General features: G+C 41.2%; 7 protein-coding genes across 9 annotated transcripts in view; 4 read left to right on the plus strand and 3 right to left on the minus strand.

Moving 5' to 3' along the window:
* Window positions 1–248: 248 nt before the first annotated feature.
* Window positions 249–34,273, minus strand: cltca (clathrin, heavy chain a (Hc)). Its single transcript, XM_073479432.1, has 30 exons — window positions 34,000–34,273; window positions 22,983–23,190; window positions 19,212–19,480; window positions 18,854–19,015; window positions 18,635–18,748; window positions 17,725–17,898; window positions 14,377–14,574; window positions 14,082–14,282; window positions 13,455–13,607; window positions 13,108–13,230; window positions 12,160–12,297; window positions 11,900–12,064; window positions 11,600–11,780; window positions 10,854–11,017; window positions 9,555–9,680; window positions 9,308–9,450; window positions 8,437–8,671; window positions 8,190–8,312; window positions 7,961–8,106; window positions 7,667–7,850; window positions 7,391–7,583; window positions 6,775–6,932; window positions 6,420–6,692; window positions 5,971–6,288; window positions 5,657–5,788; window positions 5,423–5,533; window positions 5,166–5,336; window positions 4,836–5,057; window positions 2,312–2,387; window positions 249–1,572 (listed from the first exon to the last, which is right to left on the minus strand). Exons 1-30 carry the CDS (start codon window positions 34,039–34,041, stop codon window positions 1,439–1,441), a joined length of 5,037 nt encoding a protein of 1,678 aa, XP_073335533.1. The 5' UTR covers window positions 34,042–34,273; the 3' UTR covers window positions 249–1,438.
* A 4,892-nt stretch (window positions 34,274–39,165) lies between these two features.
* On the plus strand, window positions 39,166–46,736 carry nherf4b (NHERF family PDZ scaffold protein 4b). Its single transcript, XM_073479115.1, has 11 exons — window positions 39,166–39,239; window positions 42,153–42,180; window positions 42,805–42,869; window positions 42,960–43,171; window positions 43,272–43,476; window positions 43,580–43,716; window positions 44,964–45,168; window positions 45,256–45,452; window positions 45,585–45,794; window positions 45,886–46,101; window positions 46,192–46,736. Exons 1-11 carry the CDS (start codon window positions 39,206–39,208, stop codon window positions 46,225–46,227), a joined length of 1,545 nt encoding a protein of 514 aa, XP_073335216.1. The 5' UTR covers window positions 39,166–39,205; the 3' UTR covers window positions 46,228–46,736.
* Window positions 46,737–47,512: 776 nt separating this feature from the next.
* Window positions 47,513–49,926, plus strand: atp5l (ATP synthase, H+ transporting, mitochondrial F0 complex, subunit g). The gene is made up of 3 exons (XM_073479532.1): window positions 47,513–47,647; window positions 48,065–48,225; window positions 49,728–49,926. The coding sequence occupies exons 1-3, from the start codon at window positions 47,596–47,598 to the stop codon at window positions 49,824–49,826; spliced, it is 312 nt and encodes a 103-aa protein (XP_073335633.1). The 5' UTR covers window positions 47,513–47,595; the 3' UTR covers window positions 49,827–49,926.
* A 930-nt stretch (window positions 49,927–50,856) lies between these two features.
* On the minus strand, window positions 50,857–57,184 carry ftr82 (finTRIM family, member 82). The gene is made up of 7 exons (XM_073479475.1): window positions 56,485–57,184; window positions 55,087–55,182; window positions 54,743–54,976; window positions 53,232–53,391; window positions 53,080–53,136; window positions 52,799–52,864; window positions 50,857–52,536 (listed from the first exon to the last, which is right to left on the minus strand). Exons 1-7 carry the CDS (start codon window positions 57,073–57,075, stop codon window positions 52,016–52,018), a joined length of 1,725 nt encoding a protein of 574 aa, XP_073335576.1. The 5' UTR covers window positions 57,076–57,184; the 3' UTR covers window positions 50,857–52,015.
* Window positions 57,185–60,039: 2,855 nt separating this feature from the next.
* ftr83 (finTRIM family, member 83) lies at window positions 60,040–67,247 on the plus strand. 2 transcript variants are annotated; one of them, XM_073479773.1, is made up of 8 exons: window positions 60,040–60,097; window positions 62,607–63,223; window positions 63,646–63,741; window positions 63,934–64,167; window positions 64,415–64,574; window positions 64,676–64,732; window positions 65,746–65,814; window positions 66,631–67,247. In XM_073479773.1, exons 1-8 carry the CDS (start codon window positions 60,067–60,069, stop codon window positions 67,155–67,157), a joined length of 1,791 nt encoding a protein of 596 aa, XP_073335874.1. In that variant the 5' UTR covers window positions 60,040–60,066; the 3' UTR covers window positions 67,158–67,247. The 2 variants fall into 2 exon arrangements, with proteins under 2 accessions (XP_073335874.1, XP_073335875.1); XM_073479774.1 differs by having other exon boundaries at window positions 60,045–60,097; window positions 62,626–63,223.
* A 3,269-nt stretch (window positions 67,248–70,516) lies between these two features.
* On the plus strand, window positions 70,517–76,276 carry ruvbl2 (RuvB-like AAA ATPase 2). Its single transcript, XM_073479384.1, has 14 exons — window positions 70,517–70,571; window positions 71,860–71,914; window positions 72,048–72,103; window positions 72,382–72,523; window positions 72,703–72,832; window positions 72,917–72,983; window positions 73,137–73,243; window positions 73,924–74,017; window positions 74,114–74,332; window positions 74,416–74,534; window positions 74,836–74,955; window positions 75,037–75,166; window positions 75,308–75,422; window positions 75,916–76,276. Exons 2-14 carry the CDS (start codon window positions 71,860–71,862, stop codon window positions 75,939–75,941), a joined length of 1,380 nt encoding a protein of 459 aa, XP_073335485.1. The 5' UTR covers window positions 70,517–70,571; the 3' UTR covers window positions 75,942–76,276.
* Window positions 76,277–90,361: 14,085 nt separating this feature from the next.
* spns2 (SPNS lysolipid transporter 2, sphingosine-1-phosphate) overlaps window positions 90,362–144,179 on the minus strand; it is a 70,182-nt gene continuing 16,364 nt past the window's right edge. Inside the window, exons 2-13 of one of the 2 annotated variants that reach the window (XM_073479099.1) lie at window positions 139,225–139,290; window positions 121,884–122,020; window positions 118,178–118,329; window positions 115,021–115,087; window positions 111,812–111,951; window positions 110,925–111,077; window positions 110,279–110,468; window positions 107,069–107,134; window positions 105,915–106,013; window positions 102,079–102,242; window positions 98,990–99,026; window positions 90,362–93,742 (exon numbers count right to left, since the gene is read on the minus strand). In XM_073479099.1, coding sequence (XP_073335200.1) covers window positions 93,728–93,742; window positions 98,990–99,026; window positions 102,079–102,242; window positions 105,915–106,013; window positions 107,069–107,134; window positions 110,279–110,468; window positions 110,925–111,077; window positions 111,812–111,951; window positions 115,021–115,087; window positions 118,178–118,329; window positions 121,884–122,020; window positions 139,225–139,290 — 1,286 coding nt within the window. In that variant the 3' untranslated portion in view covers window positions 90,362–93,727. Of the gene's footprint in view, window positions 93,743–98,979; window positions 99,027–102,078; window positions 102,243–105,914; window positions 106,014–107,068; window positions 107,135–110,278; window positions 110,469–110,924; window positions 111,078–111,811; window positions 111,952–115,020; window positions 115,088–118,177; window positions 118,330–121,883; window positions 122,021–139,224; window positions 139,291–144,179 lie in introns of both variants that reach the window. The other variant, XM_073479100.1, reaches the window with a different exon arrangement.

Below are 144,179 nucleotides of genomic sequence, written 5' to 3' on the forward strand. Positions count from 1 at the left end.
ATTGAAGTGAATTGTGTTTTTAACAGGTACCATCACAGGAGCACCATTAGTCTCCAGAGACTGGTGGACTTTCAGTTCTCACCTTCACCTTTGCCCTGTGAAATTGCAAGTAAATAGAAACACTGATACAATGTGTTTGGAAACTGAGAAGCCACTCTTCTAGGAGTGCCATCAAATAGTTTTGCATGATATGACATTGGACTATGAACTAAAGTGCATGACCGTACATGTAAGACACAACCAGACTGTTCTTGACAAACAAGAAGCCTTTATTTTTTTAAGTGGAAAACAAAACCGCTGTTTCATTCATTATGATCCTGATAATGCACAATCAAGTATCTTAAGTGCACAATTTAAATCTAAGGTAATTTAGATAAGAATATAAGTTCAAAGGAGTTAATGATTGATTTCCTGTATACACGCAAGCCTTTGATAAAAACTTCAAATTACCACGAGTCCTGTGATATCGTTTCTGAACTGGATGAGCGGGTCAACTGAAAAGGTTAAAGGCAACCCTCAACAGGACATGAGGAGAAGAAAGTTTGAAAAAATACTCTTCTGCACACTCAGTGACAGTGAACTAGAATGAAAGCCAACAGAAACAAACCGCAGCATAAAGAGGGGGCATGGGGCATGTTAGTCAAACACAAACAGGTCTGCAGTCCCTCGTGAGGTGGAATGGTCCCACGTTAGAGCAGTATTTAAAGCACATGGAAATGTCATCTGAATGCAAATTTGCTTGGAGAGTCCTGCATAGGCTTTGCTGGAAAGAATCAAACTTTCCTGTAAATCGTATGTAAAATACTCTCTTGGGTTTCTTTCAAGAAACAGCCCTGAAGTGTGTGTATGTGTGTGGGGACACAACTGGTACAACGTAGTGTTTCAGGATTTGTGGTCATGGAGGCGGCAGTCTCATGTTCAAATATAGAAGAACATATTAGCATTTGTTTGTGTCTGAATATACAATAATTAAATGCATTTTACAGTCGGACAGAAGAAGCTGCTCACACACATCAAAAGGAAAAGGTTCTACATTAATTCTTCTCACTACAGAGTGCAAATCAGATGCTTCACAACAGACCTTTTTTTTTTAAACTGAGAAGAGGACTAGCTCTTCCCACAAGCCCCCCATTGTACATAAACCATTTCCCATTCAAATAAAATAGACAAAAAGAAAAATTAATCTAGTCAATACGGAATGTGAGAAAATTAATCTTTGTGATGCAATCTTTTTCTTTGACAACAAAAATAAAACTGAGTCCTTCATGACAGTTTTAAAAGGGGAAGAAAAGTAAAAAAAAAAAAAAAAAAGTTTGTCTGTATTATCCCCAGCTCCCTGTAGAGGGCAGACAGAGACAATAATGGTCTGGTGAAGGACTGTGGGAGATGGATGGATGGTAACTCCAGCCTGCATGTGGAGAGAAGGGGGCGGGGGTCTTTACATGCCATAGCCGAAGCCTGGCTGAGCTGCTGGCTGACTGTATCCTGCAGGCGCCTGGTAGCCGTAGCCGTATGCTTGCTGAGGGGCCACAGGTACGCTGGGGCCTGCTGTCAGCATCAGCTGAGGTGTGCCTGCAAGAAACACAAACAGGAAAGGTTTCAAACATGCAACTGGTCGGTTTATTGAAATAATCAAAAATGCTTCCTTCACTGGTTTGTTTATCTAGTTTTTTAGCTTTAAAAAGTTCTTGTGTGGTAAGCCATATATTTTCACTTTCAGCTGCAGGACTAAAAGCAGCCGTTACCATAACTGTGCCTCATGAAAAACATCATAAAATGCCTCGACCCTGTGACCCATTTGTAAAACTCCCTGATACTATCTCTATTATAAACATCAAACTTTCACTGCCTGAAACTTTGAAGGCGCTGAAAACTTGTTTTCTCAATCAACTTCTTACTGTGATGTGTTCCTACATGAACACAGTATTTTCTGCCATGTTTGGAACAGTTTACACATCAGTGCACTTAAGTGATTTCTGTATTTCTTTTTTCCCTGTTCTTCTCTAAGTTTGAAGATGGCATGCTTCCATGCACCAATCAGGGTTGAACATTTAATAGAAATGTTTTTTTTAAACATTGTTTGCTGTTGCTAGTTTGGTATTGAATATTTAATGTTATGGATAAATGCGATACTAAGCTGCTATAATCAATTTCAGGACAAGTTTTCAGGGGCTTTAATAAATTCTGATATCAAAGGTCTCTATAGCACATTAACCACAGGAAAGGCTGGAAAATCTAGAAACCAAAAAGACTGCTGCCTTTGTGCTTGATCACAGTGAGACGGACATTGAAGACATCAGAGGACTGTTACCATAGACGATGGGTTGCGTCTCCGTTGCCTGCTCCTCTTCTTTCCTTACGGACTCTGAGGTTTCTAGTTTATCTACCTGCAAGACAAAGAAATGATAGCATTCAGAACAAAGCCACAACACTTCACGAGACTGAGCATACTTCACAAGTTAAAATAAAATAAAACAATGTTGATGTTAAATATATTTGTCAACTACTCTGACATATTTTGTGACAGGGATGTTCCTGTGGGTCACCACTCTAAGCAGATTTCATGTAGTAGCAACACAAAACATAATAAAACAAAACAAAACTGAAGGAACAAAAAGTCAGTTTCAGGTGATTGAACCATCACTATTTGCTTAACCTCAGAACACTTAAGTCCAACCAGTAATGCTAAATAACATAAATAATAATAATAAAAAAACAAGTTAAACTAATCATTTTAATTCCCTCTGTTCTAACTGTCTGGTCTGACAGTGACAATAAAAGCCACCACCTTTTCCCATAAAAACAAAAAACAAAAACACAAATAAATAAAATAATAGTAAGAGGAGGCAGCAAGTCAGATGCAGCAATAAGCAAAATATATGTATCAGGTCCTGAGGGGGAAAGCAGCAGCACCTGGATGCAGGTTATTTATACATTTGAAAGTAAAGGCTTGCTCAGCAGTGCACTTCCACATCTTGTATATATGCATTTATCATTCAGTTTCTCCATGCCTCTTGGGAAAAACAGCAGCCCTTTAATTAAAAGGTCTCTGCACACATTTTCACACATGAGCTGAAGCTTCACAGTGTACAGTAACAGTCCCATGCTTTATGTGTTACAGTGCTGGCAGTGAAGAACAGGCTGCAGTACTCAAATGCAGTTTGGTTGGAGGAGGAGGAGGAGGAGGAGGGAGGAGGGTGAGTCTCAGGCCAGGTGCCACTTACAGTTCAAGGCTTTCTACAAGAAGCCAGGCACAACCAACAGCCTGCTGCCAAGAGCTGTTTCCACACATGCTTTATTCTACTAACCAGCTAACATCAAAACACAGCAACCTTTTACAAACAGATTCATATTGTGCAGTGTCAACATCTGTGAGGAAATGCACTTTTAAGTAAAGTTGCAGAGAACTTATTAGTTATTTAATTACTGAAGCTTCTCCACTGTAAGAGCGCCAGTGGCAAAAAAATGATGGATACGTTCATGAGTTCAGAAGACAAAACAGATATATCAGCCATGATTAAAGATCTCTATGCAGTGCATTTTCTCTAACAAACTCAGTTGTGTAGACGATGTGTTTTTAAGACTTTTGATTTAATCTCTGTCGCAGTCTGCTGCTGGGTCAAAGTTCTTCAAACAGGAGATAGGGACAAACTATGGTCCCTTAACAACTGGTATAACTGGTTTAGATAATCTAAAAATAGTGTTAGCTGGATTGCATTCATTTCCCATCCACAGACTACTGAATGGGATTCTTCTTTTAGTATGTCTGCCCTTTAAACTGACAAGAATGATCTTATCCCTAACTTGTTCCTCATTGAAAGAATAGGACTTATTATTATTATACTACTACATCTATACTACAAACTATTTTTTTTTTATAATCACAACAGATTTATCCTGATAACTATATAACATGCAGGTTAACGCCAGATGTCAAGGTGCATCCAATGTCAATGTGGTGAATATAAACTCTACAATCATGTGTTCTTGCAGCAGACGGCTACAGTTGAATTCCTTCAGACTTGAAGTCTACATATCTAGATAATTCCCCAACAACTTCAATATCAGCTTCAAAGGCGTCTCAGTGACTGTGTTCGAGTGAGAGTGTAGCTAAAACCATGCACACTCAAGGCCGCAGTCATCCGAGCTAAATACTTAGATCAAAAACAGAGCATTTAGCTTTCACCTGTTCCTTAACTGCATCAACCTGGAAGAGAAGAGGTGCAGCATAGGAGAAGACAATTAACAACTATCTCCCTGTAACGAAATTTGGTAAACAGGCGACCATCAGAAGAAATTCTGGATATATCTTTCATTTGTTACTAAGAGGTTCGACTGGTGTTTAAGTCAAAGAAAAACATGGTATCTTCATATTTGAAATACTGTGAGGATTCTAAATTCATCAACATGCCAGATGTTTCTTATTATCTGCAGTCGAAGCCAACATTCTCATGTTGTCTACAAAACACAGACTGTTTTATTAGCTGCAGTTTTGTAAACGACTGTATCTGGTTAATGGATCAGACTCAAAAAAACTCCAAGGACCAAAAAAGGAAGAAAGCGTGCCCCTTATCAATATGTTTTCTAGTTGGAACAATTGATGTGGCACCCAATCAAAAACAGCCCTAATAACAGATAATTAAGAATATTAACCAGCATCCTTATTGCTGACAAAACCGCCTGAAATGTAAAGACCTGGTTTAGACATTGTGGGCCTGGTAGCAATCCTCTCTGCTAAGATAACAGCAGTGTTGCACAGTTGTATGCCTTTATTAATATCAAAACGTGTTTATTCCTCATGTCACTTGACCCCAGCCTAAGAAGAGCTGACCCACCTTGCTGAGGTACTCCCTCATGACCTGAATGAAGTATGGCATAGAAAAGTCCATGATGTTGTGCCTCCAGGCGGTCTCCAGCACCACGTCAGGTCGCAGCAGGTCATAGCAGGTGAACAGGCAGGCGGCGAAACACTCCCTCTTGTTCTCCTGTAGGAACCAGGCCAGCAGCTCCTCTGCCAGCTCTATGTCCTTGGACTCTGACGCATACTGCATGGCATCCTGCAGGGGAGAAGCAGCACGGAAGGTTCAGGAATGGTCCATCTAGGCAGAGTATCGTAAACATTCTCAAAGACAGTAAGGGTGAATGTTTGGGGCGAGGGGGAGCACCTTATAGAGCTTGTCCTTCTTGCAGAGCTCCACACTCTGTTTCCAGCGGTTGTTGCCCTTGAAGAGGTAAGCAGCAATTCTCCTGAACTCAATCAGCTCATGCTTCTCCAAGCGCTGGGCCAGCGAGATGTTGTCAAAGTTATCGTAGGCATCTATTGATGTCCTCAGTGCCTGAAGGGAAAATGGGGATTATTCAACGAAATAATCACATACATGAAATAAAAAGATATGGCAGCACCATCAAAAGGCTCACTCACCTGATAATCCTCCTCTGTGATGAAGAGGTTGTTAAGTGCTTCATTGACTGATTTGTTGTTGTGGTTCTGTACTGACCGCAGGTAGGGTTTGACCAGAGGCAGCTGTTTCACCTGTGGACACACATGTATAATCACCATCTCACTAGCAAAGGTTCCATCCAATTTTAGCCCAAATTTGACACATTTTCAGAGAAAGCATCTACAACTTCTCTATCATGAAAGATTAAAGTGTACCTTGCTGAAGAAGTTGACAGCGCGGGAGTGGTCCAGTCTGGGGGAAAGCACTATGAGCAAATCATTCAGTAACAAGGGCTTGAACTCCAAATAGAACTGGATGGCTTTGTAGTACAGCTCCACATTAGCCACCTACACAGGGTGCAGAGAGAAAGACACAATACAAAAACAATCATTTATGGAGAATGAACACTGGATCAGGACTATTGTGCAATATGAGGCATGATGATTATAATATTACACATTTAAGATACCTTAGAAAGTGTAATGATATTTGAGCACAATCCTCATTTCGACATCTAATCAAACTGTACCTTGGTGATGATGTCTTTGAACTGTCCCTCCTTCCAGGCGTCTGTCGGGTGGTTCATCATGGTGATGATGGCGTTGTCGAACTCCTCATACTTGTCGTACAGGAAGACCAGCTCGGCCCACAGGTGAGCCTGCTCCGCCGCTCTCAGGACTTTCGGGATGTTAACTCTGGACCAGAAGAGCTCCAGATGCTCCCTCATCTTCTGTGGCTTGAACTTGGAGTAAAGGATGGCCAGCTCTGTGAACATGCCCATGTGGGCGCGTTCCAGACCCAGGGCAGCCTCCAGCATGGTGATCAGCTCCTCGAAGTAGCCGCGGTCCTGAGAGAGAGGACAGAGGATTGGGTAAGTCACATCTCAAAATTACATTCAAACACAGCATTGCCTCTGTGTATTGTAATTTCATTTTAAACAACATGCCAGAAGTTGAAAAAATTGAATTTCTATCTTACTTGGTAGTAGTTGATCAGCTCCTCCAGCTCGTCAGCGTGCACCACGATGTGGAGACCGCACATCTGGGCCAGTCTGAACTCCTTGCCATCCACGCAGGCAAAGCACACCTCTTTCCAGGTGCGGGTGCTGTTGGCCTTGCGGGCGCCATCAACAGCGGCCTGGTACTCCCCGAGGTGCACCAGAGTTGAAGCCAGACGGCCAAAGTTGGAGACGTTGTTGTATAACAGCTTAGCAGCCTCGTACATTTTCTCATCGTAGCAGCGGTCACCAACCTACACGAGAGATACAATAAAGACCGTTTGATTTTTGACCTGACAGCTTATTCACAAAGTGTTCTATGAGAACGTGCCTGACCTGTTGGATGTGAGCATTGTTGGGTCCGTTGATGAACTCTTCCAGTTCAGCCAAGCGATTTGTTTTGGCCAAGGCAAAGATGAGCTCTGTCTCCACGTAGGACTCACGGGCCTTCTTACGAGCCATCTGAAGGAATTTGACCAAGTCCTCCCAGTTACCTGAAACACATGAACAGTAATATTAAGCTGTTGGTGTGTTCTTTTTTGGAAGTTGTGGAACACTACATCAACTTTATTTTATGCTGATGGTGTGCCGTTTGAATCAAGTATTGCTGCACTTGCTGCAACTATCAGCAAATTCCCCTGGAGGACAAAACTCAAATAACAAACTGCAAAACACAGCTGATGTACCCCATGTTAATTGCTTTCAATCGAAGTGGCACTGGCAAATGGCTAACAGCTTTCTCTGAAACCCTGCCTTCTGTTCATAGTGATTGATCAGCTCACAGTAAGTCAGGTGGTATTCCTTCCCTCTACTCTAAGCCCTCTGCAATACCTCTTTGGCAGACGCACAGCAGCACAGCATTAGACACTTACAACATGACGAAATAAAATCGCAACCTCAAAAGTCTGGTGCTTTTTTCTCTGCCATCTTTTATTACTTGAGTTCTCCTTACCACTCTTATCAGCAGCCTGTACCACCTCCATGTATGCAGAGGGATCATCAGCTTTGATGTATGAGTCGATGGCCTCTTTAACCAAGTCCTTCTGTAGCTGAGCCTTAGCCAGCTGGCTCCACACAGCCGGCTCATTGCAGCGTTCTGCAAACTCATAGGCCCGGTCCAGGTTGCCAATATGCTCGATCAGCACCTACATGAAAATAAAATATGGATGATCAACACTTCTTCAGTCAATAAGGTATTGGTCAAGCTGTTTAAGAGCTAATGACTGACCTGCACAGCAGAGGTGTTGACGTCAAACTTCTTGAAGATGGCAAAGGCCTCCTCGAAGAGCTCGTTGCTGATGGCAATGTTGGCAATATCTGGAGCGTCATAGTTGTCTAGCCTGCTGATGTACTCCATAACGCGAGTACGGTCAGCTTTGATCGCCGTTAGGATCAGCAGGTTCTGCAGATTTCTGTGGGAAAGTGAAGACACACAGCCCTCAGCACACTTTAGATTTGCAATCTGATTTTGAAATGTCTCATGGGAACAAAGCAAAACATCCAACGTATTAGAGCTACACACCTGTGTTCACTGAAGACGGAGTTGTCCAACACAATCTTCTCCAGCAGCTCAATGAGCTCGTTGGGCAAGTCTGCTGTCATGAAGGCCTTGACAGTGACTGACACCTCCTCTGGGTCCTGGGTTTCTGACAGGGCTGTCTGCACCACCTGAGGACAAAGGAACAGAGGCTTAGAGAAGCACTGTGCAGCTGTATCAATAAGAGATAAAAGTCTTCTTCTGTATACTTTACCTGGTCAATGAGTGGTCGTCTGAAGGGGTTGCTCTCCAGCAGCACACTGGCCCAAAGGTCAGGGTCTTTGCGGCGGACCAGGTAGCGAGACAAGCTCTTGAAGAGGGAGTTCTCATTGCAGACCTGATATGAAAAGAACAAAAATGACAAGACAGTTTAATGTACTACATCAAAAAAGGATGGTGAATTGAAAAAGACATTTGGGTACACAGGTGAGAGGCACACAAGTACAAAAATTGCTCCTCACATTGATGAGTTCCTGATCACACTGTCCTCTCTCATAGGCCACACAAGCCAAGTGCGGGTCTCTCTTCTCGCAGTACTTTCCCACCACGCGGCTGTCATAGAACGGGTTTTCCCTCAGGAAGCGTTCAGGGTTGTTGTTGCTGTCAATGTAGATCTTGGCCAGAGCATTATGGGTAGCAGGCTCCTCACAGCCTTCATGGATGCGAGACTCAAGCCAGGGCAGCAGCAGCTTCAGTCTGTCAGAGACAAAGAAGGTCAGGACTCTGGCTGTTCAGACAACTTCTCACACAAGGATGAAGCCCAATTTAAATGTTATATGGAGCACTAGATTGACAATGTTCTTCATATGGGCATCTGTTTGGGGCTTGTTATGGTGAATACGTCAACTTCAGATAACTGCAATTTAATAAGAATTTGATTTTAAAAGACACATCACACAACTTGTTACTTCTAAAGAACATGTTTTCCACTGCTGTAACAATACAGCTACCTGCTGAACTGACCACTGTGCCTTCTCTTACTTAACAAAAAGTCAGCTCTCATGTAAATGATCGGTAATGCCTTTACTCCTGCTCACACTCCAACACAAGTTATTGCTTGAGAAAGTAACTATGTAGTAACATAGTAACTATGAGAACATTAATAAGTTCATGTTTCTAAGTCAAATAGATAAAGATAAATTGTTGGTCATAGAAAAGTCATTGAACGTCACATACTCATATTCTAACGAGGCAAATGTCAACAATCTGGTGTTCCAGATAGCGCTGCAATTGAAAGCTAAATAACCTTTTCTAATTGCACTGAAAAATCCAACATTCTCATATTTAATCGGATGTAACGTTTAGAAACATGTGGGTGGAATCGTGCAGCACCTGTTCCTCTTTTCCACCTCAGCGACCAGTTCATCAGTAGAGAACTGTCCCCTGACAACCAGGATCAGGCTCTTGATGACATCCTCGGAGCAGTCTACGTCTAAGAGACCACCGACCACAACAGGCAGACGGCTTGGATTAACCTAAGACACAAATTTAGCAATAAATCTCATTAGCTTATTTCTGTAATTGAAGGATGTTGTATAGTTGTCATGATGAATCTGAAAGTCTCACTATAAAGCCTTACCTTCTGGACATAGATCTCAATGTACTTCTGCAGGTTGTTGCGGTACAGGTAGAGGACCAGGTCATGGACAAAGTCAAAACGGTCACAGACGATGATGAGTGGCAGCTGGTCGGTGAGTTTGGCTTCCTGTCCATCACACACACAGGAGGGAAATAGGCCACGTTGAGTGTAAGATAACACAACTTACCACACCTCTATACAAGCCACAAAACATCAACCAACCCTGATCCAACAGGGCTGAAAATGAAATTTAAGATATCATTTTCTGGCTCCAGAGCCAACTCTTCTTGATTCAAAAATGACACGTTTAATAAAATATGAAGAGGGGGAAAATAAAAGGTTTGTCACTAGAACAAATGGAAGTTAGTGTGTTTCACAGTAGAGACACAGAACAAGACCTCTAAATATTCTAAAAGGAGCTTTCTTACTTATTAACAGGCAGAGAGCTGCCATTCGTCAGGTCAACACTAGACAGCGCTGACCACAAGAGTCCTCTGTACCACAATGTACTGGTGTGCCGACACACTGCTGCCATACACACTCGTATAGGATTAACAAACTGGGATTGTGCAACTTGTCGATATCATGAAAGAACATGCTGCACTGACTAGAAGCTCCTATTAGGGGACTACACACTATACACAAAGACACCTTCAATGTCCTCAAATATGGAGTACAGGACCTCCAATTTATTCACCATTAACTTCAGTTACACACAAAACATCCAATGAATGACTAAGACTACATAAAGTTTAGAGAGCCCTGGTTGCACCACAATGGGTGTATGGATTGTGGCGTATAAGCAAATACGACTCCATACAAATCCCAGTTTGAATCCTAAAGGGAAGGGATGAAAGCAAAAAAAGAAAGGAGAAGTCCTGTGCTGAGGGGAAGGATCGATTTACCTGATACATGTCCTGCCATTCCAAAGATAAGAGGAAAAGCACAAAAGATAATTGACTGCCATCAGGATGGTTGAACATTTTTAACCAATACAGGCAGATTCCTGCGGATCTGTTAGCGATACTGTAGTAAAAATTTTCTAGTAAGCACTTTATGAAATACGTGTAATGAATAAAAACTGACTGGAAATGGGGATTCCACAATTCAAAAAAACCTTTCTGGTTCAGACGAGATTTAATAGTGACCAACCAACCAAAACAATACAGTAGATCAGAAACACAAAGATATGGTGTATATGTGAGAGAGAGTGACTAAAGGAAGAGAGGACCCTGTGAAGGAAGAAAAGAGCTGTTGGATGTCAGTGTTTCATCACTCCAAGTGTCCCTGCAGCTTTACCTTGAGGAAGTTCTTGACGCGCTCGGGGTCGTAGCAGTTGCTCTCTCTGCAGATCCTCTCCACCTCTTTGATCTGACCCGTCTTGCAGGCAGCCTGGATGTATTTGAAGTGAACCTCAGGGTCCTGACTGAAGTTCACAATAGAGCCCAGGAAGTAGAACAGACCTGAGAGACACAGTCACTTATGATTAGCTTCAAAAGACGAGCATGTCTCCAGCTCCTCCTATCTAATGACAGCATTATAGATCCAGTAATACATCCTGAAAAGATATGACTGATGTAAAATGTAGCTTCATGACTGCAGTTTTTCTCTTCCCCAGTCAGCTTACTTACATTTTATGCTCCATGGTTCCAGTAAGAGCAGAGGAGCTGAACTAATTCACCTCCAGGCCATTCTTTACAGTCAGTATTGATTGTCCTGCCTCTGCTCTGGCCTACATGTCTAATTGATAGTTAGGGGACATCTATCTAAGTACATGGGCAGGAGGGAATGGCTGCATAAATAAAACTGAAGGACAAGTGAAATGCCACTCTAACATCTAGCCTGGAAAAAGGATATTTAAGTGAATTAGCCCATTGTACAAAACCTAGCCTAAACTTTTGAAGATTGCATTAGCTACTTTTCAATACTTCGTGTCTCTGAGTGAACTGGGTCTTATAAGCAAATGTGTCATCAGTGACTGTGAACTTAAAAAAGATTCAAATGTCAAATTAAGCTGTATGCCACTATCAAGTTTGGGATCTCACCTTCAAAGCTCTTGAAGGACTCAAAGAGCTCAGTGAGAGACTGTGTGGTGAGCTGTTCATGGTACTTGGAAGCCACCTGGACACAGATCTGCAGGTTCTGGCGGATATTGGCTGACAGCATGGCCCTGAGGCACTCCAGAGAGTCCTCCACCGACAGCGAGCCAAAGAAGTTCACCAGCCACTGGAGGTGGAAGAGGGAATGTTGGTATAAGCCATAGGTTGTACAATATCTACCAAGGAGTTGATCGAAAATGTAAAAGAAAAATGGTTTGGGTTTTACTTTAATTCCTTTCAGCCTACCTCTGGGTTGAGCAGGTGTGTGTGCACCACAGCACGCTTGATGTCATACAGGTCTGTATAGTGCTCCAGCGCCCGTTGCAGGAGTCCAGCCTTCTCACAAAGCTGGGCGATGTGGGCACGGTCGTAGTTGGTGAACATCTGGTTGCCCAGGATAGCATCAGCAACCTGCACCCATGACATGTGGCAATGAAAAAGGTTAGAAAAAAGTGCATCCCAACTCTATTTATCAGATTCCTTTTAGTAGGTGTAGATGGGTCCACCTGTGGAGCGTGCATGAGGTTCATCTCCAGCAGGCGAGTCTGCAGTGGTCCTTCTGAAGGTCTGTTGTTTTTCAGAGCGTCCAGGAGGAATGAGGTGCACTGCTGGATCAGGTTGTACTCCATGAATACGTCCACGATCTGAACAGACATGGACACAGAGAGGAATGAAGCACATGCTTTAATAAGCTGCTAAAATCCTGACATCAGTGTGTCAAATATCAACATTTCTTTGAAAGCTAAGTTCCACTGCTCTACTTGTTAGTATACGACACCTCCCTCCAAGAAAAGCAGACCACTCTTGCCACAGTCCCCCAAATTTCGGCACCACTGGCCACTTGGAATGCAAATTAAAAGTTGTCTGACTACAAAACATTTCTTCCTCTAAAGGTTGAAGAAAGCCTCTGATGCAATGTGTTTTATTCTTTAAACTCTTGTTCCCTGCCAGTGCAGCACTTTAGGCAATTCAGAAAGCTGTGTCAGCAGTTGACATTTCCAGTGCAAATGACTGCAGTGGCAGGAAGCTAAGGAAGAGGTGCATTTCCTTTATACAACAGGATAGCTGACGTTTACAGATGTTGACATGTGTGTGACTCAGAGAAACGGTTTGTCCAGTTTAAAGGAAAGTCTGGGGTTGATTTATTAACTGCTGACTTGGGATGTAAGAAGGTCACAATGAATATTTTCATTTAGGAAAGTATAGTTAGTTCTCACCCTAACCTCAAAGACAGTACAAGCCAATCGAACCTGCGCTGTAGGGCAACAGTTGATTTTCAAACTCGTAGTAGACTCACCTTGGTCACTTTCAGTCAGAGTAAGAGCAACATCTTTTTAAAGCTCTTTAGCAGAGACCTTTTCCACACCAATATATATATTAGCAGAATTTGAAATTATATTCATTAGAAAAATCCATGTATTCTTCATTGAAAATAACTCCTCCCTTTCTCTGACCTGTGTGATGTCTGCCAGTGGCTCTTCATCCTGGACCAGCATCTGAGCAAACTGCAGGCCTTGTTCAGGGTTGATCCGCATCACATTCCTGAGCAGAAAGATCCAGTCTGGAGTGTAGCCCACCTAGAACAACAAAACAAAAACTACATTAATGCCATCGTTAAAATTCATGTGACATTTTTTGTGTTTCACTTAACTGAAACTAAATCCTCGATTAAAGCGTAGAGAAGGTGTTCAGTTTTGAAATGCATTTAATATGGGTGTGACTTTTCCTTTAATGGCCGTACAAATCATCATTGGGAATCATTAAAATTTTAAGTGCTAATACCTCAGCAAGACACACATACCTTCTTGGCGTACAGGACAATCTTGGGGAACTGACCAGTCTCTGCAAAGCACTGGATGACTTTGTTGGGGACGTTGGCCCTCAGGTAGACACTGAGAGCCAAGGTAGGATCCACTGCCTTCACCAGGTCACCCAGTTCCTCTGAACATTCCAACTGAACCATAGGAAAAATAACATCAGTGCTGAAAGCAATTCATTTGTCATTTTAAAAAAAAAAAAAAAAAAAAAGCATACAGTGTCTCTTTCCCTTTTTTTCCTTTCCTTTGTATCTCTTTAGATTTTTTTCATCTCTTTTTCCCTTTTAATTCCTATATTCAGTCTATGTTTCCTTTTTTTAATACTGCATGTTGCACCAATTGACAACAGGAGAGCATACTGAGCAAATTTAGTAAATATGTGGATGACAAAAAAAAAAACATTAAAATGCACTAAAATATGTTGAATAGGAAATGAGGGAATGTCCAGATACTGTTGTACAATTTACAGTTTCTAAGAAAAACTTCACAAATTCCTTACATAACACATGTTCTCACATGATCCAAGATAATAGACGAGTCATATAAACAAATGGGCAGTTCAGGAAGAACCTCTTCCTGTGAGTGGGGGCTGAGATGGACATCTACAATACCTTGTCTTCCTTGAGCCACTTCTCCAGAAGCTGCTTTCGTCCCTGCTGGAGAACAGGCCTGCAAAGCTCCAGGGACTCAAACTTGTTGAGCTGGCCCTGATCCAACAGGATGCCAAAGTACTGCAGCAAGGGGGAGGTCTGGCCTGGCTGAGTTGGAACGCCCTGGAATCGACGGATGGTGTCTGGGGTTCGCAGGATACCCTGAGGGGGAAAAGGTCAACTGAAGGTGAGAGGAGGGCTGAACGACTGACAAAAAGGTAAAACAAATGGGTAGAACATAACACAATAGTAGTACCTTGGGTGCATTGGCAGCGACCTTGGCAGCCTCGGAGTAGTTACCGGCAGCAAACAGGTTGTTGAACTTGCGTGCAAAGAGCTCTTCTGCACCAGCGAGGTTGTTGCGGACAGCTAAGCGGAGAGCCAGGTCTGGATTCTGGAGCACGTTAGTGATGTAGGGGATGATGTTTTCTTCTTCCACGCAGACTGACAGAACCTGTGTAACAGGAAGAATAATGAATGTTGCGGCGAAGCACATGAGAGACCAGCCACAAGGTAACACTAAAGAGGATAACATCTGGCAGCATGATTTCAAAGTTTTTTGTTTGTATGAATCCGATTAAAAATATCCAGATTTCCTTATAGTATCGTATTGTTTTTGCTTGTAGTCAGTTCAGTATCATTTACTTTGCCTTTTGGTGAAGGGTCCTGAGGTGACAATCACGTGCTTCTATCATATATGAAGCATCAAGTCAAATGAAGTCAGATGCCCCCTAACACCAGCTCCGTAAATGTTTAGCAGGGCTCTGAATTTAAGCTAGACCGCCAAATCAACCGGGCCGATAGAGTTCAGTCTCAAGTGGATTTGATGGATGGTCTTTTTTATTTTAACTCATCTTAAATATATCTGGCATAAACCAACACATTCCTTATTCATGTCCTGTGCCAGAAATTAGGAGAGTGAGCAAGCTTTGCTGAATAGCATTAAACTCCTTTAAACGCTGTCTGGCCTTGGGATGTGGCTGCTGAATGCAAATGTATTATTAGTGGGTCAGTGTAACGCATGGCTTTTGTGAGCAGTCTGGCAACAGAGAGAGAAAGGAGGAGGAGTTGAATGAAAAGAGCAGGATGAAGGAAAGGGGAGGGGGGGCAAAGGAGAAAGACAGCCACTGTTGGCCCCTCTACAAACAAGCCCAGCAGGTCAGTGCCCCAGCTTTTAACACGGGTGACTAGACCTCATTCTTCCTGCCACTAGAGCAGAATCGCTTAACGTGGGTGGACTAATTGGAGGTAGTTGAAATAAGAAATGGACACAAAAGAAGGAGTAAAAATAGGTCCATTAGTGGAGGTTCTGTGTTCTTCTCAGTATGATGGTGTTGTCAGGGAGGGGGAAACGGCACCCGAAAGAGATGAAGAGGCTAATATCGAAGTCAGGAATGATTACAACCAGAGTCCTTTGGACAAGTATACTTCAGCAATAACCTTCAGTCAACTTAAAGTGTAACAAGCCACATAAATACAATGATCAGAGTCTGGTGGAAAAAAGACACAAACTTGCCAGAACAACTACAGAGCACCAAGCATCAGATGACACATGAGCTGTCCTATCAAGTGATTCACTGGCTCAGACACAAACACACACAGACAGAATAGTAAAACTGGAGGGCAGACATCACAGGTCTCTGCCTTGCTAATGACGTGAAAGACAAGGTGGAGTTTGTGATTGGATGAGAGTACCAGCACTAAGAGGATTGAGGGCACCAGGCTGTGCTTCCCACTTCAGATCATGTGCTAAAGGGTGGTGGGCCCTTTTCTCCCTCTTGCTCTGTTGCTTTCTCTCACTCATTTCCATCCTCTCCCTCTCTGTTGTGTATGCAGCAGTTCTGCACTGCAGCTATCATCACTGCATGTTAATGTCAGGCCAGGTCCGGCAAATACACACTGCCTGGTCTGAGTCATGGTGTCAGAGATCCTGATGCTAAGACTCAAACTCACAAGCAAGCACTGCTAAGCTCCCAATAAGAAACTTGCTGACATCTACAGAGATCAGTTTAGGCAGTGTGGAAGCAATGTTCACCAAGCACTAGTTTTTTTTTTTTTTTTGTTTTTTTTTTACTTCATTTAATTCTTTATTTCATATCCCTTGGATATTGTTGCACAGTACCTGAGCTCCCCCGTCATTGCACTGCTTGGTTTACTTTGTGTCGCTGTTCATGTGAAAAAATATAGATCCTTGAATAATACTGAAGAGATCGAAACATCCAAGTATCAGAGAAACATCAGAGACTAACTTCTATGAAGTGATTAGGACGCTTATGTTCCTTTTTTTTCAGGATTGTGTCAGGATCTTACTTTTCCTCAGAGTGGGGTTGTGGCAGTATTGATTTTTTCTCACCACGGTGACAAGACGGCACATCTCTGTGGTTAACCACCATTTAGTTCTGTAATGTCTTTTTTCTAACCAACTCCACATACTGGATGGCTTTTTTTCCAATGGTGATATTTGTTAGCATTAACTTTCACCAGAGTACTGTAATACCACAACACAAATATTCAACTACAACCCGAATTCTAAAAAAAGATGGGACACAGTGTAAAACGTAAATAAGGAATACAGTCATTTGCAAAACATTAAATAGGTCTACTGTTTTCAATTTAACACAGGTCAGATTAGCAAATAATCACGTTCTGTTTTATTTTAGCGTCTCAACTTCTTTTAAATCGGAGTTGTACAACTTGACCTAAAGTTAAACTGCCATTATAATCATCCTGAACTTTTTAAGCAGTAGCACAAAGCAACATGTCCCTTTCTGTGGCATTCTTTACTCTTCTGCTTGTGTCATCCAACCAGGAATAAAATATGAGACTGCATCAGATAAAGATAGCCTCTGAGTTTCCAATAATCTGGTTAGCTTTCCCTATATATAAAATAAATGTATGGTAAAGGCACTTAGTAATGTATAAGTCAGTATCAGGTTGCCAATATTGTTGGTAACCAACCCACACAACTGGAGACACTGGGCCTAGACAGTGGCCTATTATCTCTCACATCACTGCCTCCAAGTATGTGTCTGTGTGCATGCGATGTGTGTACACACACACACATACGCACTTCGCTGCCCTGCCATACAGCGAAATCCGTCACTGCCTCAGATCAGCTTTCCTCACTTCACTCAATTATTCATGTGGTGTGTGGCCTGGCTGGAACATTATTCATCAGCTGGCTGGATCCAGTTCTCCTCTCTGGTTCAGCTTTACAAAAGCAGTGAGACACAACCCTCTCCCCGCTCTGTGTGAAACACTACACCTTGGATTATTTATGATGCCTCCTGGCAAAGTCTGAGCTTGCCTGATGACGACAGACAAACAAGGAGTTGTTGTTATTACTCCATTCAGCAACTGATGTTGATGTTGTGCATGTTTATATTCATTGACCCGTGTCAGATTTGCTGTGTGACACGACCTGATGACTTAAGGGGTAAGTAATAACGACATGGTTCTGATGTGGCTGTGTGATACAGGTTAGGAAGAACATTTAGTTTCACCAGCAAAATTCTACTTTGACATTAACAAGACTGAGCAGCCATGTTTAACATGCATTTAATTTCCTTGAGCACATAAGACGAACACTGGTTGACATTCTTACCTGTCCCTTCCTGTTGACCCCAATGATGCCTGAGGTGGCCTCATGTGGAGCGGTAACAAAGATGGTCTCCCCACTGATGCGGTTCATGTAGATGCAGGTGCCTGTCTCCAAGTCATACAAGTGAATGTAGCCATATTTGGTAATAAGGAAAACCACATCTTGCTTGGAGCTTATCTGTCAAACAAAGATGATATATATTATTATTACATTATTGCCACACTTATATAGTCAATTAGTCTTTGTCTGAGCAGGAGCTGTCAATTTTCTTCAAAAATTCATTAGAGCATAATAATTATGTTATATGTGGGTTATTCTAATTAAGTAAATTGAATAACATGCCAGTAGGGATGAGAGGATTTGAGATTTTTATCACAGATCATGGTAAAAACACTCCAGGATACATTGATCATGGTGAATTTCCATCATTGGGATAATCAGAAATCAGAGTCATTGTGAATATCCTCATGAGTGACTTGAAAAAGCTATCTTGTTTGCTAATTTAGTCTTTGACTGATTTCCTGATTTATTTTTAATTTCCACAAAGTGGAGTCTGCATCTTTCTAGTCATTCCAAAATTGGAGATGAGCAGCCCAACATTTATTTATCCTTTATTTATGCAGGCAGACCTTTTAATTTACGATTACCTTATTTAAAAAAAGGATTTTGACTAAAAAAGATTTATGTCCCATGTGTGATGCAATTTAAAATATTTGTTTCTTAACAAAATGTAAGGTAGAGTTTTGAGCATATTTTGATGATTATGGGAACAGTATCATGAACTGCAATTATTTTGGCCAGGATAATCATGAGATGAAGTTTTCATATTGTCCCATGCCAACGTCTTAGTTCAAATTTGTTTAGCATAGACTTTTTGAAGAAGTGACAGCTCTAGTCTGAGCCAGGTCCACACCTGCATGGCCACAGGGAAGTCATTCTGGGCTTCTGGAGGGAAGAACACATCCACTGCTTTCTTTGGAAATGGCTGGTTGCCAGTTGGTGGGGTCCCCACTTCAATGATGTGCAACTGCGTTGAAAGTGAGAAAACACACGAGAAACAGGGAGGATTTGTTACATCAATGCACATGACATTAAAATCTGTTTCCACTGATAAGGCATTAACATCAGTCACCTTTCCTCCAGCCTGGCCTCTGACCGCAAAGCAGAACAAAGTCGACTCCTCTGTATTTCCCTCCATCTTGAACTGGGCAAAGCTGGCAGCGTGGCCTTCGATGGGCTGAGAGACCTTTCTGTCAACAGAGTAGAGCTGCATGGCTCCTACCACCCGATTTTGCTAAAAAAAAAAAAAAGGCAAAACAAAAATATGTAAGTAAATATGTATACAACAAACTGACGAAAACTAAAGGCAAGCTACTGTGCATCTATGGTCATTTATGCAAACAAGTTATCTACTGTATATTTTCTGTGATGAACATTACAGTTGGACTTAATATGTTTAATATTAATCTATGAAAACATAAGAAGATTACCTGGGCTGAAATGCCGATGAGCAGGAGCCATTTCTGCTTGGCGTCAGTGCGGTAGTTGATGATCTGGCAACCTGCCAGGCTGGAGTGGCGGTCAAAGACTTTCACAGGCTGCGAGTCACCCTCCATGCTCCAGTGGTAGACGGCATTGTCAGTCACGAGTGCAACTGTGTTAAGAGAGATCCACTTCCAGAAGGTAACATCGTCCGTCATGGTGTGTGCCTTCATCTTGCTCTTCATTTCAATGTTGAAGATCTGAAGGGTTTTGGCGGCTAGAGGGGGGAGAAAGGGGGCAGGAGCCGGGCCCCAGAAGAATGTTTTAGTTTCTGACAACAGTGTGTCCACACATAGGAAAAGAAATGCACCAAATTTCAATAGAAGAGGGAGATTAAAATTTGAAATATTGGTAGTCATGACACAGAGGTCATCAAGCAACGACGCCATGACTGATAGAAAGGGGATGCCATACATGCTGTAGTCGGAAATTATGTTACATGTGAAGTGTAGTGAGACAACTGGCATAGAAATAACGAAGCAAAGTGAAATAATTTAAATTTAGGCCTCCAGAGAGGCTACACGAGTGTCACTCTGTCAATTAAGCGCACTTCAAGCAAGTACATTGTTCTGTTCTGAACTATGCAGTTATATTATGATTTGGCAGGCTAATACCAATACATAACTACAGAGCTGCCTAATACCAGATTAAAGTAGAGTTATGTAAGTTAAGTAAATGAATAAGTTATTAGTTACTTTCAATGATCAATAACTAATAGAAGCACCTTATAGTTTTTGTGAGAGCGTGAATAACGTAATACATGCATACCTCTTTCTTATTGTAAATTAAGAATATGCAATAGTAAACCCAGTACTTAACTAAACTGACCACAGCTCTGGAAAGATGTTTGATAAATGTACTCAGCATATGTAATGTATTATTATGTCCGACTACTTGGTCAGCCCCATTAAATGAAAAGTCTTCATTGACAGAAACAAAGCAGACAGAGGGTGGAAGCAAGAAACAAACAACTCACAAAGAAGGCAAACACATCTGCATCTGAGTTCAATATACAACACTTGAACACGACAGTTAAACAGATACGTGGAGGCACAATTACAGGGGGAGGGAAGGTTTTAAGCAATTAGGAGACTTTTGGACAAGCGTCAAAGGAAAGGTTTCCAATAATGATTATGGTTGATCGTCTAGAATTGAGTTAAAGATGTTTTGTGATGTCCTGATAAAAGATCAGAAACTAAATGCTCAAAAAAGGTGCACTCACCTGCATTTTTGTGTATTAGTTAGGGTTAATTTAGTGAGCTAAAGCTTTATTAAAAAGCAGTGTGACTTCCTTGTTTGCTCATTATTCAATACTCATCAAAAAAGTGAGAAAAAGTAAAGACCAATACGTTAGCACAACAGTCAAGATCATTTTGCCATCACTAAGCCATGGGATCAGAGGACAATAAGCAGTGTGGTGAATGGACCACTTGCAGCAGCAGCCAAATTTCAACGAGCAAGCAAAGGAATTTTTAATTGAATTATGATTCATGATCAGCTGTTTGAGGTGTGTGTGCGTATTGTGTCTGTTCTTCAGACATGGTTACATGAAAAGATTAAGGCTCGATACTGTGTCACATGAGAAGCATCATTATGGTAGACTGAGCAGAGAAGACAGTGAGGGAAGAAAGAGGGAGGAAGCGTCTACACTTATCCTACGCTACAAAACTAATGACTGGTCTTTTCCTCAAAACATATCATCTGTAATAACACAACTTGTATGCTATGGCTGATGAAGAATGTGGATTGCTGAAATGTTACTGTATTTGTAAAACTCAACGCTTTTAGGTTTTATGAAAAAAATAGTGTTTTTATTGCCTCTTCCTCCCAATTTTTTGCTCAATTCTTTTTATTATTATTACTATTATTTTTTATACAAGAAACATTTTCTGACCTCTCCTAATAACAAGATGACCCTGTTTACTACAAACTGAGGGATCACTGTATTCTTATTTGGAGCATTAAGACAATAACTTTAGTAGAAAATTGCAAACATTATCAGGGTGAACGATACAAATAACAATAACAAATTTGCTTCTCCTAAAATAGTAAAAACAAGGAGCCTTGTGTGTTTGATGTCTATCATTTAACCGGCATAATGAGCAGAGATAGGTCTATTGTAATGCTCACTCCTGCTTATGACAATATGTCACATGTTTGTCAGCAATGAGCTACAACTCTATAAAAGTTCAGCACAAAGTTTTATAACTGCACATTGAACCATGTCCACAGTAGGGAGGACAGTCAGCAAAGGAAGGTTGTTTAACTCGTTTTAAAAAGTAGATACATTTAAAAGAGCCGCAGAAAATCTGCAAAGTTCATTTACCATCAACAGCCCTGTATCAACCCAACACAAATTCTGATGTTCACTAGATATGTTCACTTCAAACAAATGCTTTAAAGCCTGGTAAGTGGTTTACATAATAATATTGGTAAAATAAGCTGAGATAAATAATTTGCTCATGTTAATGCCCTCGCAACCATTGTAAATGATCAAAATGATATAGTCATTTTACAGTTGAACAACAAGTGTTCATTAACTTAACTTTTCACCCCCTGACAACAAGTCTCACAAGTCTCACAAAGGTATTAACCCAGTTCACTTCCCATCTGGGACTACTGTCACATCAGGAACATGAGAAATCAAATCAATGTAGCTATCAGATGCCATCAGACTTCCTATAAAGGCTACAGGTCTACGCTGTCTGATAGTTGGAGCAAACACTAATTTTCAGTCCTTGCTATGGAGAACTTTATCGCTGAATGAATGAACATTTATTAAACACAGTTCAGAAACAAGTGAGACAACAGGTTTGGGCAATTACCACTTCACACAGGTGGACTAAGACATGGATTTCAAATGAAAATCAAGAAGAAATGTGAATTAAAATGAAATAGTTTTTACCCACAGTATTACCATATGTAAAACAGCTTCTAAATCACTTATACATGTAATAAAAATGATGGAATGCCAGCAAGCTATAAGGCTGTGAAAGCTAAATCCTGTTTATGAAGAAATGTGTTCAATGGCCTAGATGTGGAAGAAGGTCCAAATAATGATTCAGAAATTGGTTAAGAAATATGAAAAATATTATACGCTAGGCCATTGACTTAGCGAGGCAACTTCCACTGCTATACAATGGTGGATAAAGTAATGTCAGCTGTAATCAATACAGTCTGTAAGCTTCATTTGTTACTGAAGAGGGCAATTCTGAATCGGATAAATTCATAGATACGGTCTTAAACAGGATTTTACTTCCACAGCAAAGTAGTTAAATTTCAACTCACCGTCTGCAAACACATAAGAAAGCAGTAAAGAAAAAAAAAAAGAACATAGAAAAGACAAAAACAAAAACAACAAAAAAGTCAAAGCAATCATGATGCTGGACAAAAAGAATTAAAAATATGCTACTTTGAATAGTTACAGGACAAATGTTTGGAAAAAACATACATGTTGGCCAATAAAAATTACTTCACAGCAGAAAATTAAGTAACTGGATGTGTATGGACATAAATAGATGAAAATAATAATTTATAAATAATCTTAATCGTTTAATGGATAATGTCTCTAAGTTGAACAGACATGTCAGAACTTACTGCTGCAGGGGTCTAGTTAATAAACAACACTGAAGTAACATAATGTTGTTCTCTTTTTCTCTGGTAGTTCCTACACTGATTTCAAGAAATGTGGCCTCTGCCATATCAAAACTCTGCCTTACCTTTAAGTGCAATGACCTTGCTGGCTGGATTCATGATGGCGCTGTCGGCTGAGATGGGCCTGCGGATAGGTGTATTTGGGTCCGCCATGTCAATGATCACCACTTGAGTCTGGTCGCCCACCTTCTCCCGGATACAGATGAACTTATCCGACTCCATGGTTAGAGTGCTGAAGCCTATGTTAGCTGGATTGATCCCTAAGTTTTGGAGCTAAAAGAGAAGGGGGAAAAAAGTGGGGGGTATGTTAGGTTGACCAGAAATAGTCTGCAAAAGGTTACTGTTAAATATCATTTGCAAAGAAAATCAATGACATCAGTGAGATTACATTCTTCCTGTCACAGTCTCCTCTCCAGGTTGCCATTTGAGACGAGGAAGCTCTAGTTTATTTTAATCTCACTGTCAACTAATGCAATATTTCCCAAGGGATGCCCAGGAAACAATGAGGCAAAATAAAGGAGGGAGAAAAAAGTTCTTATTTGTCAGGCAGCAGGAAATGACTTTCAAGTGTTGCAGTGAGTGCCATGGGACACAAGGACCCCAGTGTACATTGTGCACAGTAATAATATTATATTCAAAAGTCAGTCAAATTAATTAAAATGCCTTGTGCTGACCAAAAAACAACAGTATTCAATGTTTTTGTGTTTTCACTACATGGTACAGCTTGGCTCAACTCAACGTGCTTTTGGTATCAGATACTCTTCTGAATTATTTTTGCCACTGCAGATAGTACTCTCAATGGAAGCAAGGCTCTTCATCGCTGATCTTCATTATGTGTGTTCCCTTGCTTCCGATATCTTTTCATTGGCAACAAAATCAGTTGACCATGGCATGGCAGCTTCCTTTTTTAAAAAAATCTGGGTTGAGTGAATAAAACAATTGCGGTCCAAATTTGCAGTGTGCAGGATGTCTGTGTCGCACAAGTGACTGTTCTAGTGACTATTCTCTCTCTGAGCAATCAGAGATCTGCCCCATTGTATCGGCAATTGCAACATCAACTGTGGTGATACCAAAAAAGTACCAGGTACTATACAAAACTTTTTACAATAGAAAGTAAAAGGAAAAAAAAGGGTGAGCCGAGTCGTACCATGCAGTGGAAACACAGCATTAGACTCAGCTGCTTCGCACTACAACAGCCAGTTGATGAGGTCACCAGGCCTGACACTGAGCAGCAGCTCATTGGACACATCGAGCTGTGAGTGTTCAGAACGGTTAGAGAGCTGGGATGGGTGGAGGGCTAATCCAACGCCAAATTCTCAAAGCATGGGCCAAACAGGAAACTACAACCATATTTCACAACACTGTAGTCTCGCTGCAGTCTGACTTCTTGCAGTTCATTGTATTTGGTAAAGATGCAGTTTGTCAAGGCTACGAGTACTGCGATTGCCGCAATGAAGACAATTTTGTCATACCACCACAACAGTCACCTGTGATAAATGATCATATTATGTTAAATCACATTAACTACGCATTTGAATCGTAAGGCTAATACGATCAACCAGTAAAAGTACACCACAGTTCAGCAGTGTTGCCTTAGTTTCCCTGATTTACAGGTCTGCTGTGACTAAGAAATTTCCCCATTTGCGGGACAAATAAAGGAATTCTGATTCTGAGGTCCCAGCAGAGCAAACAGGACATAAAGAGATTTAACCTGTATAAAAACAAAAGCCTGAGGTTATGGGTGAAATGCTTTGCAGCTCATAACACGAGCAAGCTCTGCAGCCCAGCTCACTGCCAAGGCTGGAAACAGGGCATCCTGCCTGCCTCACACAAACCCTGACACAGCACTACCTACTGTGGGTAGTGCCAAACAGATCTGGGATGGACCGTGAAGATTCTGGTACAAGTACAAACCATGTATCATGGTTACAATTCTAAATGAAATCAACAGAAACCACAGAACACTCTGTGTCTCCCTGCTAAGAAATTGCAAATGGCAATGCACTTGTGAGGTAAACCTGAAGGAAATGAAACTACCAAAAACATTTTGTATAGGCCATGTTTTGCTGTGGCAACTTCCTCTTCTTGCACAACCTGTCAGCAATACGATTCAATTGTACAAATGTCGAAAAAGTACCTGAAACTGGGGCATTATTTCCTGATCAAACTTGAGACAACAGCTGGTTAGATACGTCCCAATTTTATTTTTTGGTGAATTATTTGCACCGTTGTTATGCCCTAATTTCAATTTGCCATAGAGCTGACTAGACTTAATTATTTCTACACACTGAGGCATCACTTCACCTAGAACAGACAAAAGAAATACATGTATACAGACACAATTAATTACTTACACATAATTTGCTGTCATTAGCTGCCAGTAAAGTGTCTTCTGATTGTTTTGTTCCCCTAACAAGACTGCAAAAAAGTCTCTTAATTTAAGTACAGTCTGTTTTTTGTTTTTTTTAACACTTTTCTCAATTCTTAACTTATTGAAATTATTACAGTAACACCACATCAATACGTACACAGCTGCAGAGGCAGACAATCTGACAAAACTTCTCTTTATGCGGCAACTGTATTTGAATGTTTAACCGTGGTCATGATAACTATAATAAAATTACATAAAGACTGCATAGCTAATGCAATTTGATGAACAGGGAAATGTTAATTTACATTCTAATGACCTATGTTCTGTATCCTAATGGCAATCATAAATAACTGCAATAATTTACCAGCCATAGAGGTTAGCAGGTTCCTAATTTGCTGGCCCCATAATTTCATTTTTCAAATATCAAGAGCAGTTTTGAGAACACTAATTGGATCTCTGCCAAAGAGCCTACTAGGCTTGCCAAACACAATTTACCCATGTTTGGCAGCAAGTGTTCTTTTCAAGGCTTGCTAATGATATAATGTGGCTCCACTGTCAACAATTTGCTGTAGCTGAGTCCTAATCAGCAAACACAAACCACAGTTCCAGGAATTGCTCAACGAAATGGCAACACCTTTTATCAATGACAGGACACACCCTCCCCAAGCCCTGCCCCACCCACATTCTTTCACTGGTGTGTAACCTGGCCCCCTCTCAATGACATTGTGATAAATGACATGACAGAACAAGTGTTACTATCAGCTATGAGAAAAGGACTGAAAACTGGTCTGTAGCAAGCTTTCACCACAGTTTTTCACGTTTTTTTAATTACCGTGGACGGTGACATCATACAGCAACGTCATCGCTGCTTCCATGACTCTTATCGCTGCCATTGTCAAGGAGGGAAGCCTTGTTTACTGAGGCAACATTTATTCCAACACCACACAAAGGGACAGATCCAACAGGGAGAATAGCCTGTACCTTAAGATATGGAATAAATCTGCTTTCAGTGATAACTAGCAACCATTTGCTTGATCAGAACCGCCATCTTCCTTGAAATGGACTCACTCAACATAGATTTAACGCAGGGCTGATCTTTTGTAACAATATCAGAAGATCCTTCTCTTGTAGTGGCTCTGAGATCTAAGACTGTGTGAACTGAACTTTCTTAAAATTGTTTCCCTAGTCTCTGTAAACCAGACCTAGGTATGTCTACGTAAGAGGGGGGTTATCCTCTATTATTACACAATAGTTTTTGAGACAGATTTATGTGCTCTCTCTCACTCACTCTCTCTCCCTTCCATCTGCCATCTATTCTGGGATCAGCAGGAAGCCCTTTCATTCACAATGAAAGGCATTCGTAAAACAGGAAAGAGAGGCATGGCCTAATATGGTACCTCTGTCCCTTGAAATAAAGAAAAACAAACAGACAGATGTTGCACTGCAGGGTAATGGACCACACCACAGTTTGGTCTGTCTGACTGGTTTGCTATGGAAACCTTGTAGTAAAACACGGCTGTGGGCTGCTGTGACATCAATGAGCAGGAATTTGGGTGAAAGCAGGTCAAACCAGTGGAGCTACAACCAACTGTGGAAAATCGTTTAGTCATTTAGCTTAGCCTGCCCTGACCTCGGCGCTGCTGCATTTAGCCTAGCTGTTAGCACAAGCTTTGATGAGAGCCCAAAACCTTTGGATCAATCAACAGCTAATTAACAACAGGGTAGCGAGTGGAGAGCAAAACAGAGACTGGACAGCAATCTAAGGGAGGAGTGAGAAGGAGAGTGCCATGTGTACACTAGCATAACAATCAACAAGCTCATCTGGTGAGTATATTCAGCAGTTTAGGAGGGAGTTACTGATGAAAACATTAAGAAACGTCTTATATTTCAAAAGGATCCAGTATAAAGCTGTTGATAGAGAAAAAAACACAGTCAAAAAGAGGAATAAAAGAATCAATTTACATGAGCACCTTAAGGCTAATGTTGTGACACCAGACCGGTGGTCATCTGTGATGTCAGCAATGAAATGCCAGCAAAGACATAGTGACTCACTATTACACTATGCATTAACATCATTAGTCTCTTGACAAACCGTTAACTTAACCTTTTTTGCCTCACTCCGTTCTTTCAGAACTACAGATTCAATGATATGACATTTTAGTAGGGCATGTCCCAAATTAGTGTCTCTGTGAGGCAATATTTTTGCACTAGAGAGAGCAAAATTGCCATGCAAATACGAAAAAGAATGTGAGCCTCACTGAAATGTCTACAGGTAATGTCAACCAGTAAAGAAGACAGTCAGCTAACTGCTCAGGAACATTATCAAGACAGTGTCAGGAAATTAGTGCCATTTTATCGCTAACTTATTGGATGTTTTATTGAAGATTTATTTCAGTTGCACCAATCACTCAACTTAACATGATGATATACTACAGCCTGAAGGAATGAGTTGACATACAGTATGCAACAACTACTGATAAAGAATGTCTTTGTTGTAACTTTTGTAGAACAACATGTTATCAAAGTCTACATAGTGAAATTCAAAAAGTCCATGAGAGATAAAATCAGTTGCTGTAACACAGCACCACTCCTGAATATAGCAGTGGAAACAATACCCTTCACATTCTACAAAAGTACAGTGGCCAAGTATGCAAACACTCATGACCCTGCTCTAGATGTCATAAACGTACTAAATATAATTAGGGCTGCACATATGACGATGATATTGTTAATTTAGTTATTTAGTTGTATAGCAAATCACAGCCTTTATTGGACTATTTTTCACTCGTCATTTTGACGTCTGCAAAAGGTTACTGAAAGGGGGGGATAAAGCGGTAACATCTCCGCGACCCTCACGGAAAAGCGGTCAAGATAATGAACTGAACTGAACATTTTGACGATTCTTTGCGTTCTTCTGCAAGGCATGGATGAAGGCAGGAAATTTGCATCTGGATATAGGCTTATTGCAAAGCCCTAAGTGAAATAAACCTTCAATGTAAGGACGCAGCTGCAGCTCGAATCAGAGGGCAGGATGATCTTATCAGCTCCATTCAGTGTGAGCAAGTGCACTGTAGAGAAGAACCAAAACACACCAGCTTAAGTCTGAGCAAATCCCATCCTTTTATCAGGGAATGAAAACTAATGGGAAACAGGGTAATGAAAATCCCCACACAGAGATCACTCACATATAATTTCAAAGGACTTTTAGGATAATCTTGGCCTATAACGGTCAATACTGTATAATCTTGATTTCATTTCATTTCATTCATTGGTTTATGTGCAACTTTAATACATCCAGAATTAGACTTGAAAAAATACTTCATTGTTAGTAACTGTCCTTATTTATAATGTTCCTGGATGTCTGAAATAATTTAAGAGAATTGCAAGTACTTCAACTTAAATGTGAAAACATCAACTATGGCATAAAATTATTTGAACATGTTTGTATTATTCCATCATTATTGTTCTATAGCATATGGACCCACTGCAACAGCTGCAATATCTCAGGCATAGATATGATATGGGTCCCAAAAATCAAAAACATTTTCTATGCAACTCTTGCTCAATACAAATAACAGCCCTAGTGAGGAAGTTGTCTTGCTCATTTAAGCTGATCCATAGCAGACAGTCATCCAGCTCAAAGCACACAATGCTTTCTCGTAAGGAAGCTGAGTCAAACTGAGCACATTCCAGTTAAAAACCATGAAATTGAGGGTATGGTTGCTACTGAATCTCTCAGAGACAGAACCAGCCAGCAGATTTGAACTATTCCTAATGACCACAAGGGAGTCCCATCTGTTGATTTAACCGGTATGCTCTTCCTTCAAAGGAAAGCAGCATCTTGCTCAGCAGAAACAAGCCGTTGTGTGTCAGTGTGTGTATCCCACACATGTACAGTTCAAGGCAGGGCAGGGAAGGATGTGCTATGTAATGTGCTGAGGCTTGCAGCACTTCAATGCAGTGCTCCACAACAGGAAACCAGGGACCCATTGTCTACCAGCACTGAAACAACAGGCCTGCCCAGTTCTGCCTCCTCCACTACCATGTGACACTGGTGGGGGACATGTGACCATAGATAAGAGGGGATGGAGGGGGTTGAAGGAAGGAATGCATGTGTTTCTGGACCCCATCCATCTCCATCTTCACTCCAGGCCAGTTCTGCTGAGGTGGTTCTGGGACTGCAGTTTCCTTTTTTCCGCCAGATGCATGCTTTATCTTACATTTAAACAGTGCTGCAGAATGTCAAGTGTTCAGCAGATCTGTATCCTCAACTGCCTGTCACGAGATATCAGCTGGTCAGTCACTAGCACAGTTCAAAGTGCAACATGCAAACCTTGTAGGTGATATTTAAAGAGCATGGCACACTCTTCCTACCAGGAAGAGAGTGGGTACAGGTGTGCGGCAAGAACAAATTAATTTTACTATCCAACACTACTGAAAATAAATCTGAATTATACACATTTAATGTGGGCACTTCAAGATTTCAAGTCACATCGTTTCTGAATATTCAGGGAACTGAATCCTTTCTCAGACCACAGACATCTAATTTACAACTATATGTATACATTTGGCGACCAGTTAAATTTTTTCCCTTCATAGAAGTATTCTACGCAAATTTGTTAAACATGACGGCTTTCATTAAATAATAAAACAATGGTGCTGCCCAATCATACACTACTACATGGTATTTGAGGAAATGTATTTTGTAAATGGTCTGGGACTTATTTTATACCTTGTGGTTGTAATAACATCTTATTCACAAAGTTAACTGTTAGTATCGGAGGATACTGTGCCCAGAAGGTACTAGCTCCTAATGGATGTTTACGATGGACAGATAGGGTCATAATTGTAGTCCGTAAAATCTTTTTATAACTGTTAGAAATGACAGCCTAACTGTGCAAATAAGAAAGAAATAAGAAAAAAGGTGATAGTTGTGTACACTATTGCTAGGTGTTCTCAGGAGACGTTCCAAAAAGTGAACTACATATTAAACATTTAACAAACAGGTTGTTGGTGGGTGTTTTGTAATACTTTTAGCCAGAAGAGCTAACTTTTGACATGTTTGGTAAACATAACAAATTACTGTGTATACTTAGAAAACATCCATGTATGAAGAGAAACTAAATAACAGTAACATGTCATTAAAGACTTGTATGTGAAATACTTTGCTGAATTAACACACTATTTGATAAGCTTAAGCTTTTGCTTTTCCCTTCACAAATCATCAACAGTGCGTATTTTGGCACCGGAAAGGAGAGCTGGCTTGTCAAACCCTGCTGGCTAAATACTGTTTGCAAGGGAAGCCTTTGTCAACACAGAATGGGCACCATGTTGTCATTATATGAATCCAAGAGCCAATTTTAATGATTACAGACGGCCAACTCCCAAACAGGGATAGGTATCAAGGAACAGATTTAAATTGAGACGGGTTGCTGATTGGTCAGAACCGTAACATTGATAAGTTCCTGGGCAGTAGGTGCTGCTACCGGTGTTTGATCATCATTCATTCATTTATTCATTGTTACATATTTTCCTTGTTCGCTAGGAGAAGTGTACAGAGAGGACTGCATGACAAACTGCTTGCATATATCATGTTGTGTGAGAAAAGAAGCCTTAAGTTACAGGTAGAATATTTTACTTGACGCTTCTGCAATTAAAATTCTTTAACTAGAGTCTACACTACACTATATAAATGGATGATATATAAAAATGCAAGCTATGCAAGTTGACCGGATGACAGAAGACACACAATTGTGAAAAGTTTGAGGGGGAGGGAGGAAGACAGAGAGGCCAACTAAAACGCTTACTTTTATGCTCCTATAGTCAGTCTACATCTGGCTCTTTGTATTAACTCCCTACACTGGGCCCAGAAATATCTAAATCATGTAGAAAATGGCAATGTAAGAATCATGCATATAAGCATTATTTTGAAGAACATTAGGATACAACAAATGACTAATTGGCATTATTTCAGTTTATTATTTTAAATCAATTGGTAAAGTAAACAGTCTAGTTAAAAAAAAAACCACACACTGCAGTATCTAAACCTGCTTTGCTTAGCCGGTATGCTGTAATAGCTGAGTGAAAAATCATGACAGCACCAAAGAAGAACCATGGGCTGATGTCAGGTTGGCCTCTCCAGGATCCTGTGACTCTACTGTACCCACGAGCTTGGAGAACTTTCCTCCTGTGAGGAGCCATACCAGCATCTAAAGCAGGCTATTACTTGACTGACAGTCTAAAAGACAAATGGACAGAATCCTCAGGCCAAACTAATCAGAAATGAGCCAACACCCAAAAACCACATTTGCGATTATTAACATTAATTGTGATTGAAAAATGTATTCTGTTATAGATTTTAGGTCATATCGTCCAGCTCTAATATTGTGCATCATCTACTCAAGCAATGTATTCTGTGAAACATGCATGAAACAGCATATGCAGGTCATGCATTAGTGATAGGTGCTGGAGGTCTCTTGTGAGTTGATTAGTCACACGAAATGACCTTGTGCTGTTCCAATGACACAAATCAGAGATAGCACACTTCAGTCACAGTCTGACTGTTCATATCACTGAGAACTACAGTGACGTATGGTATGTAACTGAAATAAACTGCAACAAGTTATTGTATTATTATGAAGAAGATGTACATAAAAGTTAAACATATAAACAACTATAAATGACAAAAAGGAACTATACTGGTTTCTTGAATGAAATATAATTACATTTGAAATCTACTAGTGTAATTTCACTGCAGATGTAGAGTCAGGGCATGGATGCACAAGACTTTGTCTTGACTGAAGATAAAATATTAGTTCAATTTAAATGCACAGTTCCCACAGTACTTCAACAGTTCTATATTGCTCTCTCTTTTCACTCCCACTCCCGTAATCAAAAGGACTTAACAAAGGACTCAAAAATCCATCCATAATAATTTCAATGTAGCTGTATGAACAAAAGACCTTTGCATAGCTTTGTGAAGCTCAGTCTCTCACAATCTTTTGTGATAGGCCTACATATTAACTCATCAACGGCTATAATCATATAAAGTAAGGCAATTACAAAGAGTGCTGAGCTGCACTGTGACACTGGTGAAGTTTTTGAGGAATTCTTACACATATCTTGTTTTAGCATCATCAACAGCAAAGGAAAATGAGAAAAAAGTGGCTAAATCTGAGGACAGCCTCAACCTTGCTATTCTTATGAGATGTGTCAGATTAAAAGTTTTGTAGTAGCTGGAAGATATAGTCAGACTAGGAAGCCTGGGTTCATTCACACTGTTGAACTGATACTGAAAGTCACATTTAACTCCAATAGTACTGACCCTGACCTCTGACCTCTCTTCAGGGATCAGTGTTGAAGCACTGTTATCATTACTGAGTGCTGAGCAGAAAGCCTCTTAAAATTAAGAAATACCAGAGAAACGACAGGATCAGCCTGGAACACTACTAAATTGTCTAGGCCCAAAGTCATCAGTCTCATAAAGCTGCAAGGCCCAAAGCTTTCTGTGTACAAACCAGGCTAGAAAACAAATACAAAGACTGAATAAACAAATGGTTTCTTGAACCCGAGAAGTAGACAGATCACATTTCTCATTTGAAGCTTGGCTGAAACACCAAAAGTCGCTATCATTTATTCATCACATCTTGAAAGTCAGCAATCCAGACTGAACCCATTCGCTTGGGAGCTGTGACTGTTTCTACTTCCTCAACCTGACCAACCGGCAGTTTAATTGGGGTTATAGTAAAGGTGTGGCCTTTTAAACCAAGAAGCAAGCACAGTCCAGATAATATACCAGGCTGCACAATCAAGGAAAACACCTGTTTGTCTAGTAGTACAAAACTGTGTAATATCAGCTGTATTACTGCCAGATCAGAGGGGGAGCTTTCCTCACAGATAACAGAAGAAGAATGAAACAGAAGTCATTCTCAGTGAATGTTTGAGTTTAAGCCAACTTTGACAAAGTCATTCAACATGAGAAGCCAGACAGCTATCAAGCCGACACATCACATGACCATTTCTACAACCAGCCAACGTGATATCCACCTGAGGTCGGATACTCTCTTTAAAAGTTAATTACAGGACGATGCATATTTTATAGCATGTCAACGTCACACAAACAACTTAACTGTAAAAGTTTAAATATTTCCACTTTTTATTTGGCTGTCACATTACTTTGAGCCGACAAGTGCAAAGAATGCAATTCAACCATGTCAGTACACGCAAGTTGCTGAGATAATGAATGAGGAATTACATTTAGAGTTATTTTACCAATCATCCTTATCGCAGGATTGACAGGGACCATCTGTACTAGAGCAGTGAGTAACGTCTCTACGAGGAAACGAATACTTTTTCTGAGAATGTGTTCATGGTCGATATAACACAAGAAAGGATTAGGTTAACACAACCTGTCTCCTGGCGATTTAATAGCAATATGTATGTACCTTCTGTCTCTGTGTTGAAGACTTTTGTCATTAATAACAAGAACAAGGGTGGCTAGTCAAAGTGTTAGCAAGGAGGCTAAATGCTAACTAAGATAAACGTCATCCACCCTGTCAGGCTAGTTAGCATAGCTCGCAAAAGCTAACTTAGCTTGTTAGCAACCCTTAACTTGTGTTTGAAAAGTCTCTGGAGCAAATAAGAATCTAGTAGCGGTTGCGACTAATAGACAAACTTTACCTAACAATTTAACCATCCATTCATCCACATACCTGCAGGTGCTCCTGAAAGCGAATAGGCAGGATCTGAGCCATGGCGGTTCCTCTCTCACTCTCCTCCGGTTTCTACTAATGCTAACAAACTAAGGCTTCTTCTCTCAGATCCTAGCCGGACAGCCAGGGAGCCTCTATTCTAAAGTCTAAATCAATTAATTCTAAGCCTTGTGTAAAACGCACTGTCGGTGTGATGGTACTTTTTTATTCGTCCCTAAACTGTTTACTTGCGGGCTTCCCCTGGCTAACGAATGACTGCCACTACACCGACTCCCTGGACCTGCAATGGCGGTGGAGGTTGGTCAGCAGAGAAAACATCCCGGAAATGGAAGTGCACTCAATAAGGCGGATGGATACGCAGTCACACTTTCTAAAAAGTGCGTTATGGCGTATATAATTACGATCTAACTCGCTAATTTACAGTGTTTAACATTCACTTTGAAATTAAAAATAGCGTCACAAGACTCCAACATAAAAATATACGAGGAGAAATGTGAAATGGGAGAACTACTTCTTTCTATTCGCCCTTTGATTTTTGCCACATCATTCGTCTTTGTAAATTAACGTCAGTCCTACGTGTTGTACACTTGTTCCTCTCAGCCAATCAGAACACACCGAGCTCAAGCCAGAAATTCAACTTTTTCTTGAACATCTTTTCAACAGAATTATGTTTCATATGCTTCCTGTCAGTATGCTTCACGTTCTCTGTCATCGTGTGATCTTAAATCACCTTGGTTTTCACCTTTCATCTACACTGATGACCCACATTGCTGTCAAAATGTCAATGACAAACCTTTTATAGATACATAAACAGGTGCATGCAGTATGTGTGTGGTAGTGTCCCAGTATATATACTGTCACATTTATTAAAACGGTTTACATTTCATGTAGATAAGCAGACAGCTACATACTAACATTATTTTCCTGCACCAACTATACCTCCATAGCTAAAGCTTGCAAGCAAAGCAGTATTATAATGTGCACCAAATGTTCCGTCGTGCACTGAAATATGATTTCAAATATAAGAATTAAGTCTTTGTTCATGGCTACTTCTCAAGACAATCTGAGAATTAAAATTATAGGCTATAAAATCTTGACATCTTCATGAAATTCTGTCAGCAGAATGTGTGTGTTTTGGTCAGAATCGTGCAAGATCTGTCGGGTGGAGTGTGCACCCAAGTGATCATTTCCCTTTTTTACATCCACAATTTCTGTTGGCAGCTGTCACCTTATTGCTCAACATAAAACTGAATTCTGGGAAAGTCGTTCCTCAAATGAGCTGACTCTTGAACGGAGTTGTCATTCTGCTGAGTTAGCAATTATGGCTTCTGAAGGAAAGAGTGGTCACAGGAAGATTAGCACATAGTATTTTTTCACACATCATAATGTCTGGGGAATTAAGTAACTTCCCCACACTTTTTCCTGCAAGAACATCATAAAAATATATAATATAATATAATATAATATAATATAATATAATATAATATAATATAATATAATATAATATATTACATAGTGATGCTGTACAGTTTAAAAACAAATGATCAAAGTCGATACAGAAGAACCAGAGATATCACCTTTTTTATTCCATGCATTATTCTTCCTTTTCAAAACCTGGCGCTTACATTACCCACAATGCAATTTAGCCAGTGTGACATCACTGGAGTTAATTTAACAGATTACATGCAGCGTCCTCTAAAAGGCTTTGTACTACTTTTTCACACATGCAGTAGTAGCCCCCAAGACATGTAAACACACTTAAATGTGTAAAATAGGTTAAGTTACCCTTTAAATCCATATGGTATAGATATTGAGATGGGAGTCAAATGAAAGGACCAGATTAATGCCAAAAATCTACTCTAAGCAGGGCTGACATTTCAGTTAAGTTATTACGACTAAATGACATGAACAAATACAGTCATTGCAGATTTATTAACAGCCAAAAAACTATTTTCAAAAACATCAATGAAATGTTATTAAACTGGGCCAGAAATTATGTTGAATTTCTTTGAGATGTTGTTGCTTTTCTGTGGCTTCATAATAATGAAATGTCCCAAGAGCATCGGAGGAGTCCTACCAGACAACATCTGGATTGGGATCCATCCAGGAGGATCCTCTGGCCAAAGCTACTCAAAAAAAAAGAAAAGAAAAAAAAAAAAAACATACAAAAACAACCCCAACTGAAACATTTCACAATTAAATTTTAAGGGGAAGTGTTCCTGTATCCAAAACCTGCATCACTGCATCCATATTAAAGAAATCTAGCAGATATCTGGTTTAAAACTCACAGTTTTCCCCCAACGTTTTTGATTCCCAGCAAATCTAAGCCAAATCCATACAAATATAGAAGTGCAACATCTAAAAGGCCTCAAATATTTGTTCTTAGCACCAAATGTATGGATAAACCTTCTAAATTCAAAACCTAGATTTTGATTTCTGAACATTTTTGGGCAAGCAATCCTGAATCAAAACCAAATAATTATTTGGCAGTCAAGAGCACAAATGAATGATTTTCAGCAGAGACCATTCTCTACTCAGATGACAGAGTATTGCATGGAGCATAAAAAAAGTAGTTTCCCTATTTATTTATTTATTTATTATTGAGATTAGATAGATTAGGGACCAAGTCCAGCACACCTGGGCCAAACCAACTCTGCAATTGGTTTGCTGATCTATAGTTTCAGAGGCAGAGGGTGCAGTGGAGGCCGTCCTGAATAGACCATTCACGCTGCTGTTGCCATGGATTCACAGGCTGAGGACACATAAGACTCAGACACAAACAGAGAAGCCATGTGTGTCACGATTAAAGAGTGGCCTTTGGACTCTCTGCAAGGATGTCACACAGGCCTGCTGAGGCTGAATGTAGCCTCAGGCTCCATGTAAGATGAAGGGCATTGCTGGTAGTTCTGTAGCATTTGCCCTTGTCTTTCCTTATAGATCCTCTAACAAGACCCCCCTATCACTATTTAATGTATCACGTCTCCTGCAGCTCATCGAGCAGTCGAGTGAGGTCTGCAGAAGAGCAGGCATGCTTGAACCTGAGATATGCGTAGCAAGTGAGCTCATGCTTACAAAAAGGTAACTGTCTCTCTTTTACAGATTTATGACCGTTAGTACACTCCAGTGCTTTGGCAAGGATATAGGCACAGATGGGAGCTCTGTGTCTCCCTGTGGCTGGGAGGATCTCATCAGGGATGACTGAGCGGACTGACACTTGGATCCAGACCCAGGGTTGAAAAGTCCCATAGAAGGCCTATTGGCTCTCCCGTTCTCTCTCTCTCTCTCTCTCTCTCTCTCTCTCTCTCTCTCTCTCTCTCTCTCTCTCTTTCCCTCTCCTCTCTCTATCATTCTCATTGCTGCACGTAAGGAGGCAGAGGTTAGAGGAATGTCATCACACAAACATGCTGATTACACAAACACTGTCCGTAAATCCTCTCTCTTTTTGTTTGTCATTCAGCAGATTTAAGTCCATTCAGTTCCCTCTTTCACTGAATGTCTTCGTGCTAAGCTGAACTCTGACACACATGCTTGTACCAATCACCTTGAGTCACCATATTTTCATTTCATTTCTACAAATTATATTGTGGTCTAACCTTTGAACAGCGGTGGAGGTGAAGTTACTAATTGACTGTGTGGGCCTTTGCACCTTGCAGGCAACAGTACCTATGCTAACCCAATGAAGTCAGATCATTTTGATGTAAGATCTGAATAATGAACTGCTCAGAGTTGGGACCTGCTTCTGTTTTTGCACTTTGGTTAAACATATGTTTGAGTCAGTGGCCCTAACAGGATTCAAAACCCACAGTGGGGAGGTCAAACCTGTTTTCTCCAAAAATAAACACTTTACTTTTAGAGCTTGTATTTGACTAAGTTTGTCACAAACACTAAATGTGATCAGGTAACAGAAAACACAATTTTCCAGGCATTTTAAATTGAACTTAAATGTCATTTCAATAACAATGGTAAACCAGTTGTCAGTGCAGACATATTAGGATTTTGTTGCCATCTAGTGGACTGAGCCCTCAATTAGGCATAGCTGATTTAATACAGTTTTAATTAGTTTGAGTGTCTCGTGTTCAACTGGAAACTGATAAAATGAACCATAAAGTGTGTTTTTTTATCATCTCTCCCAATCTTTTTGTTCAAACAGACATGCACTTACTATTGCTACCTAAGTTCATAGGAGATACAGAAGTAGGTGACAGGTCATGCCAAGTTTGTGTGTGTAGTTTATGGTTTTGGTTTGTTACAACTTGCTTTTGGTCAGAAATCATTAATAAATAACTGCTAAAATCTGGAGCATATTTCCCAATTTGCATGTAAAGAATGTTTTTTTTTTTTTTTTTTTTACCAGGAATGTCCTGTCATGTTGATATCTTATTGTTTAGTCTGTTACACAGAAAAGCACAATGGAGTGAACCGTCATCCTTTTTTTTTATCTTGAGCTCTTTAAACATTAAAATGCTGAAAGTCATCACTTTACTGTAACTTTCATATCTCGTAACATTTAATCTAGAGAAAAACAGGTGCTGACTGTTGAATGCTGTCAAAGAGGCATCACAATCAATTAAGCTAAAAAAAAATGGAAGACCTACTATGGTGAAATGACAAAACATGGACCCAGTTAATAAGCTCCTATCTCTAATACTGTATCTGTTAGTGTTGCATGGCTTCCTGGAACCCTTCAAGTGAAATAGATATGACCAGTGGTAATGTTTTGATTTTTCATCAGCCTCCTTCATCCTCCCCTTCTCAGTATTTCCAGTCTATCAGTTCTTATGCTCTTCATCAGCACAACTCCTCTTGCTGCAACATCAGCTGAACTATAAATCACTACTATGTTGCTTTATTGGGAATGTTGATCTGTTTGTGTAACTTGTCACTGAGCTTTGGCCTTGGCACCGACAGTCAGTCTTTGACGTGATTCTCATGGGAACAAGCACAAGTTCTTCTCCAGAATAAGATGAAAAGTCACTCATTGAGACAGAACAATAGGGAACAGTCTTGTGGTGTTTGGTACTATCAGTTCACTGACAATGCAAAGCAGATATACTGTAGGTATGTGTGCTCATAATTTCACACACGGATTAAACATTAAGCCTGGTGTCCCTCAAAGGGAGGAGTCTCTGTGTGGTCAGAAAAAATGTTTGGGCATACAGTACTCCCACATTCACATCATCCGTCCATGAGGTAGACTACTGACCTGATGGGAAAGAGACACAGCATGAAATCGAGTACAGGTAATACACTCAATTCAATCCTTGTGAAGCGTCCTAAACTTTGTTTTCCAACTATCTTACATGAGCTGTATCACTCATTGTCCCTTTGGTCTGTATATTTAATTGTATTTCTACGTTTTTAAATAATATTTCCAACTCTTGGTGTATTTTTCATTCCTGTGCCATATTTGTATTCTACTGTGCTGCATTCAGGATCAAATTTGGATTTGGATAGATTTTAAATAGAACACTTGACTTGTTGAACAAATTAGGTACATCTGTCCGGATAGTGCCTCCAAGATTAAAAAAAGAAATCTAATTGTGATCATCATTCTTGACTCTCCTAGGCCAATTGTCACTATTTAACAGACCTGGTTAAGCTTCAGCATGCTGGTCTGTATGTGTAAATAGAGGACCACTGTGCCCTAGAACATTGAAAAGAAGGTTTACGGTGGGGAAAAGTAAACAGTGACCCATTAGCTGTACCGAAGTGCCTGTGGTATGAGCTATTCAGGAGAGGGGCTGCTTGGCCATGTAGATGTGATGTCAGAGATGGACTTCATATGGGAGCAGAGTGTTACTAAATGGGTCACATTATTAGAACACTTTGTTTTTTATTTCAAACTGTGTCCAAGAAACAAGGACTCAGTGTCACTGACATGATGAGCCAAACAGATAAACAGTGCAGAGGACAGTGATAGTTTAGATGTTTTCATCGCTCCCAGTGGCCACTATGGGGAGATGCAAATTACCCATGAGCAAATTTACATTAAGTTTAGTTTTATTGAACCTTTAGATGTGGTTGGCCGAGCATACACATGCTCTTTTACAGCAAAGCCCTGCTAACGTCTTTGTAGAATAACTAAAACAAACAAATGACTTGACTTGACACAACCTGTGACTTGACTTTCCCATGAAAAAATGACTTGGGACTTGCTTGAGACTTGTACCAAATGGCTTGAGTGTCTGGTAAATAAATATCAGGAGGCTGTCAATATTTTATATAGTTCAATAGTTCAATAGTTTCATGAGACCACTGTACTCACAGCAAAGGCAGGTTTTTGCTGGATCATTTCTGGTTCAAGGCTGGGCCATCAACCAATCACTGAAGCAAGCTTAGTACAGGCAAGGAGGAGCAAGGATGAGTTATGGCAATTCACGAACAAGGCCTTTGTAGTTTAATAAGTGCCGATAGTTATTACTACTCAGACAGGGAAGGCCGACCACCTTTATCCTGTAGATTGCAGTGGTGACTGTTGTGATCATCATCATCAGTAATACTCCACAGTGTGAAAAATGTTGTCAAGGGCAGCAGCATGTTGATATCCTAATAATCCAGATCTGAGAGGAAATCGGCTTCAGTCACACTTCTTCAACGGGAATTTTTCTTTAAAGGGTCACTCCACCCAATTTTACACAAGACTGTTTACAGGTCTTGGGGAGTGCTACTGTATATGTGAATAAAGTAGTATAAAGCCTTTGTGGCTCCAGAAGAAGCTGCACGTCATCTCATAAATCGCAGTGATGCCACTCAAGTTGCATTGTGGATAGTGTAGTTTTTAAAAGCAATCCACTGGTTTAGCATTGTACTCCAATAACACTGTTGGCCTCATTATGGACAGTTTAAAATCAAATTCTTTTTGCTTTTCTAAATCCTGGTGCCTACATTACCCACAAGGCAACTTAGCCACTGAATGGCACTGGAGGCAATATGTCAGATTACATGGGACTTCCTCTAGAGCTTAATTGGATGGCCAGATGGCAAAATGTTTGTGACCTTTCCAATATTAAACAGTCAGTGTGAATTACTTTATGTGCATCACTCTAATTTATATCTTTGCATCTGTAGAGTAGCACTGATTTTGTTTTATTTCATTTTCAAATACTATGTTCATATTAATACATTAATTTTGCAGTGTATTAAAGGAGAGGTGTAATTTCTGACTACAGCTGCCAATTTCTCTATGGCTGATTATACAGAGTCAGCACACAGTATTTAACCGTATCATCTGTCTAAACATGAATTTTACACTTAGTTGCAGACAAGACAACCTTTTTTATATAAATGGCTAACAGGACAGGGCCCAAAATGGATCCCAACTTGGATACTGAATAAGAATGGGTAAAAATGAATTAATAACTTGTTAAATCAAGGATTCAGTCATGCCCTTTATGTAAGAGGAGTATTTTTTAAACCTATGAGGTGTCATGAACTTATTGTCAAACAAATCTTGCATTGTTCGTGCCCGTCATTGAAACTTGTTCAGTGGATGATGGCTGACCTTTTCCACATGAGAAAGTGCAGTGTGTACCAGAATGTTTTTTATTTGAAGATCTGGGTGTATTTTCCCCTGATAAAATATCAATACCTCAGTTCTTCTGATGCAATAATCCACTTACACAACAAGTATTGATTTATATAAAAATGCTGATCGACTGACTGATAGAGCAAGTGCCAGATCCTCCTGCCAACTTTTGACTCTTTATCTGTCACATATTTACTCGACATCTGCAACTTCAATGTTTTATAATTCCCTCCCCTTTAAGAGAGGACAAAGACTAAAGATAATCACACAAAGTCAAACCCTGTTTTATGGTGCCTCAGCTGATAGTTAAAGTCAGCACGTCATCCAAGGATCTTACTGTTTAGTAGACAGGTGCACGGAGACGTTCACAGAGCTGTAAGTTCAAATTAATATTCCCTAATGTGATTAAAATCAATGATCATGTTGTGTTGTGTCACTTGTGTTGCTATGTTGAAAATTTTGATCTGGAGTGTGTCGTACTAATGCTGAGATAAAATGAATACAGTAACTACGTCATATATGTTGGTATATATGGTAAATATGTATGGAAATGTGTGAATATTAAATTTCACTGCCTGAACTTGATGCTGTTAAAGCAATTAAATTGATACGATTTCTGTTTTTCAAGGTTTGATGGAAATCAGAGGGTTGACAGAGTAAGTCTGCTCTTCATCTAACTGTTTGCACCAATATTCATTTATTTCTATTTATTCATTCATACATTTTATTATTTCACTCTCAGTTCAAATTTAGATGTGAACACTGTACTGCTACTACTTATAAAAATAATGTTAAGATGATCAGGCACAGCATAGATCTGAGTTGGACATTTAGACTGAAAGACAGAATTGTAGCATTTATAGCTGCCCAGAATCATATCACATTAGGGTAATGTATTGTATGTACTGTACAGCATGAATTTAAAAACTGTAATTGACTCAGCTGGGCATGTTGACTTTTGGAACTAAGTAATCTTTAAGACTTTGGGCCCGAGATAAGGCCAAATATGCAGAGATAAATGCTGTTAATGTGTTGATAATAAGGGACGGTGAGGGTAATCTGCACTGAAAATTGAAATGTAATTGTAATTGATGCAATTGATCGATAGCTTTCATTGAAATTCAGAAAAACAAATATGGCATTTTTATTACATAGATATTTATCCGCTTAAACGTTAAGTTTAAGTTTAGAGGGTCATAACAAAAGGAAAATGTTGCTTTTGTTTCTCATAGATTGTAACTTAAACTTAAGCCCCACATCTCTCATCTCTCCCTTTGCAGGAAATTTAAATTCAATCCAAAAGAGGGCATAGACAACCCAGTGATGGTCATCACAGACGACGCAGGTATCTTGCATACAAATTATCTTCAATGAATCAGACGATAGTGACACTCTGTTCAGGGAAGGTATGACTTTTCTGTCTCTTCCGGCTCAGACTCTGTGTCAACACCCAGCCCACGTCTGTGTGTTCTTAAACGAGAGGAGGGGGAGTCCTACGGCTTCCATCTGCGGGTGGAGAAAGATCGACAGGGTCACATCATCAGAAATGTAGCGTCAGGAGGGGTGGCGTGCCGCAGTGGCCTTCAAGATGGAGACAGGCTTCTGGAGGTCAACAACTGCTATGTTGATGATGTTCCTCACCCTGAGGTAAGATGAGCTCACTATCACTACATTATTAAACTCACAGAAACCTTTACAAAGGTGACAGGATCCTAAGTGGTGACTGTGAGCCCGTTTTATGAATCAGGTGGCGAGGAAGATAAAGCTAAGTGGACACCAGCTATGTTTATTAGTGCTGAATGGGGAGGAGTATGAGCGGGCTCTGTCCAGAGGTCAAGACCTCCACGATCTCACCAGAGCGCAGAAGGGAGAGGGCTGCAAACCGCCCAGACTCTGCCACATCACCAGGGATCATGTCTCAGGTCTGGGCATCAACTTCGCACCCGTGGAAGGTAACACTACTTCTAGTAATCACAGGTCCAAGGTCCCAGATTAGATGTCCATCAGAAGTCTGTGCAGTCTAATGCAGTCACTCCTCCTGTTTCTGCTCTGTAGGAGAGAGAGGTCGCTTCTCTGTGAGCCTGGTGGCAGGAGGGGCAGCTGAAAAGGCTGGGGTGTGTAAGGGAGATCGCTTGGTGTGGATGGACGGAGCAACAGTGTCTGATCTGACACACTCTGCACTCAGCAGGATGGTATGTGTCAGCCCCTTTCTGTAATCAGCATTACAAACGTACAGCCACTCTTTTGCTGTACTTTTTTTCACTGTCATTCACTCCAAAACTGGTTATCAAAGGAGCAGTTCACCCAAAAATGAAAATTCAGGCACCATCTACTCACCTTCATGATGACAGAATGTCAGGTGAAGTATTTTAGTTCACAAAACATATCTGGAGCTTCACAGCAAAACAGCTTTATCCAAAACAACTGAAGTAGATGGAGACTTGTTTTAAAAACATAAAAGAACAACTGAAAAAACACATAAAATTGCTCCATACAGCTCGTCTGGCATAATCCCAGTCTCCAGAAGCCCCAAGATTCCAAATTGATTTGAAAAGACATTACTTACACCCTTTTTTAAACTGAAATCTTCACTGTAGCTGCTAAGCTAAAAGAGTTAGCTTGCACCCCATCTGAATTGGGTGAACAAGCTTGACGGCGTGTAAAGAGTGTAAATAATGTTTTTCACATCAATTTTGGATGGCCAAGGCTTTTTGAGACTTGGATTACGCTGGACCAGCTTCATTTTATGTTTTTTTTTTCAGTTTTTTTTTTTACGTTTTAAAACAAGTCCCCATCTACTTCCGCTGTGTAGGAGAAATGTTTTGTGGACTACGCAACTTCACCCAGTTTACAATTGGAAAGGGGGTGAGTTGATGACTGAATTTTCATTTTTGGGTGAACTCTTCCTTTAAACTTAGATGGCCTGCAAATGTTGTTTCTAATAATAGAAGTAACTAAGAAATGTTAATAAAGTCATAATAAAAACAATATTTAAAGGTTCTATATGCAGGAATTGGCATCCTGTCTAATTCATGCTCACAACCAATGGGGAAGCATATCCACAGAATAATTGCTAACTGCTGAAAAATGTAGCCAACGTTAGCTAGTTAGCTCTGTTAGCCGTGCAGCTGGTGGCCCGGACTGTGATCTTGGAGCATGGGGGGATTGCTGTTGCTTAAGCTGCTAACACATTACCTTCTGACCGGGATGGGCAAGGGCTAGCTGATTAGCATGTTAACTATGTCATTATGTAAAAACTTTTATTTCTTCACATCCTGTTAATAATTTTAGTTAATTTTTTTTAATGTTTTCAATTCAAATTCTTACATATAGCACCTTTTAAAAGAAAAAGCACACAAAAACCGGTCCATTACAATTACAAGATTGAACATATAATGTCCAACCTTGTCTGGCAGTAATAAATAATGTTTTGCTGTAGATGAAAAAATGCGGCAATCACATCACCATCCTAGTAATTGACAGCGAGAGCGAGCAGAACTACATGCGACAGAGAATCCCAATCCTGCCCACCATCGCTGTTCAAAATAACCTGCCTTATAGAGCCCGGAAACTCCACCTGGTCTGTGGGTCTGAGGGCTACGGCTTCCTCCTTCGGATGGAGAAGGCTCCATCAGGACGCAAATGTGAGAACACAGGGAACACAAAAATCCAACACATGCTTTCTAGACTTTAGTCTTTGATTTAAATATCTCTCTGTGTTTGAATACTAGATCATATCCTGCGCGAGATGGACAGTGGCAGTCCAGCAGAGAAGGCAGGTATGAAGGATGGAGAGCTGCTGCTTGAGGTCAATGGAGAGTCAGTGGAATCACTGAAGCATGAGGAGATTGTGGACAGAGTGAGACTAAGTGGACGGCAGGTCTCCCTCACCACCATCACTCTGCAGGGGCTGGAGTTTTACATTAAGGTGGGAATCACTTCACCAGATACACATTTTTTAATCAAATGTTTAGGATGACACTCACTGTAGAGCCAAACATAATTCACATCCAGATAACGGTCATTTTTTAATGTTTTTCTCTTTAATTTGTTTCTGCAGTTGGGTCTATCACCGCTTCTCTTCTGTGAGGACGATGCTGATGAGCAAGTAAAGGAGAGCAGCACACCAGCCTCTGCAGCAGAGCCATCACCACAAAAGGAAATGGATGCCTCCTGTAAACCCAGACACTGTTCTCTCCGAAAAGGCCCTTTGGGGTTTGGCTTTAACCTGGGCTGTGTCCCACACTCTCCTGGGACCTTCATCAGCCAGGTATCAAAGGCAAAAAGAACAAGAAGAGCGCAGGTCAGGATATTTCTTTTTCTGTCAAATGTGGCTCTAAACTTTGCTTTTCTTCTTGTAGGTGGCTTTTGGAGGTGCAGGGCAGAGTGCAGGATTACTTGTGGGTGATGTGGTGATGGAAGTCAACGGACAAAATGTGGAGGAGAAATATCTGGAAGATGTGATTATGCTTGTGAAGGAAGGAGGACATTTTCTTTCCTTACTAGTCATGGATAAGACTGGCTACAACAAGGTGGAGCAGGCTGACATGCCTACCAGAGATAACACTGACAGTGAGGTAAAAACACACAAAAAAATGTTTTTCATATCTTCTTCTGCATAATCTATTTACCAATACGTTGACCATCTTTTCTTATTTGCATCTCAGCAGGAGGATGAGAATTGTGAGATATCATGTTTGTGAGTGACAAAGACACCATATGCCGACTGAGGAGACTTCAAACTGAATGAAGAAGAAAAGAAGAAAAACATAGATTGCCTTAATCTGATCCCAGAGTTTCACAAAGGAATTCATAACACATACAACAAGCTTAATGAAACTGTAACAGTGTCACTTGTACACACAACAAAGAAATATTGTAAGGTGTATTTGTGTATGATATGAAATTGTCTTTTGGTTCAGTATTATACATTCAGAATGTAGAACGTTTAATCTAATTGCCACACAATGTCAATCAGATAAAATACAGAATGAATAAAATTAGGCTCCATAAGGGGCCATTATGTCAATAAACTGTTTCTTATTGTACTGAGGTGCATGGGACCCAGTGGCTGTGTGGACGAAGAAACTGGTGATGGCCCTTTGTTATAATGTTATATGAAAAGTGTTAGTTGTATTGTTTTGGGTGGGAGTTGAGTGTTAAGTGTGTTTTTTGTTTAACACATTACATATAAAATGTTTGTTCTCACAAAGAGTGTGTGTTTATTGAAAATGGAGCTGACAGCAAATATTGTAGTTATGGAAAAAACAACAACTTTGTTCCATTGTATAACATTTTTATGTGTGATCGTACATATGTGTGTGAATATTCACCAACCATTTGTCATATTGGACTCCCAAAATTGTAAAAGCTTAAAACATACTATAAATAATAATACTAGAATAAATGTTTTAGCAGAAGTTATGTAATCATAACCCAAGATTTTCATGTAACCGATTGGAGCAAATATATTACAAGATTAAATGATCATGACATCATTTGGTGTTGCCAAAATCTTGGCTGAGATGTGATCTGATGGATGGCTCATGCTCTAGGGTCTACATTTTTCTCAAGATGGTATCTCACATCTTCTTGGTAAAGTCAGTGTTTAAAACTGGATAACTGTTTGCCTTTAAAAAATGAGTGTCCAATTTTAACCCCATTTAAATGTATCTCATTAATGTCTGTATTAATTACCTTTATCTAGTGTCTAGACTTTTTAGGTGGTTCACTGCGCCCTCTTGTGGCCATATTGCAAACATGTAGCTTGTGCATTAGCTATTTTTTTTAGCCATCTTAAAAGAACTACTGAATTCGATATATGAACTGTAGGGCTAAATTGTTGGAGGTTTAAGCATATACTAAATTCTAGAAACGTCGCACGACATATAAATGTCGCACGACATATAAAAATGTCATTATATAATGTAACCCGTGATTACACAACAAGGTCTGAATATAGCAGGCAGTAGTTTCTGTTCAGGCACTTGTGTGGGCAGCTGCAGTCGGTCCTGTCCCGGTCCTGAGGGTGACATTCAGGGGAAGCAGTTAGCATCGACAAAGGCATCAACATGGCACAGGCTGTGCAGAAACTGGTTGCTAAAGTACCTACCCTGGTCGGCGGTATGTTAATTTGTTGTGCTATTAATCACTACATGTATCCAATAACCGGGAACTGAATTGTAGTTACGTGGGTTGTAAAATCTTTATTGACAAGACAGAGCTAAGGCTAGGCCGACGCTGCCAATTGCACCGAGACTGTCATCAATTGAATGAAATGGATGTAGCACTAGCTAATGCTATTTTGTGTAGCAAACACCGAATTAAGATTTCATATTGCTTGTCTCTCTTTGTCTAATTTACAGTTATTTTACACAGTACGCTTGCTTTGTACTGTTCACACTCAGTAAGTAAACCATATAGCTATGTGGCTAATGCTACAGATCGGCATGCAGGGGAGCTCTGCAGCAAAAGCTAGCTTTGGCCGCAGCAAAGGAAAGTTGAACAGGACTCATGTTTGCAATATTTCTTCTCTCTTAGCCGCTGTCACCTACTCCAAACCCCGGCTATCAACCTTCTGGTACTATGCCCGTGTCGAGCTTGTCCCCCCTTCCCCTGCCGAGATCCCCAAGGCCATCTCGGGGGCCGCAAACGTCCTCAAGGGTCTCCAGTCAGGACGCCTCGGTCAGATGACGGTGAAGGTGCGTGTCTCCTACAGTAGTAGACAGAACACTGAGTTCTGGTGGCTGCATGGAGTTCATATAAAATAATGACAGTGGGAGACTTTCTGATATCCTGATTTGAGCTGAAACAATTTGTCGATTAGTTGACCATGGACATTTTCTGGTTCAAGCTTCACCAATATAAGGTTTGATGGTTTTATTTGTTACTGTAAACTGCATTAATCCTACTAATAGTATAGGAAACAAAATGTGGACTGTGTTGCTGTAAATTTGAGTCCCATGGCAAACTGTAAACCCTTATGCAGTTTGTTGACCAGAATAGATTTAATTGTTTTTAAATGTCTGTCATTTTAAATGTTTACTAAAAGTTCATTTAGATTTCCAAACATATATTACCCATTTATTCCCCATAGAATCAAGCCATGCAAATGCTTATGGTTTTATTTGCCAAAGTTGTCAGTTTTTTTAACGGCTGCAACTACAATTATTTTATTATGATTAAACTGTTTGTTATTTTTAAGATTAATTGATTCAATGTTTAGACCATAAAATGTTTGCCAATTGTGACAATTTCCCAAAGTAAGGAACGACAAGGAGAAGCGGCAAATCCTTTCATTCAAGAGGCTGAAACCAGCAAATGTTTGACGATTTCTGCTTAAAGGAATGTCGAAACGATAAATTGATTGTCAAAATAGTTAGCAATTAATATTCCCTCGATATATTCATCAACCAATTTTTGTGGCTCTACAGATCACTACCTCACTACCATCCAAATAATAATGGAGTTAAATGGAATTTTCCTTTTGTGATGCTCTCGGCACAAAAAACCCAGTGGTGGAAAGAGAACTGAAAATCTGAACTCTAGTGCAGTTACATTAGAGAAATATTACTCAATTACAAGTACAACTACTGGTATCAAAATAACACTTCATTGAAATACCTAAAAGTACAAAGTATTCTTCTCAAACACTACTCAAGAGTATTAGTTACTTTTTAACCATTGGTGTTTAGCGCATCATCAATAGCAGACATTCAATCAAACTCCTGTGTTGATCAGTGGTCATGCTCACCTCTCCAGACCTGGGCCTGTTGCAGAGTTTTGTTTTTAGTTTTTTCCGTATGTCAGGGATTTTATGATTGTGATTGTGATTGGGTAGCCTTATTGGCTACAAAAATGCAGATGTAAGATTTGTATATTAATTCAAATTGTACTTTAATTATGATTTTAAAAATAGCTGAGTAGATTACATAGTGTGGAAATAATGGCAAAATAATTGAATATATAATTATTATTATTTTTATTATTATAATTATAATAATTGCATGCTTAAAGGCCAGTGAAAGCAGTGGGGTGTATTCCTCAGTATTCTGTTTTCATTGTTGAAGTCTATGCCATACAAAATGAATCACGACTAAATCAATCCCCAAGTAGAACAATGACGGGAAGTTTGTCGGTGGTGGCTAAATCACTTCTCCAGAAGCCAATTTAAATCTTTTTTTTAAAAATTTTTTCCCCACAGGATGCTTTCAGGAACGGACTAGTGGCCACTGAGGTGTTGATGTGGTTCTACATTGGAGAGTGCATTGGCAAAGGAGGCATCGTTGGCTATGCTGTCTGAATTTTGGACTGTCATGCTTTTATTTCTTTTGAGCGTTGTATGCTCGACTTCCTGCTAGAATCCTGGGAACTAATAAATATATATCTATTGTTAAACTGAACGTCTTGTTTTCTGAGTCTTTGCCTTTTATATAACATGCATGGTTTAGTGTTGCTTAGGTGTTTGGCATCTGTGTACAGCAAAAAGAAATATAAATGATTAAAGCCTAAAGTACTGAGACAGTACCATGGACACTTCTGTGAGGTAGGTGGAAAAGTGTTCGTTTTAGTTCATACAAAGGACATTTTGGCAGAGAAGGAAAAGCTCAGATGTAAATAGTAACTTCAGAGGTTTGGTATTGTGAATGCTCACTCGACTGTTAGGTAACTGCGCCATTGTTATTGGTGGTGGTAACACCTGTGCTTAAGAAGGTAGTAAAATGTTAAAATGTTTGCTGAAACTAGGAGATCTGTGAAAAAAGAATCATCCTGCACCTTTGCACTTGACTGTTCACCCCATGCTGTCTTTAACTAACTTTGCCTACAATGGGTTTGCGCTGTCCTGACCATGTTTCTGAAGTAAGAAACCATCTTAATTTTTACACCCAAAGATACATATACATAGTGAGCTAGTTTTAGATGTTTTGGAGCACAGTGATTGTACTGTACTGTCCTATTATATCTTTATGCAGAGAAATCCAAAGTACCTTTTAAATGTATCTAAAGTTAATATCATGTTTTCTGACATGAAATACATCTCTGAAGATAGTCAGAACAGGAAAGTTGCCATCATTTTGGCAGCTTGACTATAAATTAAAAACTTTGCGTTGTCCACACAGGATTTAGTTCAGTTCCAAATATCAGCCAGCAGAGGGAGCTGTGAGTACTGTACGTATTGTTCAAGTAGTGTTAGCACTATAATAAATTTCAGAGCAGGTGGCTTCTATCATTTCTAATGCAATAACACATTTCATTTGGCAATCCTGATTGGATCAGATTTGGTCCTTATGTTTTCATGCAGAAATAAAAAAATGATATCACAAACAAATCAGTTCATTCCTTTAGCTCTTTATTTAGAACTATTGAACAATTTTGTTACAAAACAAGTCTTTTGTTGATATCAATTATACTCTGGTGGTCCATTATATAAGTAAACATACATACAATTAAATAAAGGTTAGTTCAAGTGAAAAAACTAAAAACTCAGCAACTGATATGACAACTATCAGATAATATTAACACATGATGAACCGTCTTCTAGGTGTGTTGAAGCCATAATAATACATTACTGTATTACTCATACCGATCATAAGAGAGCAATGTATTTTAGATGAATTGTGTAAGAATGTAATGATCTATCATGAGCAAATATATCTCAGGTTATCTCAGGTTACATCCTTTATGACTTTTAATAACATCATCACTTGACACATGTAACACCTTTATGATGTAATAGTTGTGATGGTCCAACTATCAGTGGGAACAGAGAACAGGACTGTTTATCAGATACGTACATGTTAAAATATCATCCAGCAGTTATTATCAGATGCCAGGAAAGATAACACTTCTCTGTAGGTTGTATTTGTGTGATTGTGTAGCAGTAATGTATTTCAATAATGTCTTAGAAAAACTAGCATGAAAATGTGATCCAACAGCACAATGCAAAACACAATATGTGATGTGATGAGTTAAAGAAAAAAGAATATATACAATTTTTGTAGAAACATTACTCTTCAAAAATAAGAAATGTGGTTTGGTACAGTTTCAAAATGTTGCAAAAATATATATTCCAAAAGCATTGCCGTATATTACAACTTCGATTTTATAAAAGTTTGGATCCTGTATAAATCCAAAAATTAAAACTGAACTGTGTTCAGTGACGATGTGTTTCTGTAGTACAATATTGTGTTTCAGAGTAGTAACATTCCCAGTGTTTTGCCGCCGCTGTCCCAACTTGTTTGAAACATGTTGCTGGGATCAAATTCAGAAGCATATTTTAACAAAAAATCAATGAAAGTGAAGGTAAAACATTATGCTTATATATTGTCCGTGTACTGTTTTCAGTTGAGTAAATGTCAAAAAGAAGAAGCAAATGATCACATTTTGTTTTGTTGTTATTTTCCAGCGCCCAACTTTTTTGGAATCTGGTTTGTATAAAAGGAAACACATGAAAAAATGTTTTCAGATTTTCAAATGCTCAAACATCAGTGTTCACTTGATATTGCAGATCTTGACTGAGGTTCCAACTCCAAAGCCCGGATAGAGGGGCTCAACAAACGTGGTCTCAAACCTGTGCAGGAGGGTCATGCTGTTGCTTATGCTATAAAACGCCAGCACGCCCGCAGTGTGGTCCAGGTACACGCCTATCCTGGGGGAGTGGGGGGCGCTGATGGCTTTGTCCACCCGGTTGTGCCAGGCGGAGTAGCCCGAGTCGGAGCAGAGGAGACTCCAGGATTTATCGTTGTAGCCCAGCAGACACAGCGAGCCTTTGCCCTTCCGGCTGATGCCCCTGTAGGCCACACCGATGGAAAACTCCCCGCTCCACTCGATCTCCCAGTAGAAGCGGCCTCCGGACAGGGCTTCCCGGCAGAGCACCTGGGCAAAGCTGTCGAACCTGTCCGAGTTCTCTCCATAGGGCTGCAGGTCCCTGGTGCGGATGACCTTTCTGCTGCTGTCAGAGATGTACAGCTCCTTGTAGGCTGTGTTAGGGTCCAATTTCAGCTGGCAGAAGTCTGGAGAAAAAACAACAATTTTATTTGGTAACTGAAGAAGTAAAGGCACAGGATGTCATTTCTGCTGCTAGGGGTCTCGTAAGCAAAACAAAAGATGTAAACAGCGTGGGATCATGGGAGTTTTTATCTTCACTGTTAAACAACCACCCCTGCTGATGGAAATCTATCTGACGTGACTCATGCTGAAATGTTCACAGACGAGGTAATGCTGTCAGATTTGATTCAATTCGATCTATTTGCGGTAAAGACACCAGATACTTACATTTCACAAAATCTGCTCTGCTCTTTGGCTCTGGAGGAAGCGCGCTGTCCACTGTCACTTCTTTGCCTGCACATCAATAAACAATGTTTGGTCAATGTGATCTGCACACACCCACACACATTCCTTTAATTCTTTCTTTGAGGTTTGTTTCTTGCAGTGTTTTTAACTGAAGAATGGATGATGCAATCACTCCAACAATTCGTGGCAACTGCATTATCAACCTAAACAATAATTAACCTCCTACAGTCTCATATTGCTATATGGGACGTGACTGTGCTCACCTCTGCTCCTCCTGTCCAATGTTCGACTCTCTGTAGTGTACACGGGGACCTCGTTCACTGTAAGACAGAACACATTCATATTTAGAAAACTTTGTTTGTTGGTGTTTGCTGCCTATCCTGTTGAAGTACTGTGATCAGTTCGGAGGTCAGACCTGACTTGGAGATCTTGAGCAGCTCCTCTCTGCCAAACTCCTCCAGGCGGTCCTTGATCTCAGCCACAGCTTTCCTGACGGCCCCGAAGGAGAAGTCAGGGTTCACCGTCACTCTGGGGATGAAGCCGTCGTCGGTGGGGGTGCAGAGGTAGTTGAAGTTCTGATGGAGGAAAGAGAAGCAAGTGTCGTGACGAGGATGAATACACATCAACAAGACCTATCTGAGAAACAAATGGAGTTGACCAAATTGATTTTTACGTACGGACCATGATTTCAAAGTGAACATCACACAACTTTAAAGCTAGAGTCATGGTAAAAGATACATCCAAATTTCCAACCACACATTGTGAGTAATATATCAAAGCCTCTTGAAGTGCTTGTTTAGAAACTGTTACACCCAAATGATACAAAGGACTTGTAGTTGTGTATTTATACTGTCATCATGATCATGGACAACCTGTGTGAGTAAACCTTCTCATTAAAAACCACACCCATATGTATATTTGACTGGCATTAGTCCAGAATCAGAGTGAAACTGCAAAGTCACAACAGTAACACATGACACTGACACTATTAGTTTGTCAACCTACTGCCTTATATGTTGGATGATGCCACCAAGTTACAAAGCAAAATTATGTAGAAATTGTCATTTTGTACGATTCAGCGTCCCCCACAGTTTCTGAGTGCAACCACTGTTTTAAATACAAATCCCAGGTCTGTAACAGTTTGTCAGATGTAATGTAGGTGCTGACTACAAACAAAACTCATTATGTCATAACAGTGTTGTGTTGAAAACTTGTATGTTGAAGTAAACATGTATTTAACACTGTGATCCTACCCTCTCACTGAAGTTACATAGTGCAGAAACAAGTGATGGGGGGCGGAGTGGCTGAGACAGAGACACCATTCATCCCATTACAAGACACTGTTCCATCAGAATGATAAAGAAGCTGTTATTTTAATGTTCCTCATCTCATCTCATTTTCTTAACCGCTTTATCCGTGAGGGTCACGGGGATGTTACCGCTTTATCCCCCCCTTTCAGGGGGTTGCGGGGGTTACTGGAGCCAATCCCAGTTTTTCATATGGGCGGAGGCCAGAGGAGGCCAGAGGAGGCCTGTTATTTTAATGTTAAAGGTGCAATATGTAAGAACTGGTCACCTCTTGAATACGTGCTACAAACAAACGGGGGTCAGCATAGCACCCGAGTGACTGCTAACTGCTGCAAACCTAGCTGCTGTAAGCTAGTTAACTGAATTAGCCGTGCAGCTAGCAGTCCGGACTGCTCAATAGTGCTATTGAGAGAAAGGACAGGCTGAGGCTAGCTGGTTAGCATGCTAACTTCAATATCTCTTCAACTCAATTTCTTCACATTCTGTCATTGTTAGTTATTTTTTTTGAAAATCTTTAAAATTCTTTCGCATTGCACCTTTAAAAAGTGACATAATGTTGCTTTAACATCATTAAATGACAACTCCAGATGTATTTCTTCCTAAATAGTCACTATGTTACCTGCAGGAAGTGGATGTGGTCCTCGGTGCTGTACAGCTGCTTGAGGCCCGACTCCTTCTTCTTCAGTTCGTCAATCTCCTGTTCCAGTCGCTCGATCAAAGCTTCGGCCTGGTTGAAAGCGGCCTTCTCGTTGATACCAATCAGCTTGGTCACCTCTGACCTCATCCTCTCAATGGAGCGGATCATGTCCTCGAACATCTTCTGGCTCTCCACCATGGCTCTCTGGGCAGAGTTCTGCACACAAGGTTCAAAATGTCAGCGTTTTACAGAAGACCTGCTGTAGTTTAACAGTAATGACTTTCTTTTTTGCAATGTAACTACATTCAGTCATTGACTGACGTTACCTTGAGTGAATCCACCGCAGTCTTCAGCTCATCCAGCTCCTTCACCCTCTCCTGGCATTTTTGTCTAATCTCAGCTTGAGAGATTCCCAGGAGTTTCTGCAGAATAAAGACATATTACACAGCCAGTTATTTCACTGTTTTGTTTAGCATGCAATCCCACGCTGACTGGCCTCCTTTAATTTAGCATTCATAAGATGTAATTGAATGTCATGCTGTTTTATTGTACGAGACTTAAAGCCTCGTATTTGTTGGTTCCATAAAAACATTCTTTCTCATTAAGGAATATCTGGGGAGGCCCTTGGGCATGTCTAATAAACCCGACTCAAAGAATCTTCATAATACGGCCAGCTTTTATCTCGGAGGGAGAGAGGGGGGAAAAAATCTGTAATGGAATTCCGGCCACGTTAGGAATGCGAATCTACCGCTGCCTGACTTTTAAAGAGATGTTTCAAGGTGCATGCAGCACTGACGTGCAGAATAGAGGGCTTCTAATTCAGCTTTTACTCAAGCCCACCAACCCATTCTTCAAGATAAGCTTGAGGAATGTGGGGAATCTGGGGGGGGGGGGGGGGGGGGTCGAACATGAGAGGGGGAGGGGAGAGAGCGGGAGTGAGATGTGTGAGATTCAGGTTGTAAATCGTTAGATGAGAGAAACCAGACTGGCCGTGTTGTAAAGAAAACAGCAGGATGAATTATAACTCCATCGTGCCCTGAAAACCCTTCAGCCCATATCCCTGCTGCCATAAAAACACTTTCAATTACTCATCCATAAAAACTAGTACAGCTCTGACTGGTGCATTCGTATACTACAGTATCTGCTGACAGTCTTATCTCCTCTCCATCGTTTTTACTGGCAAAGTGAATCATTTGAATGTGCACTGCAGCGCCGTGGTTACAACACTGTGATTGGCCGGTCATGAGGTGTTGAAGGCCTTGACTCCCTGACATTCCAGTATCATTACAGGCCAACTCCCACAGGTGGGAACCGCCGCAGCAGAAGGAAGTTTCTGTGTATCTATCCCACAGCTGGAATGCCGCATTCTCTGAAAAGCAGCTTTCAGAGGCGATAACTAGAAGACACTCCCCCAGGCTCCACGCAGCTAATCAGAGAGCCGGACTTGTTTTGGCGGTGAATGCCTGCCAGTTTAGCTGATAGCGTTGGCGAAATGGGTCAAAGTACAGGCGCCAGTTGTAGTGCAGAGGCAGGAGTTGGGAAAAACAACCCGTTTTCTCTCGCTCAAAATACTCCAATGACTTTATATTTCTAATGTATCAAGGATGTGCCTCTTTTAAACAGCTTATCTGTCTTCAAACATATATTATTTCAATCAGGCTGCTTATCTCTCCGACATGAAATCACACTTTCAATCCATCAACAGACACAGGAGGATCTCTTACCTGTTTCTCACCCCTCTCCGCCTCAGCAGAGACAATGTCATGGCCCCTGTGTTCACTGACTGTGCAGATAGCGCAGATACACATCTGATCTGTTCGACAGAAGAGCTCCAGGGACTTCTGGTGCTGCGGGCAGATCTTCCTGTCCAGGTTTCCCAGCACCTCCACCAGCTTGTGCCTTTTGAATGTGGCAGATTCATAGTGAGGCTTTGAGTGCTTCTCGCAGTAGGACGCCAGACAGTTGAGACAGGATTTTACAGCCTTTAGTTTCTTCCCAGAGCAGAAGTCACAGGGGACATCGCTCGGCCCGGCGTAGATGTTCCCCTGGGACGTGTTGAGGTTGAGGGTCAGCCCGCTCTTCTTGATCTTCTCAGCCACCATGCTCAGGGTGGCGTTGGGCCGCAGAACAGGCCTCTGGGTGAATGTGATCTTACATTGAGGACAAATGTAAATCCCTGTGTAGTCAGCCTCGTTCCAGTAGCCACTGATGCAGTCCATACAGAAACTGTGGCCACAGGGGATAGCCACAGGGTCCCTCAGGAGGTTCAGGCACAGGGAGCAGTTGAAGTAATCTGGAGACGTGTGATCAGCCATTGTGATGGACTAAAAACACAGTCAGACCTGAGGAAACAGGCAGAGAACGCCAAAGAGCAGATAGAAATTTCGTCGAGTGTGCCTGGGAGCCCGCCCTCAAGAGTGTGGTACAGCCTGCCAGAGACAGGACCTACTTGTATTTCTGAATTCCAGAGGTTATTGATTGAAAGCAGACAAGGCCCTCCCCCTGTGCTGTGAGTATATCGAGCCCTGCCCAGTTCAGATAAGCAGGTTGAGCAAGGAGGGAGAAGGGAGAGGGAGAGAGACAGAGAGGGAGAGAGACAGAGAGGGAGAGAGAGAGAGAGAGAGGGCGGGCAGACAGGAGAGGAGAGAGAGAGAGAGAGAGAGTGGACAGTGTGAAAGAAAGAGAATGAATGAAATGTAAAAAAGGCGTAACAAGTGGCAACTAATGTGCCAGAAAAAGCTTCCATTTCCCTCAGTTTCCTTTACTCTTAAATTTCTCATGTGGCTCATCAGCGGCTGAGTTGCGCACACACTTCTCGGCAGCTGTATTTCCACCTATTGTTGTCAGACAGAATCGCCATTGTCTTAAACCGGTTATAGTCCGACAAACATGAATGCAGCCTAAGGTACTGTCGGAATTTGAGGGACCACCCAATAAACAAACAGAGACAGTGTGAGCTGAGCAGAGTTTCAAAGTCATTTCAAACATCCCTGCATTCTCTTTTTCTATCACTTCAAACATGAAAAGTTTAACTTGCTGGAGGCGGTTTGTCTCAGAGCAGCAAGAGCCCAGAGCTGCAGTATTTACACTGTGTCCAGTCAGACCAGTCGGGTCACTTTTTTCTCTTTTTGTAACTAGTTGTTTGTACAGCAGAAAGAAAATATTCCTGGTTGGGACACCAAACGGAAACGCACACATGCACGGGTGCGCTTGCACATGAGAACACTCCTTCCAGGTCCAGGTGTGTTGTTACAGTGGATGTTTTGCATATTTGTGTGCGTGCTTCATCGAAGTTATGTTGCATTATTTCCTTTTCTAAAAATGTCACTCTCATGGTTACCTAACTTAGCCCTGTCACCCTGACTCACTCTGTAACATCTAGTGTCTGCTGACATCATAGCCTCTCATTTACATTTCAATTTGCATTTCAATGAATCCCTGTTTATTGGTTTCTGTACTAATAGCCCATTCATAGTATTTTTCTGTCAGTCCTTTGTTCAAGATTAGAGCCATTACTGGAAAGAAACTGGCTTGAAATCAAAGTTTTGTAATTTGCATTTCCTGCTTCATGTAGGCAAAAAATATAAATCAAAGGTTGTAAAAGGAACATTGGCCCCACCTTCAACTCCTATCTTGCATTACTTCATACACATGGTAGTTTCACCTCTCCATATTTGGTCTGGTTTCTGATAAGCCAGTTTTTCCTTCCTTCCTCCAGAGTAGAGGGAGCGCTCTGTACTTACAGATTAACTACCTGTTAGTGTCGAGAACCGCCGCTAACGGACAGAACTTTGAATAAAGCTCTGACTTAATTGGGAGTTTCTAACTCATGATCAAAATCAATCAAAAAGTTATTATTTGAGAAAGTCAGCATGAAGCATGATACGTTTTTAAAAAAAGTCTTTTAAGGTTTAATAACAAGCCTTTCTAAGAAAGTCAATGCATTCTCCGATGCAGCAGACAGAAACTTCACAGTCATCTGCAGCTCAGTCCAAGTTCAAGGAGAAGGGTCAGCCTTCATTAAGGTGCGGCGCTTTCTGCAGGCCGAGTGCAGGGGAGCACAAATGGCTGTTTGATCAGAGGAAACAAGGACCCACTTCACTAAGTGTGAGTCAGAAAAACGAAGACACAATATTTAAAAGTGTTATTGGAAAACAGTGGACACATTTGTTGATGCTGGTAGATACACAAAGCTGAAGTTTACTGAAACAGACCCAGTGTGGATAAAAAGGCTGCACACTGCTAGCATGCATCTCTGTCGTCGCCACACCCTCAGACAGGAAAAGAGCAAAAAACTAGAGCCCAACCGATACTTGACATCGATATATTGGCCGATATACACATTCACAAACACACCCTCAAATGTGACAGAGGCAGGATATTTTACAGTTAAACAATTAACTTCATCATCTAAAATGACATCAGTGCACTGTTCATAAACCTACTGGGAATTTAATAATTACAAATTATCCAAAGCATCTTTTTCTGCATTATAATCTATATCTATCAATATCAGATGATAATATATAATATAAATAAAATAAAATCACACATTGACTGATTATCAGAGCTGCATTCAAAAGGATTTTTACGATGTAATGATAACAATATGCAGATTTCACATAACATACAAAATAGTATAGTTTGGTTGTGTGTGTGCACAGTTTGAGGAAAACATTATTTTAACCAAAAAGCTGGACTTCTGAAAAAATAGACATGATGAGCACATTAAGTTATTCAGCATAGATTAAACTTCAAATTAAGAGCCGACCTGAGCTCTTGTCTTTCACAGGAAGTTCAGGGAAAACATGTAATCGTGTTTTCTCTCATCAGTCTGGAATGAAACATATTCTGAGGCTAAATTAATTTTCAGTAGGTGCAGTCAATTCATGCATAACCACTGAGTCCTCAGATATCAAGATTAAGACTACAAAGTGTCGACCAACATGCCTTTCTTCTCCATAAAATGTCTATATTTTTGTTTTATGAAGGCAAAGTCCATCTCCTCCCACATCTCTTAAAAACAGGGTCCACACACCCCCCCACACCTTTTTTATTCCTACACATGGCAATGTGTTATGATATATCGAATGGGAAGATAAATTTAATTGGCTCGGTGTTGAAGGTTTGAGTTGAGTTGAGCAATAGCTGATGCAGAATGACAAGTGTTTTTCAATCCTGCCCTGCATGTTGTAGATGTTTCCTGCTCCTACACACCTGATCCAAATGATCAGCTCGTCACCTGAAGCCTGATAATGACCCCTTCATTTGATTCAGGTGTGTTGGAGCAGGGAAACATCTAAAACATGCAGCGCAGGGGGAGCTCAGGACTGAGTGGTGAGACACACATGACATTGATGTTTAATGATCATTTTGGTGCAGACAGTTCTCTGGTGGACCCTTCTGTATTTCTTTTTTATCTTCCTCATCTTCCTTTATCCATCTTCTTCTCCTTCTTCTTGCCTGGTCCCAACACACTACAGCAGCTATAATTTCCTCAAAACATTATCCAGTATACTTCTTTAGAGGATCATACACATGTGCATATTGTTATTGTTAAGTTATCTCTATTTAAATCAGTTTTGCAACCCTTGTAACACAATGTTGCCCTGAGGTAACGCAAACATTGCTTGGGGATGGGTGTGATGATGGTTTTGATCATTGATGCATTATCAGAGAGGCTTAATCTTCCAACAAATGGGATGTGCGCAGTAGAGGGTTAAAGAGCAAGTCAGGTACAGCAAGAGAGCAAGAAATTTGTAAAGAGGGGAAAATGCTTTGCTAGATGACGATAATAAAATATCTTGATCGAATCAACTCCAATTTTAGTGTCAGTTTAAAGGCCTCTTGTAGTGCCCTTTTCAACGCTACTGCAATAATCGAGAAAGTCAGCTCAGTTTGCAGTCAGATGAACCTTCAAGTCACTGTGAATGTGTAGTTTTCACCTATAAATGATGTTTTTTTTTTTTGTTTTTTTTTTGTTTAAGTTGTACTTGAAACTATCATTGGAAATAGGAGCAGACCGATTTAATTTACATGCAGTGTGTGCAATGAATATTAAATATGAATATAAATTCTGTCAAACCATTAAAATAAAACGGCAAAATAATTAAATCGTAGTATAAATCGCCTCGCCTTTGGTTCGAGGTCTTTTTAAAGGTAAAATTACTGAAATTGAAATGAAGATCTGAATTGAAAATAAATGAGTAATTTGGGTCTTTTCATTAAAACAAATTGATTTTACAACTGAAAATAACTCATGTTTTTGTTAACACTGATAGTTTTCATCTTATTCTAACCACTACATCGCATCTCAGTCAACATTGTGTCACCTGCACTGAAGAGCATGACCCTCTCGGTGGAACCTTTAGTCAAATAAGAAGCTACATTTAGTCTTGCATGTCAGCCGTAGTTACTGTTGTTGACGGACAACAGACCCAGTAATGCCTGGCACTCGGCTCTGGCCCTGCTGGCTCTAACACAATGGAATCTTTTAAGCAGCCTTTCTCGGCCCTCCTGTTATCTGGGCTATCAAGTGTAGTTGCATTCCTATCTCCATTTCAACAGCCCCGAAACTCCATCTTGGCCGGGAGGTGTGTTCGCCGTAAGGTAAAATCTACAGAGGAAGGTGTTTAGCTAAGAAAAGAAAACATTCTTATGATTGTATCGTTTTCAACGAGCACATTTTCTTAGTTGCGATGGTGTTCTGGTTGACCTGCGGTAAATTCCAGTGTAGACTTGCAGCCTGCCTTTAAACCTCATAACAAATCAGTGGTAATGAAATGCAAAGTAAAAACGGAGTTGATAATTAACTGTGGTTACAGGTGAGGTGAAGGTCAGGGAAATCTCAGACCACAACAACCAAGGCGGAGAAAACGCACGCGCATCACAATGAAACAAGTCATTGCTTTGCGCAGGCTGCTGCTGACCAGACATGACAGTTGATCACCAGAAAAGAAGTTGTAGAATTATTAGTCAAAGTGCAGAAAATAATCTCTTTGGCATGAGGTCATTTTGTTCTGTGACTAGAGTAGGTATCATCACATGCCCAAAGGGAACAGTCTGTCTCCAGGCAATCTCTAACACTCAGCAATTACAGTTCACTCAACTGTAGAGTGTGACACACCTGTGGTTTCTTTACACTGCATTGTTTGATAGATACCAAGTTGCTTTTGACGTAGTTTGAAGGGGCACTATGTAGTTTTGGTGAAGGAATTCAAACTCAGAAATATTTATTTGTTCCTTAACTGAATAAACAAGCTGTTCTCAGAGGAAAATAATGTCCCCAGAACACTGTTTGAAGCTAGGGTGGCAGGGTCCGCCACATATAAACAGTAAAACAAGTAAAACAGTATGAAATTGTGTTGTCCTTTTTAAGGTCAGATTGTTTATTCAGTCATGAAAACAAAGTTTGTTTATTTAGTTTGTTTAGGCAGAAAAAAAGTCAGGCGATGAAGATCTTTCTTCCCCAAAATCACACAGTGCTGCTTTAATTCACCATTTTATGGAGAGCAGGTAATATTATTCCAAACAGCGCCTTTCATGCTCAAAAACATATAAAATCCTCAAGGCCTGAGGGTGTCTACATGAAATAAAAAACATTGCGTAAGCTACAATTTTGCTTTTATTATTCAAGGCCAAACCTTATGACCACACATTTTATCTAATGCTTGGATTCTGTATCTGATGAAGGCATTCAGAGTTCTTTACTGGCCCCGCCCTTGTTTGACTGGTTTCGGCTTAACCAGTTTATCCTCCCTCTGTTTACCCTATATAACTTGCACCTGTCGTACCTGTGGGTTCACTTTGCCACTGTGCTGACAGGAGTCACTTACTGCCTTCACAGCATCTTCACTGCATTACAGGGAACAGCCCAAAGTTTTCTCCATGTCGGATCAGGACGCCTGCTACCTGTGTAAGGAAGACCTTAGGGATCCCGTGTCCATCCCTTGTGGCCACATCTTCTGCTCCGTTTGCCTGAAGACATACTGGGACCATGCTGACCACACGGGCTCGTACCTCTGCCCACAGTGCAGGGTCTCCTACAGCAAGAGGCCCACCCCGAGGCGCATGGGAAGCTCCCGGCACTCCACATTGCCACAGCGCAGCAGCGAATCCTTTCCACCTCCACCTCCGTCCCCTGACTACAACTACGCAGGACCCCAGGATGTAGGCTGTGACATCTGCATCGGCAAGAAGCACAAAGCCGTCAAGACCTGCCTGATGTGCCTTGCCTCTTACTGCGACAAGCATCTCAAGCCCCATTTTGAGTCTGCCACTTTTAAAAGGCACAAGCTGGTGGACGAGATCGGCCACCTGGACAGACAGATCTGTCCCCAGCATCAGAAAGGTCTGGAGCTTTTCTGCCGCACTGACCAGATGTGTATCTGTGTGCTGTGCACGGTGAAGGAACACAAAGGTCACGACATGGTGTCTGCTGAGCAGGAGAGGGCGGAAGAGCAGGTAGGCAACACTTTGCTTAGAGTGACCACACTGGTTTCTCTGCTTACATGTGCTTAGCTCAACATCACAAGTATTGTTTCATGTCCGTGCATTTTTCATCTGTGAATCAATGGTGACACATGTAATTGTCATGAATCATTGTAGTAGTGGCTGGGTGGCAGGTCATGCATGACAGAGCGGATTACAATAGATTAAACAAGCCCATAAAACAAAGCCTGAAGTGAGACACGCCCGAATAAACACAAGACTGCTACCTGCATGCAGGCTACTACTACCACTGTCAACTTTGAGCTATTCATTCGTTAGTCTAATGTTTAAGTTAAATAAAAACTTCTTGATTAGATGGTTTTGCCAGTTTTTGTCTTGTTGATTTGTGGAATTGCTGTTACCATCATCAACAATGTCTGTTGTTTCCCTCATAGCAACGGCTGGGCGCCACCCAGGCTGAGATCCAGGAGAAGATTCACGACCGATTCAAGCAGATGGAGGAACTAAAACAAGCTGTGGACTCACTCAAGGTTTGTGCCACCATCATCCATCAGACAGATAAGACCAGACTAGCCACTTCACACTGAATGGAAAGTTAAATCAACTACCAACACAGACATACATTCCTTCATGTAGGGAGTGATGACAGCCTCTCTGTGTGCTGGTAAAACCAGTGTGACACCCAGTTGATTAATGGCTTTATGTCCGTGTGTCCTGTGCAGAACTCAGCCCATAGAGCGCTACAGGAATGCGAGAAGATGTTCAGTGACATGATGCGCGCCATCGAGAGGATGCAGCAGGAGATGACCAAGCTGATCGCCTCCAACAAGAAAGCAGCGCTCAACAACGCAGAGGGCCACATGGAGCGACTGAGCCATGAGATCGCCGATCTGAAGAGGAGAGACAATGAGATCACTGCACTGTCCCGCACTGAGGACCACATCCACTTCATCCAGGTAACTGACTACCAACCAACCAATCAATGGATTCATAAAACAGATTTAGTAGCTCCTTCACAGGTACAGGGTGGCAGTAGAGGTATCCCATCAGGTTTCATCTTGGACAGGTCACTAGTCAATCACAAGGCCAAGACTTTGTATAATATACAATTGGTGGGATGGTGCAAAATGATACAAAAAAAAGAAACAGAAGACTACTTTAAAGTACATTATCATGACTGCGTTGCTATTTTGTCCTTATCAGAGCTACCACATGCTGATAGCTCAGACGGAGGCTGAGGAGCTGCCTACAGTGACCGTCAACCCCTACTTCACCTTCGGCCCGGTCACTAAGGCCGTCTCTGAGATGAAACAGCACCTGAATGAATTCAGCAATGATGAGCTGGTTAAGGTAGCCAAGGCAGGTGAGTAAAGAGACTGCATGAAGTCCTTGGTGTTCAAACCTCTTGAATCAGTGTGAACCATGTTAATATATTTAAAAAATATATCTTTTACTTTTTTACAGTTAACAAGATGACCTTCTGCCAACTGGATGAATCCAAAAAGAGACGGTCTGTGAAAAGTGAGTCAGCCACTCAAGAGAAATAAATTGCATATTGTTGACTTTATGTGGACAAAAGTAATGTGGTAGACACATTGGTGCAATTTACTTTTAGACAATTCATAAAACATGTGGAGCTACGGTATTAAGAAATAACATGGACCCAAACTGAAAGTTAAGCATACTTTGACTCAGGGAAGTTGGGTAGATTTACAGTTTCCCTTGTCCTCAATAGGGCTTTGTGCAATCTTGTTTGATGTTTGGTCATGGCTGGAGAATGACATTCATTAGAGGGTAACAAGAGGTCACTCCGTTGCTGCAGGGTTAAATGTTTACTTTGGTTAGGAGGCCAAAGTGCCAGCAAGTTTACATTAACACACTCCTCTAAATTAGAATTGGGCTTAGCTGCACAGTCTTTGACATGAGCTTGATTGATGATGACGGTTTTTATAGACCTAGGTTAAAGGTCCCATATATGAAAATGTTCAGGTTCTTAATTTTATTTTGGGTGTCTACTAGAAAATGTTTGATGCTTTAATGATGACAATAATGAGGAAAAATGATGTAAAATACACATTATTTTGCTCATACTGTCCGTCTATTCACCCTTTATCCTAATGCTCTGATTTAGCTTCTGTCTCTTTAAGGCCCCCATCCCAAAAAAGCACTGTCTGCTCTAATTGTTCAGCTGTCACAGGTTTGAGCTGGCACTGCCCATCATGTTATGCATCAGCTCTGTCAGTGTTTGTGCAACCACACCTGTGTTGGGGGTGTGGCTGTAAAGTTGTTATATCACAACCTTACAGAAGTCCTGACAGCTTGTTTAAAGGCACTGTTTTTGATACGGGCTGTGTGCATTTCTATGTGAATTGAGCGTTTTGATCCTGATTGTGCAGTTACTGATGGTTAATTGTCTGTCATTGATAGCATTATGTAATAGAAAGTCATTATAGATCACTACTAGAAACAAACATTATAATACATTATACCATGATTACTATTTTCTGACATGATACACATGTTTACTTCCACAGGTGACGAAGCTCCCATGTACAAGTCTGTCCCAGTCCAGGAACCTCAGTACAGGGAGGATTTCCTGAAATGTGAGTCAGAGCTTCAGCCTCATTCTGCTTTCTGGTTTTCTGCGCTGACACAGATCACTGCTCTCCCTGCTCACTTCAGTGCATCAGGCAAATTAGATGCTGATGAAGTTCTCTGTCAGACCCTGTGGCTGACCACAAAATCTGATTTTTGTTACTACTGTATGTGCTGCAGTGTCGACAGAGACTGGGACTGATTATGAATGTATTAGCTGGCGCTTACGCAGCTTTGTGATTTGTGAGGTGCTTCCTCCCTGTTTGAACTAACTATTTAAAAGCTGATGATGAAATTGTCTCTGGAAAAAAAATTTAAAATTTTGTTTTAAGCAAATTGCCAGGGGCCAGTTTGTACTAATATCTAAAATTGTTTACATAGCCTTTCAGGTAACTGGACACAGGGTTCAGCGGTTGTGGGTCTCGCCTTACAGTTAGAGATGAACTTTGTTAGATGTACTTCTGTTTGTGGTCAAACTCACAAACAGTGTTGATACCTCTGGCATTCCAGATAAAAAGTCGGGCAGCTCTAGCAGAGGCCACCGGGTGGCTCACCAACTATGACCTGCAGAGGTGGACACACACAGCAGGCAGGTGACATCTAACCCCTGGGATTAGTCTGATTTTCGTGTCCAGACAGGGTCTCCCGCTTTTAAGTCCAATCATGCTATGACAGAAGTTAGTAGAAATAGTGGTGCAGTGGTGAGGGGTGCTTTATGCTGAGCAACAGCTTTGTCGGTCTTGGGTTTCCTCATTTACATCATCTCATCCAGTGTAAGTAATATGTTTCCACCTGTGAAGTAAGTGTTTCATTTATCTATGCAGATGCTACCCCGCTCACTCTGGACCCCAACACAGCCTACAGACAGCTCTACTTGTCTCGAGGAAACAGGAAAGCTGCCCTCAAGAGAGACCCCCAGTCCTACGGTGATCACCCTGCCCGGTTTGACTCCCTGCCTCAGGTCCTGTGTGTGGAGCCTCTCTCTGGAGGAGCTTACTACTGGGAGGTTGACTGGAGTGGAGAGGGGGCGGCCCTCGGAGTCTCCTACAAAGGCATCAAGAGGACGGGCTACGGAGACACCTGCCGCATCGGCTACAACCGCAAGTCCTGGAGCCTCTTCTGCTCCGATTCCAGCTACTCAGCCCGCCACAACAAAGACCAGGTCGAGGTCAGCGCACCCTACTCGTCACGTATAGGGGTGTTCCTAGACCACGCCGGGGGGACCCTCTCTTTCTACACTGTGGGGGACAAAATGTCTCTCATCCACCGCTTCAAGGCCACCTTTAATGAGCCTATCTATCCAGGCTTCTGGGTTTGGTACGAGTCGGCCATCAACCTCATCCAGCTGTGATGAAATAACAATGATCCATGTACAACTGTGATTCAGATTTACAGAACAAAAGCATAACTATTCTGACATGTTATTACTTTTAAGATTGGATATGTGGTGTATTTTTTAGACGATGTATAAGGGGAACTTTACTTGATGGCTGTGAATATTTTGCCAATTAACGTGTGAAATGTAAGATCAGGTGTATAAAGTGAAGGAGCATTTAAATTATAATTTTGAATAATGAAGGCTGTACATTGAAAGGAATGTGATCATTTATATAGATTACGATAGACTTTTATCAATATTTACTTATTTTTATCAATCATTTATTTTTATGACTTATTTTTATCAATAAACATTTTATGAAAACGATATACTGTGTGTATTTTCACTTTTTTTTTTTTTTCAAGACTTCTGTAATCAAACTTTTGCTTCACAGGTGAATAACCTCTCAAATATGTAGCTGAAAACTCTACATTCATTATTCTAGGTTCATCTAATCAGACTCAATGTTATCTTTGAGTGTTTAATAGGTTTTAATAAATAGGTGTAGAGAATGAACGGCAGCTTTTCAGTGAAGATCTCTATATCCAGCTTTCTGGTCAGTAAGATGACAAACCACATCTACTATGCCTTAAAGGAAAAGTTCATCCAAAAATTAAAATTCAATCATCTTTACCATATGTTTTTCTGTGAAGTTCCTAAAATGCTTTGTGGACTGCGACACTTCACCCTATTTTCCATGGAGGTCGGTAGATAATGACTGAATTTTCATTTTAGTGTTTGCGTTACCTATAACATTCAGAATAAGTGAAATGAAGTGCATGTGTTGTGAGACTATGAGTGAGGGATTAGTGAACAGCAGTGTTGGTTTTGTGGAGGTTTGAGAGGAATTGCACATGAGCAGGCGAGGTGTGACTGAGAGGCTCCCGAGTTCACAGATGGTTGAACAGCATCAAGCAGCAATCTCAAATGTTTGTGGTATGCTCGACTAAGGTACGGTCCAGTCTCCCTCTAAAGATAATAAGTTATTTTTTAAAGGGCTGGATTTAGGCAGTTATAGTAGTGATAAACTCATGAGCTTTTTATTTCAGCACATGAGTTCGACTTCATTACTGTAGGTGCTAAAACTATATTTTCTCTCTTTCCAAATTTCTTCCAGGACCGTCTTAAGTGGGGCCCGCAGGTCAGAGTTGGCCTGCCATAAAGTTTGATTTGTCCCACCAGATGTTTCAAGCAAAAATGTTTAAATTAAGTACAAAATTGTGATATAAATAGCTTTTTATTTTGTTCTTTTATGTAGAACTATGTGCTTTTTAAATATGTGGGATCCATTATTATTACTTATTTTTCACAATCTCAACATAGTGGGCAGGGACACTGCATAGGAAGTCAGTCAGGTAGTTTTGGCTCTCCAAGGAAAAATATTTAGCCCCCCCATAAAGGGCCTGTAATAGCCTATCATAAGACTGTACTGCCATGTTTGTTTTAAGGGGTCTGGGACTTTAATAATGACAACACCTAACTTGACAGAAGACAAAACACAAGCCAATGATTAGACAGCGGGAAACATCACGGCTGTTGACAATTAAAAACAAAAAGTTGTGTTTCAGTTCTGACCTCTGTAATGTTCAGTAGTCTCTTGTGATGCTGGACTGAAGTGAGTCTAGATTGTGGAATCCTAAAACTGCGGCCTTTAGGGGGAACTTTGAAGATACAGCAGAGAGGATATGAAGCACTCCTCCAGAGACTTAAGGTTATGGTCAGTTTCAATTTCCCCGATCATGGGGCTGAGACTAAAAGACAGCATGCAGACTTACATTACATAAGTGAGGGACAATGCAATTTTGGTAAATATGTAGAGACTCATTAATTGATCTCAATTCCCATGTATTTGAAACGTTCTCATCAAAAGGTTTTAGTTTCCCCTTTATGCAGATACATCCAAATGGCCAATAAACAACTAATATATTGTCATTTTGTATTATTTGATTTATACACACAGAAAGCTGGTAAAGAGCAGCATGTTAAAAGCCATGAGTTACTGAGTTTTTACATACAGAGTGAAGTTACTATTGATAGATTGTGTAAGTTTATCCAGTGGGCAGTCATCAGTGTTCATTTGCTGTGACTTGGGCTGTTGGAGCTGCCCTGCACAACCTGTAAAATCACACGTGAGCCTTGCTACCTCTACTGGAGAAATGTATGCAGTGCTTACCAAAACTGTCGTCTGTCACCCAACTCTGGGGAAGCCTCTGTGTAGGGAGATGATTTACTGCTGGAGATCAAAATATTTTGAAACACAACAATATAGTGTGGCATGACACCATAGTGTTCACATGCTACATAGTACTGGTTCAGTTTATGTGGCCTAGACCTTGCAAACACAGACCATACTCTTTCTTAATGGGATTACAGTAAACAGCATGTTACAGGCTACCTTGCTGGACAACCTACCTATCTCTGTACTTTGTACAAGTTAGTTCTGTAAATCCTACATTGTGTGAAGTGATTACATAGGCCTACCTGCCATTTTGCACCACCAAGAGTGAAAGGAAACATGTAATGCAGTCAATGAACCAATGAGCCCATTTCCACAAGTTAAAGAAAAGTAATTGATGAAAACTTCTTCTTTCCATGGTGAGTCATAGTTATAAGATAAAAAGTCAGAATGATGAGATAAATGTTGATCATCTTCCTCATGATTATAATGTTTGTATCTCATACACTTTGACTGTTTATCAAGTCATTTAGACTTTTAAATCTCATAATTATGACTTTTTATTACACCATTATGACTTTTAACTCAAAATCTCACCTTTTTATCTCATAACTAGGCATATACTAACTTTCTAATCCCACCATCGACTTCTAAATCTCATAATTATGGCTTCTTTTATCTTTAACTGGCGGGAATAAGCTTCCATAGTTTCCATCTTTAGATACAAATGTTTTATTTAAAATAATTATTATTACTATTATTATTACTATTATTATCATTATTATTATTATTATTATTACCATTCTTAATTTTATCATCATCATTAAAGAACAGTATATAGTGTCTTTCCTCACCTTCTAATGAATTAGTAAATTAACTTTCTTCGGGACACCAAATGAAGACAAGAACCATGCGGTCCTCGCATTTATCGTCAGTAGTGTAACAGGCTTAAATTCGCAGTCTCTGATCCAAAAGTTCACAAACGAACAGCAGCCCCACCACCAACAAGTAACCTATTAACTGACCTGTAGTTTAACTAACAGATTCTAGTGTTTTGTTTCCATCATTACCTCTTCCTCCGTGTCTGTAGAGGGCAGCCCGCCTCTGTGCCTATGTAGAAAAAGCATTTGTTTCTCTCCGGGACAATTTACCCTGCGTACCATCAGAAAGAAGCGCCGCATTCTCACATTTCCACAAGTGTGGCTGCACAGGTGAGTTTACATTTATATGATAACTGTAATAAATACTTCAGACTTTGGGCCTTCACATTCAGATACAGAAACATATTTTCTATCATTCATATCCTCGCTATTCGCTCTAGAATCAAGAGGCAGCGAGTAATGGTAGTTACTGGAGTCAAAAAAACAATGAATGGAGCTAGCTAGTTTGCTAACATCACATTAGCTAGCGTTAGCATAGAATAGTCGAGGAAAAAAATGTAAAATGAGTGACTTCCGCATATAATATGAGTCAATTCCATGTTTCTGAAAACCGAGGTGGGTGTTGTTTTATTAAAAAAGACAAATGCGACAAATTTAAAGGCACGGCAATGTGTTAAACGTTACTATCTCCTTGTGTTGTGACATGCGTTATAATTGTCACTATGACAACCGACTGGCTAAGACAGACTCCTGTAAGTTAAATTCATGAGCTCCAGCTCGCTTCACTAACTTAATGTTAGCTCTAAAACCAGGGGTGAAACCTGAAGCCTTTTCTGTTTCTGTTTAGTAAAAACTAAAGCATCATCAAGAGGTACAAAGCGTCCATGGAAATCTCCCTGATCCAGGAGTCACTTACACACATACTGAAAAAAATCAGGCACTGGGCTTTTGCAAACAAGATTGGAAAGTATATGAAATCTGGATTATTATATTGAAAAATCCATGTGACTTTTACTTTTATTGGAGTTTGATGAACCAAAAATCTAACTCCGTCTAATCAGTGCAGGTTATAGGTGTCCATTCTTCAGCAACAGCCTATTTGCCCTGTTTTGACAACATAGAAAACGTTTTTAAGATGCTGCTATCAGCATATCTTCCAGAGTATTCCTGTACAAAACTGTTCAGTATGTATGATTATTTCTCCATACTGTTAAATCAGAAGCCTTCTTCACTCCTGGCTGTGGCCTAATATCAGGTGCAGTCAGCTACCAGTTGCACAAGACGGAGACCCTTTCAGGTTTTGGATGCCTTTTTAGAAGGTGTAAGCCACTAATAAATGTGGTGGTATTTCTCTAAGATGATATGTTGTTCTTGAGGATCGTAATAATTAGCATTTCCCCTGTTGTGTTGTGAGCAAAATTCAGTACAAAGATCTGAATTTCTGTTGCAACAGTCACAAATACTTTTTAGCCAACTTTTGCCTGCTCCTTTGTTTCAGTGTTATAACATTGTCCCTTAACCTCAGACAACTAGGTCTTTTTCCAATGATAAAGAGAGTAAAAAGGCTGGGAGTAGTATTCATTTTTTGTAACGATTCATTATTTTTGTTATGTTAAAGATGGCGACTACAAAGGTTCCAGAGGTTCGTGACATCACACGGATCGAGAGAATTGGTAAGAATCCACATTTCCACTTGGACCTTGACAGTTCAGCTGTTTACAGACACAAGTTAATGATTGATAAATATGGTTTCTGATCTTCCAAATGTGTTTGATTTTAACATGTTCATTTCTATCTTGTGTTTAGGAGCACACTCTCACATTCGTGGCCTTGGTTTGGATGATGCATTGGAACCGAGACAGGTAGGGTTGAGACTTTATAGTATGTAGCTGTTGGACTTGTTCGGTTCTTTAGCTGGCATTTAACATCTAAAGAGATGTCTTTAGTGTATATATCTATAAGGAAAGCCTGTTTACCTGGATTAAAAGTACATGTCAAGTAACTGTTAGACTACCGCAGTATAGGATTATAAGCAGCAATGTTGTAGATTCAACAGATACATTAAATCACAGCACAGAATGATGTGCATTAATATGTGTCAAATTTGGCTTCAAGTGTACCTGTTCCTGTTCACCTGCAGGTGTCTCAGGGGATGGTTGGCCAGCTGGCCTCCCGTCGGGCAGCAGGGGTCATTCTGGAGATGATCAAAGATGGCCACATCGCTGGCAGAGCAGTGCTGATCGCTGGCCAACCTGGCACAGGAAAGACTGCCATCGCTATGGGTAAGGGCCACATTGGAGGCTTTCCAGAACACAATATCATTTCATCGTCCTCCCCTGGAAGTCATATTGTTGCCTTGCATTGATGTAATTGGCCTATGTTATGTTTTCATCAAAACAAGAGTTCCTGCTCCCACATGCTGTAGCTGAGTATACATTCAGCTGAGATTTTTTCTATGCAGGCATCGCCCAGTCTCTTGGCCCTGATACACCCTTCACAGCGCTGGCCGGTAGTGAGATCTTCTCCCTGGAGATGAGCAAGACCGAGGCACTGAGCCAAGCTTTTAGAAAAGCCATCGGAGTGAGGATCAAGTGAGCGAGCAAACACAATTATTATGTTTAGTAATTCTCAATGTTTGAAATAAATGGCTTCTAATAATGGGTTTCTTTCTACAGAGAAGAGACAGAGATCATTGAAGGAGAGGTGGTAGAAATCCAGATTGATAGACCAGCCACTGGAACGGTAGGCTGCTATAAGTGCACTTATATCGTACTGCCTTATACAGTTATTCTTTTAGGCCTGCCTTGGAAAATATTTCACAGAATACACTATTTGAGTTCCTACACACTGTGCTGTCATCAAAGACAAACTTACATGTTTACTTTTGTCTCTCAGGGTGCAAAGGTGGGCAAGTTGACTCTAAAGACCACTGAGATGGAGACGGTATATGACTTGGGCAACAAGATGATTGACAGTCTCAGTAAAGAAAAGGTTCAAGCAGGGTGAGTAAATCTGTTGTTATTTCATCTTTACATATCATGATTAGGGATGTGCCTCGGAACTAATTTCCTCCTTAGAATAACCGACTAGTCTATAAGTGATAAAACATTTGAAATTGAGCACAATTTAATCTATAAGGGTAAACGTAGTCCCCCCAGAAATTTTGTATGTTATTAAGAGCCATTTGAAACCTTTCATCACATTCTTCAATAACCAAATCCTATTTTAAAGTCTTTGTGCCATGCAATATGAACATTGTACATTATCCTAAAAACATGAAAACTCACTGAAAAAAGTTAACAAATAAACAATTTTAAACATAACAAGAAATATTAAGGAAACATGCCTGATAATTACAATGGAATTTTCATTGGGTGAATGCTATCCCATAGCAAATATGGTAAAAAATAATTATCAGTCGTGAGAACAACTACCAGTAATAGGTGTAACATCTTAGATGCAACAATTAATGGGTGTTATTTTTGTAAGGCAACAGTTGACTTGGAAAACATGACATTTCATTTACTAATTATGTTAATATGCAACAGAAATGTGTACAATAATACAGTGATAATAAGTTTAACCAGCTGGCTGACTAATCACGTACATCCATAATCAGGATCACTGAGGCCTGTCAGACAGCCGTATGTGACTTACTCTCTCTCTCTGCGTTTCCTCTCAGAGATGTTATCACCATTGACAAAGCCACTGGAAAGATCAGCAAGTTGGGTCGCTCCTTCACCAGAGCCAGAGACTATGATGCCATGGGAGCTCAGGTATCGATAAGATTTCACTGCTTCAGTCTTTAATTCACACTCGCAAACTAAAGTAGAATTTCAATGACCATGGCCTTGTGTGTGTTGTCCTTGTAGACTCAGTTTGTGCAGTGTCCAGAGGGAGAGCTGCAGAAAAGGAAAGAAGTGGTCCACACGGTGTCCCTCCACGAGATTGACGTCATCAACAGCCGCACACAAGGCTTCCTTGCTCTCTTCTCCGGCGACACCGGAGAGATCAAGTCTGAAGTCCGCGAGCAGATTAATGCCAAAGTGTGTGAGTGGAGGGAAGAAGGCAAGGCCGAGATCATTCCTGGGGTAGGTTCAACTACATGTGTGTATATTTATATTTGCTTTCTCTGTGATTGTACTTGACTAAGTTTATACATTTGTGGCCTCAGGTGTTATTTATTGACGAGGTCCATATGCTGGACATGGAGTGCTTTTCCTTCCTGAACCGAGCCCTGGAGAGTGACTTGTCCCCAGTTCTCATCATGGCCACCAACAGAGGCATCACTCGGTACTGTTTACGCCTACACTTTCTTTCCATCTGAGGGGTCTCATTTAGGAGTACACCAATACGGATATTTTTCCCCTGATACCATCATTTGGAGAACTTTATTTCTTATAACCTATATATCTGGCTTTTTGATTTGACTATTGTAAAAATACTGAGTTCTAGTTTTAAAATTTATCTGAATAAGCTTTTCATCCTGAGAATGATCAAAAATGTGGCTAAATATATTATGCTATATTTCTTGTGTCGCTTTTAACCCTGAATATTAAAGATATAACTAAGTATCCACTCTTTTGTTTCTCAGAATCCGTGGCACAAACTATCAGAGCCCTCATGGCATCCCCATCGACCTGCTCGACCGCCTGCTCATTATCGCCACCTCCCCTTACACCGAAAAAGAGACGAGGCAGATCCTCAAGATCAGGTGAGAATCTGCGTTCATCATCTGTGTTTGCTTCTTATCAGTGTTAAAAAAGGGAAGTAAACCTGCATGGTTTCATTTCAGGTGTGAGGAGGAGGATGTGGAGCTGAGCGAGGAGGCTCACACCGTCCTGACTCGCATCGGCATGGAGACATCGCTGCGCTACGCCATCCAGCTGATCAGCACTGCTGGACTGGTGTGTCGCAAACGCAAGGTAAGCTCAGTCTGAACAACCAGAGTGTTTTCAGCTATAACGCATCTAAAGTCCTTGTTATGAATATTTACATGCATTTCTTTAGTCATGAATTCCTGTAGCCTGTGTGTTGATGTCATCTGTGTGTTTTGGCTTCTCCAGGGGACAGAAGTCCAGGTGGAGGACATCAAAAGGGTTTACTCACTGTTCCTGGATGAGGCCAGATCCTCTCAATACATGAAGGAGTATCAGGATTCCTTCCTCTTTAACGAAACACGTGAGTTTTCTATTAGTCCTCTGCTAGTAAATCCTTGGCTTTGCATCCCACACAGCAACTGTTCACTTTGATGCTGTAAAGTAATATCAAAGTCAAGCAATGCTTCAAAATGCTGAAACAGATTCTAAGCCAGGGGCACCTGCTGTTATCTGCTGCAGTCATTAGAGAGGATTTCAGTTTTGACATGCTTATTAAAACTGTTCTGCGTAGTGCTGATTGTTCTGTAGTTTCACAGCAAAGCAGAAAGCGAGAGCGATAAGAAAAAAGGTATATACAAAGGAAAAAATTCCAGCTCAGCTCAGTGGTTCTCTAGTAACCTCAGCCCTCTCATTTTATAATTTTAAAATAAAAAATTAAACAAGGCCTTTTAGAAAATGCAAAACAGAATGTGATATGTACATTTAAAAAGAAGGTGAATGATGTTTCTACAAAAAAGATCTGAATTCTACGTGAGATGGTGAATAAGCGTGATGTATCTGTTCTTACATTTCAGAAACGGGTCAGATGGACACCTCTTAATGAAGACGAGCACTTTCTTTTCTTTCTCTCTGAAGTTTTTACGTTGTCATTCCCCTCTGCTGTTGGAGTCAATTCAGAACTGGATTTTACTTCAACTTTAGGAGACATTGAAGATAGAATTCAGATGTATTCATATCACTGAATTTCCCCATATTTTTCTTCTCTGTTCAACTTTGTTCAAATTCAACACTGAACTGTGACTTAATTCTAAATTTACCATGATGCTGTTCTTCATCGAGGCCTTCCATTCCTTCAGTGTTTTCTTTTGTTGACTTATCTTTACATGGTTTATTTTTATGAAAATGATTAAACAGGCTTTTGTAAGCACACTTTGATGATTTGTCTGCTTGTTTCTCACTTAATCTTGAATGCTACATGACATATTTAATTCAGGAGAAAAGATAAATCAGAACATCGTACCACAACTTTTGTTTCATTTTACATGAATAATACGACCCACAGCAGTTTCAACAGCCTCACTCAGTTGTGGTACTTAAAAGTATATCCAACCAAGACTGCTGTTAGCCCAGTGACCTAGCATCAAAGACTAAAACCTTTCTGGAACTCCTCAATATTTGCATGGAAAGCTCTGTCCCTATCAAATAAACCATAAATTAATAAATACAATTGCCAAAACAAAAATTTTCACCCCTTTGTGAGAAGAAAATCCTTAAGCCTGCTGCCGTATTAGTGCCTTGTCCGACTTTACAAATTCATCTTCAAGTTAATCTTGATTTGTCTAATTCACGCTGCTAAAGCCTCATATTAGCCTCAGCTCAGGGTATCTTAACACCACGATGAAAAGCAGTGATTCTCTGCCATTCCTGGTTTCGTGTCTTGTTTCACCTCTGACTGCAGCCAGCAACACGTGTGGAACAGTAATGTGCTCTTTTGCACCTATAACTACACCCAATAATGATGTCACAGTGTCCTGAGGTACCTGCACATGACTGCAGTAAGGTGTTAACTTAAAACACGTGTCAGGTGCTTGTGTGGCTTAATTTCTTTATTCTTTACAATAGTTTGGCTTATGGCAGAATTTTGAAACAACCCTTAAGAGAAACAGTTTAAATACCTGGCATCATGAGAAACTGAAACTCAATTAACAGAACATACTAAATATAACAAATGAACTTGAGACAAAAGTGTGATATAGTTTGAAATTGTCACCACAAGGTGGCACCCAAAGACATCTCTTGAAGACGTCTTTTCAGCAAACAATACAATGCACAAACTGCACTGAGCCACATCCATGTTTTTCAATAAGCGAGTCAAACAGCATTTCTGATGGCCTAAAAATATCTTCCAGCTGCATTGATTGGTTGAAGCCTCCTTACTGTATGATGGGTGTGGGCTCATACTGTAAATGACTGCAGTTAATCCACACCTCAACCTCACACCCAGTCTGATACACTGTAGGTGCTACCTTGCTCTGACACACACACACTACAGACTTCCTCACACCTAGATTCTTCTGTATTCAGATAATTATAGTGCTGCAGATCCCATCATCACAACCTTGTTTGTAGTGTTTTTCCATTTTAGGTTTATGTTTAATTCATCTGAAAATGGTTGACTTTTCAAGAAAAATTGAGAAAATGTTCCTGAATCACGGTTTTAAAATGACACTGACAACAAATTCCAGTTTTAACACTGTAAAAGCGGTCACAATTAGACCTGTAACGATAACTACTTATGTTGGGTGATATATTGTCCCACAAATAATTTAGATAAATGGTTTTATTGTCATTTTAAGACCATTTTTTGTCAGGTGTTTCATTGGTTGCTAAATATAATTTATTCTAAAACCACAGCATTAAATGATGAAAAGTATTTCATATTGCAGTAGGTTGACATTTCGTTAAATCTACTTTCAATCAATCAGACTTATTTCAGGAATTTTATTAAAACCACGGCCATACTCCCAGTCATGAACATCACCTACAGCCCTCTACCAAGAAGCTACATTTCTTACTCGACCAATTAGAGCAGATTAATCAATTTACCTGCATATAGTATGAGCAGAGCGCAGACTGTCTCCTACGTGGAAATGAATATTTAATGTTTAGTGCTGGTGGGAGAGAGCCCGGCGTGGATTACCCTGCTGCCTACATCCCATAAATCCCACCTCAGTCCCACGAGGCTGCTGCCTACCTCCACATCTGATGGATTCACTCGTTGGATTAAAGCTTGGCTAGACATCAGGATGGTTCAGTTCTTTGGATGTAAAACAAGCTGTGCATGCTACCTTTTCTCTTGGGATAAACCTGTTTTCTGTCTGTGACTCCCAATTGAATTTTTCTTAAAATGTCAATACTGTAATCAGATTTTGGAGAGCAGACACAGAATCCAAATCTGAGCAGAACTGCAGCAGTCTCAGTGATTTTAACATCAGACTGAATAAACCTAAACTTTTCCAGTGTCGCAGTGAGTCCAAAATCATTGTTTACAGATCACATTCAGGTCAGGGCCTCTGGGTGCTAGCAGGTTTTCTTGGATTGGTTCCCTCTTTTTGTCCACACACCACTGTCCACAGGCTACGAGGCTGCACAGCATGCTAACATGTAGTGGCATTTTGCCTGCTGCACAGATTTGGATGCCCTTTCTCCACCACAGGAAGGCCATGCTAGCACCCCCCATATGTCCTCCTCGCACAACCCCACACGTCCATTCTTTAATGTGGAGGTTTGTTTATTTAGTTCTAGAGGAAATGCAGACATCAGAGAATGACCTTTCAAACACACCACTCCACCCACGACTGATGATTTTTGGTGATTTCCACCTGGGTCACACTGACAGGCAGGAAAGCTTTCCACTCTATTGTCTGTGTCAGAGGTCATTGGACATTCTCATAGTCTAATGAGGCTTTCACTATGAATGTCATTAGCTTAATGTATCCATATCAAAATCAATTCCATCACTCAAGAAATGCATTGATTTGTTGATCAATTTAATTGATTTGAGTTACTTACAGCTCAAGATAGGATTAACACATACGTTCACCTGTCAACCTGGAATTGATCACAGTGAGTCCTTTTGATCTTAAGATATAATAATTAGAAATTCTGCATTAACTGTTCCCAGCAAGGTTCAAACCCAGAGTGCGTTTCATTTGGCCCATCGCTACTGCCGGGATAGGAAAGTCAGCAACAAGACAACATTTTAACTGGCAATAGACACGTTTTTTTGCTTTAATGTATAATTATGAGGTCACTTTTGATTACACAGTGTATTGGCTTTAGAATAATGTCAGTGAGATTTAGATTAGTTCCCTATAAACCTCTCTTCGGCAGCCTGGGAACATTTCTGTCTGTGTTCACATCACTGTTATAGACTACATGACTGAATAAACTCCACTTCCTCCAGTTGTCTTTGCAACTCTCGACTCTACATCTGACTCGAGCACCTCTTATTTAGTGCTTATGCATAAGTGGACATCTTAAAGTAATGGTCAGGACCAGAAAGCCCAGTTAGCTTTCAATGAGAAAAGACTAATTATTACACTTAATAGATGGTATAAATTCATCTGGTACCAGCCTCTTTAGCATATTTTCTACGCTCCTCTATCATCATATGTTTATTTTTGCGTCTGTCTCTACGCAGTCTCTTTTCTGACGTCATGTTCCTTAAATACATCGTAGGATGTAAGCACCATTTGGAATGCGGTGCCTGTGAACGGGTAGAATTCGAGTCCATTTCCTGAGGTTTCCAAGAAAAAATAAATCTTCATCCTCTTTCTCCTGCTGCCATATGTGAAAGGGCCGAGCTTGTGATTCCTGTGGTAAAGTTAGAGAAAGAAGTCAATGGAAATGCACCGTACTGTATGTACTCTCACATATGGTACCGAATGTATATATTCTTTCTTGGAAACACAGGGCTAAGTGACACAATGTACTGATGCTACATCAGATTAGATACAAAGTAAATTCAAGAATCATTTGGACAGAAAACACTGATTTCGTTGAATACATGATATGAATAATAGCATTAAATGTTGAAATAAATGATGAAACTGGGCTGCCTCAGTCCCCTGTCACTCAGTTTTGACACTGTAAACCATTTTGCAGCACAAATGAAATGGTGGACTGATCTGAAGTGTGAGAGGTAACATGCATCCAGTTTCAACATCATTGTCTGACGGTATGCAGTGGCTGGCAGGTCACCTACCATCATGAATAATCTATCAACCCAATTTATCACTCATTTCAGAGAGCTCCCTCAATGACATTCATTCATTTGTGGTTAACAGCTCCCTGCTCTCATTCCTCCGGATGTGTAAGAGGTGAGGAAAATGAGAGAAGAGAGCGGATCATGAAAAGAAGCCTGGGTGATGCAAATCATTTTTAGTTCAATTAAGGGTTTGCCAAGAGTAATGTCTGGATAAAATCTGATTTAAATGTACGACAAGGAACTTTTAACTGGTTATGAAGCAGTCTCAATTTAATGTATGACTTAGAAATGAGACTATCAATAAAAAAATGGGCTATGGTTCTTCTTAATGTCTGCCACACGGTTGGATTCCAAAAACTACAATCATTTAAATGGCGGAGTGCTGAGGATGAATTGAAGAGTTTCATTGTTAGAGGAAAGAAGCTGCTCTGTAGTCTGGTGGTATGGCAACAGAAACGTCTGTATTACCAGACAGCAGCAGAGCAGCTGGCTTATAATGTCACATTTTATGTTGGCCTTGCTACCAAGCTATATCTTACTGTTGTCTGATTATTTTAAGGTAAAAAACATTATTAGAGAATGTTGCACTTGCTGATGCAAATGCATCTCCTATAGCCAAATCAAGTTGTTTTTTTTTTTAATTAGTTGTCTTATGACAAATAGGTTATGGATTAATTTCCAAAACTGAGATCAGTAGTTCATATGTGTTCACACAATTACTGTGTAATTACAGACATATGCCAGTTCTTAAGTCCTCTGTCCTGCTTGTTTTAGACGGTTCCCTGCTCCAACACACCTGATTGAAATGAATAGGTCGTTATCAGGCTTCAGCAGAGCTTGATGACGAGCCGATCGTTTGAATCTGGTGTGTCGGAGCAGGGAAACCCCTAAAACATGCAGGACAGGGGGCCACCAAGACGAAAAACACTGCTCTAAAACATGACATTGCTCCATAGATAATTTGTATCATATTTTGCATTTTCAAAAAAGAGTAAGAGTTGCAGCTGGATTTACCCCTTTTCCACCAAATTAGCTTTGATTCTTGAGCTGTTTCCATTCATTATTCTGGGAACCTTGGTGCTATCAAGTGAACCAGCCTGTTTTTCAGCCAGTTTTGAGGGCAGCCATTGTAAGCAATGAAGGGTGTTGCATAATGCACAATAACCTGCTGAATATGACACACTCACTTTGGTTCGTGCTTTTGGTTGAGGAAAACCTGCTATTTTTTGGGTTCCAGACGGGAACCAACTTTTTGGCCAAACCAATGAATTTTAGGTCGAAATGCTCAGAAGCAATCCCGTGTGATGGCTCTTCGAGGGGCTCTTTCTTGGCCTACATTGATGAAGCATCCTTAATTACAATGGTTCTGCTCAAAACTGGTAGAAGCGTGGGCCGGTTCACCACCAGACACCACCAAGGTTAAAGAAATCTTGAACAAAACCAGTTCAGGACCTAATGTGGTGGAAAAGCACTATGAGACTGTGATTAGGTACAATGTAATGCTAATAACAGCATGCTAACATGCTGAAAGGAAATTGCTATAATTCTGATTTTGTCAGCATGCTAACGTTAGCTAATTCGTATACTGTGCACAAAGGTCAGCTGAGGTTGATGTGGATGTAATTAGTTTTGCAGATATTTGGTCGTAAGCCAGTAAGTGCTGGACAAATACATTTTGACCCGATAATGGTACTAAATGAAAACTTTACATATCACCAAAGCTGTCACATTTATCCTGACCAGGACAAGAATGTCTGCTTTCTGAACCAAATTTGATGGCAGAGCATCCTGTAGTTGTTTTGATATTTCAGTCTGTGGTGGATTGAATGACAAACCAGCATTGACATCATCCAGGCCGCTAGTTTGGCTGAAAAAGTTCAATAAGTTTTACTGCAGAAAACACTGAGGGTGGTCCTGGACATGTGGGACTGATGCTCGTCTGACTCTTCTGTTCAGGCACAGAAAGCTTGTGCTGTAATGATTCACTGGTTTGAGCAGTGGGACTTTGTGCATTGTAGATATTCAGATCTACTAAGCTCCAAAGTATTAGAGCATAACTAAATCAACCCAGTTGCAGAACACTTTATCACCCAGGGAAGCACAATATTAGCTGTATGCGTAATGTATTCCTAGATGGAAGCACTTTTAATTACGCGGCAAAGAAATAATGTAATATCCTGAATTAATGTTTTTTTTTTTTTACCTACCCATGTTTAACAACCAGAAATACTTAAATTAATCCTCTTGACATCTTGTGCTCTTGCTTGCCTGTGTGCATTTAAAATTCCTTGTGTGTACTTGTTGTTGTGGGCTGTTTGATCTATGAGTCTGCATCAGTGTATCTGTGGCCTCTTGGCTGCGCACACCTGCGCAACCTGAAAGAGACGGCCATTTGTTGCGTGTGGACATACCCCATGTATAGCGTGTGATTCGCTTATCTGCCTCCATTGACACAGAGACGTTCGCCATTCATCGCCTCAGTCATTCACAAAGCTCATTCCCTGCCCTCGGCTTCACGTGTGGCACACATGAATGCTGCTGCGCGCAAATGGGCGCATGCATAAATAGCCTGTGGACATTATTTTCTGAAACAGTTTATGCTGCAGTGGAAACACTAGTCCTAAATATGGAATCATGTGAGCTAAAAACAGCATCCAAAGCCAAGCAACATCATTCACTCTTTGCCAAGTTGAGCATAAGCTCATGTTTAATTCACAAAACTCTGGTATTCATAACTCACACTTGCTGCACCCAAGACACTGACCCCACTGCGGCACATAACAAGCACAGTTGCGGTAACACTATTCCACTGTCAATTTACATTACATCCTCGTTAGTGAGCATGCAAATCAAATTAATCCCTCATCGCATTGGAGACCTCTCTGACACAGTTTGAAGTGAAGCCACTGCTCCGAGGCCCGATGGGAGACGAGGAGCGATCATTAGAACTGGCTGTGGGGTAATGACGTCTTCTGCAACAGCGGGCCTGACCATCGCTTGCCATTCATGTCTTCTTGAATCGTCCGTGTTGGTTCCCTCATTGACATTGCTCAACCCACCATGAAGCACATCTCTTATTCATTCCACATGGGCAGACAGCAAAGACGAGGAGCACGTCTCATGCCTCCTCTGGAACATGTGTCGGCTTCTTTAATGACACTGTAACGCATGCAGAGCCATCCCTTAATGCACACTGTGACAGCTGAAGGTTAGCCGGATCCTCGGGCCTGACCGCCCATTCACACATGAAAGACGTGATGCTCCGACAATGAGACAGGAGAAGTGTCTCAGAATCTCTCAGCTGTTTGACATCCAATGCATGCAACAAATGCGGCACCTCTTCTGTACAATAATTGTGCTTGTGCGGATGTCAATTATTTTTGTACATTTTCTCCCAAAATAGCTGCTAATGTATCGGCCTTCTCATTATTTTACCAGTTGTTGGATATCATTCTGGTTTCCTGTCTAAAATCTGGAAATTAAATAATGACCGGCATGTCAAGAGCATCTTTTTGTTGTTGGGTATTTTGATTTGTCATCTACAGAGATAATTGATGGTGTACCCCAAGGATGAGTTCTTGAACATCTTCTGAATAGCTGGCCTCACTATGTAGTTGTTTGAGTGAAAGAAAACAGTCTTTTTACTGTTAAAATGTCTCCAATTTCCCCTGATGCAGCACTTCTTGGGCCCATTTAACCAACACTGTATTCATTTTGTGAGAAGGTGTAATTTTTTTGGCATTCCACCAAAGGCACTGTTAGCTGGTTGATTGGTTTGTCCACCACTTTGGTCCTGACTGAGTTATCTCTGGCATTTAATTTGGAGTAGATATTCACGTTGCCCAGAGAATGAGCTCTCACCTCGGCAATGCCCTGACTTTTCACCTCAGGTCACCAGCAGGTCAAACGGCTGTCTTATTCTGTGGATTACCTCGACATCTCTGAGATGGATCTGGAAAGCATTTTGTACAGACATTTGTGGTTCTCAGACTCATAGTGACTCATAACATCATGTAACATTTGTCAAACAAGCAGGGGGCAAGTTTCTGTTGAGTTTTTAAAAATGGATGTGCTAAAAGAGCCGGACAAGATGACTCACCATCCATTCAGATTGGAAGCTGAATGCAGGGCAGTCTTGTAAGAAGATGCTTTTGACCAGTGGTGGAAAGAGTACTGAAAATCTGTACTCACATACACAAACACTTACATTACTAAAATTTTACTCAATTACAAGTCAAACTACTGGTATTTAAAGGGGTCTGCTGCAGAGTTTTGTGTATTTTTCTGTATGTCAGGCCTGTTTGTGATCGGATAGCCTTATTGGCTACATAATGCAGATGAAAGGTTTAGATAGAAATTCATATTATATATCATATCAGTGCTCCATTATGATGTTTAAAGTAAAAGTAACTAAGTAAATTATATGGTGTAATGCAAGTATGAGTAAATTTACAGACTTGAAAAGAGTATCCCAAAAAATGACTTAAATACAGTAATTTGAGTAGCTGTAATTAGTTACTTCCTCCCCTTCTTTCGACTGTGGCTTAAATTTCATGAAAGATGTGAAAATAAATTCTTCTCAGCAACTGTTACTAATTTTTTTCGCTAATTTCAGTTAGTATTTTGATTTGACCCTCACAAGGAAAACACCACATACTGAAATATGAAATAAAAAATGTACTTTTTTTAGCATCTTCCCTTCACATTTTCCTGGTTTGACAGCATTTCAGGGGTGTTTATTTTAAATTTCCATCAGTGTGATGTGAGGGTTGCTCATTGTGTCTCTATGTAATGACAGTGGTTGAGAACTTGAGCACGTCCCCGCCTCAAGTAAACCTCTAATGAAGCAACGATCTATTTTTATCTTTTCCCCTCAATTGCACTAACAGCCTTTAGAGTCATTTGTTGTTTTTCTCTTCTCTCTTCTCTGTTTCTCCTTTTAATCCCTCATGTTCAATCCTGTTGGTGGAAAGAAATATGTGTGTGTTACATGGGCCAGTGGATGACTTGGTTTGTCAGTGCGCATCTTTGTCTTCACACGGTACAGTGTGTACTGAAGTCTGTGCTCATTTCATCAATGTTTCATCCGTGTTTTATTTCTGTAGAATACATAATAAAGTGCTGTACGCTTACAAACAGACTCTGAAATGACATTAAAACTCTCAGTTTGAGAGATCAGCCGGTGGAAAACACGTCCTGGATCTCACATTCACACACACGTGACCCTATTTCACATCAGATGAGTCTGGGAACGTCTCACCAGGTGCAATGGGAGACTTCTATGATTTTTCCACAGCACTTGCTTTGGTGGAGGTTACTGTGTTTCTCCAGTGTGAAGCAGGTTGGAAAAGTGGGTGTCTACAGAGAGAGGTGAGAGATTCACAGTGGAGGTGTGATGCTGCAGACTGCAGAATCTTCTTTTTCATGTGTTCTCTTTCACAGACAGCCTTTTCTGTTTGAGACAAATTACCATGTCTCCTGTTCTTAGCCCGACCTCTATTTGTGCTGTGCTGGTAACTTCACATTAATCATCCGGTCAGTCTAATTACATGAGTGTCTCTGCCTGCAACCAAACCTTTTGCGAAGTACTCAGCAAACCCAGACATTCCTACAGAGAGTGCTGCAGCCATTACATCAGTCTGAGATCCGTTGTTCCAGCTCATAACAAATTTTAGGAAGACTCATGTAAATCAAATAGATTTACTTCTTGTTTAATCTACAAATTCACGGCTCAAGAGTGGCGTGAGTCATGTTTCCTGACAGATTGTTATTTTAAAGTAATTGAATAAGATTGTGGTCGACACCACAACAGAAACCTTTTGTGTTCTAAATTTATAATGAGATGCTGCCAAGATGAAGTAGATAGAAAACCACTTCAGGTCTTTAATTTAAGCCTGTACATGTTATTTTTAAAGCAGAACAATAATCAAGGATTTACTACACTGTTGGACTGCCAGCTTGTTTTAAGACAACACAATGGATTGTAATTGTATACCCCATGCTGTGCATTATAGCTTAATCATGTCAGTTACTCAACATGTAAGTTTTAAAGTCCCCATGAAACAGCTAATGGAGTGCTGGATGCTCCGGCATAGTTAAGTGTTTCCTGTAAAAACAGGCAGCAGCCAATAACGCGGAATGTATATTATGCCCCACCCCACCCCCGAACCGCCGAGTTGCCGATGCTGACTCTCCATTGACTGGTGGCTGAACACGGTCGGACCAGGGTGGAAATACACCACCTCCGAGTAGATGGAGGCCAGTTTGACAAAGAGAATACGGGTGGTTATCTTGCCAGGTTTGGACTGCTTACCGAGCTAATGGCAGCTACCTCCATTTAGCAGCAATTAGTGCTTACTGCTACTACTTTAGCAACAAAGCTACCGTTATGTATCAACCAGGAGACTCCATAAATCACATTGATACTGTAACTGGCCTCCAATGTTATTCTCGGAGGCCACGTACAGCCCTGGTCCAGAAGTGCATGTTACAACAAGTAAAGCTATCTGTCCAGAGCTGCTCAAGGCAGGGCAGCCTCAGGGCATCTGAGGGAAAACCAACCAATACTTTGTCCATCAAACATGACCCAGTTTCACCCATATCACTGAATTAAGTTATAAAGTTGTGTTTTCGTACAGTAATCCATGAGGCCCGGTCCCCAGCAACACACTCCTTTGTTGATGTTCTTCTTGCGGCATCATAAAATAAAGAAAATGTTTATTGGACGAAAAATTATCGTACGCCCCCAAGTGCAGGATGAGTCATCAACATTTTAAATGATCTTTAGATGAAGTTCCAAACTCTAAAATACCATTAAACATACATATAAAACAGCTTTATTTTGCCACTGTTTGGCCTGATACTGGCGTATATGTGAGATATGGAGCAAAACATGGAAAAAACACGTGGGAACTTTACCAGGACTGACAGTGTTAGTGTTCTGTTGGCAGAAGGGGAGGTAAAAGGAGGTAAAAGATCATGTCTCAGGCCAGGATTTACTAATATTAAATGAATTTACAGGTGCATCTCAAAAATTAGAATATCATGTAAAAGTTAATTTTTTTTCAATTAAAAAAGACAAACTTTCAAATATTCTAGATTCATTACACATGCAGTGAAATATTTCAAGCCTTTTTGTTGTTTTAATTTTGATAATTACGGCTTACAGCTCATGAAAATCAAAAATCCAGTATCTCAAAATAATAGAATATTACATAAGACCAATTAAAATTTCCTTTTCCAGCAAGTAAACTACTAGTAATTGGTTTGCTGACCATGGTATTGCTTGATTGGCCACTACCTGACCTGAACCTAGTAGAGAATCTATAGGGTTCAGGTCAGGTGAGTTGGCTGGTCAAGAAGAAGATGAGAGACACCAGACTCAACAATATAGACAAGCTGAAGGCCGCTATCAAAACAACCTGGGCTTCCATAGCACCTCAGCAGTGCCACGGGCTGTTCGCGGTCATGCCATGCTGCAGTGATGCAGTAATTCATGCAAAAGGAGCCCCGACCAAGTGTTGAGTGCATAAATGAACATACTTTTCAGAAGGTCGACTTTTCTGTATTATAAATCCTTTTTTTGATTGGTCTTATGTAATATTCTAATATTCTGAGATACTGTTTTTTGATTTTGATGAGCTGCATGCTTTTCTTAAGATGTCAGTTTCACAAAACAAACAGATGCATTCAAAGTAATAGTAATTTCCAAGTGTATATGTCTTAAATGTAATTTGTGATTTGAAACATTACAAATCTAATGTGTTTTTTTTACTTGACCTGAAAGCTGACTTTATCCTTCAGGAGCTGAGTAAATATCAAAACAACAGGCCCCTGTGCTTCAGAATGCACGGTAACATTTAAAAAATGGATGGCCCAAACAATGCTGCTTTCAAACCCCGAACAAGCTGACATTTTGAAGCTTACATCCACTGGCGGCTATTTTTTAACCTGAGTTTACCCTGCGTGTTGTACAGAGTTTGTCCTCTGTGAGTTTAAGTGCAAATGGAAATTCCAGTGCTTGCTAGAATGGCTCCCTTCTTCCTGTCTACACCCCAGTGTTTCCTGCCTGCCGCATGACTAGGTGTGTTGACTTTGAGATTGGAGCGTCTGACTTTTGGGAGCGTATTGGTGTGGGAACACTTATTCTCCACTTTGAGCTTCCTCTGGCTCCTATGTAATCTTCCCCTCTTCAAACTGACCGCACGTCAGGTAGAAGGATCCATAAGAAATGTAGCTCTGCCTAATTAAAGGCCTCACAGCCGACATCTCAAGTCTTCTTTTGTCACGAATGCAGCGTATACTTACTCTTTGTGTTTGTGCAGCCCTGTCATAGACAAGTCCATTAGTGCTATTAGCTGCCGTATTAGGTAACTCTGCCCTTTCTAATGAACGTGGGCACACAGAGGGCCTTCAGCTGTGGACTTCCTCACTTCCTGTGAAGGTAAATATTATGTTTTTTCTTTCACTGCATCCACAGCACGGATGGAGCCCTGTGTCGTGTCTGTGATGTGTCAGTGCGTCTGTACACCACTCTGGGGACTGCAAGATTACTTTACAAACTGAGCCACACAGAGGCCTGCCTGACTGCACCTGAACAATACAGTAGTTCATTCAGGGACTAACTCCGGCCTTCTCTCACTGTGATACAAATCAAGTCTTTGTAAGTCTCTGCAGAGACGAGGAGGAGGAAAAATGGTGTTATGGTGTGTTTTTTTAAATAAAAAAAGTCTCAGTATTAATGTAAAACATGAGTCATCCTTGTGTTCACTGTGAGGGAACTGAACAAGTGTAAGAACTCAGTTATGACAACTACAGATGACTTGGTAACACAAAATGTTGGCTAGTTTCTAAGCCAGTAAGGAACCTATCATTTACTTAACAAGAGTAAGAAAAGCACGTCCCAATTCATTGAGTAATTCTAAACGTCCAAAATTCCAATCTCTAAAATTGTCAAACTAAACAACTGAAAACAACACAAACTGGAGCACAGTCCTTAAATGCAACGTTACCTCAGGAGACAAGAACACCACTTAGCAAATGTTCTGTGGTGCAGATGGTTTTGCTCACTGCTATCCAAAGGAACAACTTACAACAGTCAACACTGTGGTTTTCAGCCAAACTGGACAGTTGGTCTGAATGGTGATTAATCCACAAGCTGCAAGAATCTACCATCTCAAAATATCTTTCCATGCAAAAAGTTTTATGGATTGAAATACTTTTGTGAATCTAGTCTGCCTTGTGAAGGTTCATAGTTGGGATGCACGATGTGGACTTTTTTAAGCCGATACGATTACCGATAATGACCTGCTTCTCCTGCCTCCTCCTCCTCCTTCTTCTCATCCTCCTTCCCCTTCTCCTTGGTGAATTGCAAAACAACTTTAAAGGTGCAAATAGGCATCCACTCTGTCTGAGTGCGTGAAAGCTACCCTTGCCAAGTCTATGAAAGCAATTTAGCTTCATGTATATCTATCAGCTAGAATTTCAGCGATGCGCAAAAAAATAGCAGATAATATACATTTCCTAATATTGGGGCTGTTAATTTATCAGTCCATATATATTGTGCGTCTTTTGTAATTAGTTACTCTTTTTGTGTTCTCTCATAAAAAGGGGTGCATCATACTGAGAAGTAAGTAATCCCTCTTTACTTCATTTTTATCTTGCTATATTTGTGCTCCCTGGAGTAAAGCCTCATCTTGCAAGACTTAGAAGTAGCTACTTAGCTCTGACCTGGGAATTCACACAACATTCTTCCATAACAAACCAGAGACAGCAGGATTCTCAAAAAATGTCTGTCTCCTCATATTCAGGGCATTCATATTCACATCCATGTTATAGATTTCCCAATATTACAACACACTTCAAATGATTGTGCAGGGAAACATCTAAAATGTGCAGGTCACAGGGCCCCAATGAATAGGATTGAAAAACTTTGTCATAAACTGTACAATTTCAGAGTCCCGCTCAACACTAAACATTTCAGGAGAATCCAGCGGTCCCTGACTTGTAATTAAGGAACTTACATGTAGGCATAGCACAGTATGTGGTGCATAATTGCATATAGCTAAATCTGAGGCTCATCTCACTTATGTAACTCTGAAATCACATCTTTGATCTTTCAAAATGTCACTGGCAAGACTTATCTTTGCTCTGAAGTGAAGCAAGCTCTTTATGAAAGCCTCCAAAAATAGATTGGGGGAAAGTAATTAAGTAAAAAAATAATTTCTTAAAGCAGAGACAACACGGTGGTATGAAGTGATTAAATAAGTTTATTTGATTTACAGACATGTACATTTTCTATCAACCCCTCGACGGGAGCATCACAGTTCAGTTCTAGAATAATATCCTTTGATTTTATCTGACACGTCTCTTGTATTGACTTGCTCTAAAAATAAAAATAACCTCTGTTTTCTGCTCAACATCAGAAAAAGGTTTCTTTATACATGATTCTTGTATGACAAGAAATAGCACATTCTCAATACATCACTTCAGTGATTATTAACACAGAATTACAACAGACTTCTACTCCTAAAGGATCGGTGCTAAATCAACTAAATTTGGCAAAGTGAAACTCAATTCATGACCCATCTGACCGGAGCCAACGTCCCTTCTCATGATGACAATATGTCAGCACTTACTGTGAGCATGAAGTGACAGACCTCTGCGCCAGAGGCTGTGAAGTTGATGCTAGGCTATGGTTCAAATAAATCCCTGAACATTAAGTGTGCAAAATGGTTTGATCAGTTGTTCTTAAAAAAAAAGAAAAAAAAGGAAAACAAACATTTACAAGAGCTACAAAAATGAATGCAAAAGTATCACACCATCAGACCAATGCGTCGTCTTAAAACTCGTCACACTGCACTTCCTTTTGCGTGTTATACGTGTGAGATGTCCAATTCATGATCACAGTAAACAGGATGAATCTTAGTGATGTAGAAAGGTATTGTGTTGTTTCATTGTGATACAAAAGGAGGAATAAAACAGGCATTTTCTAAACCCAAGGACATACAACAAAGTGTAGTATACTCAAACATTAAACTTCCCTTTATAGATTATTCTTCATTATGGTAACAAACAAATAAATACATTGCATCCAAGCCATCATTTACAATATATTAAACTTGCTGCGTGATATAGCTATATATTTCTCTATTGTAGTTATTAAAAAAAACAAAAAACAAACTCATTTGGTAACATTAAAAAAAACTGATAAAAGGAAGGTAAGAAGCTTAGTTCATTAAGAAGATGTAGGTGTGTAAACACGTCAGGTTGGACAGAATCACATTCAGAGAGCTCCACGCAGTTGGAGAAAAGCTAAAGCTAATGATGTGGCAACAAGGACACAGCCCACACAGCAGCACCCCACACACAGCCAGTGAGTCACGCTCACACATCAATGCTACGAGAACCACCTCGACATCTCCCTTTATTCCTCCGCTAAGGTCAATCCATCCATCCATCCATCCTCCTCCTCCTCCTCCTTCTGTGTTTTCTTGGAGGTCTGCAAAGTGCTTTTTATTCCCTTTATGCACAAGTTTGAAAACCTTTGACTCCATTAGTGGCTTCAAGGTTTCAGTAAAATTGAGTTCACCAGTTGATTCGCTTAAAAAAACATCCTTCGTTAAGCTTTTGCCTGAATGTTTGTGTATACAAGCAATTATAGCAGATTTTTTTTCCTTGTGGAATTTTACAAATATAATACTGTAATTAGTCGATATACCAGATCCAAGATTTTTCTATTGTGTACTTGTGTTTCTTGTCTAAATCTCTATGTGGTTCTCTAGAACAGAAGGGTACTCTGTTTATCAGCTTCTGCAGTGACATCTGAGGACGTGCTGCTCTGGTTTCAAACAGGGATTCCTCGCTTATCAGTTATCAACGATAAGAGCTCGCAATCAGTCTAACCTGGGGCTGAAGAATTTCCTCTTCCTGTCGGGGATTTTGATTTCCCTCAGTAATACACTGATGACTGTGACTCCGGCTCATGTCAAAGCTCCTTTCTTCTAATCATGGAATGGGATATCTACAATTGTGAGGGGGGGAAAGGTCTCTTTTAACAATGCCTGTTATTGTAACCGGCGTGGTCTTGACTGGAATCCATCATTAAGAGCGACTCCGTCTCTGTGTGGGCGGTGTGTCCAGAAATTTAAAACCAACAATCAGGGAGCGTCCCCCTGGCTCACTGATAAGGCAGTGTGGATAAAAAGGTTGGTTCCTATTGCTTCTCATGTACACAAAAACACAGGTGCTTCTCCTTAAAATACAAAAGAGTAGCAATTACTTTTGGGAAAAAAGCATTTACATCATAAATTATAAAATATATATAGTCCAGTGTCTGCTTTAAATCGCCCCGATTGCATCATCATCCTTCCGAAACAATCATAGGCAACAACCTCCAGTTTCAAATCCAACATTAAACAGAAAAAATAAAAATAAAAAGAGATCACGAGAAACCTTCTTGTGAAAAATAATGTGCAGAAACCTCTCACCTCTGTCATGTTGTCTGGCACTGTCTACGCTGATTTAAGTGCTAAAAGCTACAAATAAAAACACATGTGGGGGTCAAAAGAAACAGCTGTTGATGGGAAAGGTCCAATTCTTAAGGCTGATTCACTGACCTTTAGACAGTAACACTTTTTGGCTCTTGGCTGGCGACTATGTTTACATGCACGGCGGAGCTTTGATTGATCATGAGAATACTGCATCCATCATGTAAACACTGTATTTACGCTGGAGTTCGCGTTGTTAATACTGCCTTTAACATGTGCAGACTGATCTGATTTGGGTTTGTTTTGAGCAGATATAAACACTCTGAGAATTAATTTCCTGCTGCACAGTTTGATGCATCACTTTGCTCCACATAACTTGAATTTTACAGCTTCTGTCCGTTTACAAGCTCCAAGTGTCAAAGTCTGGGCAGAAGGAATTGTGGAAAGTCTGAATGGGAGCAATAGAAAAGGAGCTCCTTCTACCGTCTAGCAAATATAAACAGCTTCATCAGACTAATTTAATTATAGTGTGCATGTAAACATAGTCAGTGATGACGTCATGAGGGTTGATGGTGGTCAGTGCAAAAGTCTGAAGGAATGTAATGACGCTATGGCACTTGGTGCAGATTGACAGCCGATGTAACGGACAGACAGACAGACAGACAGACAGACAGACACATAAGAGACAGACTGTTGGACAGACAGGCAGACAGACAGGGCAGGTTCATGGTCAGCATTCAGTAGTATGGCATCAGGAGTCAGAGGGGTGTCACCCCACCTCCTCCCTGGAAGGTTCAGTGGATCCTCGCAGACAGAGGTGAAGAGGACACCAGCTGTCGCTCGGCGGGCCTCGGTGCACCGCTGTGCACCTTAACACCAGCCTGTGATTCAGAGGCGTTTCTAGGAGGGGCAAGACGCTCCCTCGTTCCAGTTCTGAGCAGCCTCCAAGGGCGAGTAAAAAGGGAAGAGCAGCAGGAGCTGAGAGGCAGAGGAGGATGATCGCGGCGGTGATGATGACGGTGAAGAGAACATGGGCGTGGTTTTTAAATAAGTGGATCAGCTGCCCTCGCTTTTTTATCTCCATTTTTTCCATCCTTCTTGAGTTTGGTTGCTCCTTCACACTGCTCCTCATTTGGTTGTCACCTGAAAGAGATAGAGGGAGAGGAAACAGTGAGCTCAGAGTCTGGCCTCACCACAGGACATTCTCATGTAATTAATGTTGGGGTCGAAAGCTCCTGGGCCATCTGTTAGGACCTTCCTGATAACGCCTACACACCACGACCAGCCTGTGACCTAAATATTTTCCTGCACACAGCATACCAACACATAACAGTTTGTTTAATGCAGACCCCCCAAATCTGTGCAACAGCAAGCTATAAGCCACAGCTGCTGTCTCTCAGATATGCAGATTGGGGCTTTACATTTGATGTTGATATTAGAGTGTACACGACAAAATGCTACCAAGCATTTACACAAAGACTCATGAAGGACAAGGTTTGCTCATGTAAAATCATAGTTCTGAGGTTTTCAGCAAGCTTTCACAAGAATGTTTAAAATGTTAAAGAATACCACATGACTGATTTGGAAAAAATTACCAGGAGTTAAATGTTAAAATATCTTTAAATAATCTATTAAGGTAAAATTGCTTTTGTGAGTTAATAGCTAGTGGTTAAAATGTTAAGGGTGTGAGTGGAGGAAGAAGTACTTGAAGCTTTTTCTCAAGTAAATGTACAAATACAGCATGTTAAATCAGTAAAAATACTGTAATCTGATTACCACTAGTCAGTGGTAAGATGCACTACTTTAGCTCTGATGCAGCACGCAATCTGCAAAGTAACTAGTAGTTAAAGTTATTAAATAAATGTCGTCGAATAAAAGTACAATATTTGCCTCCAAAACTTTGTGGAGTGGAAGTATGAAGTAACAAAAAGCGGAAATACTCAAGTACAAGTACCTTAAAACTGCATTTTATGTACAGCACTTGAGTAAATGTACTTAGATTACTATTAGTGATGCAAAAACTGAAACTGACTCCTAAAAATGAAGAGTAACTATAGGTGAAGTACAAATTCCAGCTGCTGAACTCCACATTAACAAAACTCCTATGTGGTGAAAATGTGGCACCGGAGGGGAAAACTAGATTCCAGTTGGAGATAAGACCATCAAGCGTTCACGGTGCCACGCTTGTGATCTCTTCCGATTGGATGAGAGAGATGGCGGCGCTTCCCGCTGTTTGTTGTGGTCTGTCATTACCGTGCCCTGGATGCTCCAGTGCACAAGCTACTACTGCTGCTACAATAGGATTAGTGCAGGGAGCTCGTGGAGCGATGTTCTGAGCCAGGGTATTGCTCTGTCACACACACATACACACACCGTTGGAACCACAGACACAACCATACATAGACATAAACATACACACTCGTACAAACAAAAACAAGTGTAATAGCTTCAACGGGAGGATTACCGGATTCTCAAAAACAATGTGTTTTGGTTCTACAGCTGCAGAGCCCGTCCTCTATGGGATCAACCATTTTAGTCAGTTATTAGTGTCAGATGTTACTGTAAACTCTGCGTATTGTTTATGAGCCAAACTTGAAATTAAAATGCCAGCATGACATAGAGATAATTAGAGTTGTGAATGCTTTGATATGTGCAACACTGGCCTGCCTCCTCACAGCTTCACTACAACTGTGCTGGAGACTGTTGGCTTCGCAGGCAAAGGGGAGGTCTGATTGGTCTGGCAAGAGAATAAACTCTAATCAGACTGACTTGTAGTGGTTTTTGGCTGCGACGACGCAAATCATGACTGCACTCAGCTGGGCTGACACTGCTATAGATTCTAATTCGGGGATGGATGGAGAAAGCAGTGAATGTTTCGGTAAATGAGTCCAAATATCCATTACTGTAAAGAGAGAAATGCTTGAGTTCTTCCTATGAAAGAGGGAAATCTGAAGGTTTTCTGCATCTGTGTGTGTGTGTCTGTATATGTGTGTGTGGTCTGTGGTCACTGCCATGAACCCACTCCACAATGCTGACTGAGGATTCAGAGCTTTTGTTGAGTGATAAGAGAGCGAAGAAGGAAAGTATGTGCCTGCAGCTGTGCAAACACTTTGAACAGTTAAAGTTCGGACGGCAGCGACTGAATCAGAGTTTTGCCTCATGATGTGACTTTCCTCCCAGAGTAATATGGGACTGTGATCACTGAATAAATTGTGTGCCAGCGCTCACGCTGATCTTCTGACAGCTCCCAGCTCGGGCATGTCCTCCTAGTTATCATGCAGTGTGGGGTGAATCTGGTCAGCGGAGGCCGACTCCTCCTGCTGAGGAAGTTAATTGGATCTCAGTGTATCTGATCTCCGTCTGGGATTGCATCACTGGAGATTAATGGCTCGAGATGTGTAACAGCTTAGGCGATTACTGCTTCTCTTCATCCTCATTTATTCAGTCTTCTCTCTCCTTCACTTCCACTCCTTGTCAGAATCTAAAGTCTCCCCTTCATCTACCACAGCACTTCCCAACGCCACCACATCTCTTCTTCCAACTTCATGTTGGACCTCTGGGAACACTGGTCAGAGTGAGCGTGAAGGGTGAACACTTGTCATCGGAGGGCGATTGAACTGTGAACTGTATTGATCCGCGAGTCAGACCTGAGGGAGGAAATATCTCCTTGCTGATTGGATTATCCTCCAAAACAAATGATGCAAATCAATCAAGAAATCACAGAGTGCCACGGTGGTTCACTTAACAATAGAAGTGATCAACTCACAGGAATATTCAACTCTGACCTCATGTAGCTCTAATCACTGTTCTCTATAATTAGCCCCGTTTGACAGCGGGGACAAAATGCTTTAGCTGCTGTGTGTGACAGAGATCTGGTGAAACCCTCAGGCTGAGAGAATAAACTGCCACTGAAACCCGATCCGAGTGGCAGCCACGTGGGAGCCTTTCATGTCACCTGTCATTAGCTGTGCATGTTAATGTCACCCTGTCAATGGTAATGGCATTACAGCAAAAGAACATACTGGTAGTTTTGCATATTGGAGCCCATTAACTACCAAATGTGTGTACTTGGTATTCCTGCTGGCTATTTTCCAAAGCATAGCACAACTTTTTAGATTGATTTCCTGCCTTCAAGACAGACATTGCCTCCTATTCGTCAGTGCACAATGCAAATCAACCTTCAGAGCTTTTGAAGTTGCTTGTGATGGGTAATCCATCATACTATTACTCTTTTTTTATTTGCTAAGTTATGTGAGGAGGCAGCAAGTGTTTGGAACAATCTCACTGTTGGAACATTCAAGGACTCTTCTGACAGTGAAGATTTGAAATTTGGCTGATTTCAGATAAATATTATCTAATAGCAACACAAGAACAACCAAATTCACATGATGCTTTTCACAACATCCATGTTTGCTTGTTGTTTGTCTTCTGAGACAGAATTGACAGCTTCCAGAATTATTATCCTCACTCTGAATTATTGCTTATAGAGTAGTTTTAAATCTTTTTCTTTTAAATTATTATTATTTCTATATTATTTTCCTAAAATGTGTTGCATGGAGCGTCTCTAAGCACAGTCTGATATTGGCATGTTGGTGCTGTTCCTGGAACATTATAATTTTTGTTGCTCCATCATCATTTCCAACCAGAACCAGAAAAATACGCAGATGGGAAAAGTCATCCTTTATAACACGTAGCTAATGTTGTGAAGGGTGTAATTTAACCCAAACCATCTTTCCCTGAACCTGACCAAGTCGTTTTGCTGCCTAAACTGTACCAAACTGAAAACTGAAAAAAGCAGAAAATAATAACTTAAAGGGGCACTATGTAGTTTTAGAGAGGAAATTAAATATTTACAATATTAATGAGGTAATAATACAAACTCAGAAATATTTATTCTTATTATTTTTCCATAACTGAATTAAGAAGCTGTTCCCAGAGGAAAATAAGGTCCCCAGGTTATCATTATGTTGTGGTAACAACAACAACATGGCGATATCAGTTACACCCTGGGGTTATAACTGCATTTTATTGTCTCATTCCATATGGTAATACAATACAGCATTGCACAATGAGACAATAAAGCTGGTCCTTGAACCACGAATGAAATGCTTTTCATCAGCCGATGCTCAAATGTCAGATATGAAAGCGGCTTTGAATGCAAAGGAGAAACTTTTTTACAATGGTTGTAACTGACTATACAGGATGCACTGACAAGTACATATTTTATTTTACCACCAAAAGGAATGGACACTAAAGGTTGTCTCGAAGGTAAAATAAATCTATACAAATAAATAAAGGCTTGAGAAAATAGTCAACAGGGGAAAACAGTCAGTGTTAATGGGAAGACAGGATGTATTCCACCTGAAGGAATTTACACCTTCATACAGTTTTCCACCAAATCGACTGTTCCCTTCAAATACTGCAGGGAACTGCAACTGGCAGATCGCACTGCTACCTGAACTGAACTCTAACCATCCTGTAAGAAATCCTACGCAACTCCATTTCCTGGTGCTCACAAGTTGGTGCGATTTTATCATGAAAGACTCAAATCAGAGCACCCATCAGGGAGCTGAGGATCAAGTAAGAAATAAGGTTTGTATTTTTTATTTTCATCACTATGTTTCTGATCAGTATACACGTTCGGGACATTTTTTTCCCACCTTGTTTACATACTGTACAGTATTTTGACGGATGTTTAGAGGACAAATGAACCCAGACAGGGTGATAATATGAAGGGGTAAAACCTCGACCTTTTGGCTAAACATGATAACCTTTACAAATAAGTCACAGCAGATTCCTTGTCCTTCTAATCAGCGAGTCAGAGTTTAATCTTGTTATTCTTTACCGACAACACAAGTAGCTCCCCATTGTCCTGCAGTGCAGAGTTGCCTGGTGTGCTGCCAATTATTGTGTCTTTTCTTTGCTCAGTTAATAATTAGAGAGGGTTCTGCGCCATGTGTCTGAGTCTGATAAAGGCAGGAAGTCAGTTTAGGTCTTGATAAGATGCCATATATTTCACATGACCACCACTCCAAGAATGCGTGGGCCAGTCTCTGAGTACAATGGGACGGGAAATGTATCAGAGATCAATCATTTGTGTATCATCTTGAGTATCCCCTCCTGCGTTTACACTGTCATAAAAGTTTTGGATATCCTCAGGTCCAAAGTGACTTTCAAATCCTGATGAAAAATCTTGTTTTTAGGTCTCCGTGCCTCCTAATGAAAGGAGCTCTACATGATGGCAGCTGGGTAATGAGAAGAGAGCCCTATAAATGTTAATGTTCCAAGACTGTCTCTTTGTTATCAACCCCTTAAACTGCTCGTAGAACTGCTGATGTGAAAAGCACTAAAAGCGTCTTTTAGGAGAAAAGGCAATTTACCTGATCATACCTTGACTGAAGAGGGCGGTCGTGTCAGCTGGCTCAACCTGAGGAGAGAGGAATAGTTTTAGAGGGTGCACCAAAATTCTCAGTCAGATCTTCTCAAACCACATTTATTTTTCACTTTTTCCCATAATGATCTTCCAACCAGTTCACTCGGCACATGCTAGCTGTCTTCCTCAGTCTTTCAATCATCACTGTCTCCGGTTCTCCAGGCCAAAAGGCTCAGCCTACCCTGACCCACGCTGTATCTGCACTAAGGCGCACTGGCATGGAAGATGAGACAGTTCTGCTCTCATACCTCACTAAGTGTAAATGTGGATTAAGTGAATGTGTGGAGAGGGGGAACACGCACTGAACCTGAGCTATAAATGGCAACCCAGCAGCCAAAAAAAGCGAACAACCTAGAAATAATAAAGCACTCTTTAAGGCTGGAAATAGAAAGGCGCGCTCCAGTGAGTAACTCGTTCGGCTCCGCGCTTTTTATAAATAGCTCTGTGTATCTGAGGACACACTCAAAAGAGGAAAAAAAAACAGCAGCAAAGCGCTCTGAAAAGTCACAGAGAATTTTTAAATTGGGGGCTTTATAGCGTGAATGGAATCTATAAATATCACAGTCATGAAACAACCCTAGTTGTACAAAGTTGTGGATTTTGTCATCTCGGTCCCTGAGGTGCTGTTTGCAGCTTGTTACATAAGAGCTGCTGCTGTTTAAGTTTGAGCTTTTCATTCGTCGGGACGTTTAGTACAAATCTGTCGACTTCTGTAGAGGCCTTTAGTATACAATGTGAGGTATGCAATGTATGCATAGCTATGTATGTTTGCTGTGTATATATATATATATATCTGAATGTAATCTGACAAGTCGGTGTATGATTAACTCATCTAGGGGTGAGGCGTTCAAGAGAATGTGGAAGTGAACAAGGAGAAGCTGAAACTACTCTGACAGTTCTCAGTAGATGCAGATGGAAATATGTTCAATAAAAGTAGGGGAATAACACATTTCATATTAAATATAGATTAACGTATATCATCAAGGATCAAATGGGAAAAAGTTTGGAACTATTTTCTAATGAGGCTGAATATTAACATTTATAAATGCATACTTCATTATCATTTATAAACAACTATTTAACATTAACAACTGCGGATCTGTTATTTTTTCATATATATTAATGCCTTATTAACACATATAACTGCAGACTTAATGTTTATTATCATGACGTATTAACATTTATAAGTGCAGACTAGTTTGCATTATTAGAAAGTGACAAACTCTTGAGCCTCTATGAATTGCTAAATGACTAAACATCATTGAATGTCATTTTTATGTCGATGTAAATATTTTTTTAAATAATACATCTACAGAGTTTGTGGAGAATCAAAGTATCTCTTTTCTCTCTTCTCTAACAATGTTTGTGAGTGAATAGTACAATGCCAGCGATATACCATATGCCATATTGTCAGCGATCAACAGTCTTGGTAGTAGCCAGTTTTTTGAATAAATAAATAAAAATAAAAGTAAAAACGTCTGATTTCTACAAGATCTAGCTGCGTTAGCAACATTATGGCTTTAGTGTTAACTAGCATTAGCATGAGCTACAACGACCTGAGTGAGACATGACATTTAAAGACTCAAAAGCTAATAGGGATTCGTCACAACCTGGCAACCCCAAAGTAGTTGCTGTAAAAAAGTTAAGGATTGATTAATAATATGGCTTGTAAAAATTACGAAATGCTATGACATGCAGAAGTGTAAAATAGCAGTCCATCTGTATTGAGGATTATATTTGTGCAAAAGGACAAACAGGAACAACCTTCCAGGGCCTCCGAGTGTCTCTGTTTCATATCTGAGACTTTATGAATTCCATCTGTTGCTCTATTAGCTTTGCCTTACAGCATGTGGTGTGAAAGTAAATCGGCTGTGGTTAGATATAGTTTGAGTGAACATGTGCCATCTGCCCACACTGTGCCATAATGTGGTCAGATAACTTGAACCACATATTGGACCACAAACTAGTGTCTATTCCTGGCACAACAGCAAGAGTGTGACTTTTCTTGAAGTCATTGTTCTGCATTTCATTCCTTTTTGTTCCTGGACCAGACCCAACAGAAGCCACAGCACGGCTTAGAGGAGCCTTTGTAAAGACCCCTTTGAAACTATATATTAACATTACACAGAGGAGGTATTTTTACAGCCTGGATGGCAGCTTGACCCCGGGATTATAAAATGTAGTAAATCCACTGAAACGTAAAGTTGACATTTTCCACATTTCCTTTTCAAATTTTCCTCTATAGTAAAAATAAAATCATTCACTAAAATCTCTCCCACTTCTCTCTCTGAGAAGTTTTGGCGTGGGAAAGACCCGCAACAAACTCCACAGGGTGAAGAAAAGGCGATTGCAGACAGACGTCAGACATCAGACTGCCATCCTGTCTAAAAACGTCCCTCATCTTCAACAGGAAGGAAGTCATTTCTGAGAGCGCTGGCACCAGGGGAGCAAGTCAATGTGATAAAAAGTAGGAAAAAATAGTCACGAAGAAACAAGAAGTCGTGTCTCACCCTCCGAAAGAGGATGAGTGTGTTTGTTTTAGCCTTTTAAGGCCATGACCAGCTACCATGCCCGCTGGGTTCACATCTTTGGTGTTTGAAAGAGGAAAATATGAATGCATGAATGAGAGGGCGGTAGCTGGTAAAAGTCTAAGTAAGCACACTTTAGCAAATTGATGGCTAGAACAGCTTGTGTCAGCTCTGGAGCACTTTTAGCTGACTGGGACTTTCTGTTGGCTCAAGGCCTTTTCTGAGTCTTGCAGGGCTGGCACCATTGTTGGCATCACTGGGCAGCTTGTCCCTGACATACGTCAAATGCCAGCATCGGGGTTAAATAGCATAGCACTGTCGAGATGAAGTCTCAAACTTTTTTGTGTCAGGCACTCAGATTAAAAGCAATATTATTGCAACTTCTTCTGAGGTGGTGTGTTTGGATTTTTGGAGTCAGTGGAGGACATCTCAAGCAAGTTTTAAATATTTAAAGAATAAATGACTAAATAATAAATGAAATAATGATGAGTTGTTCAAACAATGTCTGAGTCACTTACTGTTTCTCGGCCTTCTCCCTGTCATCCAGGAAAAACAGCGCAGTGGCCAGGAAAAACATGCCCCCCAGGACGATGATAAAGGGACAGAGCATGAGGGCATAGCCCAGACTGAGGAACCGCCACAGCGCTGACGTAGCGTAGCTCTGCTGAAGGGCGTCGGAGATCTGCACCCAGGCGCGCCAGCACACACACACAATGACAAACACACACACCCACCAAAACCACCACACATTCGCACAGAGACAAAAGAGAGGAGAGATTTTATTCAAACTAATCATCCAGGAAAAGTTCTTAAAATATCCCATCATGCTCTGACACATAACATGACTGTGTTCACATGCTCACGCTGAATGCTTTACCAGACTGAGTCCTGCATGTTTCATCATAGCAACAGATAACAACTGACACACAGCTTGATGTAAGACTCCCTGTTTTTGTTTAAAGCAAGGCAGGATTTCACAGCTAATAGCTCATATTACTGTCGAAAGCTTGAGTAACACTGGCGTTCAGTCTGTCATGCGCGGCGCTGAGGCAAACAACAGCTGGAGAACAGTGGGTGTGAAGAGACCATTTCTTCCTGCCAGTTGTCACTCATAAGGCAGCTCTCAAACAAGCATAGATCACCGTACTGACAATCGTGACGGAGAGGAGGCCGCCGACGGTAGCTTTTAGCACATTGTGCGGGTGTGCGCACAGCGGTAACAAGAGGGGGCTCCCCGTGCGTGCGTGAGTGAGAGTCTGAGCGGTCATAGGTCACCCTGGCAGAAGCACATTGATCGTGTGTTAGCGTCAGCAGAATGAGATTCTCTTGAGCTGGAGAACTGCTGACGCGAGGATGTCAGAGGTACATGCCTGCATCGTGAGAAAGAGAGAGGACGATGGAGGAAAATAAATAAAATACACATGTGTTACTGAATTTTGGTGTGCGTCCAGCAGCTGTGTGTGTGGCCAGTGCAAAGCTGTTTTGTCAGGTACAGTAAATTGCCTGCAACTTGCACATTACAGCTTCGCTAAAAATACATAGCAAACTGCTGCATGTCTAATTATCGAGCTAGAAAGGCCTTTCTTGGGAGATTGCTGAGAGATTGTTCCTGGCGTTCCCCTGCCACCCACTCTGCCTGCGGCCATGTCCTACTCATACAGTATAGGAGTATAAGTCCATTATGTGTTTCCCCGGGGATTCTAATGTGACAACTGATTCGGTCTACGTGCTGATGGAGAGGGATCTTGGCACAAGCTCAGGAGGATTTCAGATGTACTTAAGCAATAATGCACAACAGGAAGTGGCAGTTTTGTGGCACTAACATCTGCAGGCGTTCCCACAAAAGGCAACTATGGTGCACTGGGAACACCACATTGGTTTGTAGAGATGAGCACATCAACTGCAGGTCTGTTTGGTGCTCATGTTGAAACGCAATTGTGAACCAAAAGCACTGACTCACTCGTGCACTTTCTCCTGCGGTTGCTTAGCAATAACCGCCAGCCTGTTTTTCTTGAGATTCTCCACTTTGCTCATTCAAGGGATTTCAGCCAGTCTGCATGGGAGAGTGTACATCTGCCTGCGCACAGCGTGCGTCACGACAAGTCCATCACACTCGCGTGCTAAACCTCAGCTCAGGAATTGAGGCAACGAGTGGTGACGCACTTGGAGCATTCTGGGCCTTGTAGGTCGGGGGTTTGTGGAGGAGTGAGAAACCCCCGGATATTCAGGATGTCACTTAGAGGAGAGTTGTGACCCCGGAGGCTGGATGGAGGACCTCGGTGACTGGCTTACTGGGTAACTCTGGTTGGCAGTGTGCGTGTGTGTGGGCTGCATTATTCTGACATGTGGAGCTTATTGGAATATTACCAGAGCTACTGTACTAGATAGCCTCCATATTCAAAAATCATGTTGTTAGGTTGAAACTGAAAATGGAACTATGATTACTGTCATTATCAATTAATTATCATAATATTTTTTTATAATTTTAATTTTTTTAACAGTCAACAACCCAAAGATATTCAATCATTTTTGCTTGATCAATGATTTAAAAGCTTAATCAGTCATCAAAAATGATGCCAATTATTTGAATAATCTGTACATCAACTAATCTTTTCAGCAGGGAGACATGATAATATCGGCACATCATTGGTATCGGCCAATAAAGGCTTGAAAATTAAATATTAGCATTGGCCCAAAATGATCATCCCTGCCACATAAGAAGATCACATAATTTTGCGCGAGTGACACAAAGCATTGACTAATACTAATATAAGGATACATTTTATTATATTGGGCTTTAAATGGCACTTTATATAATTTAAAACTGACTAAGTAGTTTTCTTATTTCACTCAGTGAATGTGTACATTTTGCCTCTGGGCCATCACTAAAAAAGTAGGCATAATAATACAGTGATCCCACAACAGGACAGACTTGATGGTCTCTGCAATTAGGTGGAATAAATATGTGCATTAATCAGTATCGACGTCGGCATTCAGCCAAAATGAGTTGGAAAGTATTGGCATATTGTTTAATGGCAAACGTCCAGTATCGTGCGTCCCTGCTTTTCAAGACTGGTTACAATCTCTACATGAGTAGAATTAATGTGATCCAAGCTGAGTCAATAGTTGTAAGTACTGTATTTATAAATGTGTCAACAGGAAGTTTGTACAATATAAATTGACACTGGTTATATTTGATCTGCAGAAACAATAGCACCAGTCTTTGAGCCGGATTCTGTTTCCCAGAATTTAGATTATTTTTAATGCCACTTTTGTTTAGTCTTTTGAAGAAGCTTGTCAGTGCTTGTGGATAACTTACTGCTCCTTTTGTCTGGCTTCGACAAGAGTTTTACATTTCCATTTAAGGAGGACAAAAAAAGAATGGGACACTTTCAATGCAGCTCGACAGACAGCTGTGCCTGTTGCCAGCCTGTCAGGCCCCGACAGAGAATCTCGAGGATCAGTTTGATTCACTAATCAAAGACTTCCACTTTGTCTTTGTTAACATGACCTAGGCTGTGAGCCAGACGCACGACAATGAAACGCAATGTAAACACACAACACAAGGCAGTCCATTCTGTCCCAGCACCAAAGTGCATCATAAATGCTGATATAAAAAGTTAAACATTAAGATAAGATGTGGAGATTGTGATATGTATTAAAGCTATAAGCTGCTGCTGCAGCTGTTTCTGTGTGTTGTTCTTGCAAAAAAGCTTATTTTTCTTTGTGTCCTGTTTGTTTAAATGGGGCATATACAGAATGTGCACCTATGGAGTTACTATTTAACTTCAGAAATGTTCATTCTCTATTTGGAATGAAAAGAATGCTGCCTGACAGGCTGAGATGGATCCTGTTTCACACTTCATTGAATACTGAGCAGCACTTGTATTCTGGCCTCCTGGATGCTTTTCTTTGGGTGTATGCGTGAGCTGTGGATGGTGAGGGGGGACGTTGGGGGTTGAGGGAGTGACTGTGACCTTGAGAGGCCTAGTGTCCCAGTAAGAAGCACTCTCTCATCTTTCTGACCAATCAAATACAGCAACGCCGGCCCCTCCTGGGAACCTGTGAGATTTACTAGAAAACGCCGGTGACAGCCTGAAGAGCAGTGGTGAAATCACAACTCTGTTCACCAGCCCTCCTGAGACGTGTGCTAAAAGCTCCTCTTGTACCTCACTTCGCACTGGCCCACTTAAAGCAAGAGCTGAACTGGTATCTGTACATGTATGAATGTGGCGCTTACAGATTCAGTGAAGCTGTGCGTTCCGGCTGGGAATTACGACCTGGAGTAAATCTTAAACATATTGCCTCCTCACACCTTTGTCACAACACAGAACTGCTTCTCGGCGAGTCTTACCAGGCCTATCAGGTACGGACTTCCTGCATCACCCAGGAGGTGAGAGGTGAAGCTCTGAAAGGCGACCGCCGTTGCTCTCCGCGTGGGGATAACGACAAACTGCAAAGACACAGGGAGAAATGAGGGTGAAAAATAAATGAGATCATGTGCGATAATGAAGAGACAGAGGTAGAAAGATTCACTCAGCCATGTTAAAACAACTCTTGCTGTCTTCAATTATGCAGGCAGAGCCCACCTCATCGGGTCATAATACAGTAGGAAGACCACTCATTAAAAATGTCAGTAATGGCCCGTCCCTGTCTCTCTGACAGTCTCCATCCTAATTACAAATTAAGGAGCTGGTTGGTACACCCACCTGACCGAAAGACCTCCTCTTGACCTCCTCTTTTCATTTGTAGATAGACTCAAAAAAATATCTTGCCTAAAACACTGACTTATTATTAAGTATTTTAATGACATGTACATTTTATATCTATTCATTCATTCTCAATAAGTGCAAGTTTTTCTATCATGTTGAGAATGTGTATTAATTAAATGGGCTCTGTGGAACTTCTGTGTTGTGCTCGAAACATTAGCAACTGTAGCTCTCTGTTAGCGGAAAGCCTGAGATCCCAAACTGATTAAAAAAATGCTATGTTCACCATTTGTTAAGCTGATATCTTCACTGTAAAAGCGTTAGTGCACACCCTATTTGAAGTGGGTGCACAAGCTCAGCCACGCGTCATTCAAATCAATTTGGAATCAATTTTAGAACAAGTCCCCATCTCCTTCAGTTGTTTAGGAGAATGCTATTTTGCTGTTAAGCTCCAGAAATGGTTTGTGGACTACACAATTTCATCACTTTACATCAGCATGGGGGTGAGTAGATGAAGACTGAATTTTCATGTTTGGGTGAACTGTTCCTTTAATGTCACCATTTTAGTCAAATTTTTTAAAATTATGTTATTGAGTGTACCCAAACATACATCAGAGAAAGGGCTCTCCTTGGTTTGTTTTCCATGTTCCAGGTAAGTAATTATAAGCCCCACCCAAACTGTAGCCAACAAGGTCCACTCACACATCTCACACATCTAATTGGACGGCTGCTAGTTGGTATAGTTTGTTGCAGGAATTTCCAGTGACCCAGAGGATAAGTATAGGTTCTCAGCACTTACCATTAAAATATCTGCTGTTATGGCCCAGTTCAGGAAAAGCAGTGTCTCTCCTATAAAGATGCAAACCTGAAAAAAGAAGAAGAAAAAAAAATAGTCCATTTAGTGGTGCTAATTAAGATCACCGCACAAAAGGCTGTTAACCAGACATGAAGCCAAAAGAGGAGGATGCAGATATTCCTCCTGTGTGTGGGAATCTGCTGCTGAATAAAAGCGCGGTGGTTGCTGTGGTCTAAAAACATGTTATTATGCCGTGGCCCAATTATACGTGGAGGTGCAGGCCTTCATTTTGGTTCCGTTGAGCCGAGTATTTAGCCTACGAGCTGGAAAACAGCACGGGATGATAAGGGATGTTTATTCTTGTCAAAGTCGTATATTCAGTGTGGAAACATTCAAACACTTCCTAAGTTTAGATCCAGCTGCAAGATTTGAATTTATGTTCTGCCGCTGGATGGGTGGAGCAGAAAATGTAAACTTTAAATAACATAGAGGAGTTGAAAAACTGAAAGTGCTACTGTACATGTATGTACACAGGCTGGGAGCAGCTGGTGTTTCTATTTGCCCACTTTCTTAAAAACAGACCCAGAGGGATTTGGTTGCAGTGGAATCTCGTGTGTCTGTATTGGCTGGATTCGCCTGCCACAGTTTAACACGGCTGGTTGATGTGTGTTTCCTGCTGGGGAATAACCTCTCTGCCAGTGTGCCAGACCTACAGTACAGTACAGAGGGCTACAGAAGGAGTCTGACAGCGGAGATGTAGACAAGTATGCTCCGAGAGCTGCGAACCAGACACCGTGACCGACGTGTTGCCTCTTAGAAGACAGAAGCCCGGCCTTTTACTCAGATTAGCTGTGTGTTGACGGGACAACAGCTGCGAGGGGTCAATCGGCCTCGGCTGAGCAGCACCGACCGTTACAGCCACTTCACGCCTTATAATGTGACACATCTGTCAGTGCCTCGCCATGAAACCTGAGCTGATCACTTACAACTGTAGCTGCACTGTACGATGATTTGAAACTGTACAGAGAAGAGGTGAAGTCACATGTTTGAAGTTGGAATGGTTAAACTATTTTCTTTCATGGTAAGACGTAAAACAATTAAAAGGTATTTCCACTATTTTTATACAGTGTTATAAGTGTTTTTACAGATCTTCGGGAGTACAACTGTGTATGTGAAAAAAGTAGTATAAAGCCTTCTGTGGCTCCAGAACAGGCTGCATGTAATCTGATAAACTGCCTCCAGTGATGTCACTCAGTGGCTAAGTTGCAGTATGGGTAATGTAGGTGCCAGGTTTTGAAAAGGATGAACAATGCGTAGAATAGAAAAGGCGACATATCTGGTTCTGCTGTATCAGTTTTGATTATTTGCAACGCTAAACCAAGTGGACTGCTTTTCAAAACCCGGTGCCAACATTACCCACAATGCAACTTATTTTTTCACATATGCTGGAGTACTCGAGGCCTGTAAACACACTTTGATGTGTAAAAATGTTAACTGCCTGCATCTTTAACCTTTGTGACCAATACAAAGATAGAAATCTGGTGTCGCTCGAGTGCATCAGCGTATGCCCTTTTTGTCACACAGCCTTTGTCTAAAATTGAGTTGGACAGGTTTGAATTAATACGGACACTGCTGAACCTCAGGTCTAATTGGCTGAGTCACGCCTCTGTCAAACACCTGATAAATGTGAAATGTCTGACCTTATGGGAGTTCATAAGAAATTTAAATTCATTAAATCCAAATCAGCACTTATGCAAGTAATTATTTGTAATTTAGGAACTACTTTGTTGAGCAGCTGTTAAAGGACTTCAGTATGAGGAGCATGGAGCATTTAATTAATAAGGTTATCTCTCAATGGCTTCACTCAGTTGATATTAAGTTGGCGTGTTATCGTAGGATTTTAAAAACAGTCAGTGTCCAATTATGTTGCTGAACATCCTGCACATAAAAACAAGATTACGTTCTTAAACATACCATGTGACAGAATGTAACTAAGTGCATTTAGTCAAAGTATGAACTTAATTCCATTTTTGGGGCATTTGCATTTACTTCACAACTCAACTTGTAACTCCACTCAATTTATTTGATAACTTTAGTTAGTTTAGTTAGTCTCATGCTGCATCAGAGCAAGTAGCACATTTTGTAATTGATTTATTTGATTAGAAATTGGATGAATAAAAACATTGATTCCAATAATCTACCATTAATTCCAATAATAATATGTATAATTTTATTCTTACTTGTACTTATGATACTTAAGTACATTTAATATGAGAAACTTTAAGACTTTTACTCAAGTACTATTTGTATGGGTGACTTTCACGTTAACCACGGTAATATTTTAAACACAATAGCTTTACTTTTACTGAAGTATGACTTTTAGCTGCTCTTTATACCATTGAACTCACCTCACATACACAGTAATAAATCCTGCACTGATCCAGCAGTAAATAAAGTCAGAGGCCAGACAGGCCAAGGTTAGCCAAGGTCACATACTTAGGATATGGAAGCCTTTGTTATGTTCCCTTACACGCATGGGAAATATTTTCCATATTTTCCAGCTTTCCAGCACTATTCCCGCCCAGCTTGTTGAGAGTCAGTTCCTATTCCTTTGTGTCTCATAAGAGTGAGAAATCTGTGCTCGGTGAGACCAACTGCCCAGAGTGCATTGTTTCAGACGGGTGGTTGTTAAGTTGCACCCTTTCCTGCTTCACAAGGCAATTAGACACACAAGTTGCAAAGAATTTGCCTGGCACTCTAACTTTTGGTCAGATAAGCTTTGAGCGTGAGCTACCTGCAGCAGCTCCCGAGGCCGTCTCAATCTAACCTGCAATTAAGGCTTTTCATTATGAGGAGCAACGCCCACTCACTGCCTCTGGGCCTGACAGGAGCTGGCATCAGTTAAGGTATCTTCTTACAGCTTTATTCCCGATTCAAACATTAACTCCACCCGATGAGCTTTTACAAAGCTTTCTCCTGTTAGATTGGTTACCAGACTTTCCCTTTTAAATCCCAGGCCCTCGGGCTAATCCATAATTAACATACTAATATTGCTCTTTGTCAGAGGGACATTTTTCACTGGGGACCTGTCGATTTTTGGAAGTAGTAGGGAAGCAAAAGTTGTCCTACTCACAACTATCTCCACTGTTTGAGAAAAACTTCCTCTGCTGCAGACACAATATATACAAAAGAGTTACAGGAAATGACTCTTACATAAGCGCCCACGATGCTCTTCTTGGCCACCACGAAGATGAGGCAGATGAAGATGGCCGAGCCCAGCATGCTGACGGCGCACACGAGCGGGTCGGCTCGCTCTGTCTTTTGGCGGCAGAATCGTGTGGTGGCTGCCCCGATGACGACGCCTAGCAGGCCAGTCACACAGGTGATTGCCCCAAAGATTAGACTGGACAAAAGAGGAAATAACTGTTATTTAATAAGAAAAATTAAGTTAAAAACATAATAAATTAACCTAAAATGTAACTAAAATAAAATGTGAAGAAACAAAAGTGATGATGTCTGTGTATTGTGTTGCAGCTGCAGCAGGTACTCTAGTGATGCTGCCCCCTATTTGTTTGGAGTATGACTTTGAAAGGTGGCCAATTCTTACATACTGCACCTTTAAATCAAATATATATCATGCACATTTTTAGAAAACAGTATGGGCTATATTTAAATGATGTAACACTGAAATACCTCCAAAATGAATAGACATCAAACCTTTATAATGGCATAAATCCACCTTAACCCAGTTCATTCAGCTTATTACAAGCGGCACACAAAGGCTGCCTCTTTTACCAGGTTTCAGATTACACCGGTGACTTCAAAGATCGCTCTCTGTGTTTAGTCATTAACCTCTCACCTGTCTGTGCTGCTGCAGACCTCCTTTGTGCAGGCCTCCGCAGTCTTCTGCACCACCTGCGCTCTGACGAGGTACAGAGGAATCCACATACCAAACGCACCTGTGGCGAATGACACCGCGGCGGACGCCAGGGAGGAGAACACGTAGCTCCGGCTAGTGGTGAATAAGCACACACACAAAAACCAAACAGGTGATTATCTCGGCTTACGAAAGGAAACAAATAAACAAGCTACTGTTTTCTGTCATGCAACCTCAAACATCTCTCTGGCTCTGATAACAACTGCAAACAGATCAGGCAAATAAATGAGGAACACAGGAGGAGTTTTGGTGATTATCTGATTATCTCAAAGGTAAAAAATAAGAATTTAAAGTAGCTCCAGAGAGGAAATATGCAGTTAATGCTGACAGTTTTATGTAGGAGACAAGAATAACACAGGATTTAACACTTTTCCATAGGTGGTTAATGTGGGACACTGTGTACATGCAGGGGATGAATATGTGGTTGTTCCCATAAACCTGCATGGCTATATTAAAGCAGCTATATGGATTTTATAACATTTTTTTTTAGAGATGAAGCCCACAGGTCGTATAATAACAAGAGCCTACAGTGTCATGGATGCAAAGCTCCCTTCACAGCTCAGCAGCGTTGCAGAATGGTGGTGAGTGAATGATACTGGCTCACTGTGTCTTGCGTTGACATTTCCATGCCTCTAATAGCTACCATAAAAAGATCTCATATATAATGCTTGCCGCCTATCATTCAACAAGCTAAATTGTTAACATGAATGGCTTTTAGTGGGGGAAAACTGGTGATTTTTAAGGGCCTACAGTCATCACTCCCAAAACCTGCTGTATTCTCTGGAGCCTGATGTCATGGGACGCCTTACTTTTTGGCGAGGGCCTTCATGTCACAGCACCAGGAAGTGCGCGTCTTGACACGGCCCATCTGGTCGGCGCTGCCTCTCTTCGGCTCCGGCACGAAGACGAGGATCAGAGTTCCCGCGGTGATCCCTAAAACTGGGGACACCTACCGGGGACAAGAAAAGACCCGTGAGACCTCCGAACACATCACATGACATGGTGCTCAGAGTGGGTGTGGTTTGGAGAGATGCAGGACAAAGAACTGTGTGTTTACAATCTGAATCTGAATGGACGGCCACTGAGTTTGCCGATACGCCTGACATCCTATACAAGCCCACTGGAGCTGAGAACATTCCCTCTGCTTACTCTATGTGTGTTAATGTGTGTGTGTGGGGGGGCTGGCCTATGTCTATAAGAATACAAGACTCTCAAGCTTTTGAGAGCTGCTTTGTGCATCTAGGTGAAAACCTCATAAGTGCCCATCTGCTATTATGTTCACTATCATCCTTTATGGGATATGAGGTAGCATGTTTGTGCATGTGCATGTGTGTGTGTGTGTCGTTGTGGGAGAGACAAAGACAAAAGGCAGGATGGCGTGTGTGGGTGAGGATTTGTTCAAGTAATACAAATTGCTCACAAAAGCAAAAACTAATTTCACCTGTCAGGGGAAATTCATCATATTATATTTTGCAGCCGATTTATATGCAGTGGTACAGTGAAACATGTGTGTGTGTGAGGGTTTTTCACTGAGGGAGTAACTAATGTGGCTCATAATGTGGTCTCAAAGGTGTGAGGATTACACTAACACTGATAATTTCCTTTCCTATATTGTCTTCTTCTTTTGGGTGGAGCAGCTTAATTGGGTCCGCGTCTACATCAGAGGCGTGTAATATGCTTTCAGCGAGAGGCAGCTTAATGGAAGGCACGGAGCTCATTTCAAAGTAAATAAATATTACTGCTTTTTCGGCTCAAGTCCCCTCAGAATTATTCTATGAGACACCAGGAATCTATAACCTCCGACCTCGACTCCCACGGGGCCCATTAGACATTTCCTGTATGGACTTGTGGCAATCAAACAAATTAGCTCCTGCCCCCTCTTGCTCCTCATTTCTATGCACCCCCCCTGCCCGCCCCCCCTGCTCCTTCTTATCGCCAAACAAGGAACAAGGAAGGTAGCTGGAACACGTCGGGCGAAAACAAACGGAAGCGCTGCAGTGTTTTTTCCTTAACGCAGGATACTGTTCCACAGAACCCATTTCATGTCTTGGTATTTGTTTTCCGCATGCCACACCGGTGATTAATTGGCTTTGAGATTGTTTTATTGGAATGTCATTGTGGCTGCTGTGGAACAAACTGCTCTGCTCTTCTTGCTTTTTTAATTTTTTTAATGCTCCAGCAAGACAAGAAAAATGGACGTCCTGTTTCCTGAAACCCAGCGAGCTGTCACGTCCAGGAATCTCTGCCACTGCGACATGCTGAGAGAATGTTTAATGTCTTCCTTTAAATGTCAGTTGGCTCATAAGAGGACTCAGGTCATCATTTGTTTTAAGGATTTTAAAAGCCGACCCTGAAGGCGGCGGCTGCTGGGGAGTCCTGTTAGACCTTTCATTGGTCCTCTCCATTACTGCTGGTATGTCTTATAGGGCTGTCCACTTCTAAACGTTTTATGTGGAGTCCCACTAAAAAAGTGCTATGACAACAGTGATTTAATGCCTGTGTCTGCTCGTAAGTACACAGTAAGTGTGCTACTGCAAAAACAGCCCAGTAGGTAATTTTTTACTTAAAAGGTTGGGACATCTCAGCAAATTTCTTACAGATAAATCTGAAATGAGCCTTTAATTAAAAGGGACCCAGCTTAATGCTCTTGGAGCACCATTAAGGCATCAGTCCAGTAAGAATTACCAAACGTGTGCCAGGTCGAACTCAAACCCTGTTTCCCTCTCTATCTCTGCCGTGCAAAGAGAATGAGTGCCTTCCCTGGAACACATTCTCCTTTCTCCCACAGGTGATCTTTGTTTCCTCTGAACCGAGCTTCATCTCAAATCCTCATCATTTCCCTTCCTCTCATTGTTTTTCATTATTTAAAAAGCACAATCCACAGCACAGTTAGTAAGTGGTGGAAGAAGTACTCAGATCACCTACTTAAGTAGAAAAAACTCCCCAACAAGCAAATTGCTGGCCTTTCTGGCAGTTCTGAAAGGGTGAGTTTTGATCATATCCTATAATATCATCACATGTTTGTGGCGTCACTGTCCTGTGACAATATCTAAAAACAGCCTGTTTTCAGCTTTGTGACGTTGCATTTTCCAGCTTGTCCTAGAGTTGTTCTTAAATAGTTTATTTGGCTTTGAAGAATTTTTTACAACTCATGAAGGAACACTTAATCCTTCAGTCCATCACAAACATTCAAAGTAATCACATTTGGAGTTATGTGGTTTTCACTGGACAGGAACGTTATGAACAATATTTGTCTCAGATGAGGTGGAGAAGAAGTTTAAATTTGCATTAAATGGAAAAGCTTAAGTACAATACCTGAGTAAATGTACTTAGTTACTTTTCACCACTGCAGCTAGCAGCCCTAAATTACCTGGAACATTTAGCATTGTGTCCCGGGCAGGGCCACATTGACCTCCAGCAACTTCCAAAGCATGCAGCTATTGATAAAACCTAATGCTATGTTTAATCAAGCTCCTGCACTGAAAAAGACACTCTGCGCAGGTTGGAGGAAGCTCTGACACCTTGTTGTTTCTCTGAGGCTGACATTGAGCCTGCCTCACCGGAGACGACCTACCTGGGTAAAGTGCAATGAATGATAAATGTGTTTACAGCCTTACAGCCTTGATCCACTTTCCTTACTGCAGCCGCTGCATCAAACTGAACCATTTATCAACTTTATTTTTTACCTTGAACACATATTAAAGGAAGTTGAGTGAGTTTGATGTTAAAAGTTTGAGAAACATTTTTAGAAATGTTCTGCAGGAGGCTGGAGGCTGAGCTGCTGCTGATGTGGACGTGTGTGTTAGCTGTCCAGCCTTTAGCTCTCTCTGCTCTGTCACTTCCCTACAATGTCAGGCCCTGGACCGCCTGTTCAGCCATGTGTGTCCCCCGGTGCTTCTGCCACCACTGACCCCTCTGACCCCAGATCCATGACAGGCCTCCCCACCAGCCGTGCAGGGGGGACTATTCCTCTGTGTTTGTGTGCAGATTTAGAGCAGGATGATGATGATGCTCTTACCCTTAATGCCCAATGCCAGTCTCCTGCAGCCACCTTGGCGCTGGAGCCCAGGATGTAACCCAAACCACTGCAGAGAGACAGAAAGATTTCATATTAGCAACACAAAATGGTATATACATTCCTCTGATCTGTTCCACTGAGGTCTATCTAGTACATGTTATATATAAAGTCTGTGAGTCAGTGTCCTGAGCTAGCTGAGTCTGTCATCTCCATCACTTAAGCTAACGCCTACGCCACACACATCCTGTTTGTAGTGTGATTAAAGCTGCGTTGAGTGTTTGGATACTTGACATGGAGAGCTTATGACAGTGTAACTGATCAAAGCACCGGTAGCAACTTGGCTAGTTGGTCTATTTGTGGACCAGTGATTTGTGCGTGCAGTCACAAAATGCAGGTGCACAGCCATCACCCATGAGCCAACAGAGCGCTGCACTGATATGTTTATCCGGCCGAAGGCTGTGTTGCTGGTGTAATCGAATTCCACCACGTTTTACTTGAGTTTAAGGGTGTTTTGTGTGTCATAAAGGGAAATAACAGTGAGACGCTTTGAGGGAAATGTTGCTAGATCAGATCACATCAGATAAGGTGGCCCCTATGCTGCTGTAAGCCTCTGCTGCTAGATAGCATCAGCATTAAAAAGGACAAAGAGGATTCAAATAGCGGCGGTATGAGCGGCAGAGGACTGATAGTTACTGTAAGTATGTGAGCATTATCTTCAACACAGTAACGGAGTAGTAATTAAAGAGTGATCACTACTGGGGCTTTTGACTCGGCACATCGGCCCAGCACCGCAGAGATTTGCGTCTCCAATACAACTTTAACTTTAACTGATGCACTTGTCTTGAGTAGTGATCACAGGGGCAGCTGTAAATACTCTTCCTCCCTGCAGCACTATCGAAGAACAGCTGCTAACAAGGCTCCGCCAATTCAGTGACAAACACATTTAATTTCCTATTAATTCTTCAGAATAAAAAGTCCCCCATTGAAAACACAGACAAACCTGCACTATTTTGATAACAAATTGATCCTCAGAGTCACTTTTAAAGCAAAAATGATGAACTTTTGTTGGTTTCAGCCTCTCAAATGTGAATATATTTTGGTCTTATGTGTTTTTAACTGTTGGTTGGACAAAACTAACAATTGGATTACAAAACACTGAGCTGTAGGAAATTGTGACACTATTTTTCACAAGTTTTACAATTTTATAGACAAAATAGTCGATTAAAGTAGAAAATAATTATCAGATTAATCAATAATGAAACCAATGAGTTGTAAGCCCTTATCTGATCAGCCTCCAGTAAAGACACAATTCTCAAGAATGGCCCTGCTTTCTGTTCTATCACCCAGGTGCTTCAGGACATGAGGCAGCGCTGACTGGTTTGATGGGTTTAATAATGATGTGTATTATATACAATGGCCCAGACAGTCACCAGATCTCAACCCACCAGAACACCTACAGTCGGGGATTTTTGAGCAATTTCCAATATAGAGTGACAGCACTGGATGATACCACCATCATCAAAACATGTTCGAGGATGAGGTGATATCTTATCTGATCTTATCTATAAATGATTGTCATCCCTCCGGAATTGTTCTAAAAGACTTGGAGAATCAGTGCTTATCAGGACTGGAGGTGTTCTTGGTGGCCCAATATCTTACTGACATGTTTTAAGTTTTTTGGTGAAGCCTCTTCACCAGAATTAATCAGTAAGAGTCTTCCTGATTTAAGTTCTTTGAACCTGTTTGTCTGAATGTGCACAGCCTCTGGTCAAGAGATGCTGCTTTCCATTAGAATAGCAGATTGGAGCAATAGATTGATTAACAGCGGGTTCTTATCAGCACGGGCAGCTAAAGGCCTAAAACATGTTTAACTGGTTCTACACACACAGATGCTCACACACTACACACTCAGAGCAGAGGGGGAAACTGTCCATGGTTGTGCTTCCATGATTAGTCCTCCAAAAATAACACAGCAGTATAAACAGGCTCAGACAGCGTATGATATTTCCAGTGAGTGACTAACAGCTAATCTTATCAGAGTCGACCCACAGAGTGTTTGGAAAGTTCAACACCAACAATAAAACTCACGAACGAAAAATACGCTCATATCAAATGCCGGCGTCGCACAAATACCGGTCTGTCAGGCCAAGTTTAAAATTATAGGAGGGGAAAAAAAATGAGGGCAGGGGAAACCATTTCCTGTGAATCCGGTCTAATTCCTGAGGTCATTTCCTGGAAACGGTCATAACAACCTCAGTCAAGACAAACAAGTGGGAGACTGGATAGGATGTTTGACTGCACTTTACTGAGGCCCACTCTTCTACCACCTATTGTCTGTGTTGCCGGGCAGTTTACAGTGACCCAAACATTTTGGCAGCTAGCACAACCACTCCGAGGTCAGGTTAGCCTTTCCTTTCCCCATTTGTCCAACTGTCTCCAATCTGCCATCAAAAACTCATTTGATTAGTGCACTAAATGGCTTATATAACCTTTCATGGCTGTGGTTTTTCCCTGCATCAACAAATTTAAGTGACATACGTGTTGAGAGTGGAGAGACTCCAGCACATTCCCGTTGTGTGTGATTGTGCGTGCAGAAGCAGGAATACAGCGCAGCATGCAGCAGCTCAGGCCCATGCCGTGCAGCACTACAGTATATAACGATAAACCTCAAGTGGCTCCTGCGCCGCATCCACAAGTACATTCATCTTTTATTACTTGGCTTTGTTTGTTTTCTCCCTGTGGCCCTTTTTCTGATTGAATGAACTGAAAAGGCTGGAGATTTGAGCTTAATAATACCTCCTACTCTCCCACACCCCCACGCCACATCTCCGAAAAGCCTCCCACCCTCCTTTAAGCCTCGCACAGCCAATTGTAAGTTGTGCTTTTTTGCTGCAGAGAGCCTGAGCTCTTTGTGTGGCTGCTTCTGAAAAAAAGAAGAGCAAGATGGGAGCGAGTCTGACCTTCTCTATGTGAGGATAATTTCAATTTTGTGTGCTAATTCTCCTCATTCCTTTGATTTAACATTTGAAGAACCAGCTGGATTGGATGAATATCATCACCAAGCTAAAGTATCATAAATGTCAGCATGAACATTTCCCAAAATAGATTGTGTATCTTGTTGTTTGCTTCGAGAGTACAGGACCTGTCTGGCTCTTACCTTCCCAGCGGGATGGCCAGGTAGAAGACAGAGAGCATCATGGTGCGGCTGTTGTTAGTGAACAGGTCTCCTATGATGGTGGGAGAGATGGAGGAGTAGCTGGACTCTCCGATCCCCACCAGTCCCCTGGAGAGCACAAACAGCCAGTAGTACTGCAGAGAGAGAAAAAGGAAAGAAAAGATACAGGACTTTTGTTATTGAGCGCCACAGGAAACTTTCAGTCGGAGCACAATGTCGATCCAAAAGACATTTTTCTTGGTCAGGAGTCTTTTTCCTCACCAACTTTTGATTAAAGCAGAAAACGGTTGCACTTTACCTTCAGCACAAGGAGTACTGACCCAGTAGCAGGGCTGTAAACGCTGTATTGTCATTAGAATCAGGCTGTCACATGTATTTTCTGAAACATCTGTCTCCCACATAATCAGAAAATGACATACAGGACTGGACAATGAACCACAGGCAGCATGTAAAGTTTTTGACCAGTAGCAGCACTGTAGAGCGATGGTTTTATGATTGAGTCTCTGTTCTGTTTGTTTCGTGAACATGCATGGACACGTGGTGGCAGGTTTTTACGCTACTGACTGCAGTAATGTGCAACTAATGAAACAATGGGCCAAAAAGGCAGTGAAACGGACAGCTGGTTAGCAAACATGGATATGAGCAATGTTGAATTATATTAGCTGTTTAATTCATACATTGAACATCTTTATTTGCAAGAAGGCTCCACGTGGCATCTTTAGCAGACACGTCAAGGAGAGCATGAAAAGTAGGTGATTACTTTCACAAGCTCAATCGCAAGATATTTCCTGCATCTCTGCACAGCTCTTGTGTTAAGATCTTGTTGCAAATGGAGTTTATCCTGCTCAACCAGATACATTTTTACTAAACTGTGAAACTGTGAAAAAATGTGACATCAGCATTTGAATGTGTTTAATCCTATTTTTTGCTGTATTAAATTACCGCAGCCTATTATCTCTCATCAGATGTCATAAACCGATAAATAAAAAGATGAATGCGTAGAAGGCTTTAATAGGAGCGTGCACACTGGCGGGGGGCACCTGTGTAGGCAGCTGGATTGTTAACTGTTGCCATGGCAACTACTACTCGCTGGATGTCTGCTTGTGAAGCTGCAAAGAAATCTGGTTTCCCGACACAATGGGATGATGCAAAACAGGAAATATTGGCCACTAATTTGCATACTGCCTTAGTCCCATGAGTAAAATTAGCTGCATGTGCAACTTGGTAATGTTGCAATTAGGTCACATTGTTTGATGGTGAAATAAACTGTTAGTATCTCACATTCCTTTACATTATGTGCCACTTTTTTCTTCTTGCACTCTCAGCATATTCAAGAACACTGTGGGTCCTAATAATGTGAGTCTGAGGTGCGTGTGAGTGTGATAAGGTCACACTGCAGTGAAAAGAGATTAATGAAGGTGCTGCAGGTAGCTGAAACTGTGATCCCCGCGCTGACCTGAGCTCTCAGCTGTCACTCCAGACTTCATGCTGGTGGATGGGACGTCATGTCATGAGGTCAGACACACAGCCATCAAACATCCCCTGGAGACTTACCACACACACACACCTCAGTGTAAGATTACAGTTAATGGATGCCTCTGCTGTGGTATTCACCCATATTATTTTCAAAGATATGTGTTTACAACTGTTTTTTTCAGCCATTTTCTCCTTTTGTGTTATATGTGATCCAGTGTGTTTCTGACTGATCATAGCTGAGCTTTCACTGCTGCATATCTCTGTTTGTCACATCGTTTTCAAATGATTCAGAGCCAGTCTATTTTTCTTTTTTAATGGCCCGCCGTTTAGTGGGATCGTGATGATAGTTCTCTTTGTTTGTGTGGTGACAAGATTATCATCGCCACTTGGAAGAGAAACACTAGTATCAGTGACAAAAACAAAAGGCAGCAATGCCAGGAAAGCGCCACAAAAATGAAGTTTAGAAACAGCAAAAGCAGACTGAGGACTACGAGGTGATAAACGAGAATAGGGAGGTTAGGGATAGTCTAGTCTCTTTTGGCTAACATTTGATTTAATGAAGATCATTACTCAACCTGCGCCATCCTAACTTATCTAACTAAGGAATTACAAGGAACTTTTAAACAAAACCAGTTCTCTCAGCTTGTCAGCATGTCACAATCTGAGGTACAGAACAGCATGTTCTCAACACTGGTGGTAAATAAAAATAATGGCAATAATAAAAATAATATGGATGTCAAGATTACAATAATACAAAAAGATTGTCCAAAATGCGATAAAATATTATGAATCTGTGCAGCTTTATTCGAACAATAGTCGTTCAGTGGTCTTCATTCTTGTCTCACCCTGTTTATATTCATGAGAAACATTACATCTTAGTCAGTCTTACTTTCCATTGGATGAAATTATAAATAGACTGCCACTAATGTGTTTCAAATCTTAAAAGACCTGCAAGTGATCACTTTATGGCGATAATCTGCCGTGGTCATGCAGAAAAAAGTGTGCACTTTCACTTCACTGTCAGTGGCAAATTTCTCTTACGTAACATCTGAATTCTGAATCTGCTGCAAATCCTTCCAAAATGCCCCGGAGTGTCTTAAATGCGTAATGATAGGACTCAGTTGTAAGTGGTCATTAACATTTCATCGCATGTCATGTCTTTCATCTCTCATGGCGACAACGCCGTGGAACTGTTACATAAGAGACATCTACTCTTGTCTCGTTTGATTGACACGCCCGGGAACGTGTCTTGAGGGCAAAGTTAGTAAGTTTGGGGCAGAGGACCTGCTGGTGCTGAGGATCGCTCCTCATCTCCGCATCTTCGCATCAGCAGTCAGCGGCCTTTGTGGCATTGGTCAAAGGGGAAGAGGCCCTTGATTTCAGCTTAGCCATAAGCAGCCTGAATGTACTTCCTGCTTAGGCTGCCATCTTGTCTCTTAGCAGACGTCTCTATAGGGGATTGAAGTCAAAGGACGCCCTCCTGAGACCATCAGCATCTCTGAGCTGTCAGTTCCTTCCGCAGCTCTGGGGCTGAAGAGTGAGCGGGCTTACTCAGAGGAGAGATGACACTGCGGGACTCCGTGATGCTGCTCTGCAGACATGCTGCATAAATTTAACTAACATAGCTTTTAATGCCACGTATCCCTGCCGGCGGAGCGACTGTCAGTCTGTTAGATTTTTCATTGCGACTGTCAATCAAGGCTGTAAAACACACACATATACATGCACGTGCACATGTACAGAACATTTCACTGTAATGTGATGACTACCCCTCCCCCACATCATCACCCACAGGAATAATGTTATCATTTAATGCGTCCAGCACCGCCCAGCACACAGGGGGCTTTTGGAGATATCAAATCTAGACCCTCTTGTCAAGGGGCAGTGAAACAACAGAGCCTTATCTTCTAAAGCATTGTAATTGAGACAAGGCTGAGGCATGGGCCTTCATTAGTTGATTGGCTGGCAGCCAGTAAGAGACGGAGGAGGGGAGGGACGGAGGGAGACATAAAGAAAGTCTACAAAGGCAAAGCGGGTGTCTGACTTAACGAGCGTATCATTTCATTTCACCAGCCTTAACATCAAGCGTATCAGGACCGTAACAGAATAATTAGCTCGTCGGTGTAGACTGTATCACAGGGACGGGGCTTAATAGAATAACATTAGAGCTCTGGTGCTCTGATTGTTGTACAGTTTCCATCAGATGTCGTACCTCTTTGCCGATGAAGGAGCTCGACAGAGTAACAATGGACCAGAAGAAAATGCCACAGCTCAGGATGACCTTTCTGTTGAAGCGGTCGCCCAGGTAACCGAAGATGGGAGCTGCCACCATGAAGCTGCAGATGAAGACTGCGGAAGAGAAAAAAGGGAAAAGAGACATTATAGTGACAGAATGTGACATATCTCTTTCAGTCGTGGCATTGCGGTGTCGTGTGTTACTTCGTGGCACCGTGCTGTAAAACTCCAGCAGGACTGAGGCCAGTACTTTAAGCTTTCAGATCCACTTATTAAGCCAAGACCTGTCCAGATCGACTGGGCGATACCAGTGAAGGACTGCCAGAGGACAGCTCCATTCAACTCCAACCAATTAGGATTCCATTACACCTCACCTACACCAACTACAAGAAACCCGGCGAAAGAATATTAAACACAGATGATACGGCAATGGGAAATGTCACAGAGAAAGGTGATGTAGGTTGTAAAGGATTCAATTTGTAAAAAGACAAGGTAGTGCCCTGGACAGGGAGGTTTGTAGGAGAAGCTACAGTGTGGAAGTCGGCCAAATACAGTTCGTAGAAATCGAACAAATCAAAAATGGAGTAGAAGAAAAAAAACATGTCAGGGTTTAATGTATCACTACTGGAATGACATTCAAACTGACCAGATGCAAGGTGATTAATATCAATATATCACATACCAGCACTGATTCTTTCCCACTTTCTCCCAGGGACAGGAGGACCGTGGTGCCAGCGTGGCCATAAATAATTCCTCCATCTTAATTCCATACAACTAGACCTATGTCCCAGTGAAAGGCACACAAGTGCTTTTAAATGTGTTTCCCTAATTGCCCCGCTGCTGACTGGACAACTAAGCCCTCGTTCTCAGGGCTTTTAGTCAATATTTATGAGGACGAGCAACCCAAACAGACCTGAATTTTTAATGCTCTCAAACCGAGTTTTGTGTCTTTGCAGAGGAGAAAGGGCAGAGATGTTACTCTTGACAGCGGCGAGGGGAGCCGGGGAGGCAGGCTGGAGTGTTTTGACACATCATCAGCATAAACATACAGAAGCGAAAGGGAGGAGAGGAGATGACAGAGAGAGAGAGGAGAGGAGAGGAGAGGAGAGGAGAGGAGAGGAGAGGAGAGGAGAGGAGAGGAGAGGAGAGGAGAGGAGAGGAGGGGTGTGTTATATAAGACACAGGCATCACAGCTGTGATGCAGAGGCCAACCAACAGGATAAGGGACAATAATCAGATTATAGCATAACTGTAGGTTATGTGATATCATGATATGATAAAAAGAAAAAAGAAAATGTACTTTTAGAATGCTATTTTGGGGGAAGAGTTACGTAAAAGTAAAGTAAAAGCAATCATGTGACATTACTTTGTTTTAGGTCTGTCTGTTATGCAATGTCATGCATTTAACAATAACTGATCAGTTTTATTTGATTGTTGTCTCTAATTTAATTCAGGACTATGGACATCATAAACCCTGTGTCTTCAACAGGGGGTCCGCACCCCCAGGGGTCCTAAAGACCGCAGACACGTTGTTGTAGGCACAATATAAATTGCATTTTTTACAAGTCCAGGACCCCTGCTGTAACACTGTGCTACCATTACCCATGTTTTCCTTCTTCTTTTTTTTGTTGTAATTGCTATGCACAGTGCGGTTTTGATATTGAGGCTTTAATGTTTTGCCATCTTTCTGTTTATAGTATAAAAAAAAAAAACCTCATGAAATATTAGAAAAGAAAAGAAAAGGAAAAACTGATTCTGGGAAAACATATGCTATTCAGATTAAAAGCACAACTGTGAGAATACTAATTTTCATAAAGCTGCAAACAATAGATATTCTGCACTGAATAATCAAATTGCTGAGGGAAATACAGCGCCAGTGATTCCCACATTTTCTTATCCAATAAATTCGAAACCATGGTGTCAACGCCACCGGCTCATTTTCCAAGCTGACAAGTACAAATTAGGTTTTTTACACCAGCACAAAGGCAAAAATGATTCATCATTTCACAACTGAAGAACTTTTGCAGGGTTACTGTTTGGGGCAGGCTTGACTTCATTTTTGTTTGACTACTATTTTATACAGAAACACCCACTCTGGTCAAATCAGACATCCCCCCATGTGATCTCACTTCTCATTTTAAGAAAAAAGAATCCCATTTCAGCAGGTGAAATTTAATCTAAAATCTCATTTAAATATAATTTGAATTACTATTAATGAATGAATCAGTCACAGTTTGGGTCTGGGATTACTTTATCTGCTCGTTCCAGATAATGAGTCTTTCCCACCTCCTCTCTACAGAATATCTTGCCTCTCTACCTCATAGTGTCACTCCCCTCCCTCGTGTCGCCTGCATTTCACCTCCTTCTCTCTCTTTCTGCAGCCTCCATCACGAGCGCCTATGTGGCTAAGTGCTGCAGGTCTATTGTGTAATGCTAAATGACTCTGATGACTGCTCAGTGCAGGTCCGGCTCTCTAGAGAGTTTCACTGGCTCACCCTGCAGCCACAGCACTGCTGGACAGACACACACACAGACACACGCACAGAGCGTGGTGGCTGCAGTGCATACTGGAGATAAGACGAGGGAGAGGTCCACAATCACCCACCACCAGCTGGTTCCATGTAGGTTTTAAAGCCAGGGGAACAGAGATCATTATTCAGTTTGTCAAAAATACACGTCCACACATCATTAGCCGGCTTATTTTCAGTCATTAGCAGGACCACACATCACCAACTCTCTGTGTATTATTTCATGTGATTTTGTGATTTGTTGATAAGCCACCACAGTTTCTTGAGGCCCATTATCACCTCTTAGCAGTGTCAGCACACGGGAATAAATCCAGGTTTTGACAGTGTGCTCGCATTTATGCACTGTTAACCTAGCTGCTTATTAACCTCCTGTTCATATCGGTTTAATATCCTGCATGTTTGGTGTGAGGACACTATACAAAGGAGAAAGCAATAACATCAGCTCCTTGCATACAGAACTTGGCAAAAACCAATGTCTGTAAAACCATTTGTTGTGTTTTATAATCCAACATTCACGTCAGATCATCGACCCAACAATGCATTTTTCTCAAGAAGCTGCTTTGAACTGACAGGATAATAAGATGAACTACCGTCACACTTGAGTTACAAATAGATGTTTTGTTTCCTCACCAAGAGGCATAGGGGAATACTGTCATGTTGTTTATTTTAAACAGAAACAGGTACACCCTTCTCAAGAATCAAGGTGCAGCATCAAATTCTTTCTAATCAGAGTCGGTGCTGACGACCCTGCTGTGCTGTCTGGTTCTCTTTAACCTACATTGTAGATCTACAAGGGGGATACAAAAAATGAAGCAGGCCTTTGTTTAGAATGACAAAAAGACATCCGGCATTGTAGAAAATGTAAGACTGTCGATCAAACGTGTTGCTGTAAGGATTACAGGACACAATACACAGCACAATATGGATTCACAAAGGAGACACCTGCTGCTCTTCATTCTAAAAAACAGCACGGGGAATGTTTCATGGTGCCATTTTGTTCTAATTAATCCATTGTTGACATACAGTCAGATTAATCAGCCTTATATAAGACACATGCTGTCACTGGGACAGGATGCACACTAACATCAGATGTAACCTTTATGGAGGCTCATCTGCTCCCAGGAAATACCCTGTCACTACGAATACTGCCTGTAAAATGATCTCCTGTCAGTCTTCTTTCAAGGCTGCGAACCTACAGGAGCAAAAATAAAGAAATCTGTCAGGCTTGGAAGCAAATATTTCCTCCTCCAAGCGCAACTCAGTTTGAGGGATCCAGCATGTTTTTTAAAGTAAAGCTGAAAATGTTTGAAAAGGTATCATATGTTTACTGCTGCAACAATTAGTCAACTAATCAACTAGTTGATTGAAAGAAAGTTAATCGGCAACTATTTTGATGATCGATTAATTGTTTCAGTTGTTTTTTTTCAGCAAAAATGTCAAACATTTGCTTCTTAAATGTGAGGATTCTGTTTTTCTTCATCATTTATGATAATAAATCAAGAGTCTTTGACTGTTGATTGGACAGAAGAAACAATTTGTAGACGTCACTTTGAGTTCTAGGAAATTGAAATATGCTTTTCTTTTTACAACTTTTTTTTGACAATTTATAGACTGAACAATTATATGTGAAAATAATTAGTTGCAGCCCGAGGGCATACGAAGCGATTAGTGAGAATGGACTCAATGACAAGACAATAAATGTGTTCAGTCTATTTCAAGACGATGCAGGAAAAGACAAACAAACCATGACTAACAATAAGTCTTCACAGATGGCAGGTCACACCCAAAACTCTCAGCGCAGGCAGTAAGAACTGATAGGAAAAGCTTAATTATTTATTTCTTCATTTGCAGAGGATATATCTAATTTCTGCGGTCTGGAAGACCTTAAATTGCCCTGTTGAACCGCAGCTGGAGCGATTACAAATGTTTGATTGACATACAGTAAGCAGCTCTTGAATATGAAACATGTATAAAATGCTGCCCGTCCTCACAAGTCACATTCCTGCCCTGGCCACTATTGTCTCTCTGTTTATGCTTGTTTATGCAGTGGAACACCACAAGTCCACATGTTTGTGTGATCTCCACAGTGCCATCAGAGATAAGTCCTGGCTAATCACCAGAGATGGCAATCTCTCATAAATGAAGTACATGTGTAACAAATATTGAGCAGGAAAGCTCTCACAGCGAGGAGGTGCAGACATACTCAGTGGATGTTTACACTGCAGGCCGAAGGGGAGGAAGAGTTTCCAGAACCTCATTTAAAGAACAATGGTCAGCTGTGACTACTTTTTAAGACAGTGACTGACTCAAGCTGCGTTTTCAGTGTAATGAAAGCAAAATTTCCTTCCTGCTTCCTCTATCGCGCTATTTCACATGAAACACCGCTGTTTGGATCTAAGAATTTAATATTTGTAAGATTAGATGAGCGATAATAAGGAGGAGATGATGAGGAGAACAGATCATAGTTAATGTAGAGATAATAATGGGATTTTCCAGAGCTGGAGGCACAACAAAGATTTTTTAAAAGGCAGGACATGTTCCTGAAGGAATTACTTTGAATTTGATAATTACAGTTTTCACTGTTGGCATGTAATTATGATAGCTATCAGTGTTGAATGCCAGCATTACATAGACATCTTTTTCTAAAGGGAAGTGACTCAATGGTAGACTGGAAAACAGCTTAAACAAACCCTACAGTATCGACTCTGCGTGACATCCTGCCTTTATCATGAGGCTTATGTGACATATTCCCCTCTATTAGCTCAACAAACACAGACTCCTTTCTATTAAAACCATTGTTTATCTCATAACTCCCTCCTCTTAGGCTGGGAGTTATTGCCAATTCTGCACCAGAGGCATAAGCTGTGCACTTAATTAATGGCAAGGACATTTGTGACTAAATTATCATGTATAGTCACAACAATGCTGCAAAGCCACACGATAAATATGGAGATGATTCAGTGTAACCTTACTGAGTTGTTTGAACAATTAAGGTCATTTATTACCGTCGCCTCGTCCGACTGCAGGGCCCCCTCCGAGGCCGGTCTAGGAGAAGAGGTGGTTTTGTGTTTTAAAGCCTCTACAGAGCAGATGAATTAATCACTATTCTCCCTTATCTATTTCATTCTCTTTGTAGCCTGGGTTTAAAGCGAAAAGCTCAAAGTCTCTTGAACTTCTGACAGAATAGATAGCAGCAGTCCAGTGAAAAAACTAAAAATTTTCCACAAAGAAGACAATGAATTCTAATTTCAGTCTTACATACGTGTGTCAGGTAGGAGTGCCAAACCGGTCCCAAAGTTCTTCAAATTCTTAATAAGATGCTGGACATATTTCTCACAGTCTCTCAGAGCAAATTACATCAATTACCAGAGTCTTTGCACATTCCATGTGGGGACAAAGGCTGTCTAAAGGTAGGAGACACTGGTGGTAACATTACTGCGTCGGTGGGTGGTGTCAGACACAGGTGAATCATGCTGTATGTGTCCGATGGTTACCTCTGTCTAATGTGGCTGAGGCTCCGAGAATGTCAGATGTGTGTTTAGAAAGATGATAGCCTGAAATATATTTAGTGTCTGCTTACTGATATTTAAAACGGTCTTCTTGTGAAGTGGAACAATTCTTGACCTTTAAACGAGCAAATGTTTCTCACTTAACAACGAGTCATTAAGCCTGCAGTTATACACAGTATGGTGAATGTCAGTGAGTCCTCACTTCATCATCCATCATCCTTTATTATCATCACCATCAGAACTTATTACCTTTTATCATTAGAGGCTCCTTATGCTCCCCTTTAACACTTTATGAGATGGAATGTAACTAAGTGTATTTACTCAAGTAATCGAGTACTTGAGCACATTTGACTTGAGTATTTCCATTTTTTGCTACTTTATACTTCTACTCCACTACATCTTGAAGGCCAGTATTGCACATTTTACTCCACTGCACCCTACTTTGGATGAATTAAGTTACTAACCAGAGATGCACAAAATAAATGTATTTTATCAGCAATCTATAAAAGAAATCCAGATTCTGGTAATCAGAAAAATGCTGAATATCAGATCATTTAATTCATTGACCATCAATTATTAGTCAGCCTGTAGTATACAGAATATACTGTACATACATGCAAATATATGTATAATTAACTTTTACTATTACTTTTGATACTTCGGTACATCTAATATCAGACATTTAAAGACTTTTACTCAAATACTATTTGTCAGGGGTGGAATTAACTAATTACAGCTACTTATATTACTGTCATTAAGTAATCTTTTTTGGTTACTTGTACTTTTGAGTATTTTTTCAAGTCTGTAATTTTACTCGTACCTAAGTATGCATGTGGGAGTAATCTATACTGAAGATTTGGAGAAACAGAAACCTCCTTGATTGAATGCCCACTATTGACAATACATTTAACATCAACCAAAAAAAAGTAACAAATACTCTGAGTAACAATCGAGAAAAATACTTGTACTTTTACTTAAGTGTCATTTTTATAGCAATAGTTCTACTTGTAATACAGCAATGTAACTGACCTGTACGTGAGTACAGATATTTAGTACTCTTTCCACCACTGTTATTTGTATGGGTGACCTTCCCTTTTACCAAAGTAATATTTTAACATGGTAATGGTATGCTATTACTTGAGAGTGACTTTTGGGTACAACACTGCTACGGTAATTGTGAGTTGGAAACAAAGCTGTTTAAACCTTAAGCATGATCCTCTAAACATTAATTTAAAGCACTTCTTGTTTCCTTTTCTTCATGTGTCAGTTTGGTTGATGTTGTGCAGAGGAGCCTCTCAGAAGCTCGCTGCTTGGTGGAAAAATAGAAAGTAATGACAATGAATGTAGGTGAATACAATTGAACAAGGTGCATCCCCACTGGCAGACCCCCCTTAACACAAACACACACACACACACACACACACACACACACACACACACACACACACACACACACACACACACACACACACACACACACTATTCTCCTGCCACACAGAAGGAGGCTGGAAACACTGGACGTCCAGCTCTGGCTTTGATTGGCCAGCAGAACAAAACCCCCGGGGATGACTCACTCCCTATGATTCAATGCCACTGTGAATAGAGCATCGGAAGGAGATGCACGTATGTTGAGTGTGTGTATGTGTGTGTGATTGATTGATATTCACTGAGCCTGTGCAGATACATTTCCCTATGAAACACTGGTTTCCCCTGTAGAGAGCACCTGTGAGGCTCTGCATCCGGCTGTGGGATACCAGGCGCTCAGCAGCCCATTTGATCCTTAAACAAAAAGACACTCGTCCGGTTGTGTGTGGAATAATTCACATTTCTCTTGACGGTGACTGACAGTCATTCAGATTGAAAAAGTGGAAATGAAAAGCACTGAAAGGAACCTTAATTCCCCACCAATGCAGATGTACACTTAAAGTATTCTGCTGCTTTCAAGTGCTCCCTTTAAGCTCCCACCACTGAGATTAGACTCTTGAAGTAAATATGATTTGTCACAGATTCAGGTGCTCCTGCTTGGAAATTAAAATCAGTTTTTATTCAGTATAGAAATCAAGTGGTGCGGAAGTACTTTATGCTGCAGTGGCAGGATGCAAAATGGAGGAAGAATTATTTCAGGGGCACATTTGATTCTTTGGGATATTGAAAAATAAAAATAAATTACCTCAAGAAGCTGAAATAGTAACATTCATCAGTACTTGCTACCATAAGGGATGTAAACTAGTAATGTATAGCAACACATTACATCATTATTATGTTCTCTACCTGCCTAAAACCAGATCTGATCAATTTAAATCTCTTCCTGTCATTGAGTTTCTCTGTTTTTCTAGTTTTGGAATTTGGGTATTTCCCACCGTCATCCTCGCAGCTGTGAAACCTGACAGTCAGGAGACTGTCTCACTGAGGGACAACGGTTCGAGGAATCCGACCATCCATCAGCTGCCACAGACAGAATTAGAGGAACAGGAGAAGCACATCCTATCTGCAGGTCTGTACATGTCTCCAGGCTAGGCGTTGTCGTTGAGTGCCATTTACAGCACCGCAGAGCGTCACTTTGACCTGTTCGTCGTGGACGAGGTGTGTGTCTAGTTGTCGGCGTTCATTGCATAGCAAACACGTCGCTTCCATAAATACAACTTCCCTCTTCAGTGTCTGTTGACTCATCTCCACCTTTGTGCCCTTTCTCGTCATCGCAAGGTTACCTGCTGGCTGCAACCGGAGGCGTTTGTATGAAGAGTAAACTATGGATGAGTAATGTCTGTTAGTCAGTAAAACAACTTTGTAACTCTGTCCGAGACACTCTCAAGTCTAAGTTAATACCATGAGCATAAATTACTGCTACAAATACCTTGGAAAATGCAATACACTCTTTCACATAAAAGTTCCACCATGCAGCAACAACAGAGACGCATGGACACACTCACATACAACTGATCAAAAGACACCAAATGAATGAATTTGTCCACAATGTTGGACTGCGTGTTTGGCATGAGCTGCTGGCTGACACATCTTCGACAGCACCGCCCACTCAATCTGTGGCAAAACAACATTCTTTTGTAGTTTGTTCTAAACAGGGTGAACCTTTCACAATAAGAGCACCTTTTTAAAGAAACTTTTTGGTACTTTTGTCATTAAAGCCTGCTGTTTGTGCAGATGCCACAGGTGTTTGTTTGTGACCGAAACTGATCATCAGCATTTTTGCACATATGGAAAAGTACCTGAGGTTTTCCACTGCAACACCTTCGCAAATTCCTCATGAGTGAATCCATGGTTTCCAAGAAGGAAGAGATAGTTTAGCAGTTGAATACCAGCATGACTGTAAGGAAGAAACACCTTCAAATGTAAGAATTGGCCATCTGTCAAATTCATACAAATAGGGGCAGCATATCACTAGTGTAACTGCACAGGAGCTTTGAAATGGGACGGGCCTGGGCTAGCTGGTTAGCATGCTATCACTGGTAGATTTCTCTGCAACACAATAGATAGATGTCAAAACAGTTCTCATTCTGTTGATCATTTTAGATCATCTTTGAATGTTTTCAGCTAATTCTTACATATTGCACCTTTAAATGGAAACATAATGTTATGTGTGTAATTTACATATTGTGTAGAACAATGGTTCTCCTTTGGGTCCTTTTCAGTGTAATTCCTGCCATAAGTAACACAATTACAGAATACATGACTACTTTTTGTTTCATAAACTATGTGTAATCAAACATCTAAAAGCAAAATGATCTTATGAGATGGGGCATCTTATCCTATTGTCAGTTTTGGGCCCCTTGACGTGAAAGATAAATATAAATCTCTGGGTAGATATTTGCAGCTGAATTGTGGCTGTGGAGACTTTAAGTGAGCATGTATTTGTTTAACAGAATGCAGCCTGGAGGTTTGAACTGTCTCTGGTGTATTATATTTAACACAACACTAAATCTAATGCTGTTTACTGGAGTGCTGGGTCTAATAAAAGACAGCTGTGTATCCATGTGGGGCAGAGTAATTTACTCTGCCTCCTTCGCTATCATATTCAGATGAAACAAGAACGAGAGAAAATCAATGTCATTACTACAAAGGCTATAGAAGTTTACATATATATGATTATCTTCATCTTGCCGCTGCTGACTGATAATGTGCAGAGAGAACATTAATGCTACAACCAGAGAGCGGAATAAGGAAACAGGATATTCCTTTCAGTCATCACCAAGCAAGCAATGTTGTCCACTGTGGTAATAGTTTGTTGTGATTTCTATCAGGTGTGTAGTACCGGTGGGAGCGGCAGCTTTGTTTTCTCCTTCCTTTAATGATTAATGGGACTGCCTGTGTGGGGTGTGACACATAGCTTTGGTTTGAGTCGGACACCAGAGCCGACCAAAACGTCTCAACTCCGACATTCTCATACATCAAATCCCTGCCTCCTGGATTCCCCACAACATTTCTGCATTCCTCAAATTTCTGATCACCGCTAATTCTCTCCGAAACCCCTCCGTTCCGACTTCACCAGTGTTGGATTACCAGCGCGTTGGCTGCCGCTCTGATAAATGCCACATGCAGCCTGGGAAATACCCGTGCAGCACTCTCTCGCCTGTCTCAGCAACTCTGCGGCTAATTCCCGCAGAAGCTGCCATCAAGTCCAACCTAAACCCCTCTTATTTCATTCAATCTCTCAGCTACTGAGAGCTGATAGCTTGTCAGTGCAGCTGCAGCAGATCTCCCCGCTACCTGCTCAGTGTGCGAACTGCAGCTGGAGAGAATTACACGCTGCTACAAATACCAGGCCGGCTGGCAGGAGCACGCTGGAACATCATCTTTTGCACATCACCGGTGCATATTATAAGCAAACACATATGGTAAGAATAAAGTAAGGTGGTTGCTTCTGTCCTTAAAAACAAGAAACAGTAGTGAGATGTGGGCTCAGTTGAGTTCCAGACTGTGATCCAGGCTGCAGCGTTAGTAAAAACATGCAGTTTTTTTCTTTTTTTCCCAGAGACACTTTCCTGTGGCTGGTGACATGGCATCAAATGCAGCTCCAGCAGAACTTAGAGCTTGAGTTTTTCTTTTCTGACATTCTACAGAGGACTCTGTTTGTCTGTCTCTGTGTTCTTGCATGCTTCCCTTGTTATTGGGACAAATGGGATAAGAAAACAAGGGCTGACACACACACACACACACACACACATACACACACACACACACACACACACACACACACACACACACACACACAGGCACAAAATGACTTCCACGAACCGTTCACACTCTGTTAATGATGAGTGAGAACAGAGCAAACGAGGAAGCAGCAGCCCTGTCTTTGACCTTGACTTGCTGAGGTATGTGGGATGGAGCACATGTGTTTGACCAGAAAGGGCGTCAAGTGAGCGTGTGTGTTGGTGTGTGCGTGCACGTGTGTGTGTGTTTCTAATTGATCTGTTGATGTGACACGGAGCAGAGGCTGAGCAGCAGCCTCCCGTGGCTTCAGGCGATCGATCGCTGTTCAGCCTGTTTTTCAGAGAGGCGAGAGAAAATATCACCAAAAATCTTGTTACCATGAATGCTCGATCGCTCCCATGACGACCAGCAAAGATGATGAAATAACAGGCCATTTTCACCCCGTCCTCCCCCAGTGTTAGTGCGAGTAGAGATCTGATAGGACAATTACATGATGAGGGTTTGACAGCATACATGTTTAATTGGCCTTAAAATTCTGATTGGATTGGCAGTCACTCATCGCCGCCGCTATTGGTTCGTCGACAGGAAGTGAGGGGGAAGTAGACGGGGAGCGGGGTGCCAATCATCGCCCAACAGCTGCCCTCCTCTGAGACATGGCCTATAAAAACAGCCTGAGACACAGACACACACACACACGCTGTGATGTCGATGCATCATTGGGTCATCGTTCTATTCTCGTCTCAGCAGGAGAGCGGCCGCCGAACACCGTCGCATCGCAATCATTTGGCTTTGGGAGTCAATAGCGGAGAAGATTAAACCTCGCTGCCATGCACGACCGCGGGGAGGAAGTCACAGGTGGCTCTTTCTTCGGCCTCCATTTCCCTTCATCCCTCTGTCGCCTCTGACTCCTGTAAGGTGCCAGTGGGAGTGACAAACAAGGCAACAACAGCTGCCAAACTGCTGATAGAGAGAGGGAGAGAGGGAGAGAGAGAGAGAGAGAGAGAGAGAGAGAGAGAGAGAGAGAGAGAGAGAGAGGAGGTACCGAGGGATACCAACGAGGGCAGGAGACAAAATAGGAGCAGCTGTGAGTGGCCAAAACAGCTGATAAAGCACCACTAGCTCCACTTCCAATTGTAGAAAATGTTTGATTGACACTGATCATAAACCTATATAATTGTGGACACCTCAGAGGCGGTAAATAACAGGTTCCAGAGAGCCACTAAGCCTTCAGCGGCAATAACCCGACTTCAACTAAATACAATGCTGCCTTCCTGCGGTTTAGGCTTAAAACTCTTTGTGGCGAGTTTAAGTCTGATGTGTTAGCAAAGCTCAAGCCTTAAGTCTTACACAGCACCTGTGGCCTCATTCCTTACAGCTCACATACTGGCTGAATGGCAGACTGACACCATGTTAAGACTGGGGCAATGTCAGTTGGGGTGTGTGTGTGTGTGCGCGCACGCTGGTGTCGTGTTTCAGACAAGGTGGGCAGCCACACACACAGAACGGGGCGCAGACAGTCTGCGAGCTGTTTTGAGCGCCTGGCTCCTTATTAAGCTGCTGCCTCACTGTACATCCAGCCTGACTGACCCCAATAACTCTGCTTCCACGCTAAACCAGTGGTGGATAATTACTGTGCATGCTTCCATTGTGAGAGATAATTCGACCCATTAAGGCTTATTTTCTGATTTGCCTCCAAGCACTTGAATGCAATAAGTTTAGCTTGTTAATAGGAGGAGAGAGAATTCTCTCAGATTTCTCAGTCTGGTAAAGAAAAGAGAAAACTCCCCCTGACTAAAGGTAACACCATCTAGGTGAACCCCCTCTCCTCTTCCTCTCTTCCATTAACCTCTGGTGCCCTCTGTACCCTCAGGACTGGTCCTGTTCACAGCTGTGTGCAGGTGTCACTCCAGATAGCCCCCGCCCGAGGGCCATTAGCGCAGAGGCCTGTCATTTTCAGTGGGAGAGCAGAGCCGTCCTGGTGCTCTGACAGCTCTGCTGAGCTCAGGTGAGAACGTCCCCGCCTGCAGATAGACGGGGCCGGAGAGCTCCAGGCTCATGCCTTTACCCTAACCTGACTGACAGATATGAACAGCTCATCCTCTTACACAGAGACCTGAGACCTCAGCTCCTCGGGCAAATAATGACACTTGTGCACACACACACATGCATGCACAACAGAGATGAGCACATACCTCAGGTCAATTTGTGTTACGTAAGCTGCTTTTGAAAGGGTTGGTGTTGCCAAATAACAGAAATAACTGGTGGTGCGGAGGCTGAGCTGACCACAGGGTATTTTCCATGTGTTGTCCTTTAGCATGACAACACCAGTTTATACCAACGCACTGCAGAAAGCCTTCATCTTACCCTGCCAGTCAGTCTCAAGACATATGTTCATAATTTTCCTGCCAATATGAGCGTGATTATTGTGCTTTTTCTTTCCCAGAAATGTGTCATTTAGGGGTGGGCCATATAGCTTAAAAATTATATTTCTATATGTTTAGGCATTTTCAGGATGCACAATATATATCTTGATATTTTGAAAGCACTTCATACATTCTTGCACTAGTCTTCAAAAATCTAATTTTACAATTTTTTTGACCAAATACCTTGATCTCAATTCTCGAGATGACTTACTACTGACTACTTGATGTACTTGATGACATTTTTTTATAAACACCATCAGTAATGTGGACATAATGACTACAAGCAGTTATTACATCAAAATTACATCATTTTACTGTAATGCAGGAAAAAACAACGCTTATGTCGTCTCATGATATAACAATATCAAAAATCTAAGATGATATACTGTCTCATATCATAATAATAGCATACATATTGTTGAGCCTGGGTGTCATTATCTTAAAACAAGCTGTGAAGAGGGACATATAACAGATAGTAACCCACTAAACTTGATTTTTATTGGAAACAGATGCATTGTGTTATCATCATATGCATTATCTAGTGCCACTCACTGCTGTTAGCTTGTTCTAAGAGAATTACATTTAACAAGGCAAAATAGACATGTCTTGGAGCGCAACAATCAAAATGCAAACACTGCAGCAGGTCTAAGAAACTCCTCCAGTGCTAAGGCAGGCTAGTGTTTCCCAAAAGCAAACAACTTGTCAGTAACTCCTAGATATGGGAAATTTTTCATTCCAGTAGTTCTGATCCAGAGCCAAAGAAAAGGGTCAAAATGATCCTTTTGCACAAGCTGAACCAGAACAGAGTTCATGATGTGTGTGATTCTGACTCACACTGTGTTTGTTCTACGACTTGGATCCAGCAGTGTGTGGTCAGTGTTTTTTAAAAGTGTGAGGGTGACCTGGCAGCGGAGGAAGAGAGAAAGCCGCAGCGCACACAACGCCCACGGCCTGTAAAACACCTACGTTGGCAGTTTGCATTCCCAGGTGGACGAGAGCTGCCAGGACAGAGGGAGCAAGGAAGGAGAAAGGAAGGCCGAGCCGGCCTGGCCTGGCCTGCAGGTGCTCACAGAGGCAGGGATTGTTCCCTCTTGAGATGGAAGTGGGGGGATGGGGGAAAACCAGGAGGGACATGTGCATATTATAAACATATACACACACACTCACTTAGTCTCTTCCAGCACCCTGATTACGTCAACCTCCTAACCTCTTCTTCACACCTAGGCTCTCTGTCTGCGCCCACCCGCTCTCACAGCTCAAGGCATGGACACCCAGCATTCCTCAGGCCTGTGTGAGAAAGAGGTCGGCTGGAGATCAGGGGCCAAGCGGAGTCTGAACTGTGACAGGCCGGGACAGGCAAGGCAAATCAAACACGCAGCGGCCCTGCTTTTAGCCCGGTCAGCTGGGTGCCTCTTAGAGACCTGCAGACGGTGCAGAGGACAAGTCAGCTGCACACGCCCCTCAAATAACACACTGTGTGTGTTTAAGTGTGTGAGTGTGCATAACGCAAGTAATGAGCCAATGCAAACAGAATTAAGAGTCAAACACACCTCACACTTACAGTTTCCTGTTTCTTGTGAAGATTTTATACAAATTTGCAGAGCGTGCTGGTCAGAGCAGACATCACCTGGAGCTGTCAGTGTTCAGGCACCCTGCTGATTAAACAAACTAATAAAAGCTGCTTGATTCAACACCATTACCAGTCGGTACAGGCTTCATATGAGAAGCTCTGGTGTAAAATTGGTTGTGACTATTTCATTTTTTGGCTACTGCTGCATAAAAAACGACTTAAAAAAGGAGCTAAAGAAGAAAAGTGTGTAAAGCAGAAAGAGTTGCTGATGGAAAATTAATTGAGTGCAATATAGATTCTGGGTGGAAATGAGTTTTGGAAATGATGAAATGGCTTATTCATTGAAAAGCCAACAGAAATTACAACACTGATTTCTTTTTCCTGCTGGATATTTTTGTCCTCAACACGCCATTCAGCTCGCCTAAAGTTAGTCTAAGAACATCAAGCGGAGGAGGAAAACACTGGGCTGTATTCTTTCCCCCCTCAAACTCAAACCTGCCTGCTTGCCCTCAATGGCACTTTGTGTGCAAGTTTGTTGGTGTTTGAATGAGTTTGAGGGCACATGGAGACAAGACTGGCTCCTGTCCTCCAGTGAGAGGGCTTTGCAAGGTATCTCCCTAAAAGGTGAATTCATTGGGGTCTAGAGTGGAACAGGAAACCCTGCCCTCAACCTGCGTCCTCAGACGCTCTGGGTACATGCGTGCAGGCTCTCTGGAGAACAGCCTGCCTGGCTCATGACTGTGTTTTCCTTTTCTGTTGACCTGCCCTGCTGTTGCTGCGGCTGCTGCTGCTGCTGCTGTGAGGAAGTATCACCCCCGCACAGTCAGAGTGCTGCTCAGGAAATATAAAAAGCTTTAGGTGCAATATGTAAGAATGAGCCACCTGCCAAATTCATACTCAAAGCAAATGAGCAGCAGCATTGTCAGCAGAGTAACCGCTAACTGCTTTTAATTGTAGCCGCTAGTTAGCTTGATTAGCCATGCAGCTAGCTGTCCGGACTGGGAGCTCAGGGACCAGATGTGATGGTGTTGGCACAGCTAGCACAGGAGTTTTAGGGCTTGCTGGTTAGCAGACTAACTAACTAGTTGACTAGCAACACCTTAAATAGACTTCATGGTGTCAAAACTGTTATTTCTTCACGATCTGTTGATGACTTTCATATGATTTTTTTATGTTTTTAACAAAATTCTTTCATATTGCCCCTTTAACTTAAATATTTTTAGGAAGTAAAAAAAAAGTTGCATGCTTCAAACATATCAAAAGTGTTGCTGGTGTACTTTTCAGATACCCTGACAGTCATGGAATGAAAGTACTGTACTTCAGCACAACCACTTTATGTTACTATATACTTCTACTTCACTACATTATTGTGCTTTTTTCTCCATTACATTTATTTCATAACTTTAGTCACTAGTTACTTTGCAGATTGAATGCTGCATCATTTATTTCATCTGCAATTAGATGAAAAAAGCACTGATTCTGATGATCAGTTACTTCAGTTATCTTTACTTATACTCGAATATGACTTTTGGGTACTTTTTACAACACCGCCTTCTGATCAATACTGCAGTTTTCAGGCTTCTTCAAATCACAGCAGCACTTGGAGAATTCTTGCAAAAATTAAAACATATCTTATAGTTTTAAAGAGTGTGGCCAACAAGAATCTATTTCTGTCTTGTTGGCCAGAACAAGTAACAATGAGCCAATTTTTATCTGTTTTCCTGAAAAAACTTGAGTTGGTTTCTTTTCAAATCCTGCAATTAGAGCACTTTAGTACATATAGAGGAGAAAGATTAGAGCAAGTAAATAAAATACATGAGTGATTGTTGATTATTTGAATTAACTCCACATCTGAGCCCTTTTTACAATTTGTGTGTGAAATCATTGCAAGCATTGTTGCTGTTAATGGGGACTTAGCTTGTATTTCAGCATGGCCATTTACAGGAAGACAAGAGGCTGATTGGGATCAGAGCCTCTACCTTTTTCATCGCTCCATCCAATTTAGCGAACATCAGAATATCAGAGGTACACAGTAATTACCCTCGTCATGCGGTGAAAGGGTCTAGCTGTTGAGCTAAAAAATTCCACGCATGTAATTATGGGATTAAAGGTGATTTACCTGTTTGCAACAAGCCGATTCCACTGTCTGATTGTCCGTAATGCCGCTGGATGTCTTGCACAACACCTGCAAACAGGAGCAGAGGGGAAACATAAGTGTGGTTACAAGAGATAATAACAGTCATAATCACAGGTATGAAAATGCTGAACTCTGTCTGGCTTCAAAGCTAAATTAATTCTAGCTTTATGAGAGTGTTTTGTGGCTTGGGATTATTGCTGGGTATGATGGATAGATAATACTGGAGGGCTATCATTCACTTAAGATCCCTGAAGAGCAATATAACATCCCGATAAGTGCTCTCTTGGCTGCCATGCAGTGCTTTACTTAAGTAAATGGCAGCAAAGACTTTAACTGAAGGGTGTTATATAAGAACAATGTCTGGTGTTAAACGGCTAAACACACCTTCCGTTAAATGCTCACACACTTTCTCCACCATTAGCTACCCACTGGCTCATGTAAACAGCTCCAGCGCAGCGACTGGAGTTGATTTTGGCTCTATCGGATGATGCTGCAACCGACTGCGCGAGGTCAATATTACTGCTGGCTCTCAGTCACACAGACACACAGCAGCACCAACACATAGTTCTACTGCGAGAAACCACAAGGTCTTTGAAGTCGTCTTCATCCTGTTGCTTGTAACCCAAGAGCAGTTATGTTGGAATGGAGGAAATGTACATTCTGTGCATGGCTCTAATGCCTTAATGAAGTGAAGGGCACCTGGTGCTTGGCCAAAAGTCATGTTGACGGCTGAATATCTGCTCATCAGAACATTATGACTTGTGTGTTCAATATAGCGTAGAGTGCAAAGCATGCACGAGAAATCTCATAAACTTTTTAACACTTCATAAACATCAGAAGATGAAGATGAAGAAGAAGATCAGAGGGTGATAAATTGCGAGTAAAGAAATCCCTTTATGGCCACCATACAATTTTAAGCAGCAGTAAACAAGAAGCAACAAGTCTCATCAAATGAACTCAGCTCCTCTTGAGACCACCAGCCTGGAAAGGTTCAAAGTCTTATTTTTATAAGTGAGAAGAGAGGAGAAAAGGAATAAAACATCTCTATCAGAGAAATCCTGGTGTGCTTGGTGGTGCTAGCTGACTCTCTGTGAAACTGGCAGGCTGGTCCTGGGGATTGCAACACAGCTCATGAAAATGGAACAGCAGCGGCATGACTAACATTTTAAAAAGCTGGCTGCCTCTGATCCGTCTGCTCCTCTCCTCCGAGCCCACCACACCAGCGTAACCTAGCATAACCTGACCTCCAGACTGGTGCACCTGTAACTTTGTGACATAACTCATGCAGAAATGTCCTTGTCATCTCGGGGATTGTGCCTTGGAAGATGATGAGAAGGATCACAGCCATGCAGGCAAATAGCTGCACCCCACATAAAAGATGTTGATTCTGCTCTGCTTGGCATCGCCTCGCCTCGCTTGTCTATTTGTCAACAGAGAGGCTCAGCGTGTTTCAAAGGTGGTGCGATGGCGAGGCAGGTGCAGGTTGGACTGTAAGTGGGAGCAGAGACATAAGTCAGATTCCTGTCATCTGAGTCAAACCACCTGCTCACATTCTCACACTACAGGCAGCATTCTTGTTCAAGCGCTGCACTCACAACTCTGCGCCTGGTTCCTCTTTCATAATGATGTGGCTTTTAAACCCAGTATCAGTGAAACTCACAGTTTACACTAGCCATAATAAATAATTGATTTGCTACCTCACATCTGCTCAACATGTGGTGACTGTGTTTCTTGTTAGCACACAACTAGGCTAGGCTATATATCAAGATTATATTGTTATCGGTAAATGAGACCGTATATCGTCTTTGATTTTGTGTATCGTTATATTGTGGTGTGACATATGTGTTGTCTTTTCCTGGTTTTAAAGGCTGCATTACAGTAAAGTGATGATTTGATTTGATTTGATTTGATTTGATTTGAAGTGAATAGTTTAGGAATAGAAGGTGGAAAGCTCTCCAAACTAGTTCTTAGACCATCAATGATATATATATGTTGAGTTTTTTTTTTTACTTAATTCAGAAATACGTTACTTTGGCTCTGATGCAGCATCCTTTATTTGTCTGTCCTCACCACTTTGTTGTCTCACTCAATGTCCCACCCACAACACTATCTGATGTCAGAAGTGATAGCCAATCAACAAAGAATAATCTGAATCTGCAACATAACTAGTAACTAAAGTTATCAAATAAATGTATAATAATATATAATACATATTATAATATAACACTCAAGTAAGGCGCCTCAGAATTGTACTTAAGTACAGTACTTGAGTAAACTGAACTTATAAATAGTCCATCACTGGTTATTGTAAACTGTGACACTGAGATCTTAATTTGTACTGCAAATGTCTGTCAGTTCCAAATATCAGTTATCAGCCTCCTTGATTGCTAATAGTCATATCGGTATCGGCCCTGAAAAAAAACACATTGGTCGATCCCTGATATACTGCGATGTTATTTTAACGCCATATCGTCCAGCCCTATAGCACACACTGTGGCAAACGGCCTCAAGACAGGTAAGACTCAATTTACATTTCTATACAGGTAAATCTCAGTTCATATCCTGTCAAAGTTAGGGTGGATAATAACATCAAAATTGAGTTATTTCTCTCTCAGAATAAGAGAGCAGGTAGGTGCTTGCCAAGATGACCTGCCCCCCTCCACTCACAAACACACACACACACACACACACACACACACACACACACACACACACACACACACACACTTATAACCACTTCTAATCATACAGCACATCAGGTTATCATCCCTACATGGCCTCAGCAGCAGACAGGTTGGCTGTGACCACAACTCTGCCTCCCCCCCTCCCCTGTCAAGCCTGTCATACAGCGACAGCAGTGTTTAACAGTGTACTGTACAACTGCAGCTGTACTCTAATTAGCCTGGAAGAAGTGCACGCGCACACACACATACACTAACACGTACACACAGCCTGCTGGGAGGGGGATTCCTACAGCAGATGGTGGAGCGTCCCTCCTGGACAGAGTCTGCATTTGTCTGAGCCACACCCTAGTCTACAATTACCAGACAATTAATAAAGGTAGAGTTGGCAAAATGTGCTGTGAGATTAGGAAACCAGAGCTGATGTAGAGCTGTAGCCACTGTGTGATAAAGTCTTGCCGTGACAACAAGATTAGATCTCGTAAAAACATGAAAATATTATGTAAGAAATTCATATGTTCCTTTTTTTTTACTCCAGCAGCTAAATGTGAATCCATTTAAGTAAGTGGTGGAAGTCAGATCAAAGCAACAGTGTTTATTGTACTATAGATTCAAGTGCAATGAGCTGAGTAATGGACTGTGCTAATCTGTAAGGGATTACAGAGAGCCAGCAGCTCTGTGTTTGTGTAGCGGCCTATCACGGCTATCATCTCTACTCTCAGTGAGGCCGTTTAATTTCTGGAAATCAAACTGTCCTTTTGCTTTCTCATTCTTCCTGTTTCACATGCTCTCCACTCCATTTCCCCTTCCTCAAGTCAGGCTGTAAGTGTCGTCTCTTCTTCTCTTACCTGAGATGAGTGTTTCCGGATTTTTCAGGCCATCTTTTATAAAGACAAAGAGATTCAGTGAAGTGTCTGATTGCGAGGTACCACAACCCTTGCCCAGGCTGGCAGCGCCCAGTTTCGCTGCCATGGCAACGCTGTACGGGCACTCAGACAGATAAAGGTCAAGAGACCACAAAGGAACTCAGCTTTCCAAATCTCTGCCTTTTTCTAATCCTCATCGTGGCTGCATCTCACAACGCGGCATCTGTTAAATTACACAAAGCTCCATTATACATTAAGAGCTACGTATCAGGTCATCACTGCGGCTGTGGCAACATTGATTGCAAATCTACCCCAAAGGATCCATTAAACTGAGCAACGTTAATGAGTTTCTCAAGTCTCTGGCCTCCAGGGGTCTGTTCTCATGTGAGGACGATGCCAGGCAAGAAACATGGCAGGAATGTGGATCTTCCTGACGGCACACAACAATAACACCAGCTACTTCCACCTTCATTCAGTGGAACAGCGAAGCACACTCATAGCCACTCCCTCTGACACAATACACTGTCCACTCCCTTGGATTAACTGGAAAAACAATGAGCAGAGCTTGAAGAAGTCATTAAAGTTAACAATGCTTTGTCATTTATTAAACATTCTCTGTTTGAACACACAGCTGCCCTTCAGTTTCACTTGTTTTCATAAACAACCGACTTGTTCTGTGGCGTGTAACAGCACAGTGCAGAGCCATATGTGTGTATTCTCTGACACTTACGGACCCCTTTCATGAATTTATTGTGATGCTGAACTGTACATACAAACTGCGCGGCTGCAGACAGTCAAAACACAGAGTTGACACAGAGTCGGAGGGGCGGCGTGCAGCTGACACTTATTCCACCCTCTCATAAAGTCTGCCTTTATGACCACTTTTTTTTTTCAGCGTGGCTCAAGAAGAAATGACTCAAAATTGGTGAATGTTAACACGCCACAAATGCTGCATTTAGAGCGGTGAATTGTGAGTCAATAGTACTTTCTTTCAGTCGTTGCTGTTTCAATTATAGACTGCTCACTAACAGGAGAGGATTTATGAATCTTATAGATCAATGCAGCTGTGGAAAACTGCCATGATGTTCACAATACCCCCCCAAAACATACGAGCTCTGACCCCATTTAACACACTGCTAACACATTGGCTGTTATTTTCTTCTTATGTTCGTCTTGATCCAGAGGAGATGTTTAACTGAGGGTACTGCGTGCTGTTTTTGCAAGGCCAGCTTTCGTGCAGTGACGCACGCTGCCAGCATTGCTCCTCTGGGACCACCATACACTCACAAATACACCATAAGCGAACACACACACACGCCCACTCACACCACACCCCATAAAGCCATACACAGATTTACACACACATACTGTAGAACTCCATCAGCTCAGA

Source organism: Pagrus major, chromosome 13, assembly GCF_040436345.1.
Source record: "Pagrus major chromosome 13, Pma_NU_1.0".
In the NCBI taxonomy this organism is placed as follows: Eukaryota; Metazoa; Chordata; class Actinopteri; order Spariformes; family Sparidae; genus Pagrus; species Pagrus major.

What these genes read in the sequence shown, in the direction of transcription:
- atp5l (XM_073479532.1), top strand. Translation starts at nt 47,596, where the DNA reads ATGGCACAGGCTGTGCAGAAACTGGTTGCTAAAGTACCTACCCTGGTC. An exon ending in AGTACCTACCCTGGTCGGCG is followed by an intron (nt 47,648 to 48,064) that starts GTATGTTAATTT and finishes CTTCTCTCTTAG; the next exon opens with CCGCTGTCACCTACTCCAAA. An exon ending in TCGGTCAGATGACGGTGAAG is followed by an intron (nt 48,226 to 49,727) that starts GTGCGTGTCTCC and finishes TTTTCCCCACAG; the next exon opens with GATGCTTTCAGGAACGGACT.
- ftr82 (XM_073479475.1), bottom strand. Translation starts at nt 57,075, where the DNA reads ATGGCTGATCACACGTCTCCAGATTACTTCAACTGCTCCCTGTGCCTG. An exon ending in ATTGGACAGGAGGAGCAGAG is followed by an intron (nt 52,865 to 53,079) that starts GTGAGCACAGTC and finishes ATTGATGTGCAG; the next exon opens with GCAAAGAAGTGACAGTGGAC. An exon ending in CAGAGCAGATTTTGTGAAAT is followed by an intron (nt 52,537 to 52,798) that starts GTAAGTATCTGG and finishes TTTTTTCTCCAG; the next exon opens with ACTTCTGCCAGCTGAAATTG.
- cltca (XM_073479432.1), bottom strand. Translation starts at nt 34,041, where the DNA reads ATGGCTCAGATCCTGCCTATTCGCTTTCAGGAGCACCTGCAG. An exon ending in GTCCTTCAAGAGCTTTGAAG is followed by an intron (nt 11,018 to 11,599) that starts GTGAGATCCCAA and finishes TGTGTCTCTCAG; the next exon opens with GTCTGTTCTACTTCCTGGGC. An exon ending in ACAGGCTGCTGATAAGAGTG is followed by an intron (nt 6,933 to 7,390) that starts GTAAGGAGAACT and finishes CATGTGTTTCAG; the next exon opens with GTAACTGGGAGGACTTGGTC.
- ftr83 (XM_073479773.1), top strand. Translation starts at nt 60,067, where the DNA reads ATGCAGCGCAGGGGGAGCTCAGGACTGAGTG. An exon ending in GGTTAAGGTAGCCAAGGCAG is followed by an intron (nt 64,575 to 64,675) that starts GTGAGTAAAGAG and finishes ACTTTTTTACAG; the next exon opens with TTAACAAGATGACCTTCTGC. An exon ending in CAGGGAGGATTTCCTGAAAT is followed by an intron (nt 65,815 to 66,630) that starts GTGAGTCAGAGC and finishes TTATCTATGCAG; the next exon opens with ATGCTACCCCGCTCACTCTG.
- nherf4b (XM_073479115.1), top strand. Translation starts at nt 39,206, where the DNA reads ATGGGAAAGAGACACAGCATGAAATCGAGTACAG. An exon ending in CAGCATGAAATCGAGTACAG is followed by an intron (nt 39,240 to 42,152) that starts GTAATACACTCA and finishes CTGTTTTTCAAG; the next exon opens with GTTTGATGGAAATCAGAGGG. An exon ending in GGTCATCACAGACGACGCAG is followed by an intron (nt 42,870 to 42,959) that starts GTATCTTGCATA and finishes CTTCCGGCTCAG; the next exon opens with ACTCTGTGTCAACACCCAGC.
- ruvbl2 (XM_073479384.1), top strand. Translation starts at nt 71,860, where the DNA reads ATGGCGACTACAAAGGTTCCAGAGGTTCGTGACATCACACGGATCGAG. An exon ending in AAAGACTGCCATCGCTATGG is followed by an intron (nt 72,524 to 72,702) that starts GTAAGGGCCACA and finishes TTTTCTATGCAG; the next exon opens with GCATCGCCCAGTCTCTTGGC. An exon ending in AAAGAAAAGGTTCAAGCAGG is followed by an intron (nt 73,244 to 73,923) that starts GTGAGTAAATCT and finishes GTTTCCTCTCAG; the next exon opens with AGATGTTATCACCATTGACA.